Raw genomic sequence first — 144,179 nt, 5'->3', positions numbered from 1 at the left:
GAAATACCTTCCTTGTTACTAAGGGGTATAAACTATAGAGTATGACACAGACTGGAATACACCCGGCAAATAACTGAGAAGGTAGATTGCAAGTTCTACCCCCCATGAACCATGGACCATGCCGTTGGTGGGGAGGCTTGCGTGCCTCAGCGATACAGATGGCTGTACCGTAGGTGCAACAACAACGGAGGGGTATCTATTGAGAGGCCAGACAAACGTCTGGTTGCTGAAGAGTGGCAGCAACCTTTTCAGTAATGGCAGGGGCAAAAGTCTGGATGATTGACTGATCTGGCCTTGTAACATTGACCGAAACGGCCTTGCTGTGCTGGTACTGCGAACGGCGGAAATCAAGGGGAAACTACAGCCCTAATTTTTCCCGAGGGCATGCAGCTTTACTGTATGGTTCAATGATAATGGCGTCCTCTTGGGTGAAATATTCCGGAGGTAAAATAGTCTCCCATTCGGATCTCCGGACGGGGACTACTCAAGAGGACGTCGTTATCAGGAGAAACAAAACTGGCGTTCTACGGATCTGAGCATGGAATGTCAGATCCCTTAATCGGGCAGGTGGGTTAGAAAATTTAAAAAGGGAAATGGATAGATTAAAGTTAGATATAGTGGGAATTAGTGAAGTTCGGTGGCAGTAGGAACAAGACTTTTGGTCAGGTGAATACAGGGTTATAAATACAAAATCAAATAGGGGTAATGCAGGTGTAGGTTTAATAATGAATAAAAAAATCGGCGTTCGGATAATCTACTATGAACAGCATAGTGAACGGATTATTGTGGCCAAGACAGACACGAAACCCATGCCTACCACAGTAGTACAAGTTTATATGCCAACTAAGTCTGCAGATGATGAAGAAATTGATGATATGTATGACGAGATAAAAGAAATTATTCAGGTAGTGAAGGGAGACGAAAGTTTAATAATCATGGGTGACTGGAATTCGAGAGTAGGAGAAAACAGACAGAAGGAAACATAGTACGTGAATATGGATTGGGGGCAAGAAATGAAAGAGGAAGCCGCCTGGTGGAATTTTGCACAGAGCATAACTTAATCATAGCTAACACTGGGTTCAAGAATCATAAAAGAAGGTTGTACACATGCAAGAATCCTGGAGACACTAGAAGTGATCAGACAGATTATATAATGGTAAGACAGAGATTTTTAGGAACCTGGTTTTAAATTGTAAGACATTTCCAGGGACAGATGCGGACTCCGACCACAATCTATTGGTGATGAACTGTAGATTAAAACTGAAGAATTTGCAGAAAGGTGGGAATCAAAGTAGATGGGACCGTGATAAACTGACTAAATCAGGGGTTGTACAGGGTTACAGGGAGAGCATAAGGGATCAATTGACAGTTATGGGGGAAAGAAATACAGTAGAAGAAGAATCGGTAGCTCTGAGGGATGATGTAGTGAAGGCAACAGAGGATCGAGTAGGTAAGAAGAAGAGGGCTAGTGGAAAACCTTGGGTAACAGAAGAAATATTGATTTTAATTGATGAAAGGTGAAAATATACAAACGCAGTAAATGAAGCAGCCAAAAAGAGGACAAATGTAAGGATGTAGAAGCTTATCTCCCTAGGGGTAAGATAGATACTGCCTACAGGAAAATTAAAGAGACCTTTGGAGAAAAGAGAGCCACTTGTATCAATATCAAGAGCTCAGATGGAAACCCAGTTCTAAGGAAAGAAGGGAAAGCAGGAACATGGAAGCAGTATATAGAGGGTCTATTCAAGGGCGATGTACTTGAGAACGATATTATGGAAATGGAACAGGATGTAGATGAAGATGAAATGGGAGATACGATACTGCATGCAGAATTTGACAGAGCACTGAAAGACCAGAGTCGAAACAAGGCTCTGTCAAAACGAAAGAAAAATTCGGAGTAGCTATCAAAATCCATGGAAAAGAGATAAAAACTTTGAGGTTAACCGATGACATTGTAATTCTGTCAGAGACAGCAAAGGACATGGAAGAACAGTTGAACGAAATGGACAGTGTCTTGAAAGGTGGATATAAGGTGCATATCAGCAAAAGGATAATGGAATGTAGTCGAATTGAGTCGGGTGATGGTGAGGGAAATAGATTAGGAAATGAGGCACTTAAAGTAGTAAAGGAGTTTTGCTATTTGGGAAGCAAAATAACTGATGATGGTCGAAGTAGAGAGGATATCAAATGTAGACTGGCAATGGCAAGGAAAGCATTTCTGAAGAAGAGAAATTTGTTACCATCGAGTTTAGATTTAAGTGTGGGGAAGTCGTTTCTGAAAGTATTTGTATGGAGTGTAGCCATGTGTGGAAGTGAAACATGGACGATACATAATTTGGACAAGAAGAGAATAGAAGCTTTAGAAATGTGGTGCTACAGAAGAATGCTGAAGATTAGATGGGTAGATCACATACTTAATGAGGGGGTATTGAACAGAATTGGGGAAGAGTTTGTGGTACAACTTGAGAAGAGGAAGGGATCGGTTGGTAGGACATGTTCTAAGGCATGAAGGGATCACAAATTTGGCTTTGGGGGGCAGCGTGGGGGGGAAAATCGTAGAGGGAGACCAGGAGATGAATACACTAAACAGATTCAGGCGGATGTAGGTTGCAGAAGCACTCGGTGATCAAGAAGCTTGCACAGGATAGAGTAGCATGGAGAGCTGTATCAAACCACTCTCAGGACGGAAGACCACAACAACAACAACAACAACTTGAGAAGAAAGGGTTGACACAGGGGTGGTATTTGTGGTGTCACCGTCAGGCACCACACTTGCTAGGTGGTACCCTTTAAATCGGCCGCGGTCCGGTAGTATACGTCGGACCCGCGTGTCGCCACTATCAGTGATTGCAGACCGAGCGCCGCCACACGGCAGGTCTAGAGAGACTTCCTAGCACTCGCCCAGTTGTACAACCGAATTTGCTAGCGATGGTTCACTGACAAAATACGCTCTCATTTGCCGAGACGTTAGTTTAACATAGCCTTCAGCTACGTCATTTGTTACGACCTAGCAAGGCGCCATTATCACTCACCATTGATATTGTGAATCATGTACCGGCCAGACCGACGTTCTTCATTAACGGATTAAAGTTAAGTATTCCACCATCTACGTCCGTTTTTTTAAATTCTAATGTCCTTGTCCTGTTCCAGACCTCACGCCAGCCTGCGTGAGCTAAAACGCGTGCCTTTCGGCTTCCTCTAGTAACCCGGTGTTGGCTCTCCTGCCAACCACAACAGTATTCGTGACGGGCCGCATCAGACCAGATGAATGAAACAAAAAGACACAGCCTGCAACCTGTCACACGGTGCCCACGCAGGTATCTCAGGTGTAAGACATAGAGTTGGGGAGATGTGATTCGATACCAGTGATACCTAATTTTTGGCATTTATTGCGTTGTGATTGCCTGAGAGCATAATGACGTCGTCGTGATGTGAAGAACCGTGGTCTGGGTCTTGCTTCATTGGACAAAATAAAAACTGTGGGAAATCCGATAAAAATACATGAAATTTGGGAGAAAACGTAAAAATGAGAGGTTTTACATATATTCCTGAGTGTGGTCTGTGGTAGTGCCACGTAATGCAAAACTGTTATGAAGAAATAGACCAAGGTGATGTAATTTCTTATTAACAAATAAACATAGCTTACAAATTCTCCCCAAGCTCCAGAGTGCCTTCGGTTATAAAAGAGGAATATTGCGGAAAGTATATGAAAATGGTTGAAAAATATGTAAGATACGGAATAATGACAGTATCTACGTATCTGCATTGTTGTGGTCTCTGCTGATGACTCGAATGAAAATATATCAAATTGCTTTTAACAAATAGAACAAAATTGAGGTAATTTCTTATAATCAAACAGAGACACCATGTCACTATGCTTTCTAACTCGAGAGTAACTCCCTCCACTCAAGGGTCCCAGTTGTAAAAGGTGAAAGTGTGAAGTTGTTGCTTAGTACTCATCCTCGGTCCAGAGGGGCGGGGAAGTGAGAAAGAGAGGGGTTTGTCAGATGTCAGTTTGTCTTTTGCAAAGGTAAAGATTGGTTGGTTGGTTTGGGGAAGGAGACCAGACAGCGAGGTAATCGGTCTCATCGGATTATGGAAGGACGGGGAAGGAAGTCAGCCGTGCCCTTTGAAAGGAATCATCCCGGCATTTGCCTGGAGCGATTTAGGGAAATCACGGAAACCCTAAATCAGGATGGCCGGACGCGGGGTTGAACCGTCGTCCTCCCGAATGCGAGGCCAGTGTCTAACGAGAGGGGTTTCCGCGATTTTTATGGCACATGACCAGAGTCGAGGTACGTCCTGACCTTGGACATAAGTATTACAATTACCCGGGTGGTTCATCTGAATGACCTTAACCAATTTCCGGTGGTTCACTGAGGGAGAGCGAGTAGGCGAACCGAGGACCACAAGTGGGCTTGCAGGGGTAACCTAATACCGTATGTGTAACATGACACCGGCTGTGATAACATCGATCCAGACCGAATATTTGTAATGATATTCTTCTTCTGAAATGGGGTCGAAGTTCTTTTTTATACAGACGGATAACAGCGTTAATTGTAATTATGTATCAACCGAAACATTTCCTTGCATGTTTCTCTGGTAATTCGCTTAGTAATTGCCTACAGGTTCCGATTCCATTTTGTGGAAATTTGGCCATTCCCTGACAAATGACTCCGGCCGGTGTGGCCGAGCGGTTCTAGGCGCTTCAGTCTGGAACCGCGCGGCCGCTACTGTCGCAGGTTCGAATCCTGCCTCGGGCATGGGTGTGTGTGATGGCCTTAGGTTACTTAGGTTTAAGTAGTTCTACGTTCTAGGGGACTGATGACCTCAGATCTTAAGGCCCATAGTGCTCAGAGCAATTTGAACCATTTGACAAATGACAAACATCAGAACATTTGTCAGTCAGGCCTATTTCGCCTATTGTAAAGAGAAAATTGGTCATCAAGGGATTTCATAGCTACTCACAAAGTATGCAAGCAGCGTGTTGAGGCTGTGCGTAATGCGTTAGGATAACACCATGACAGTCATTAGACCGCTCGCTCACAAGCGACTGTGTTTCCCTCGATTGTGCGCACGCCGGTGACATGGGACGGGCGAGTCCATTTGCTCGGAGGTGAGGTAGGTATGTCAGCAACATGTGCTATCAGCGAAAATAGTAGATTCCTTTGCATAGTGTCTCCACAGCAATGTTGCCACCATTTAACCCACCTTACGTATAAGCATCTCGCGCTGAAGTCAGCGCTTTCGAGCTTCTGCAAAAGATCGCCAATCTTGGGGATTTTGCGTCTGTTTCAATTTGGCATGTTTGTTTCGTTGTTTCTGCAACAGTGTTCTGACCAGTTTTGTGTACCAAGGAGGATCAGCTCTGTCGTTTGTTAATTTATTTGGTATAAATCTCTTAACTGCTGCCGATACTATTTCTTTGAATTCAAGCCACATCTGGTCTACACTTATATTGTTAATTTGGAAGTCAAGTGAAGTTTTATCTGCTTTTTTCAACAGGAAAATTTTCCTTTATTTTTGGAAGATTTGAGGGTTACAATGTTCAGTCTCGCTAAGACCACCCTATGTTCACTAATCCCTGTATCGATTTTGATGCTCGTTATTAACTCAGGATTATTTGTTGCTAAGAGGTCAAGTGTGTTTACACAACTGTTTACTATTCGCGTGGGCTTTTGAACTAATGCTCGAAATAATTTAATGTTTTATGCATAGTTCCGGAATTAAATATGTATTTTCGCAAAACATATCGAGGGTAAATGAAAGACACCACCAACTATAACCCTGTGAGTCCAGTCCTACATTGAGTTTATCAGTGCTCTTGGTGTTTTTATGTATATTTAGCATGAGTGGGAAGGGATTTTCGATACTGACGTATACTTTCCTTATAGCATCGAAATTGTTGTGATCTCTGCTTGTTCTTACATTAGTGGTACACCATTTGTAACTATAGGTACTTGCGTGCCTATTACAATTTGTATTGTGTCTGTACGGTCACGATAACTCTTTCTTCTCCCTTCTTCACCTCTCCTTCCACCCACTACATGTTTTGTGCACGCTTCGGTGCTGTCATGTCAGTTTTAGTATTGCCTTGGTTCTTTCCTCTTACCCACTCTCATTGGTAGTTTGTTATTCCATGACACAACTGTTACTTGACTCAGTCTGGGTTATCTGTTCAGGCTTGGTTTCGTACGCCATAAGTACTTTGAACCGCACTTTAGACGATTTTCGCCTAATGACCTAAGCTGACGTGTACGTTGCTGTCATTGGCAATCCTTTTATATGTTTGGTGGTAGAACTTAAGTTTTATAACTAGATGTCTCTAATGGTCTTCTTTTCTTTTACATTGAGTTATTTTAATCGTATGTGAAACATTCATTGGTTATGGACCTGCTTTCAGGTTTACATAAGGATGCATTTACCACCATTCAGGTTGCTCTTGGCAGATACTGGCACTGCCAGTGTTGTTGTAGTAGCGGATGTATTGTCAACTCGTGGACTGCTGTGACATGTTCATAGTCTTACGTCTAACATTAGTTTAGGGTTTACTTACGATTTCATTATTCGCCTGTTGTGTAGGCTCCTCACTGCTTAACTGATAAATTGGTTTGTCTGTAAGACGATGTGCATGGCTAGTATGAATTTTTTGAAAGTTGATTGCATGAATATGATGCTTTTTAATATTGATGTAGTTCAAAGGCCAAGGTGTGTACTGATTTCAGTACACTGACTCATAAGTATATGCAATTGAAATTTCATTGTATTTTTTGCCAGCTCACTTACGTTTCATACATATCGTACGAGTACTTTTCGAGTGGGTTGCTGCTCAGGAAGCTAGCTTACGTGGACGTTGCTCCCATTGGCCTCTAGTTAGGTGCTTGGTGATAGAACTGGGTATGTTAGCCCTAGAGTTGTAACTAGATATCTTTGAATGCCTCCTTCTCTTTAACATTCAATTACGTTTGTCATATGTGACTTTAATTTTACGTGCATTTACATTACCCTAACTTGAGTTCCGGAAGAGACAAATCGTGGCATTTCCAGTGTTTTTATTGTAGTAGTGTACGTATTGCCAACTTACAGGTTGCTGTCACGTGTTCACAGTTTTGTATTTGACAGACATATTACAATTATTTATGACTTAATTACTGGCATGTTGTGTGGCCTATCTCTGGTCAATTAATAATGTGGCTATACTTTTGCACGATTTGTGTGACGTTTTTTCGTTTGAAAATTTTAATGGCATGGCTATAATGGCTTTTGGTTTTAATTTCTGCAAATGACCTCAGTGGCTACTGGTTACAGTACATTTATTCATAACTATATGTTATTTTAGATCCAATTTATTTCTTCGGATCACTTAGGGTTAACATATTGAGTACCTTTTGAGCGGTGTGCTAGTCAGAAAGCTTTTCTGATATTTCATGTACATATGTTGTTGAGTCATCCTTTATGAAGATCTTCATCGTCTCAGGCTATTTAGTGTCCCTGTGTGTGTTAGTGTAAATCGTAGTGTATTATACTCCGACAGGACACATAGGTCATCATTCTTCTCTTTACTTGTTCATGAGGTGTCATCTCCTTTATACATTTATCACCTTCTACACTTATTTTGTCTTTCAGTAGGTTATTTCAGGGCTGTGCAGATAATGTATGTCCGACTAGTCAATAAAAATCATGGATTAGTTATTTGAAGAAGTTATTAATAAATAACGTAACTGTGCAACTTACAGAGTGGAAATTCGTTATGGTATACTTTAGATACATGACAGTGGATGTATCGGTTCGTTCTATGAACTGTTTGCTGTAAATTCCTTGTTTCACATTCTGTTTCTAATCTGTTATTATGTTGCTTGATTGATATATTGATAATGCTATCGACACTTTTTTATGCACACAAGCCTGAAGATGTCGTATTGAAGCGCCGAAACTGGTGGCAACAAAATAAATAAAATCATAAGGACTTCTGTAGGCGTTATACAGGGTGATTCAAAAAGAATACCACAACGTTAAAAATGTGTATTTAATGAAAGAAACATAATATAACCTTCTGTTATACATCATTACTAAGAGTATTTAAAAAGGTTTTCTTTCACTCAAAAACAAGTTCAGAGATTTTCAATATGGCCCCCTCCAGACACTCGAGCAATATCAACCCGATACTCCAACTCGTTCCAAACCCTCTGTAGCATATCAGGCGTAACAGTTTGGATAGCTGCTGTTATTTCTCGTTTCAAATCATCAATGGTGGCTGGGAGAGGTGGCCGAAACACCATATCCTTAACATACCTCCATAAGAAAAAATCGCAGGGGGTAAGATCAGGGCTTCTTGGAGGCCAGTGATGAAGTGCTCTGTCACAGGCTGCCTGGCGGCCGATCCATCGCCTCGGGTAGTTGACGTTGAGGTAGTTACGGACAGATAAGTGCCAATGTGGTGGCGCTCCATCCTGCTGAAATATGAATTTTTGTGCTTCTTGTTCCAGCTGAGGGAACAGCCAATTCTCTAACATCTCCAGATACTGTAGTCCAAAAAAATGGCTCTGAGCACTATGGGACTCAACTGCTGTGGTTATCAGTCCCCTAGAACTTAGAACTACTTAAACCTAACTAACCTAAGGACATCACACACATCCATGCCCGAGGCAGGATTCGAACCTGCGACTGTAGCAGTCCCACGGTTCCGGACTGCGCGCCTAGAACCGCGAGTACTGTAGTCCAGTTACAGTAGCACCTTCGAAGAAAAAGGGACCAAAAACTTTATTAGCTGAAATGGCACAGAAAACGTTCACCTTAGGCGAGTCACGTTCATACTGAGTTGTTTCCAGCGGATTCTCAGTGCCCCATGTACAGACATTGTGACGGTTGACTTTCCCGTTAGTGTGGAAAGTTGCTTCATCACTAAACACAATCTTTGAAACGAAAGATTCATCTGTTTCCAATTGGGCAAGGATAAAATCACAGAAATCGATTCTTTTAATCTTATCAGCTGCAGACAGTGCTTGAACCAATTTCAGACGATAAGGTTTCATAACTAACCTTTTTCGTAGGACTCTCCATACAGTTGATTGTGGAATTTGCAGCTCTCTGCTAGCTCTGCGAGTCGATTTTCCTGGGCTGTGAACAAATGCTTGCTGGATGCGTGCTACATTTTCATCACTCGTTCTCGGCCGTCCAGAACTTTTCCCTTTGCACAAACACCCATTCTCTGTAAACTGTTTATACCAACGTTTAATACACCACCTATCAGGAGGTTTAACACCATATTTCGTTCGAAATGCACGCTGAACAACTGTCGTCGATTCACTTCTGCCGTACTCAATAACACAAAAAGCTTTCTGTTGAGCGGTCGCCATCTTAGCATCAACTGACGCTGACGCCTAGTCAACAGCGCCTCAAGTGAACAAATGTACAACTAAATGAAACTTTATAGCTCCCTTAATTCGCCGACAGATAGTGCTTAGCTCTGCCTTTTGTCGTTGCAGAGTTTTAAATTCCTAAAGTTGTGGTATTCTTTTTGAATCACCCTGTATTTTCTCACAATAAAAGATATTTAGTCTGACCCGATATTTTGAACGTCCTAACAGTCACTGATCCGCTACTACTTGCGAGTTAACACTTTCAGTTGTTCAGAAGGCTTCTTCTAATGAATTACTTGGCTTAGTGTCTCGCAGTTGCGCGAAACACGCCAAGCGGAGTTTATGTACGACATCAAATGCTCACACTCGAATATATACTAAAATAATAGAACCGTTTGAATCATTTAAATGTAGAAAGTGGTTCAAATGGCTCTAAGCACTATGACACTTAACATCTGAGATCATCAGTCCCCTAGAATTAGAAACACTTAAACCTAACTAACCTAAGGACATCACACACATCTATGCCCGAGATAGGATTCAAATCTGCGACCGTAGCAGCAACGCGGTTCTTGACTGAAGCTCCTAGAAAGGCTCGGCCACAGAGGCCGGCCCGCGCTTGGTTCACTTTCTGCATAGGGAAGTGAAATGGAACAAGCAAGTATGATCTTTATTAGGAGAGGCCAGTTGTCCCCATCGGTTTACTGGGGCGGTTTTGGGATTGTGTAGCTCACCTGTAAAGAAGATCGCGTACACAACACTAGTGCGTACCATTTTTTAATGCTGCAAGAATATTTGAGATTCCCATCAGATACGATTTAAGGAAGACATCAAAGAAATTCATAGCAGCCCTGCTAGATTTGTTACCGGTAGCTTCGATCAACAAGCGAGAATTACCGTGATGCTGCGCGAAGTAAAATGGGAATGAAATGGTTCAAATGGTTCAAATGGCTCTGAGCACTATGGGACTTAACATCTGAGGACATCAGTCCCCTAGAACTTAGAACTACTTAAACCTAACTAATCTAAGGACATCACACACATCCATGCCGGAGGCAGGATTCGTACCTGCGACCGTAGCGGTCGCGCGGTTCCAGACTGAAGCGCCTAGAGCCGCTCGGCCACTCGGCCGGCTAAAATGGGAATCCTTACAGGGAAAACGGCGTTAGTTTCCGGGAGACACTACTGAAAAAAATCAGAGAACCGGCACTTGGAGGTTAATGCAGGGCGATTCAGCTGCCGCCATCGTACATTCACGGACCACAAATTGGCTGGCGAATTTCGCAGCCAGATTTGAAAGGAAGTGTCCGGCACAGCAATGATGTAAATGAAATGCTTCATGCTATATTTTTTCTTTACCTTGGGAACAAACAAACTTCTAAATTACGGGTATCTGATATTTTCAACATCCCAGGTGTGTTCCAAGAAGACGCGAACTATTTTCTGCGAATAGGTTATGCTGGTATTATCTGTAGCTATAGTGCTTGTTAACTGAACTGAAATAGGATAATAAATGATCTCTATACGTGATTAAACAATGTGCAGGGTGTATGTGAAGGAGGTGTCTCATATTTGAATCCATAATAAGTTTGTTTTTTCCAAAAAAGACACGTTTCTCTTGCTCAACAGTTTTCTGTCTATGTAATCTCCCACTGCGTTCTATGAAATATTTTTTGATGCTGTGTAACTAATATCCCACAAAATTCGCAATGGAAATTAGGCCATAAATCAATGACAATCACATAAGATGCCCTTGAAGTTTGGATATAAATCAATCACAGCCACTTCTATGGAATGATCTTTCTGGAGTAAAACCAAAATTTCATACATCTATTTCACACAATACGTGAGAATTACACACAGTTCTACTGATATGACACTGTAAATGACTGACAGTCTGTTGTGGCGACTTAGCTCTGTAGCGCACCGTTTGTTCTAAACAGGCAATTACAGTGAGCAAGGTCAAATACCCGCAACACACCGCTTGTATTCGTGGCACATTATTCAAGCGCAGTGCCTCACCGTCAATGGGCTATTCGTGCGCGCATCATTGCTCCTGCGGAAAAAGCGAATTTGTCGGCTTCGGAGGCCGCAACACGGTACAGCGTTCCCAGTGCACTGCGGGACGATGGATAACAGGTTACCGAGAAACTGGCAAATGTAGTGTAGTTGGCGCCTGGTACTTGGACTTGGCCGTGTAACACCCGTCCAGGGTAATTAACTTGTCAACACGCCACGCACACTCCTTTTTTAAACGCGATGCTGTGGAAACATACTACACCTTTCACGTAGCGGTGGATACGGTTCGACACAGGCTACGAGAGGCCGGACAACAAGACAAACGTACGGCCATCAAGGTGATGCTCCATGATGATCAAAGACTCTGCCGATTGGCGATTGACAAGAACAGTGAAAATTATCACCAACGGTAAGTGATATTTCGACGAATCACAATTGTCTCACAGAATGACGGTCCATTATGGATATACAGGACTAAAAGATGCCCTATCGATTCCCAAATACAGTTGTATGTCATCATACAGTGGCCGTAGCCTTGTGGCAGTTTAGGGTTGGATACGTTCCCGTGGATCTGAAATGCTTCGCAGTCGACTTGAGGCTGGCCAGAATCCTCATACTATAATATCATGCTGGCGTCAGTGCGACAACTATACAGGGTGAGTCACCTAACGTTACCGCTGGATATATTTCGTAAACCACATGAAATACTGACGAACCGATTCCACAGACCGAACGTGAGGAGAGGGGCTAGTGTAATTGTTTAATAGAAACCATACAAAAATGCACGGAAGTATGTTTTTAAACACAAACCTACGTTTTTTTAAATTGAACCACGTTAGTTTTGTTAGCACATCTGAACATATAAACAAATACGTAATCAGTGCCGTTTCTTGCATTGAAAAATGTTAATTACATCCGGAGATATTGTAACCTAAAGTTGACGCTTGAAACATCCGACGTTTCAGTTGCGTGTTGTAACAAACACGGGCCACGGTCGGCGAGCAGCATCTGCAGGGACATGTTTACGATGACGACCGTGTTTACGAGTGTGGCTGTAGTGCACTGTTGTGGTTTGGTCTAGCTGTCACAGTGTTCGCATGTAGCGCTTGCTGCTATTGTTATTCTGCATTCGTCCCCGCACGCAGACCAACTGTAGTACACCGTGTTACCAGACGTCTGTGATAGTGTAGTGTAGTAGGAACTGTGACCATGGTGTATTCCAACTCTGAATAGGCGGACATGATACTCATCTATGGCGAGTGTCGACGAAATGCAGCTGAAGCCTGCAGGGTGTATGCAAAACGGTACCCGGACAGAGAGCATCCAACGTGCCGCACATTGCAAAACATCTACCGCCAACTGTATGCAACAGGTATGGTCGTAGCACGCAAACGGGTCCGTAACAGGCCCTTCACAGGAGAAGCGGGTGCAGTTGGTGTGTTAGCTGCTGTTGCCATGAACCCACACATGAGTACACGGGACATTGCGAGAGCCGGTGGATTGAGTCAAAGTAGTTTCATGCGCATAATGCATCGTCACCGCTTTCAGCCGTTTCATTTGTCGCTACATCAGCAATTACATGGTGATAACTTTAATCATCGAGTGCAATTCTGTCAATGGGCATTAACAGAGAATGCGTTGCAGTTCTACCTGTTTACCAATGAAGCGGGTTTCACAGACCACGGGGCAGTGAATCTACGGAACATGCATTACTGGTCCGTGGACAATCCTCGCTAGCTCAGACAGGTAGAGCGACAGCGACCATGGACTGTAAATGTATGGTGCGGAATCATTGGCGACCACCTCATCGGTCCTCACTTCATTGCAGGGGCCCAAACAGCTGCAACATATACCGCGCTTCTACAGAATGATCTGCCAACGTTGTTCGAAAATGTCCCACTGGAAACGCGTCGACGTATGTGGTATCAGCATGATGGTGCACCTGCTCATTCCGCAATTAACACTAGGCTGACCCTTGACAGGATGTTCGACGGGCGTTTCATAGGACGTGGAGGACGCATAAATTGGCCAGCCCGTTCTCCTGATCTTACACCTCTGGACTTCTTTCTGTGGGGTACGTTAAAGGATAATGTGTACCGTGATGTGCCTACAACCCCAGAGGATATGAAACAACGTATTGTGGCAGCCTGCGGCGACGTTACACCAGATGTACTGCGGCGTGTACGACATTCATTACGTCAGAGATTGCAATTGCGTGCAGCAAATGATGGCCACCACATGGAACATATATTGGCCTGAGATGTCGGGACACACACTATTCCACTCCGTAATTGAAAACGGAAACCACGTGTGTACGTGTACCTCACCCCTCGTGGTAATGTACATGTGCGTCAGTGAAAAAGACCAATAAAAAGGTGTTAGCATGTGGACGTAATGTGCTGTTCCAGTCTCTTCTGTACCTAAGGTCCATCACCTTTCCCTTTGGATCCCTACGTAATTCGGTGCTCTCCGATACACACCATTAAACAGCGGAGGAGTGGTACTCAAGCGTCAACTTTAGGTTACAATATCTCCGGATGTAATTAACATTTTACAATGCAACAAACGGCACTGATTACGTATTTGTTTATATGTTCAGATGTGCTAACAAAACTAACGGGGTTCCATTTAAAAAAACCTAGGTTTGTGTTAAAATACATACTTCCGTGTATTTTTTATGGCTTGTATTAACGAATTACACTAGCCCCTCTCCTCACGTTCGGTCTGTGGAATCGATTCGTCAGTATTTGATGTGGTTTACGAAATATATCCAGCGGTAATGTTAGGTGACTCACGCTGTATAATGAGGAGGTAATCTGTTTCCACGAGGACAAGTCTGCTATGCACAGGTCAACGATGATGCAGGAACGGTTTCAGGAAATGATGTGATTTCTCGTAGTGACTGATCTTTTCCAGCATAAAATCTAAACACTACTGAAAACGAATAAGCAGGGGCGAAACGGACGATAAAGCTGGCCTGACCCCGCGCCAGGAGTCCGTGATACGTTCTGGAACGTCACTCCGGCTACATGGAGGAGATGGCAGGAAATGAGAGATTTATTGCCCACCTCGTAGTCCTGCTTCCTTACAGACTACAGACTAAGTTGAAGCCTTTGGAACCGGACATTAAGTGATAAGGAAACGACATTCTATGCCCTTTTGACGGCCGACAATAACGTAATAAGAACCATGACCTGAGCCTATTAAATTCGTGATTTCTATCGATTACTACCAGAGTAATACAAAAAAAAATAATAAAATTGTATTAAACGCGATACGAACCAAACCTAAGTGCCAGGCAACTGCCTATTACACCGACTACTATACCACTGAAATACGGATGCATTGTTCTAGAGCTTGCGAGCTTTAGGTACTACTAAGCGCTGTTGATTTCATTTGAGTAGAGCAAATCATTGCGCACGCGCGATTTCCGCCGCTTCGCATTCTTCTCGCACGTGTTGTAGAAACGGGACGTCGACGAGCGGATACCGTCAGTCGTACCTAGCCAACAGCAAGGCTGAACCACCGTAAGTGGTCGGACAGTTTCTCCGAGGAACTATTGTGGAATTTGCACAGTGTGATCCGGCGGCAAACCCATGACGACGTACAAACTGTTATGTTGGTTACAAACAGCAGCGTGAAAACATGATGACTGAGCCGGTACTGTGCCCTAGTTTACACCATATTCTTCAATATGTGTGTCGACGATAAGCTGTTATTGAGTAGCCTACTTTTTGAGGATGCCACTACAGCTTCACTATATTTGGACACGTTATAAAGCAGATTTGAAGATGGTCATTGCTGGACGCAATCGTAAGTATAAAGACGAAAGCCGGCCGCGGTGGTCGTGCGGTTCTGGCGCTGCAGTCCGGAACCACGGGACTGCTACGGTCGCAGGTTCGAATCCTGCCTCGGGCATGGGTGTGTGTGATGTCCTTCGCTTAGTTAGGTTTAAGTAGTTCTAAGTTCTAGGGGACTTATGACCTAAGATGTTGAGTCCCATAGTGCTCAGAGCCATAAAGACGAAAAAATTTGTAGTCATAGACGGAAATAAAAAAAATTGTAAATTGACTTTCACTTAGGTTACCACCGTCGTCTCACATAATTAAAGTAACTGACCGTTTAAAAATTACATCTGGGCTGGCCGGCACACAGCCCCTCGACGTAAATCCTCTGGGCAGACTTAATTTAGGGATGGGAAAAACGATATCGATGTCTTAGTTCTGAATAATCGGCATTTTTCGGTCTTTCTTTTGTATCGATTATGACAATTTCTGTATTTTTTCTTACTAGTCACCAGGTAAAAAACCACATATCAATTTTCGGTAGCAGTAGTTTTACAATTTTTTGTTTTTTAATTTTTAATTATTTTAAAAAACGTAATGTTTATCTGTAAAATTCCCATTGCTTTGAAATTATATGCTATAATATAGACAACGGGAAAAGCAATCGATGCTATTTTAATAACAACGCCGACTGTTAGAAAGGAGAAAGAATTATGTCACATAAGAATAGGTGTAGCACTGCTGAGACGAAAACGTACCTCTTACTACGTGGCGTGGCCTGTTAGACGGTACAACTGGCCAATACGGTGGTTTTTCACTGTCGCTCTCGGACTTAGGCTTTATTGCAGAATGGCATCATCCCAAATTTGGAAGTAGTACGAAATGTGTTAGTAATGTAGTCTAATGCTCCATTTGCTTTAAATCATTAATAACTGAAGGAGGTCCAAGAAAGTTTAGGCATGATAGTAGGCGGAAACATCCACAATTCACCTCGGAAGAGAAAGTAAGCCGCGCGGGGTAGTGGCGTGGTCTCAGGCGCCATGTCACGGTTCGCTGGGGTCCTCCTGTCGGAGGTTCGGGTCCTCTCTCTGGCGTAATTTAGTTTAAGTTAGATTAAGTGGTGTGTATGTCTAGGGACCGATGACCTCAGCAGTTTGGTCCAATAGGAACTTACCACCTCCCTACCAGAGAAAGTAAGTTTATTTGGTATACTAATGATTTTGTTGAAGTGCTATCAACTTGGGTAAATCATAGGAATCAGATAGTGGAGTAGGGAACTTCGTGAAAGCTCACATTTCGTCAAAGAAATATGATCAAATCAAAGGCCTTGCTATAGATTTGATCATAAAAGTCGTTCGTCTTCTGTTGACTGCAATGTGAAATATAACCGCTTGCAACCCTGGAATCGCCACAGCTGTGGTTATTTTAGGGTTAAAATCACATACCTTATAAAAGTGACTATGCAGGGCAGTCATGAACTGGTGACCTTTCACTCTCGCCGTCGCTGCGCCCATCTGCTTCATCCTGACCGTCTTCGGTGGAGACACTGAGACCGGTTTTCACCCCAACATCAACTCCATATTGAGCTGGATCTCCAACTCCTTCACAGTCATTCTTCAATCCTGTTTTGAAGTCTACGTTTACTACTGGAAATCACAGCCACAAAAAAATCGGTTATTTTCAAAACTGGTTACTCTGAACGGTTCTAACAGTCGGGTTTAACTAGAGACCAAAGAAGTCGGTATAGCTAAAAAACAGGTGGTTTAAGTGATAATCACAATCCCTAATTCAACCCGGAGCCGGTGTTTCTCTCCGAATTCCAAGAACAGCGTGCTAACGTGCAAAGGTGTGCGGGCGGACAGGCCGTTTCGTTCTACATATTCAGTTTTCAAATGGGTGAAGGAGGTAGATGGCTCACATGTCTAACATCACGATTATTTCCAAAACAGTATTTTATTATTTTAACCAGCAAAAGACTACTCTCGGGTAATCGGTTTCTTAAATTTCCTGTCTTAAACGATTTCAAGAATTTTTTCGACTTTTCAGTGTTTCCTCTCCTTTGTCTTTTTTCTCTTTCCAGAGGCATCTTATTCCAGGGTACTTTCCCCTATCGTCCCAGCCTAGTTGCATACCTCCTATCATCGCTGCATAGTTTCCTTGATTGTGCGGTGATTGTTTGCCATACATTCTCTTAGACCGTTATTACACTATCCTGTTTCTTTGTCGTCTAATATTTATGTCAAAGGAATCAGATAGTGTAGAAGGGAACTTCATCATAGCTCACGTTTCGTCAAAGAAATATGACCAAATCATAGGTCTTGCTATAGATTTAATGATAAAAGTCGTCTTCTGTACACTGCAATGTGAAATATAACCTCTTGCACCACTGGAATCGCTACAGCTATTTGACGTCTGTAGTGTGTTTGTATAAGTGGCTGCAAAGTTTAGTTGAATGTTCCTTTTTCGATGTTTTATAACAATCTTGCTTCGACTGGGGCGGGGGACAGGGGTGGGTGGGGCAAGGGTCACAACGTATGCTATTAATGTTGTGCTGATGGGCAGGTGGGATAAGCTGCAGACGATTGCAAACCCACAATCACAGCAACAGCCATCCACCTCTACAACTATAAACATCAGACAACTTTTCAGCAAGCCGGAATAGAGGACGATACACTCTAAAATAAAATAAAAAATCGTAGCTCTCCATTCTACTTTGTCTATTTTCGAACTGCGGAAGCCACGTTATAAAATCCTTTACCTATTTTGCACTATTTATTAATTTTTGTAATTGTTGGAACACTAATTCTGTTGTGGCGTAACAAGACAGCCACGACACTCGGAAGTAGCCGAAAGGCACGCGTTAACTCACGCAGGCTAGTAGATAGGTCTGAAACAGGATACGTAATGAATGCTATAAAGAAAAGTACGCTCGTAGCTCCTGGAATACTTAACTTTAATCCATCCTTGTGGTACATCGCTCTTGACGATACAAGTGAGACTCTTTAGATACAAGCTATGTAATGCTAATGGCGCCTTGCTAGGTCGTAGCCATTGACTTAGCTGAAGGCTATTCTAACTATCTTCTCTGCAAATGAGCGAGGCTTCGTCAGTGTGCATCGCTAGCTAAGTCGTCCGTACAACTGGGGCGAGTGCTAGTCCGTCTCTCGAGACCTGCCGTGTGGTGGCGCTCGGTCTGCGATCACTGACAGTGGCGACACGCGGCTCCGACATGTACTAATGGACCGCGGCCGATTTAAAGCTACCACCTAGCAAGTGTGGTGTCTGGCGGTGACACCACAAATTCTATTAATTAAATCACTTAAAAATAAAAATAGTGTTTAATGCCCATATAGGGTACAAAATATTTATTTATCTTCGGACATGCCTCCTTCAGTGCTTTATAAATCTCTTCACAGGTATCTGGACTTGTTTTAGTTAATGTTCACTGTAGTATTCGAGTGCTGTGTTGTAAGCCAGAGTGGCTCTCTCTTTTAATTAGAAATTACAGAGAGATGGTGAGACTGTCTTCAGCAAGTATAGCGTTCCTCAAGTGAGTATTCTGCTTTGTAATATGGGGAGCCACTTTACTGAGCAAGTACTGAAACGCACTCTCATCCATTTGTAAGTAATTTATGCAAGGCTCGACGTCCTCCAATTTCAACTTTCGTAACAAACTACGCTGAGTGCTTTTATTATCTCGACGTAAAACCCACGGCTTCACGCAAGTATGTTTCCTTTCTTTTCCGCCACTTTTCTTCCAAACGCACACACAATGAAATTGAGGTAGTAGCACATGCAGCGCTTAATAACGGGTTGTTGTTGTCCGCCATCTTGAACTTTGACGGAATGTATGATACACCTTTTGAGCGCACGTCAAAGATCTTTGTCAAAGAAATTTTACCAATATTTGATAAAATTTCTTTGTCGATGGTGTATGATAGTGTAACACCGTCCTCAGTGCAAACGACGTATCTCTACGTGACACTAGATCCCAACAATACAGCGGTCTCGGCAGCGGGCCACGCCGTTGCTAAGCAACAGTCTGAGCCGAAGCGACTAACGAGCAACATCAGTATGTGCGCCCACAGACAGCAGAATCTTAAGAACATCTTGAAATGCAGTTACAGCACGGAGCAACTGCTGCAGTCAGAAGGTAAGGAATTTCAGTTCCGCTAATCAGTGGCGACCTAAACACAGAGTGATATCGATTGCACCTTTCTGCAGATACATGACTTAACTCTAAAAAGCATGTACACTTAATGAACATGAACATGTTCGACATTGTAATTGTTCCAGGGAACTTGATTTTCCTAAACAGCCCTCCACATTATTTATCAGATTTTGTGTGATGCAACTTGTGTTGGAGGAGTACAATTTTTTAAAATCTTGTAATTACAGGGTAATAAGAATACTAAAAAATTTTCAACTAAGGTGCAAAGCGATCTCTGTATTCGTTCGCATAGATATTGTTCGACAAGTCGAGTTGATCGCCGTGGTTTCTTAAAACACAAGTTGCACATATATATGCTGGCAGAAATAACACATCGAAATTTTGGTGTTAAATTTCTAAACTCGTGTTTGTGCCTCGTTGGTATCTGAATCACAGGTATAGCTTATACTTGAATCTCAGTGCAGGACAACAGAAGTATGGTGCAATTAAATTTTGAACGGAAGTATGTGAAGTTCACGCTACACGATGTGAAATCCAGACTAGCTAGTACACTTGACAATTCGCCTGCGAGAAAGAAAACCTTTCTCATGAAATTTACACATGCTGTTTGACTAGAAAACACGATTAAGATTAAAATATTGGCCCGGCATATTGTTCATCTTTATCTTACTATTGTAAACAAACCCTGTATCAGGAATGTTAGCGTAATTGCAGAGAAATCGAACTTATAAATTTAACGCATCTAACTTTCTTATAAACTGTTTGAAAACTTACAAGACAGCGCATTTCTGAAATCCTTTACTGATTTGAAACCCCTGAAATGATATATTTTGAAAGTATATTACGACAATAACTGTACCTTGCGGTCGACATTAATTTTAATGATATCTGAATTTGTTAGCCTACCTGTGAGCATGGAACGCTCGTTTGTTCTGCATCCTGTTACTATTAGGAGTGTCCAAAACCAAATTTCATTTGCCGTACTTGAGATATGCAGTGAAAGACCGTAAACTTACCAGTTCTCGCAAAATTGCATCTGCAGCTTACAACTCGCTATATGAAATGCGAGCATACAAACGCATTCACAAAGATAAAGAATGAAAAATGAGAAACTAATTTTAACAACTGGTAAATAAGAACAAAGCCTCCAACCAAAACTATGCTTCATTAGTCCATGACAACAATACGCCCTTTCATAAAGTTCTTACAACTAGACAAGTTAGCAAAATATTTCTTGATAATTTTCCTGTGCTCAATTACTTTCCTTGACACTTGTTTCAATTATAACCCAAAACCATATCTTGTATTGCAACATGTCTACAGCAAACTTCTATCATACATAATGTTATAACAATAAGAAACTACACAACAACAAATATAAAAAACTGGGTTACATTACACGTTGGCTTACATAATTCCTCCATTAATGCAACTCCAAATACTCAATATTTTCATCAAAATATACAATTACATAATCCTTTTTAAAGTTATGCTGCCTCCATTACATGGCAGCTCAGCTTCCATCCATTTAAAACCATGGAAGCCTACATAGCCACATTGTATATCAGTCACTAACTGCTACTGTGACACAGTAAAACTAACATCTCTGACAAAGATCTGTCGTCTCAAGAAGGGATTTACAAGGAATGTGGTTATATCGATGCTATGGAGGTTGAGTACAGTTATCGAATTCATTATTTCATTCACATTTACGGTGAAAACTACTTGAAAATTTCCATGCCAAATAAAGCAGCTACCACTCACAATTTTTGACGATTGTAGGTGATTTTCAAACATTAACCTGCATTTTTGTCAGAAAATTTATTTGCCCTTTAAATCATAGGCGTTTTTTAAACGAAATATTGCGTTGTTAGAAATTCCCGTTTCTGTTTACGTATAAATGTTGAGGGTGAATCGTCCTTAGTCTTTGTGTCAGTGCAGTTCGTATCGTCAGTGCCAGCCCAGTGCCCTCACATTTCTATTAATTAAATTATTTAAAAATAAAAATAGTATTTAATGACCATATAGTGTACAAGATATTTATTTATCTTCAGACACTCCCCCTTCGGTGCTTTATAAATCTCTTCACACGTCTGGTCTCACGTGGACTGAATCGGCAGATGTCACTGGAAATAGAACTCCTAGTGTGTTGATTTCTCTTGATGCCAGCTTTGGCGATCAAATGATACTATGCGCAATAGCATGACACTATAGTCATCATCGATAAAATCTATGTTACGTTTCATTGATCAGTAATCTGCAGCGTTGTGTAACATGTGTATGTGTCCTCTTACACTTTTGAGAACCCCCTGATCTGACGCAACGAGTATGAATAACTCATTCTGAGAAGATTATTTCTCACCGGTGGCTGATTGGAGTAGCTTTTCCAACAAACATGGAAAGACTGTGTACGAGGGTACACCCGAGAAAAACCGGAATAATATTACCGTGGCAGAGGTTGTGTAGTACGCATTTCTGCTGTTCGGCATGTGAAGCACAACTCATTACCAGTACAGTGCCACCTGTGTTGTCGATCTGATTTGTTCTCTTCATCTGCAGTGATTGTTTTCACTAGCGCTGTTTTGTTCTTGTTTCGTTTTTTATGATGGTAAGTTTACCCGGTAAAAATGCGTGCTGAAACATTTCGATTGATGACAAATCTCGTACTGGACGTCCAGAAAATGCTCGAATCGACGAAAATATTGAAAAAAATACGAAAACTTGTACTGAAAGACCGTCGACAGACAATTGACCAATTGTCAGAGATTAGTTGGTTATTTTCGAGCTCGGTTCATGGAATTTTGAAACTGATCGAGATTTTCTGTCAAAGATCATTGTTTATGATTAGTTAGGGTGCAACATTTCTTATTTCCACACATGAAAAGGGGCACGAAAGAACACCGATTTGACAACATTGAAGTCAAGGAAAAAACGGAGGAGGAGCTGTGAGCCATTTCTAAAGAGGACTGCAGAAGATGTTCCGAACAGTAGAACCGCCGGTGGAACGAAGGTACTAGTTCTAAAGAGAATGTTTTGAAGGTGTAAGGTCGTTTTGTAAAGAATAGGAAAGTATGTAGCTTTTACAAAAAAAATTAGATTTTTTTGTGTATCCCCTCGTATGTGTTCGGACTGTTATTCACATGTTTCGGGTCGCCACCATTCTTAGCTTTTTTATGTTGTGTACAGTTAGTATCTCCACAAAACGTATCAAAAAATGTAAGCAATTTCAAATTCCCTCACATACAACATTGCTGTGATCTTTAACTCTTCAAGTACATAGACGCACTGAACACACAATCATTTGCTGGATGAAGTTTACGCAGTGTTTTACGTATAATAAGGCCACAATATTTTCCAAAACTTCTTTTAATGATTGTTATATGGAGATTACTTAGCTGACGGATTTCACTAATAATTAAATTATTTTTTTTTTTGCTTTTTTGTTTATTTCTTTCGGGTACCAGGGGAATCTTACTCATACTCGTAGCTAAAAGAATTTCTTTCTGTAATACTGTTTGCTCGTTCCCAAGATATCCTAGATAACTGGTTCCTGTAACAACCGATCTGAGTAAAGCGTTGTTGACATCGTCACGCCTGGAAGACGTCTCGTCATTGACCAGCACTAATGGAGTTACTCAGCGAATTGCAATTATCTGTCCACAAAATTCCAATAGTCCATTATCAACTTCGATTAGAAGACGCTGAAACCCCTGTAAACGATAAGGATGGAGGCTGTAAATACGCAATATCTGCCGTTTCCTTCTATGGGCAATGTAGCAGTGTACGTTTCCAATAATAAATGGGGACACGATAAGCGATATATTTTTTGTCAGTAGGTCTGCATTTGCATCTCCCAAAAATTAACTATTCCTCCATCAGACGCTATGTACTACGCAATAGTACCGATCAAGTACGGAGCAGAACCTTTCAACATTGCGGCATCTGCAGACGTTCACCAGGAAGACAGTGCCAAATCAGCTACGAAGTAGTATGAATATCGATTCTAAGTAAGCACGTACCAGTAGTAGGGCAGAACCGGTTCTGTACTAGTGGAGGCCTTGCTCGCCTGTTCATTCTTAGACCAAAGGAAAAGACGCCACACGATAGAATTATTCCAATCTGACGGAAATCGGTAGATGTGATGTACATGTACCGAAAAACAAATGATTACAATTTCTGAAATAAATGGGTGATTTTTTTTTTCAAGAGAACGGGCATCAATATTTGAGCAAGTCAGTGGCCTAACGGATTGGTCCACCCCTGGCCCTTATGCAAGCAGTTATTCGATTTTACACTGATTAAGTGTTGCCACCTGTTCTCCTCAAAGCTTTCATTCTGTTTTTTAGTTTGCCTGCTTTTGAGTTTCGCTCCCATTGTTGCTGATTTCCACTTTGATTTTCGTTTACCCTTCCCTAAGCCACAGAATGGGCGCTAATGACCATAGCAGTTTTGGGCCCTAAAACCACAAAAAAAAAATCTCCTGGCGAAAGTAATTCCGAATTCTGCTCGACTGGGGTGCTATGTTGTCAAAATACCGAGCTGGTTGGAGTGCTGCGCCAGTAACTCTCCATAGCTTCCCAATTGCGGAGAGACCCGGCTACCTTACTGGCCAAGATGGGGTCTGGGAAGCACGTAGACATGCAGAAAAGATCTCGCTGTGTGCGGGCGAGCATTATCTTGCTGAAATGTGAGCCCACTTTGGTTTGGCGGGAAGGACAACAAAACGAGGCATATAATATCGTCGACGTATCTTTGTGCTGTAAGGGTGCTGCAGATGACAACTAATAAGCAAAGGCATCCTGGTGTGGAAAGAAATGGCAACCAAGGCCGTCACTCCAGGTTGTCGGGTCGTATGGCAAGCGACAGTTAGCTTGGTATCCCACCGCTGTCCGTGGCGTCGACCCGCCTTCATTTGTCATTGGGGTTCGCGGAACTCTTCACTGAAGACAGTTATACTCTGGTCAATGAGTTTAGAGGTCGAAGATGCGTCTGGAGGAGGCGCCCGGGACGCTGTGGGATTCCAGAGTGACTGTTGTCCGCCATACGGGCCCCAGGACTGACAGTCTGGGGCACTACTTCATTTCATCGCAGGACCCCTTCGGTTGCAACCCGTAGCACACTTACAGCGGTACGTCAATGATATTCGACACCTCGTTTTGTTGGCTTTAATAGCAATCCGTCCTGGGCTTTCATTTCAGCAAGATAATGCCCGTTCTTAAACGACGAGACTTTCTACAGCCTGTCTTCGTGCTTGCCAACCCTACCTTGGCCAGCAAAGCTCGCCGGATCTCTCCCCCATTGAGAACACATGGAGCTTTACGGGCAGGACACTCCTACCAGTTTGAGATCCTGACGATCTAATGTGCCAGTTGGACAGCATTTGGCGCGACGTCCCTCAGGAGAACAGCAAACAACTCTCTCAGTCAACACCAGATTGACTGCTTGCATAAGAGGTAGAGGTGGACCAGTGCGTTGTTGACTTAATCAACACGTGAACTCTTGAATAAATCGTCCAGTTCTTCTGAAATAGTAACCATTTTTTTGTACATTTACATCACATCTACCATTTTCCATTGCGTTGGAATAATTCGTTCCTTTGTGGTACGTCGCTTTAAAAAAAAAACAAATAAAAGCATAGGGTATATTTCAGTCCACGATGTTACGGAGATTGAGTATTTTTCAGAAATCTTTACATGCTATACAAGACATTCTCTTCTGGTCGGTAAATTTCTGGTGTCGTCCATGAATAGCTGCATAGGATATAACGTCCTTATAATTTGTTCTCCGATGGCAGCTGTTGCAGAGATTGGGAGTTGAAAGACAGAGAGTACACAAAAAACATGGTAACATAATTTTTATCTGCAATATGTCACTACGTAGTTATACAGGGTGGTCCATTGATAGTGACCGGGCCAAATATCTCACGAAATAAGCATCAAACGAAAAAAACTACAAACAACAGAACTCGTCTAGCCTGAAGGGGGAAACCAGATGGCAGTATGGTTGGCCCGCTAGATAGCGCTGCCAAAGGTCAAACGGATATCAACTGTGTCTTTTAAATAGGACCCCCATTTTTTATAACATATCCGTGCAGTACGTAAAGAAATATGAATGTTTTAGTTGGACCACTTTTTTCGCTTTGTGATAGATGGCGCTGTAATAGTCACAAACGTATAAGTACGTGGTATCACGTACCATTCCGCCAGTGCGGACGGTGTTTGCTACGTGATACATTATCCGTGCTAAAATGGACCGTTTACCAATTACGGAAGAGGTCGATATGGTGTTGATGTGTGGCTATTGTGATCAAAATGCCTAACAAGCGTGTGCTATGTATGCTGCTTGGTATCTTCTACGACATCATCCAGGTGTCCTGACAGTTCGCCGGATAGTTACGTTATTCAAGGAAACAGGAATTCTTCCGCCACATGTGAAACGTCAACCACGACCTGCAACAAATGCAGATGCCCAAGTAGGTGTTTTAGCTGCTGTCGGAGCTAACCCGCCATCATAGCAGACAAATTGCACAAGAGTCGGGAATCTCAAAAACGTCGGTGTTGAGAATGCTTCAACTTCGATTGCACCCGTACCATATTTCTATGCACCAGGAATTGCATGGGGAAGACTCTGAACGTCGCGTACAGTTCTGCCACTGGGCACAAGAGAAATTACGGGAAGATGACAGATTTTTTGCATGCGTTATATTTAGTGACGAAGCCTCATTCACCAACTGCGGTAACGGCGTAATATGCACTATTGGGCAACGGAAAATCCACGATGGCTGCGACAAGTGGAACATCTGCGACCATGATGGGTTAATGTATGGTGCGACATTATTGGAGGAAGGATAATTGGACCCCTTTTTATCGATGGCAATCTAAATGGTGCAATGTATGCTGATTTCCTACGTAATGTTCTACCGATGTTACTACAAGGTGTTTCACTGCATGAGAGAATGGTGATGTACTTCCAACATGATGGAGACCGGCACATAGCTCGCGTGCGTTGGATGCGGTTTTGAATAGCATATTTGATGACAGGTGGATTGGTCGTCGAAGCACCATACCACGGCCCGCTCTATCACCCGATCTGACGTCCCCGGATTTCTTTCTGTGGGGGAAGTTGAATGATATTTGCTATCGTGATGTACCGACAACGTCTGACAACATGCGTCAGCGCATTGTCAGTGCATGTGCGAACATTACGGAAGGCGAACTACTCGCTGTTGAGAGGATTGTTGTTACACGTATTACCAAATGCATTGATGTTGACGGACATCATTTTGAGCATTTATAGCATTAATGTGGTCTTTACAGGTAATCACGCTGTAACAGCATGCGTTCTCAGAAATGATATGTTCACGAAAGTAAATGTATCACATTGGAACAACCGAAATAAAATGTTCAAACGTACCTACGTTCTGTGTTTTAAAAACCCTACCTGTTACCAACTGTTCGTCTAAAATTGTGAGCCATATGTTTGTGACTATTACAGCGCCATCTGTCACGAAGCGAAAAAAGTGGTCTAACTAAAACATTCATATTTATTTACGTACTACACCAATATGTAATAAAAATGGAGCTTCCTATTTAAAAAAAAACGCAGTTGCTATCCGTTTGACCCATGGCAGCGCCATCTAGCGGGTCAACCATAGCGCCATCTGGTTGCCCCCTTCAAGCTAGACAAGTTTCGTTCTTTGTAGTTTTTTTCGTTTGATGCTTATTTCGTGAGATATTTGGCCCGGTCACGATCAATGGACCACCCTGTATCTCTAATCAAAAACAAAGATATTTCAGGGCAAGGTTCATCGGCACTCTAATGCTGTATTAGCTAAATAAGCAAGTTGTATGAAAATAGCTATATCTCAGTAAAACTGGCCGGATTGATAGACTGCAAATTTTAACATAAGTAATGACCTACGTTGTGAGACTGACGTATGTACAATGCACACATGTACATGAATGTTAGTGTGTATTTGGCTGAACCTGCGGGGCGTGAGACAGAATCACACAGAGATTTTATTGCACAAATTGTTACCAAGTGATAGTGTTGGTTCATCTCAGGTCTATGATCGATAAGATGGCCTGCTGATGCGGATTACTTATGCAGATGTTATCTGCTTTCAACGAGAGGTATTACGTGGTATCGGTGAGAAACTAACCATGATCAAAATCATACGAACCTTTTCGGGTTTTTTAAGTTTTCTGCCGCAAAGTTACTTTGTCATCGACATTAAAACTGGTGAAGTATAGTATGCAGGTCTTAAATCGAAGTAAATTTTAAACACGACAGTATATGATGCAAGAAAGAATGAAACGCAGTGATTCAACTGCTTCAAAAATATGAAACAGGAATTCCTCCTCCTGACCTTCAATGTAATCACTTGATTTGTATTCGTCAATAATTACAGCTCCACATGGCGACCATATTTCCGCAAAAGGGTGCTTTCTTGCATGCATGTTAGTTGCTATAGTTTGCCTCGTATTCATTATCTTTCTCCGACAAGAAAGTGACTTATTATGACACCAAGATAAATAAAATAACATAGAAGAGAGAGAGAGAGAGAGAGAGAGAGAGAGAGAGAGAGTGAGAGTGAGAGAGAGGGAGAGAGAGAGAGACTGTCTATGCGTGTTATCTCTATAGTTAACTTGTGAGTGAAAACATTGTGGTATTCGTTGTCCAGGCTGCAGTCATGAGAATAGTTCAGTTAGGTATAAAGCAAATAAGAACAATGTAATCAGTATGCAAGACAACGTATATAACAATTCTTAAGATGTGACCTCAGAAGAAATAAACTGGTTTTTTTCTTAAATATGTGCTATATTTTATTATAAGCAAGTGGAAAATTCCTTTTGAAGAGACATGCTTTATCAGGACTCCCAAGAGTCTCTTGTTGTGTAATACAGTTCCACTGCATGACAACATGTGTTTTGTAAATCTCATTTAATGTGGTCAACTAATTGTGGACTGAAATACACGCGAACGTAGCTAAATTAGTGTTTGTACAACATAGTATTATATGGAAACAACTCCGAATTCTGATTATTGTCATAATTTTTTCTCTGTAGCGAAAGCTTACCTGATAAGTATTTACTGTTGGTACTATTCCCGTTGCTGGAGGAAGAGCTATAGTTCGTGCCCCCGAACAAAGGAAAAACTTCCGTTGGAGGCCGAGGAAGTCGTCTCCTGTAGATCCCTGGAGGGGTTGTATACCGCCTGAGAGAAAAACGGTCAAACCGTAGGACGAAATTTCTTCAGTCGCGCGAGTGGGCGACGAGAAACCTTCCGAGAAGCCTGTTCTTTATCGGTCTGGTGGGAGCTGTAGCACACGCACTTGTCTCAGCGCGTCCTCCAGGCGTTATGGAGGAGAACGAAAACTCTTTGACACTGCCTCTGTCCGCTGCTACAGTCGTTGAGGAGCAAGTAACTCAGAGTAGCTTTGTTCATCGATGTCAGGTGATACACCTACTTTGATACATTTTGATAGCCTCATTTTTACTCACATTTTCAATGTCGTTCGCTTAGTTGAAAATGAGCGTAAATTCGAATTATTCTATAACAGTGGAAAATATTCTTTCATTGATACTAAATGAGAGACACAGGACAGATTATGAAAACAAGTTTTAAGAGAAAACACTTCACGGATGTTCTGTAAAATATTATTTATTTCGTCTCGGGCCTTCTTTCGGTTTCTTAGGCCATCATCAGGTGCTCCTGGGTGTCAGAAACAGTGATAAAAAGATGTACGGCTTTCACAGACATTAGTCACAAGGACACAAAAGACAAATAACAAGGTTACAACCAAAGTATTGGTTTTTCGTGTAATGCGGAAGTCGTTACATTTGGTTAAAAGTTAAAACAAAATTTTATATGGATATCATTCAATGAAGAAAACACGAAATATAAACTTCAATTTACTATTGTGGTCTAATATTTTTCGTAACTGAAATACAGGGAAAAACGACATTAAATAGGATTATTTAAAGTAAGCTGGAATTCTGTGTACTATATACATAGAATTCAGGTATATCTAGTATGGTCGTTTGTCTTAAGACAAGGAGATATAAACCTGTAACAACTGCTTTTGTACACACTTTATATATCTTCTGTATCCGAGTGAGTAATATGTGTGGTTGGTAATTTAAGTTTCCACCTGACAGTCGCCTATGAAACCGACAGCTAGTTCATTAATAAGTAAACAATATTTATAGAGAAGGTTAGGGAAGTGTTTCAGTTTTTATACTGTTGTCATGTTATGACAATCACCGAGAGACAACACAGTTAATGGTACTTTCATTGGTTGTACACTATAGAAAACGTCGAAGTTGTTCCGTTTTTAGCTATCTCTCACATTAAGTCTAACACAAAAAGCAATCATTCACAAAACAGCATTGGCTTTGTAGACATAAATGTACGTCGCTATGACACAAAAGCAACTGGTTTCAATCTTACAGATAAAAGTATTTGTGTAGGCTGCGACCATGACAGAGTGTATCAAACTATTTAAAGAATGAACTACCCGTTATCATTCAGCGAAATTTATATTTCTTGGACTCAGTGTGCCTTGAAGACTTGTCTAAATATCGGAAGATAACCGGGTTGTTTAATTCGTCAGCATTGCATGTAACATTAAATCTGAGACTTACATATGGGGTGACATGTAATTAATCACGTAAACCGATCTGTGAAAACTCATTAAAAGTCCTTATTAAAAATTCTGTAAGTTTTAACATGTAATTTCGCTGTATTCCCTCGTGCGAAGAAGGGCTGCTGGATGAGGTAAGTAATAGACTGGGCCGTTGGTCCTTGTTATTTATTGGATGAGAGAAAATGTGGTGTCACCGCCAGACACCACACTTGCTAGGTGGTAGCTTTAAATCGGCCGCGGTCCATTAGTACATGTCGGAACCGCGTGTCGCCACTGTCAGGATCGCAGACCGAGCGCCACCACACGGCAGGTCTCGAGAGACTTACTAGCACTCGCCCCAGTTGTACGACGACTTTGCTAGCGACTACACTGACGAAGCCTTTCTCTCATTTGCCGAGAGACAGTTGGAATAGCCTTCAGCTAAGTCCATGGCTACGACCTAGCAAGGCGCCATTAACCATTTCAAGATAGAGTCTCACTTGTATCATCAAGAACGCTGTATACAAATGATGGAATAAAGTTAAGTATTCTAGCAGCTACGTACTTTTCTTTATAGCATTCATTACGAATCCTGTTTCAGACCTAAACAAGCCTGCGTGAGTTGACGCGTGCCCTTTCGGCTTTCCTCGCCTTGTGTCTCGACTGTCTTGTCTAGACACAACATAAAATACGTTTTATGATTCCATTATTATTTAACCCTTTCAGACCTGAGTTATTTCTGGTGAAAGGAAATTTTTTCTTTATGCTGTAATGCTCTTAGGTGATTTTTAATGATTTTTTATGCAAGATGTATGCAATAATATGTAAGCGTTTTCAAAATATACTTCATACACTTGGCTTCTTCTTCTGGATTAAAATAACTAATTTTGAAATATTCGCTGTTGTAATAAGTAAACTGATGATTCAATGATCGTTCAATAATCATCATTCAAAATATCATTAATAATAATGTTCATTCATACAGTGCAATATAAATAACCAGCCACTTCGTGTATTCTGGTGGTCACAAGCTGGTGGTCACTGCTACACTGATTTGTTGATATTTTTAAAGTGATGCCCAACAGTTTGCAGTACTTGTTCAAGAAAAGAAGATGGGGCAACCACGAATGTGTAAATAAGATTTCCACCGTGGCAGAATATTTCTGTTGCAACTAACAGGTAGTAAAATTTAAAGTACACAATTGTGACCAAAGGATCTGAAAGGGTTAAAATAGAACATCAGATATTTAGTAAAAGGTTTTGGTAGTACATTCCATTTGGGCGCCTGAATACACTTCTTCCATGGACTCCTGGGAGCTAGATACAACAAGCGGTAAAAATATCACAGTTAACACTTTACGTCACTTACTTTGACGTTCGTGCGGCTACTAAACAGCGTTTTAACAAAGTGTACCAAGGGCTGATTTCTGTAGAGAAATAAGAGTGGAACAGAACTGATTTGCCAGGGAGGTAGAGGTAGGATGCTGGAAACTGAGTAGATCCATAAGATACGAGATAAGGAGCTTCTCTTCAGAAAATGAGGAAAACGTTAACTGAACTTCACTTGCTGGAAAAGGTGCTCTGTCCCGTGCCAGCAGTAAGCAAACGCTGAAGGGTATCGGGCAGTTATTCGCTGGCAGATCAAGCATATGATGGATAATGGTACTGCTTAGGGAAATGGCAGCAAGGAACGGGAAGGAACACCATGTGCACTCAGTGTGTATGCATGGCGGTCTCATTCAGTGTGCTGAAGGGGCGTTACCAGCAGTTATTGAGGGAACAGGCTGCAATCAAGTACAGAGTGTGGAGCACGTTGGAAGAAACTATAGCTGCGTTTGGGCTCCAAGATCATTCTTGGAACATTCTAGCGATTGGCTGAGAACGTTGAGAAAACCACCCATGCTCATGGACTTTCGACGAAGCTCTCAATCTTCGACGTTGTTTTCATAACAAGTCGTGAACCCCTGGTTCTAAGTCGAGTGGAAAGTTGGAATCACAGACTTCGAGGCTTCTACGGCCCCGAAAGCCCATATCAATGATGTTTCGTTGAACAGTACGCACGCTGACCCTTGTTGACGGCCCATCAGTGAAATCTGTAGCAATCTAAGGAAGGATTGCACTTCTGTCAGGTTGGACGATTCTCTTCAGTCGTCGTTGGTCCCGCTCTTGCAGGATCTTCCCGGCCGAAGCGATGTCTGAGATCTGATGTTTTTCCTGATTCCTGATATTCACGGTACACTCGTGAAATGGTCGTACGGGAAAATCCCCACTTCGTCGCTATCTCGGAGATCCTGTGTCCCATTGCTCTTGCGTCGACTATAACACCACGTTCAAACTCATTTAAATCTTGATAAGCTGCCATTGTAGAAGCAGTAAGCGATCTAACAACAGCGTCAGACACAGTTGTCTTTTATAGTCACTACCGAGCGTATTAGCATACGCATTCGTATGCCAGTTTCTTCGGAAGTTCAGTGTGTATGTTCTGTAAAACAGACAAAGACACAGTAGTGTCATACGTCATTTATAAACTTGAAACTCTTATTTCAGGTGAAAAGCATGTAGAGGAGTCAGGTTCAATCTCTAAACAATAGTTTACCATGCACCCGATAGACATCCACCAAGTGGAACAGTTCGTTTGGGAGAAACCCTCCATAATGTAAGGTCACTCTCAGAAAATCCTCTAAAGTTGCAGAGATTACTGCATAATAGGTATAAAAGAAGGCATAGTAGTATAGATGCGGAGTAAAACGCAGTTTGCTGTTAGGAGACCAATGCACGACGCCTTCAGTGGTTACTGTAGCAGAACTTAGGCACAAAGGAATGACGTATTGGCGGCAAATATGCATTGGTTTAAATCAATGGGGAAATTTGAAAATTTGAGCCTACCAGGACTCGAACCCAGTCGCCTGCTTACTAGGCTGATGCTCTGACCACTACGCCATCCGGACACTGTAGTCATAGCAAATAAAAGGAATACTGTAGCACGCTTCCCGTCAGACCCAAATTCATCAAATTGTTAACTTATCCATACACTACTAATATAGTTCCTCTTGCCCATTATGCTCATTACTCGTGGCATTTCACCGATTTCCGTAAGAGTTTGTCCCCGTTGTGCATCTTTACTGAAGAGACCATTAGCCCTCCTCAACGGTGGTGTCTGTTATTTCAGATGTCAGAAAGAATAGACACCAGTTTGATGCAGCAGTCAATATGAAATAAGAAACAAAGGAATTACAGACAGTGGGTGCGATTGGTCACTGATTTAAGTCAATGGGGAAACTTGAAAGTTTATGCTGCACAGGATTCGAAGCCGGGTCTCGTGCTTACAAGACAGATGTGCTGACCTCTGGCACAGCTACACACAGTAGCCGTCGTAACTGTAAGAACTACCCTAGCATGCCTACCGTCAGGCTCAAATTCTCGACTTATCCACACACTACTTCTGTAGTAACCCTTGACCATTATCCTCATTGGTAGCGGCATTTTGCTGATTTCTGTAGGAGTTGGAGCTTATTGTGCATCTGCACTGAAGAGATCATTTTCCGTCGTCACATTAATTATGTATAGACGGTGTCTGTTCTTCCGGTCTTGCCCGAGTCTTTGTAATCCTACCCATTCACAGACTAAAATTATGCGAAATACTACCGTTTAAACTACTGTACTCTCAGATCCAACAGCTGGAGAGGTCAATCTCACACACCATATACCAATGATTCCAGTCAAATGACCCATTCATTTTAAGTGCTTTCAGTTCACAACCCAGGTATCGTCTGCAATACCAAAAAACAAGTCTTATGGTATGCGAGAGAGAGGGGGGGAATATATGGACAAAGGGGTTCGGGAAAATGGACTTTGATCTGGAAATAGGAGATGAACAGAGAGAGTGGCCGAAGGAGATGCAAAGAGGTGTAGAGAGAGAGAGAGAGAGAGAGAGAGAGAGAGAGAGAGAGAGAGAGGGAGAGAGAGAGAAGGAGAGAGAGAGGGGGGGAGGGAGAAGGAGACGAGGGGATAGACAAGGAGATAGGGTGATGGACAGAGAGAGGGGGTGAAGAGGTCGACATCGACAAAGACCGGTGCGAGATGCAGATGGACAGAGAGAGGAGCAAAAGGAGTTTAGGACGTACATCTGATACCCATACATATCTAGTAATTGGGAAGCATTGCCGGGTTCGCCAGTCTTAATTTTAAGTGTGAGAGAGCTGTTGTCTGGTAGGTAACGTTGTACAAAAGACCAGAAGAAAATGGAATGTCGTACAAAAGAACAGTGACGATTTAAAAGGTAGACCGAATACGCAATAAACAGGTACTGATTCGAACTGGGGAGACCAAAGCCTACTTATACAAACTGAGTAGAAGAATATGTTGAATGCTTAAGGAACACAACGCTCTCTTGTAAATCAATACATTCACGACCGATTTCAGTCATAAGACCATCTTCACTGTGGAAAAGTAGCTTTTACAACGGCAACATCACAGGGCATTAATGCTTTTAAACATGACATGAGGAACATTGAATGACTTTAAAATGTAACAAACATCAGTACTCATCATTACATCACTCACACATGTAGACTTGCCACCTGGACTGTCAGTAGTCTACTTGTGTGAGCCAGTGATGTAATACTGCGTACTGATGTTTCTTACGTTTTTCAAGCTGTTCAGTTGTCCATGCCATGTTTAAAAGCATGAATGCCATGTGATGTTGTTTTCGTAAAAGATATTTCGCTACCATAAGGTTGTCTTACGACCGAAACCAGTCGTGAATAAATTTAGTTACAAAACATTATTGTGTTCAGCATGCACTTCAACAAATATATTTATGGAATTAACTGCTGCCTGAAGAAAACGTTTGACTATAAGAGGGGAGTCGATGGTAGGAACAGCCTGAGGTTTCAACGAGAAGTCTACTTGATTATAGAAGGCAGTAGGTGGAAAGAGAGGAGGGAATGTGGAGTGGACCGTTGCTTGACTACGCTAAGAGGATTCAAATGGAAGTGGGTCCCAATATTGGTACAGAATTGATGAGCCCTGCACAGCAAATACTGAGACCGGGAGATGCATTTAACCAGTCCTCGAAATGAAATACTTGGTAAATGTGTAACTTTCGAAAGGTATGTGACGACTAAAATAATTACCTGTTACCGGTAACTGATTTCTCACAACTTGCTACCACCACAAATTGGCTCAGATCTAACGCGCTGCTAGGATGCCGGTCTCGATGGTCTCTCCGACTTTTTAAACTGCCGAAAAAATCCACTGAACAGATGTAATTAACTTCTTTCTGTAAGTAAATTTCCCTTTCAATAACAAAAGTTCACTGGTTTTCCCTTTGTGTTATAAGAAAACCCTGTTTTTTTTTTTTTCTTCCACTCTGGGCGTGAGAAGGCCCTTTATTTCCATGAATTCGTTTCCGTTGCTCGTAAGAGCGGAACCTCCTTCATCTTAAATTTAAGCGGAGCCTCTTACCAACTTCCGTAAACAAATTACCAAGTGCCAGCTAAAGTCTATCGGTTTTCTCGGAACGCTAGCACGCCGAAACTGTTTTCGAAGCACTGCAAATGTTTTGAATTTTTACAAACTTCCATTAAAAGTTTCCGCAGAGTGGAGAATATGTTTCTTGGCTTCATAATACTGCTCCGCTACGTTATGCTGCATGTTTAACATATCTACGCTGGTAAATTTCACCAAAGCTAGAAACAAAGAACGGTAAAAGATATTTACTAGGTAGTTATCGCAAATTAATATTCCCATTTCTTCATAAATATTACAATACTTTTAAAGCATCTTGTGATCAACGGCTGTTGATCAACACTGTATACACCGTAAATTGCTGCACGAAACAATAGTAACACTTTTCAAAATGGTACTGTATAATGGGTTTGTATTTATAATATAAACAGTAAGTTATATAATCTGCCTCGAGATGTGTTATCTCTTTTTTGTTTTCTTCTTTCGTTTTTTTTTTAATTTTACTGTGTTTAGTTTAGATATTATGACCTTTTGAATTACTGAAATGTGACCCTCCTGCTATACATCAGTAACCGAAGCAGATGCGATACCATCTATCGTAATTTACTCAACATTATAACAACCAGAATATTTTCCCTTCACAAGACATGTCATGCACAAAAACCTTAATTATTTTTCTGAGTCGAATAATCTGTCATCTCTCTGAAGAATTGCAGATGAGTTCATTGATAATTACAAATCCCATTGACTGCTTCGCTACTGTCTTAAACTCTGTGGAATTTGAGGCACCCAAACTGCGTAGGAATGGTAACATCTTAAATTCTTTTACTCGATTTCAAGGTTAGTTTTGTTTTATAATGTTTCAGAGGGCGCATAATGGGATTCATATATTTAATGTGAAGTTGATGTGAAACATATCAGCTCAATATAAGCTACCATAACTTCCGTTATGTGGTGTCACAACCACTTTCTCCATGTTATCGTTTACGCGTTCAGTCCGATAACGGATTTGATGCAGCTCTCAAAGCTTATCTATGTTGTGGAAACATTTCCATCTCCGAATAACTACCGCAACTTACATTACTCTGAATTTGCTTACTGTAGCCATCTCTTGGTCTCACTCATTGATTTTTATCCCCAATATTTTTCTACAATACTAAATGAGTGATACCTTGAGACTAAATGAGTGAAACGCTGATGTCTTAGAATGTGTCCTATCAACAAGTCCCTTCTTTGGTCACGTTTTGCCACAAATATCTTGTCACCCTACTTATATTCACTACCTCCTCACAAATTACATGATCTACCCATCTCATATTCAGCAGTCTTCTGTAGCACCATACTTCAAAAGGTTCTATTCCCTTCTTGTCTAACATGTTTCACTTCCATGCATGGCTACACTCCATACAAACACATTTAGAAAAGACTATCCAGCACTTAAGTCTATAGTTGGCATTCATCTTCCCTCCATTCTTATGACTGACGTCTGGTCCCTATACATGTTGTAAATAGCCTTTAGCTCCCTGTCTTTTACCACTGCTACCTTCAGAATTTGAGAGTGTACCAGTTACTATTGTCAAAACTTTCTCTGAGTCTAAAACTGCTACAAACGTAGGTTTGCGTTTTCCTAACCTACCTTATAAGAGAGGTCATAGGGTCAGTATTGCCCCGCTTGTTCCTACATTTGTCTGAAATCCAAACTGATCTCCCTCGAGGTCGGCTTCTACTCTCCTGTGAAGAATTCGAGTTAGTATTTTGCAACCATGGCGTATTAAACTAACAGTTCGGTAAGTTTCACACCTATCAGCAACTACTTTGTTTAAAACAGGAATGATTACATTCGTCTTGAAGTCCAAGCGTATTTATCCTGTTTCACACATCCTGCACACAAGAGGGAAGAGTTTTGCCATGGCTGGTTCTCTCAAGGCCATCAGTAGTTTCGCCGGAATGTTGTCTAATTCAGGAGCCTTGCCTCGACTAAGGTCCTCACTGCTCTATCTAATTCTGCTCGCAGTATCATATCTCCCTTCTCATCTCCATCTATATCCTCTTCTATTTCTATGATAGTCTATTCAGATTGATCTCCCTCCCATAGACGCTCTATATACTCCCCTCACCTCTCAGTTTTTCCTTTTTGCTTCGTTCTGGTTTTCCTTCTGAGCTCTTGATGTTCATACGGCGACTTTTCTCTTATGAAAAGTCTTTACTTTTCCCGTCCCTGCTTAGCGGTTTTACATTTCCTGCCTGCATTATTTTTCGACGTTTGTGTTCTCCTCAGCCTGCTATATTAGCTGTATTTTTATATTTTCTCCTTTCATCAATTAAATTCAGGATCTCCTGTGTTATCAAAGTATTTCTAGTAGGTCATGTCTTTCTATCTGTTTTCTCCTCTGCTACCTTCAGCTTTTCATTCCTTAAAGCTACCCATTCGTCCTTCACGGTATTCCTTTCCGCTATTATAGTCAGCCGTTGCCAAATGCCCCCTCTGAAACTGTCAGCAATTTGTGGTTCTTTCAACTTATCCAAGCCTCATCTTCCTAATTTCCTACGTTTTTGCAGTTTCTTCAGTTTTTACCTACAGTTCATAATCAATAAATTCTGGTCTGAGTCCACATCTGTTCCTGGCTTGAAATCTGGTCCCGAAATCTCTATCGTTTCATTATATAATCAATCTGAAACGTTCCAATGTCTCGAGGTCTGTTGCATGTATATAACCTTCTTGAACGATTCTTAAGCCTTAGTGTTAGCTATCATTAAATTCAGCTCTCTGCAAAATAGTAACAAGTGGCTTCCTCTTTCATTTCAAACCCCCATTACGTAGTAACCTATTGTTTTTTCCTTCTCTTCGTTTCCGGACTGTCGAATTCCAGTCCCTCATCACAATTAAATGTTCGTCTCCCTTATTTGTCTCGTTAATTTCGTTTATCAATCACCACATGTTTCTTCAATCTCTTCATCGTCTGTGGAGCTAATTGACAAATGTATTTCTACTATTGTGGTAGGTGTAGGTTTCTGGTCAACCTTGAGTACGAAAATGATTTCACTATGCTGTTCATAGATGCTACTCCGAATTCATATTTCCTTATACGTTGTTAAGCCAACACCTGATCCACCGACCACCGAACTTCACTAGTTCCCACTGTATCTAACTACAATCACCCGTTTTCCTCTCTAAATTTCTAACCGATCTGCCCGATTAAGGGACCTAACATTCCACGCTCCGGTCTTTGGAACGCCAGTTTTGTTTCTCTTGATGACGACATCCTGCTGAGTAGTTATCACCCGGAGATTAGAATAGGAGCCTATTTTACCCGGAAGGACACCATCATTATTTAACCATACAGTAGAGCTGCATGCCCTCGGGAAAAATTGCGGCAATGGGTTACCCTAGCTTTCAGGCGTTGGCTGTTACAGCATAGCAAGGCCGTTTTGGTTGATATTACGAGGCCACATCAGTGGATCATCCTAACTGTTGCCCATGGAACTACCGAAAAGGTTGCTGCTCCTCTTCGGGAACCACACGAATGCCCTCCAGTTTGGTTGCACCTACGACCCTCTGTATCGATTGGGCACGCAAAACACACCACCGACATCAAAATCCACGGTTTGTGAGGTAAAGGAGAAAACACTGAGGTCTTGGGTTAATCTACTACTGCAGAATGAAAGCCTCGCCTAACTGCAACAAAGAGAAAACTAGCCAATGACGTCCGCAATCTTAAGATAAAATCTCGAAGATGGTGCCGTTGAAGTCTTGAATATTTCAAGAAATTTTAAGTAACAATAAACTGAAATATACTTTTGGTACTGGTTGAAGTTGCTATTTGAAAATAGAGCAATGTATGAATGGGTAAGAACAATTACTTAAATAATATGAGAATAAGAGAAACAGCTACTCTTCTGAATCACTTACTTACATTTGTTTATGTAAACGAAAATGAGCTACTTTGTACAGTCATAACAAATCTTACCGTTTGAAGTGTTAGTGGTAATGACGAAGGTTTCTCCGATGCTGGCGACAAACATGTCTGGGCCAAATGATGGTAACAGATGATGATTATTTGTTAACCAATCTCACTGAGAAACTATACTTGCAAAACTGTTTCTTGTTTTACAGTCGGATCATATTGTGAAGCAGATACTGTACTCAGGTAGCTATGGTACTCCAAGATGGAGGTGTTGATTTAACAGAAATGTTGTGACTCAAGATGGTTTATAATCAGCCAAAAAAATTTCTGATATAGCGGCTGCAGGCACAGCGAGTCCGTGATGAAACATCAGTTAATAGCGTATGCTGACTCTAGGAATTGCATAATAATGTTCGGGTTAAGTGTTCTATGGACATTTATGCTGGAAACGTGCTATGGGATCATGAGACACAACTGTTTGAATTTTCTTCACTTGTCACTTTTGGTTCATAATGTGAGTTCCAGGTTGGAAGCTGCCTTGTTACTGGAATGTGGTGTACATCACTATAATCGGATATTCATATGTTCTCGGTTTCTCATGACATAATATGAAAACATAGTAATATTAGAGCTGTGAAAATCTAAAATAAACTAATACTATTAACATAACTGTGCGCTGTAACTTGTTTTTCCATTTTATGTTGTTTCGAGTGAACAGCTTATGAATATCCTCATCTTGTGCTTACATAATGAAGTTTCTGCCTAATCTGATGCACATGCAGAAGAACAACTAATAAATGGAAATCATTTTACAGATATCATGACTAAAAATCGTTGTAGTTGTTGTTGTGGTCTTCAGTCCAGATACTGGTTTGATGCAGCTCTCCATGGTACTCTATCGTGCGCAAGCTTCTACATCTCCCATTACCTACTGCAACCTACATCCTTCTGAATCAGTTTAGTGTATTCATCTCTTGGTCTCCCTCTACGACTTTTACCCTCCTCGCTGCCCTCGAATGCTAAATTGGTGATCCCTTGAATGCTCAGAATATGTCCTACCAAGCGATCCCTTCTAGTAGTCAAGTTGTGCCACAAATTTCCCTTCTCCTCAATTCTATTCAATACTTCCTCATTAGTTATGTGAGCTACGCAACTCATCTTCAGCATTCTTCTGTAGCACCACATTTCGAAAGCATCTTTTCTCGTCGTGTCCAAACTATGTTTCACTTCCATACATGGCTACACTCCATACAAATACTTCCAGAAATGACTTCCGGACACCTAAATCTATACTCGATGTTAACAAATTTCTCTTCTTCAGAAACGCTTTCCTGACCATTGCCAGTCTATATTTTATATCCTCCCTACTTCGACGATCATCAGTTATGTTGCTCCCCAAATAGGAAAACTGATTTACTACTTTAAGCATCTCATCTCCTAATCTAATTCCCTCAGCATCACCAGATTTAATTCGGCTACATTCCATTACCCTCGTTTTGCTTTTGTTGATGTTCATCTTATATCCTCCTTTCTAGACAATGTCCATTCCGTTCAGCTGCACTTCCAGCCCCTTTGCTGTCTCTGACAGAATTACAATGTCATCGGTGAACCTCACAGTTTTTATTTAATCTCCATGGATTTTAATTCCTGCTCTGGATTTTTCATTTGTTTCCTTTACGGCTTGCTCAGTATAGAGATTGAATAACATCGGGGATAGGCTACAGCCCTGTCTCACTCCCTTCCCAACCACTGCTTGCCTTTCATGCCGCCGGCTGGAGTGGCCGAGTGGTTCTAGGCGGTATAGTCTGGAACCGCGCGACCGCTACGGTCGCAGGTTCGAAACCTGCCTCGGGCATGGATGTGTGTGATGTCCTTGGTTAGTTAGGTTTAACTAGTTCTAAGTTCTAGGGGACTGATGATCTCAGAGGTTAAGTCCCATAGTGCTCAGACCCATTTGAACCATTTGAACCCTTTATGCCCCTCGACTCTTATTACTGCCATCTCGTTTCTGTACAAATTGTAAATAGCCTTTCGCTCCCTATATTTTACCTCTGCCACCTTCAGAATCTGAAAGAGAGTATTCGTGTAAACAATGTCAAAATCGTTTTCTAAGTTTACAAATGGTAGAAACGTAGGTATGCCTTTCCTTAATCTATTTTATAAGATAAGTCGTAGTGTCATTATAGCGTCAGGTGTTCCAGCATTTCTACGGAATCCAAACTGATCTTCCCTGAGATCGGCTTCTACCAGTTTTTCCATTCGTCTGTATAGAATTCGTGCTAGTATTTTGCAGGTGTGGCTAATGAAACTGATAATTTGGTTATTATCACATCTATCAGCACCTGCTTTCATTGGGATTGAAATTATTATATTCTTCTTGAAGTCTGAGGATATTTCGCCTGTCCCATACATCTTGCTCATCAGATGGTAGAGTTTTGTCAGGGCTGGCTCCCATGGCTATCAGTAGAAATTAAAGACTAGAAAATAAACAAATAAATAAAACAGCAGCAAAAAGAGCACAGAGCCTGAAAAATATGAAATAAAATAACAACAAGAAGGGGAATGTATATGCAATCAAACCATATTTGCCTCACATACTGGACCATCATAAATTCATAACAAATAAATTTTTATAACTTTTCTAGTTAAATAAGTTTTTAAGATGCACGAAAACCGTCAACTACAACTCCACACATACCCCGAAAAACCTGAATGAATGCTACAGTGCTAGAAGGCTAGCAGATTTGACAACATAAGTTACGATAAAAATTTTTGCATGTAGCTATAAATGTAATATTTCAGTAAACTATTACATCTTGATGTGTTCCAATTATGTATTGGGAGAGAACTACGTTATTCTTTTCCTTCTTCTTTGCTTCAAATACTAGGCAAATTGCCTGTTACGGTCCTAGATTTCTTGCGTGCCCTTCTTTAGCTTGTTCTTCCAGTGCTTCTATATTGGTAGCGTTTAGCGGGAACCGTGCTCCACCCATATTGTCTACACGTTCATTCCCTTTTCCTTTCAGATTATACATTCATAAATTTTTTTCTTATACCCTCGTTTACTTTGCGATTTTTCCTAGCACTTCTTCCCACTCTACATAAAAATCTTATTTCTTGATCATGTATTCTACTTTCTTGATATTTAGTTGTCAGATATACTTCACGTTCTAAAGTAGATGTTTTGTAAGACCTCCTATAGATTCTTTCACTTATTTTATTCTGCAAATATTTCTCAGTTCCTCCACAAATGGAAGTACATTTATTTACTTTTTGTTCCGTTACATGCTTGCATTCGAATGTAATGCACACCCATCATATTTTAAAAATTTAAATTACCCTAGGGTTTTATTATTGAAGACTATTATTATTGATCTTACTGGTTCTATGATCTGTGTGAGACTGCCCCTTACCCTTGTGATGCTGGCGAGATCAGGGCGGGTAACATCAAAAATACAGATAAAATACCTTCAACGTCATCAAAAAACTTTCACTGTTTAATATCCGTTGATAACGTGTAATTTACTGCGAAATCTGAATCTGTAAGTTTTATTACATATCCAATATTTAACTGGTGTAATAGCGTATAATTGATTGTAATTACAATAAAAATGCTGTAAATTTCTGGGAAATCGCCAAGTGAACTGTATTTATACGTATCGTTAGCAACAAAGAAATGACAGTAGCTATGACGTTGTTAAGCGTTGCGTATAGAGAGTGTCTGTCACACTACGAGCAGAGAAGACACAGAGCAGCTTGAGTCTTGAAAGAGTGTACAAGTGTTTGCGGGGCGCTCCTGCAGACGCCGTGTGCAGTTGTGATCGTGCCAATGTAGGCGCACCACCTTTATTAAACAGCTATTATTGAGACTAAGGTCGGATTGGACAGGTAAAAGAAGCTGCAGTTCTAACTATTGATTTTCCCATAGTTATCCGTGGCTCTGCAGACAACTCGTGGTTCTCAACCAGCAGTAGATCAGCTATGCCATAAGCTACTTTCTTTGTTTTCTGCACAGCTACAGCACTGTAAGACTGTTAACTGAGACTATAAATAATATTATGCAGGCATTACCCAGTGGCAGTTCTTTAACAAATATTAATCACTACCTTTCTTGAATAATAACCCGCAATAGTTAAAACTTGCAGGGCTCCTATGTTGTTATTGTTCTGAGATATTATTACCAAGCAGGGTCCCTTTCCTTGCCATGCTATCTCCGAGTGACGTATAAACATGAAAACTGAGTAACTATTTAATTATTTACTGCTACTCATTTTTTTTACTCGCTAATGTCCAGTTTGTCTTAATTTTGCTGCTCAGTAACTCTTCATTCTTGTATACAATAACAGAGGCTTCACTAATTATCAGTTATGAGTATTAACTTACCTCATCTAAAGTAACGTAAAATTTGACAGCCGGACCTAATAACTAAAGATACAGCAAATATTAAGAGTGCGCAAGTTGGTTTATTCAGTATTTAGCTTAGCGAGGGACTTCTGCTACGTATTGTACTGTTATTATACTAAAAGTAAATCAGTTGCTCATTTTCTTAAAGAAAATTCAAATCAAACCTTCTATAATTAAAAATAAATCGGTTGCCTCTTCTCCAAATTTTGCATGAAATTACGCTGAAGTTGCTGAAAAACATTTTTTTACATAACAGAATTTCGGCTACAATCAGTCATTTATTTAACCAGCATCTTCATTATTCAGTTTTGCTTTCAAAATTAAGTACTTCAGATTAACTACAATCTCGGTGCTTTAGTATTTATTTATTTCCTCGTGAACTATTTTGCGTGAAAATTGATGATTCTTTCAGTTATTTGTGTACTTTCATGGCTCGCTTGTAATTTAAATTGATTTGCTCTTCTAACCTGAAGAGTGAATTTTTAATCACATTACGGAATAGCTTCGGGAAAACTGCCCCATAAAACCACAAATCTCATTGTTTTCGTTTTATTTACAGACAGTTTGGGTTCATACGGTGAGACTATGTGCTGCAACATACAGAATCCCATGAAAACGTCCTTTACATTTTCTGAAATCACTGTTAGGTAATCTGGTTCAAATGGTTCTGAGCACTATGGGATTTAACATCTATGGTCATCAGTCCCCTAGAACTTAGAACTACTTAAACCTAACTAACCTAAGGACATCACACAACACCCAGTCATCACGAGGCAGAGAAAATCCCTGACCCCACCGGGAATCGAACCCGGGAACCCGGCCGTGGGAAGCGAGACCGCTACCGCATGACCACGAGCTGCGGACTAGGTAATCTGAATGCAAGACTGAATGTATTGTCACGACATAAAAATATTTTTTCTTTTATTCACATTTTGCATGTATTGATCACTATTGAAGTGTGTTGCGGAAATGCAGTATATTTGTCTTACCCCTTCGTGTGTGTTCATTGGCTTTGTGATTATTTTTCCCACATCTAAATAATTTTGAAGTTCATGTACTGGTTATTAATAGTATTTATGAAATCAAACGCATAATATCGTTCAGCCATTACATTCCATAGCACATCTATGCTGACGTTATCGAAATCGCTTTTCAAATTCATAAAATCAAGATCGATCTGCTTGTTCAATACTCAGTTTCATCTATTACTTGTTACAGTGTACACAAATTGTTAACAGATGACTGTCCTTTTGTAAAGCCAGATTGATAAACATATATTACTTTTTCAGTGATATTTTTATTCAAAATGTTGGTGTTCTATTTGTAGATTGAATACAGGAGGCTTACATCCCTGTGGTTATTACATTTTCGAGGAAATGTAGTTTATGTAGAATAAATTTCTTTATTTCACGTCTATTATCACAAACTTGTAGGTCCTCAGACTACCGGTTTGCGTCATGAAATACCATCTTCAGATCTGTTTCAAAAAATATCCTAACGGGATGGAACCAAAGTGGTATCATCAAATGATAAACACAAAGACAATGCCAGCAGCGTCAAGCATTTATAAAGTATGATATATACTAGAGTCATATCGTCTACAGAGCTAATATTTGGGCAGTTTGGAGAGGGGGGGGGGGAGTGGTCTGTCTTGAACAATAGCGCTGTTAACAAGGAGATAATTGTATACCATATGTGCGGCGATGCTGGCGCTGATTTTGTTTTCATCATGTGACGATGCCACAATGGCTCCATTATATTAAGATACGTTTTCAAAACATATTTCAAGAAGGTCATTGCTAACCGAAACTGGTTGTCTGAGAACCTTCACGTTTGTGATCATAGAAATGAAATAAAATGAAGTAAAGAAATTTATTCTGCACTTACTGGATCACTGTTAAGTTAAATCATCTTTGTTAATCTCAAATTCAGCGCAAAAATGTTATGCTATACTCCACACATGCAGTATCACAATTTACTGCGCCACGTTAAATAAATAACCAATGTAATAATATGTCCACCTTTAACAAGTCCGCTATGCAGTATGGAGCAAACGAAAGATAACGTGTGCTTCTCCATTGGCACAGATGCTTGACGCCATAACTAAATTCGGATTTCGCTTGCCTTCTATCTGGAGGAAACGTGCACACAGCATTTGCATTGACTTTTAAGCAGCCCATTGTTATTCGTTCCAAGGTAATAGCCTGGATCTTGCCGGAATCCTAATTTTCGTAGTCTCTCTACCTTTCGAATGTCGAATGTGGATGGCAGCAGCCCACAGCTTACTGAATGGTGGTTCGAATGAAACTTATCCTACGTTATATTCCCACATACAGAAATTGGTGATGATACACTGTATGCTGTGCACTGTTAAAGGTGCTTGTGTGGTTTCTCCGACATCTGCAGGGAGTTATCTCATCAACACATGGCGTCGTCCGTGGTGAGATGTAGTCCCTAAAATTCGGTATTCTCGGTACATTCTTGCCAATGTCGATCTCGGAATATTCAATTCCCTAACGATTTACGAAGTGGAATGAGCCAAGCGTCTAGCTCAAACTACCATTCCGCGTCCATAATGTGTTAGTTCCCGTCATCCGGCCATTATCGCGTCGCACACCTCTCCAAATGAATCACGTGAGTGCAAATGAATGCTGCGCCAATAAACTGCCGTTTTACTCACCTTGTGCAGTCCACACAACCTATGTCATCTCAGTGTACTTTTATAGTGACATGCCAAAACATCATGATCACTGGGTTCATACCATTTTGGTCCACCTTTGGAGCGCAGTATGGAAAATATTTTTCGTTGCTTGAATGAGACTAGCCCAATGCATATTTCCAGAGGTATGTAGCACCAGATTTCGATGCAAAGTTCACACAATTCCGTAATTTAAAATCCGATTGATTCGGGAAGAGGAGGTCGCGCTCAACAGCGGTCACATACGTCCTTTGAAATCAGGCCCGGAGAATTAGGTTGCCAAGACAGTTGTGATACGAACAGTTATCCTGCTGGAATCTGCCATCAGGGAATACGTCATGTATGGAAAAATTCAGGTGATCCACAATAATGTTCCCATAGACCACAGCTGTAATTGTGCATTCGACTACTGCTACAGAAGGGCAAGTGAATCTCCCATTGAGCATAAAAGTGCCTTCACCTGCCTGAATCACCACACGGAGTAGCCGCTTGTTCTAGGACGTCTTGTCACGGTTCGCGCGGCTACCCCCGTCGGAGATTCGAGTCCTCCTTCGGGCATGGGTGTGTGTGTTGTCCTTAGCGTAAGTTAGTCTAAGTTACATTAAGTAATGTGTAAGCTTAGGGACCGGTGACATCAGCAGTTTCGTTCCATAGGACCTTAGCACAAATTTCCAAACAAGCCTGAATGCGTGTCGTGGTTCATGGATGACGGCATTTTCTGACACGAATACCAACTTAGCGTTGTAACAAATGTGTTTTACTCTACCCGGCTTCACGTTTCCATTGATTCTCGGCATAATCTCCTAGATCCCTAGCACACTTCACTCCTAGTTAACGGCGTCGTTGACTCAACATTTGAACATGCAGGACTCAAGTGTTGAGACGTCCCATGTTCAATAATATGTTCTAAAACACTTGTGTCTGTACCGGCACTGTCCTATATCGCAGACCTGCCTTAGACAGCCACGTACAATGCTTTACAGAGTGAGAACGTCTCCAATATTCATTTTCTGTTAAAATCTTTCGCCGTCGAACACTTCGTTTCCTATTAGCAGTTTCACCATCCTTCGACAACTTTCTACTCACGACTGCATCACTCTAACACCGGTCCAGATTCACCGATTCCGAGACGCTCTTACCCAAGCACCGAACCACTGCAATCTACCTCTTGCCAGACGCCTACGTCAGTTGATTTCCCCATATGCGACGCGTATCATCACTAGAATGGTCCCCCTTTCGTCTTTTCTCCATTCGCACACTTTCCTTACCGCTTCAACTGTCCAAAAGGCCACCGGTCAGTGTTCACTTTTGGGCGGGACATAATTATTTTATTTTGGTTCTTCTATGCATACACTGATAACCTAAGAGCGCCTCTCCTGTTTTCCCAACCACAGATGATAATGCCATATCGGTTCTCTAGCATAGTAATGCTAAGACAGTACAGATTTCAAAGTACACTATGTCATTCAAGAAACTGGCCTTGAAGAACTGAAACGTGATGGACAGCTTACTTCGTATCAGCGTAGGGCAGGGAAGAAAACTGAATTAGATTTGACCCTGTCCAATCCTCCAATGCGCACAGGAGATCACATTACGGGTTTGTACTTGACAGCATAAGGACAAGGGTCCACAATACGAATACTTTTCAAGTTCGCGGAAAAAACCTGCGGCTTATTACGAAGAGAATGGACGTGTAACATAAAAACTGCAACAAGCTTCGCTCTCAGACTGTTGTCAGTACCTCACGAAAGCAGATCACATTACAGAAGTCTTAGTTAACAGGAATAAAATGTGCAAAAAGCGACTAATCCTATGAAACTTGTCTGCTGAATGCCTAAAACCACATGGTATCTTTATCTGAGTGAACTGAAAACAACTGTCAGACGATTGCGAATGCATTATAAATTGTCAGTGGGCCCACTGGAACAGCTGAGGTGAATGCAATAATATCTTTCTGAATAACATTGTAAGTTCCCAGTTCCCCACTAAAAAACTGAACACTGTGTACTGTAAGTACAAAATAAGTTGCAGTTAAACACATGGACAGATCTTTACAAAATTGGAAGTGGAAAGGTAACAAATCACCTTCGAGTTTATCAACCATTACGTCTCAGCGACAAATAATAATTGGAAGGTTTCTGCTCATTATTTCTTTCAGACAGTTTTTCCCAAAGACGTACACGACGAGAAATATGAACTATACGTAGATTAAGGGACGGTGACGGACACACCGTGTGCTGGACAGGGACTATTTATACCATTTAACAAAGATGTAATGTGTTTTGGTTGGCAGGAGAGCCAACACCGTGTTACTAGAAGGAGGCCGATAGGCACGCGTTTTAGCTCACGCAGGCTGGCGTGAGGTCTGGAACAGGACAAGGAAATTAGAATTTAGAAAAACGGACGTAGCTGGTGGAATACTTAACTTTAATCCGTTAATGTAGAACGTCGGTCTTGACGGTACATGAATCAATATCAATAGTAACTGATAATGGCGCCTTGCTAGGTCGTAGCAAATGACGTAGATGAAGGCTATGCTAACCTATCGTCTAGGCAAGTGAGAGCGTATTTTGTCAGTGAACCATCGCTAGCAAAGTCGGTTGTACAACTGGGGCGACTGCTAGGAAGTCTCTATAGACCTTCCGTGTGGCGGCGCTCGGTCTGCAATCACTGATAGTGGCGACACGCGGGTCCGACGTATACTAACGGACCGCGGCCGACTTAAAGACTACCATCTAGCAAGTGTGGTGTCTGGCGGTGACACCACATAATGTCTCCACAGAATTTCTCAGACGGCAGTTAGAATATTTATGCAGATGATTTGCACCACATAACTGTCGAGGTCCTGCCTGATTTCCTGATTTTATGAAATGAATGTTTCTTGTAGTGTCGGATACCTATATCAGGCAATATTCTCGTGCTGTAGTAACAAAAACTTATCAAATTGTGATCCTACAACTGCAAAGTAATATCGACCAATCTTTTTGCTGAGATATTTCGGAATAAGAATCTCCATGCAATTGGTTAAATAAACCGTAAAGAACTGAAAGGACTTAGCGATTGTCAGTTCGGATTTAGAAAAGGGAATACCACAGATTAAGGGATTAATTGTACAAATAATTCTTACTGGCAACATAAAGGAAAAATACATTTTTTGGACAGTGAAAGATGTACCTATAGCTAGAATATTCTATGATTTATGGTGGTATGTTTTGTTAGTGGGCTGTAGGCAAATAAATGTTCCTGGATACTTCTAGTGTCATTTTATTGAAGACCGCGTAGCGCAGTTGGATATAATCACTGACATAATCGCAAGGAGTATCAAGGAAGAAAGTCCGGAGGTACCCACCTTTTCGAAAATCACAATCGCGTCGCTGTTAAAGATGTTTGAAGAGATATGAGGTCTTGACTTATGCTAATGACGTCATAGTGATAGTGTGCCACACCAAAACCAAATCACACATATTTGTTTCAGATGAAGCCCTTGAAAAATACCAGTCTAAAACTAGGAACGGTTCCTCCATTCGAAGAAGAGAAGGACGGAAATATTTGTATGCCGTTCTTGAGGAAAAACGGAATTTCTTGTCGTACTTTGTGATTTCAAGTTGTAAAGCAGTATTTTATTTACAAACTTTAGGTCATGTAAATAAAGAGGCAAAAAATTTTTATACGTTACCTAAATTTTTACAAATGCCATGTCTTTTTCATTGTTATGATACTAATTGTGTATCACTAGTGCCGTTGCTGTCAGTGTTCCTATGTTCCATTTCTACCTGTCATCTGTTGCAGAAAAGCAAAGATCATTGCTGTAATTAAGAAAGATAATAAATAGTGCTAATTACTATGAGGCCGAATTTTTCAATTTCAGGTTTCGTAGTGTTTATATGTGGTTCAAAATAATTTTCTATTGGAGTAATAACACGCTCCTACTTAACCGTGTAACGGAAGTAAAAACTAGAGAATTGTAGCATTTATCTATTGTTATTCAAGAAAGGATTGATAAGGGCACCTAAATGTCCCAATAGAACTGACAACATTCGCATAGTTCGTTGTAAATTTCTTGTGAGTAAAGGTACATTGAACTTGCGCTCTTCTGTGGTTTATGACCTTGTACCTTTGGAATAACTGTTCAAATTCAGTGAATGTGACGGTTTACTGTTACCTGCTTGCTTCATTAATATAATCAACAGCTGATCTTTTTTATCCGAATATATAAACGACACACACGGAACAAAACACTTTTCATTTTCAAAAAAAACATAAATACAGCCGTAATTATTTTACAGCATGATCAATTTGTAATTCATTTTCTAGGAACTATATGATAATATATAACCTCGAAATTACGAAGCGAAAACCTGCGTAACATCCATAGAGGAATACTGTTCAGGCTGGCTGGTACTTTTTGTAGAATGCCTGTTGACGCACTCCTGGTCTTGTTAGCAATTTTTCCCGTGAACACAAAAGCCCGTATCAAAGATATTACGAATGGGTCGGCAGAGAAAATGAAATAAAATTACAAAGGCACTACTATCAAGAACACCTCAGAAAAGAAACAAACGAATACATGCTAAATAAACATCAATTAAGGGGACCACACCCTGCCTATCTAACCCATGTTAATTTTGGCAAGTATTTGACCAGTTTCTGAAAAAACTGTTTGATGCAGGACTTTAATATTTACACTGTATGTTACTTGGTGCTAATAGAATCAATTGTACTAAAGTCTACCTTTTCCATTTTTTGTGAACTTCCTAATGGGGCAATATTAAGGAATGTAGTACGAGAGGTGGCTTTTTATGTTATGCAGAGTCTCTGAATATTTCGTTCATTTATCTATGATAGTTTCTAATATAATGGGGCATATGTAATGATAATTTTAGTTCCATTGAAAATCACTTTAATCAAAAATATTTTGAAATTTGTTACTTACAGTTAATTAAAACTGTCGTGCTGCATATGATGGCCCTTCATTGGCCTCTAGCAGGTCTTCCAGCTTCTTTTTCACCTTCCTGGATGTTTGTCTTGCTTTCTCGGCGATATTAGGTGCAGACCTGTCTGCATCGGCTATCCTCATTTTATCGCAGAGTTGCAGCCCAGTGATCATATTTTCACCAGGATTGATACCCAGCTTTTTCAGTACCAAACAATTTCCAGTATTACCACAATTGAATGTAATAACAGCGTCATGAACTCGTAGTTTCATTGTATGCATGCCTTCAAAAACAGTTTTAGGAAGGCGATTCCAAATTATGTTGTTGAAACATTCATTTGTGTTCTGTGTCTGCCCATGCAGACATTTCCTTAGGAGGACAGGATGAGCCAAGTCTCTGAAAACAGGTTTAATTGGTGTAATAACAGCAGCAGGAGGAGAATGTAGGTGAGAATAATATTCTCCAGTTGCCTGAGCACTATTGTATTTGCACCACGAATTTTCTCCTGATGTACACAGTCCATGTCATGGCTTATCATCAGTAGAGGACTTATGGCTGAATATGGCCAGAACGCCGCTCTTCATTTCCTCCAGATTTTCTTAATTTCTCCTAATTGCCGCCCCATAGTATACCTGCCAGTTTTCTATTTCAGTTTTAGTTAACCGACCCTGTCCGGTCAACTACTTTCCATCTTCTAATTTTTTCCCTCTCATTTCAACAGTTAGTTTTCTCAGAATTGTTCCCAAACGTTTGTGAACATGGCCTACACATTCTATTTTGCTAATAATGGCGTCTCCACATGGCTTAGAATTCACCACATTGTTGTATGTCTTATTGTCACCATCGCCCAAATATTTGGTCTACCATACGCCTCTTGTTTCCTCTAAATTGTCGTTTCTTGAAAACGCCTTTACGTCTCGTCATCTTCAATAAACACAACAAAACACGAGTAAACAAGCACTGCAAACAACTACTCGCAATCACACTTGAACAAAACTAGCCGCATGTTTGAAAGTGTGTTGTTTACAAACAGCAGAAACAAAAGAATACCGACCGTTGCATTCCAAGAATGGCAAGCACACTCGGGAGAAAAAAAAGCCCAAACGTGCAGTGTAGAGGATGTAAAGATAAAAAATATTTAAGGAAAAGTGGGTGGCAGAAATGTGGGCGTGGCACATAAACACACGTGGTAGGAAAATGCTCTTTAAATGCTGGAAAAAAAAATTTCAGCAAAATCCTTTTCAGAGTACTTAAATAAGACCTTAATATATCGAAATATGATGAAAACTGAAAATCGATTTCTTCGACCTGAACCACGGTGTACTCCCCTTAAATTACATAAATCCTTCCGACGGATGTTACATGTTTTGACATTATATTGTCTACACCGTGCATATATATGCTCATGTTCAGAAAAATACTAAACAGCTTGAACGACTATAGATAGCACGTTCATACTCACAAGACATGTCCATTAGTATGTTCTGCAGAAGTGAATAGCATTTCAGTCACATCAGTTCAGCATGTGTTGTGAGACGTAGTGGACACAGGGGTCCTGATAACTTGTTCCATGCACGATAGCATCGAAGCGTATAAAGCCGAAATGGCGTTCTGTGGTATAGTCATTCATGCTGCGTTCACCTGGTTCCAAAGCTTGCCTATGGTGGTTGGCATTTGGTCACAGCGCTGAACACGTCGTTCCACCATATCCCACATATTTTCAATTGGCGACAAGGCTGGTGATCCGACAGGCCCGGGGAAAAGGCCGACATCCTGTGACACCAAGTTGGCACGTTTTCATGCAGCAACATGTGGTCGTGCGGTGTCTAGCTGAAAAATGGCGTGTGGTGTGTTGTGCAGAAAGGATGTGGCTACAGGTCGCAACAGGTCATTCATGTTGGTCACACTGATCGCAGAGCCCTGGACACGCACCAACAGCACCCCACACAATAATGCCTTAAGTTCGCGCTGCCTGTTTTGTCCGATTGCGCCACTGTGACACCACTCCCACAGTCGGCGGCGAATAAAACTTCAGCCATCATTTTCGAACAGGCAGAATCTGCATTCGTCCGAAAACACTCTCCGATGCCATTCCTGTCCGTAGTGACATCCTTCCGTATGCCATTGCACATTCCTCACAGGTAGGTGGAGAAGTGGACAACGTGCACCTAACCTATGCAGTAATAAACGGCGATGGACTGTCACCCTTGATGGAGCTACACTGCTCCATTGTTTCGCCAGAGCCGAGGAGGACCCAGATCTGTATTGCAATGCAATGCAGATTGTCGTATCCTACCCACTTATCTAAAATAGAGTGCCTAGGAAGCTGTTTTCTCGGATAGCTAGACAAGAGTTCAAGCAAATCTTGTTAATGGAGTTAATTACAGTAAGTTAAATATACAATACTTAACATTGCTTTTCCACAAAGAAGTGTCGCAGGCAAAGGGCGACATGCAAATAATCAGTTTCCTTTGGTATACACAACGCTTCTTAAGTCATGGCTAAAGCGTTTGGATGGTGGCTCGTCTTCTATGGCGGCCGCAGCTAGGCGAAGCTGCGCTTATATTCTCTTCGTGCAGCGGCCGCTCCTGTCGTGGTGCCGTCGTAGTCGGCGTACAACTGGCTGACGTCGTCTCAGAGCCTTTCCTGCTGTATCGTTCCAGGCCGACGTACTGGCGCTTGATATAACGACGGAACATTCCTGTAACCCCCCCCCCTCCCGCCACCCTAAGCGACGGACCGTCGTTGTGTAGAGAGCGCGAGAACGGCGGTGAATACTGGAGAGTAGACACTGCGCTGGACTGGAAGCTATGGCTGCAGGGTCGTACCTGGCCATCCGGACTCTGGTGGAAACGTCCCTGGAAAACGACCAGAAGAGTACACGTCCAACTCCGTAGTCCAATAACTAGAGCGCGACCGTTACCGTCGCAGGTTCGAATCCTGCCTCGGGCATGGACGTGTGTGATGTCCTTCGGTTGGTTAGGTTTAAGTAGTTCTAGGTTCTAGGGGACTGATGACCTCAGCAGTTAAGTCCCATAGTGCTCAGAGCCATTTCACCCAATAACCAGATGCGGTAGGCGTCGGCTGCTGCCGTGTGGGCGGCTCCAGCTCTATCTATGGGAAGAAAGGTCTCGGTGGAGACGAAGGCTTCGTCTCCATGGGGTCGTCCCGTGGTGTCGTGATAGCGGCTGCAGTGGCCGCGCTGTCCTCAGGATCCGTGAATCTGTGGGAATAGACACATGATCACTGTGCCCATGACAGTGATTAGGTTGAACGTGATGTCGGCGCTGCAAGCCGTCTGGACCTGAAAGGAGATACATGCAAGCGCCAAGTCGACGGACGATCCCTCCTCGGGCTCACCGTCTGCTGCCGCTAAAAACCCTCTAAAAGACAATACCAGCCGACGCGAAGCGATACTTGCAGAATTGCCGGCCGGGGTGGCCGAGCGGTTCTAGGAGCTACAGTCTGTAACCGCGCGACCGCTACAATCGCAGGTTCGAGTCCAGCGTCGGGCATGGATGTGTGTGATGTCCTTAGGTTAGTTAGGTTTTAGTAGTTCTAAGTTATAGTCCCATAGTGCTCAGAGCCATTGGAACCATTTGAACTTGCAGAACTCCTTAGGCGCCGGATGCTGACGAGATTGGAACAGGTGGACCAGTGTCCGATGGCGGCGGCTGTGAAGCAGTTCCGCTGGCGATGGTTCATCTCGTGGGTCCCTGCGATAGGCGAGAAACAGTTGCAGTGCCTGATCCCTGGTGTGTGCCGATCAAAGTTTGGCTATCTGCTGCTTGAAAGTTCTGACAAAACATTCGGCTTCGCCGTTTGACTATGGATGGTACTGTATACTAGTTTGATGCTGTAGGCCAGGGCTTAACAACTCGCCGGTTTTGAGCGCGAGTACTCGCGTCTGCTCAGGCACGTGCTCGCGAGCAGGTGCAAGGTCGCGGAGAAGAGAGGGAGGGGAGGGAAGCGAAATGCGCGCGCATGTTTGAATGTGATCTCGCGTTCTTAGCAGATTTAACTAGCCATCTGAATGCTTTGAACATTTTACTACAAGGCAAAGATCTGCTAATTACTCATTTCATAGATCGAATACGAGCTCTTAAAATGAAATTGACACTTTGGGTGAGTCAGCTGGAAACAGGAAACCTAGCTCATTTTCCTAAATTATCATCCATGCAAGATGTCCACAAAGACTGCGAACATTACTCACATAGGTTACTTGTATCAGCGCTTTCAAGATATGACAGCACTTGACAGTGATTTTGATCTGTTCTCTCCATATTCAGCGAATAGATTCGTCCCGAGCTGCAACAAGAAATTATTGACCTGCAGTGTGACAGAGAATACAGAGACAAATTTCAGAACAAGAAAAACATTTTGGAATTCTACAGACACTTCCCTCAGGATAGATTTCCTCGTTTGCACAAACTGGCGGCTACAATAATATCAATGTTCGGTTCCACGTATGTTTGTGAAAAACTATTCTCTGCAACGAAATGTAGCAAGACGCGCCTGAGAAACGCATTGTCAGATCGAAATTTAAACTGCACGCTGCGCCTAAAATCCACAAGAACAATTACTCCGAACATAGACGCAATTGTAAAGGGCAAAAAGTACAAGTTAACCGAGAATCCCACACTTCAGTGACACATTTTATTGTGTAACAGTTCACAAATTAATGCGAATGTAGAGGCATACACTAAGCCAATAAAATTATGTGGCGTGTGTTCATTCTCCTTTATTTGTTTCATTTGTCGCAGTAATAATTCGTGAGTGATATCCCTGCAGGTGGCCGCGGATTCACATTGACTGGCGGCAGCTGTTGTGTGCCCCACGTGACTCTCCCCACTCTCCGCTCTGGTCCGGTAGTGTGGGTAGCGTGCTCGCGCTGCTCCGTGCTCGCGCCTTGCTGCTCACAGCTTGTTCCGCGAGCATATATGTTGTGAAGCCCTGCTGTAGGCCATTGCGTTCACAGAATGTTACAGTTTCATTTGACGGGAACTGAGGGCCATTGTCCGCCACTATGACTTCAGGTAAACCTTCGAGGCAAAAAATAGAGGACAATACCTAAATTGGCAAGGCAAACGGAAACTCGCTATGCGAGTCTACCACAACCAATAAACGAATGTTCTAAAAATGTCCCGGAAAGTCTATGTGCACACGTTGTTGTGGTGATGGCGACTTACGCTAAACAGAGAACTTTTATCGCGAAACGGATTGACTTTCCGCACATGTGTGACGCTGTGAAGCCATATGTTCTATTTGGGTTTTCAAATCCAGCCAAGTACAGTGTCGAAGCGTTAACTGTAGCGTACGAACAACCCCACAGTGTCTTTGGTGAAGTAACAGCAACACTTCTTTTTCCGAAGCTTTAAGGACAACACACGTGACTGTCCACTGTCCTTTAGAACAAGAATCACTCCTTCCTGTATAGAGGGTCTATGCCGACGTGCAAAATGTCGGCGCACTACAGAGTTCTGCATGCTGTGCAATGAGCGAGACCAAGATGAGCGATTGTATACCAGCAAAATTTTCAAATTTAAATCAGCTTCCGTGGCCTGTGAAATTTTCCTATAGTTCAGTGGAAAAAATTGAAGCAATTCAGAATCCTGACCATCGATGTGACAACAGGAAGCCGCAGAAGCGTCAAAGTCTGTATCAGGGCCAATCGGAAGACGTGAAATTGCGTCCGCATTACCATATTGAGCTGTCGGACGATACACAATCTCGTACTCGTATTGAGACAACAACGAAGCTCATATTTGAAATTTTTGGACAGTTCGTACAGAAATCGGTTTCCTCGGATGAAACAAGGACTGCAAAGGCTAGTGATCCGTTATAAAGTATAATTTTCTGCCATACAAATAGTGGTGGAATTTGGTGACTCCATACACAACAGACAAAGTCTCTTTCTCAATTTGTGAATAGTTACACTGAGCTTTGGACAAAAGTTTGATGCAAAATCAATAGATCTGTCTTTATAACCAATTATGTGCGAAAGCACTGCATCGATCCCGTAAGAGGGATCGTCAACGCAATACAACTGGTTTGTTAGGATGAAGTGAACTAAGCTTCGATCACTGAGCAATGCGTCTTTAAACTTTTGAAAAGCTGCTTGGCTCTCATCCGTCCAAACAGAGGGGACATTTTTGCGACGCAAGCGATGCTGTGGAACTGCGATTTGTGCAGCATTCGGAATAAATCGAAAATAATAGTTCATTTTCCCTAAGACAGACTGCAATTCTGTGACATTTGGAGGAACTGGCAAATCTCGTATGGCTAACAAATACGACTGAAGAGAATGTACACCTTGACTGCTTCTTGCATGACCAAGATATTGCAACTCAATTTTAAAGAATCACACTTGTCCAGTCTACACTTTAGTCCTGTGTCAGGTAACACACGAAACAAAGCAGCCAAATTTGCAATATGATCTTCAGGTGTTCGACCTGCTACGGCTATATTGGTCAAATAATTTGAACAGTTTGGCACTTGAGCAGTAAGCTGTTCCAAATACCGTTGGAAAATGGCAGATGCGGAAGCACTGCCAAAAAGCAAACGCAAATATTTAAACAAGCACACTTTATGACAGCGCTATTTGAAGATAACCGTCGGGCAAATCAATTTTTGATAAGATGCGCCCAGCGCCTAATCCGTCCATGATATCCTCGGGGAATGGCAATGTATAAATATCAATCACAGTTTCTAGGTTGACTGTAGACTTAAAGTCAACGCACAAGCGAATTCGACCTGAAGGTTTGGGGAGCAAAACCATTCGACTTGCCGATTGATTAGCTTGTATGGGCGCAATAACTCCGCTATCTTGCAGTTCTTTAAGTTCAGCAGTGACTTTGTCCCTTAATGCAATGGGAAAAGTTAAGGCCTGGCAAAATTTCCAATGAGCATTGTCTTTGAGAATAACATGTGCAAGAAAATTGTTAGCCTTGTCTGATCCTTAAGAAAAGAGTTCTGGGAATACTTCCTGCAAGCTAGCTATACTGTCTTTTACATGGAATGTAGACACTGACAAAACATTGTCCAGAATGTTAAAGCCACACAAATCAAATGAATCAAGACCAAATATGTTCTCACAGTCGCGTGATTGTAGTAACATAGGAGGCACTGTTCAATAATGCAAGCAATAAGCTGCAGGGAAAGTACATTTTCTGAGAATGGGAACGTCTTGTCCATTAGAAGCCGTCATTTTCGTCCTAAATTTAGACGGGCATGAGGAGCCTAACAGTTTATATGAGTGACCATTCAGCACAGTGACAGAGGCATCCACGTCAAACTGCAATTTCACATGTTTCCTACAAAGAGGCATATGAACAAAAAGTTTGCTGGACTGGCATATCACTGAAGAAATTATTCTTCATGTGCCAGTTTTGAGAATGCCTGTTGCAGGCTTTGAATAAACTGCATTAATAACATGGGCCTTGTGACTCGATTTCTGTGAGTCGGCCGAATTCTTATGTTTGTTCCGTTGGAAACATCCAGATTTTACATGCCCTTTCTTGCCTCAAGTATAACACTGTACTTGTTGGGAGGGACAGTCTTGGCGTTTGTTGAGTAACACCTAGGGCATGACGAAATATTGTTCGCCATTTTATCTGCCTGTGTAGCGAGCTGCTTATCCAGCATGGATATTTATGCCGTGTGGCGAGCACAAGCTGCTGCTGGGGAATGGGCCAGTTGCAAACACAGGACTCAACCCAAAAACTTGCTGGCTGCTCAACATTATCAGCCGACAGGGCACCGTAATCGTACTGATGTAGTAGTTACACTGCTTGCTGAAATGATGGATGGGACTGTTTTCTGAGTTTGACATCAGTTACGTTGTACATGATCGCATCATGTAATTTCATATCTGAATATAAAGCAGCGCAAGCACATTTGAATTTGCATTTCCTTGCCATATCCTGCAAATCTGTTATGCGCTCACAATAAGTTTGTTCTGACCGTTTCCTACAATTAGAGATTGAAACCTAGCAGCTACCATATTCACTTGTTGGTCATAATAATTAGTTAGCGAATCTACAACCTGATCATACGAAAGTTCACTTGGTGTGGCGTTAGGATATAACCTCTGGATAAGTTTAAACACTCCCCTTCCTACTGTGGACAAGAGATAGGGTAATTTCACAATACCTGACATGTTGTGAGCAATGTCGTGGGCTCTGAACTGTTACAAGCCCTCGAGCGATTCCTTTTCTTGCTCATGAAACAGGTGAAAAGATTGTAGAGCTGATTTAGGTTTAGCTTCGGGCGCGCAAGGTTGGCCAATAGCTCTTGCACCGTGTTGAGAAATGTAGGTATTTGCTGAGTCTGCAACTAGAACATCTGCACTGGCTGTGTTGCATCTAATGCTGGCAGATGTGACACCTGAGCAGGGGGTATGATAGGTCGAGTGGGTAAGCCGGAAGAGACAAATGCAAGAAACAGACAAGGCAAGCAAGAAAAGTAAGTACAAAAGCAAATAAATTTTCTGCAATGCCCACCTGAAACCACTGCTTAGCAAAAACATGGTAAGAGACTGTTAAAGCAAAATAAACACAAGAGAAAATTAAGGTGCCTGCAAAACACAAAATAAAATTCTGTTGCCATGAGGCGTGAGATTTTTCTTGGAACCCATGTAGTATACCATCCACTTGTCTAATGTAACGTGCCTAGGAAGCTGTTTTCTCAGATAGCTAGAAAACAATTCAAGCAAATCTTATCAATAGAGTTTATTATAGTAAGTTAAAGTGAAAAAACTTAACATTTGTGTTTTTACAAAGGCGTGTCCCAAGCAACTGGCGACATGCAAGTTAGCAATGACGTTTGGTATACACAACAGTTTATAAGTCATGGCTAAAGTGCTTCGATGATGGCTCGTCTTCCAGTGTGGCCATGGCTAGGTGAAGCGGCGCTTATATTCTCTTCATATAGGGGCCACTCCTGTTGTGCTGTCGCCCTAGTCAGGGTACTATTGGCTGACCTTGGCTCACAACTCCCTCTGCTGTAATGTTCTAGGCCAACGTGCTGGTGCTTAATGGATGAAGTGTCTATCTTCTCTCTGGGTAGTCTGGGTGTTGCGACTTAGCCATTTTGTCCTGTTCTATGGCCCTCCGTGAGCCATTGTGCATGCACTGTTGCACTGCTGGAAAACTTTGTCCACAAGAGCAGCAGTTTTCCCGGTATATGCATCACATTCTCTTACGCCAATAATACGCCCTCTTTCATACTCACTGATTCGACAGTACAGTTTGGGCATACATCTGCAAGGCATCCTTTATGTCTACTCAAGCAACACTGATCCATTCTCTTTGGTTTATAGTAGCTCCAAAAGCCGAGACACATTTTACTGGTAGATCGTGTTGAGCCACAATGTCGATGTTGACCTTGAACCCGATGGCCGACATGTAACAAATGGTACTCATTTCTGCAGAACATACTAATGTACATGTCCTTTGAATATGAACATCCTATCTGTAGTCAATCAAGGTGATCTGTTTCTTCGTAGCGTGGGTGTATGTAGAAGTAGTGACCTTAAGGCGTCCAGATGCAGACTGGTAGATACACCAGAAACTATCCTTTAAGGGGACTTGTCCGTGAATACCAATGGAAACGTTGAAAAAATTTACAGTTTTCTAAACTGTGTTACTCAAAGAATAAGATTTGTAAGCTGATATAATGCTTGCTCTTTTAAGACATAACATGTGAACATTTTTTGTATGAACCACAGCTTCAACTCTGCCACCCTTTTTGAAATCTATTTTTGGTTGTAAGTGCAATAACCCACACTAATTATTTATATACATAATAGATCATAATACTCAAAATACAAATTTGAAGGTTTTTTTCCTGTAAGTTCTTTACAGTATTATGTGTTAAAGCAGACTATTGAAAAGGTCATCCTGTCATAAATTGTGGTACAAAAACATTTCCACTATGGTAATGAAAAGATTTTGAAATGAATTCTGAGTTTTTCCTCAAAAAAGCATTTTATTTTTGTGGTGTCACTGCCAGACAGCACACTTGCTAGGTGGTAGCTTAAATCGGCCGCGGTCCATTAGTACATGTCGGACCCGCGTGTCGCCACTGTGTGATCGCAGACCGAGCGCCACCACACGGCAGGTCTCGAGAGACGTACGAGAACTCGACCTAGTTGTACGACGACGTTGCTAGCGACTACACGGACGAAGCCTTTGCTCTCATTTGCCGAGAGACAGTTAGAATAGCCTTCAGCTAAGTTCATGTCTACGACCTAGCAAGGCGCCATTAGCCTTAGATAGCTTGTATCTAAAGAGTCTCACTTGTATCGCCACAATCTCCAGATGTCTCATCAAGAACGATGTATACAAAGGATGGATTAAAAGATAAGTACCAAAGGAGCTACGTACTTTTCTTTATCACATTCATTAAGTCTCCTGTTTCAGACCTCACTCCATCCTTCGTGAGTTAGCGCGTGCATCTTGGCCACCTCTTTCAATTAGTGTACGTAGTGTTGGCAAGTCTGCCGACACTACAATTTTCAAAGTTTAATCATAAGAATACTCTATTTTTTAGTTAAGCATGTTTTAAGGCAGTATACAAAATTTCATGAAATAATTTATGTTCCAGGAAATTCAAGTTAAAGTTAAAACTTGCTTCTTCTCTTAAGTGGAGTCTGACAATGTTAAATTTTGTGACTTGGCTTCCCTGTATTTCAGGAACTACTGTAGCTATTGACATGAAACACGTACACGAATTTAAACTGTATGTTCTGGGTTTACTGAACTACAATAATTGCATTTGTCACTGCTCACGCAAATACAAGTTTTTAATTACGCAGTTAAAATTTTGTGTGTGATCCTTCAGTTTCTCCAGGCGTATTTCTTTCTCCAACAGTCCACGGGTGTACTGCCGGTGCATAGTGTCCAACGGGCACAATATTTCGGCGATCAGACATGTCGCCATCGTCAGGTGCGCTGACGAACTGAGTTTCTGAGGGTGGGCGGCCGTCTTAAATTCCCCTTAAATCCCCTCCCCTTACGAGGCGTTCTCATCACGGTCCGCGCCCGCGTATCAGTCAGTGTTCGGTGAGATGCTGGCGTCGGTGTCTGTGGTGGCGTCAGTGTAGCTGCCTCGTCCGCTCTAGTCGCCCGTTCGTTTCCTTTGCTGAGCGTCTTTTTAATTAGACTCAATGCTGGTTCTCATGCCCTGCTGAGGTTGTAGCCGCAATTTCGGTTGATGAGTCCGTCCCTGGTACGAATTTCGATAGCCTCTCTAACGACGCTGTCCCAGTATTTAGATGTCTGTGCCAGGATCCTAGTATGCTGGTAGTCCATTTCGTGATTTTCGGACAAGCAGTGCTGCGCGACCGCCGACTTGTTGGGGTACAAGTCGAGTGTGCCTCTGATGTTCTCGGCAACGATCTTCGATGGTGTGCACTGTCTGTCGAATATAAGTCTTCCCACATTGACACGGAATCTGGTATATGCCGGCCTTCCGCAAACCGAGATCGTCTTTGACACTTCCCAATAACGCTCGCGTTTTATTTGGTGGTCAAAATACAGTTCCTACTCGAAGTACTCACTTAAAATATGCATAATTTTTTATTTTTAGTCACTCAGAAGCACCTAGCACCATACTGTATATCACCCTCGTGATCTTTTTCCCAAGTTTTTTCTTCTTTTCTTCTTTCTGAACTGCATAGTGGCCAACTGTGCTGCATACTCGGCTTTATCAATGCCAACCGTGTCCATCCGTTCAAGTTCTCCGATGCTGTTTGCTTCACAATTAATTCCCATATACTGTAGCATTTGCACCCTACCAGTGTTGCCATTATTAAAAGCAACAACAGCTTCACTGACCCCCCTCCCCCCCCCAACTTTAGTGTCTTTATTCCAACAAAAACATGTTTTGGTAAGCAAGTGCATGTATGATTCTTGAATGACTCATTGGGATTTTGAGTTTGACCATGCAGACAATTCTTCAATAATTCAGGATTTGGCAGGCTTCTATAAATAGGTTTTATGATATCCATGACTGCTGCTGGGATGGAATGTTTATTGTTGTATGGACTGTTTGAGTACTGCACATTGACGTAATTGGGACATGGATCAGGTCCAGGAGACCAAAGGCGGTGTACTGGTTTTTCATCAGTTGACAGTCTGGGGAAGAAGATAGCCCATGCTTCTTGCTTCAGTTTCAACAAATCGTCAGTATAATTTCTAATGGCCACCCCATAATACTGCTGTACTTCATCAGTCATTTTGTCTGTCAGCCAGCCTCTTTGTGTTTTACCATCAGAAGGTTTCTTACTTTCAAACATTGTTTCAACTTCCTCAACCTTGTGCCCATCCTCTTCTGGACATGGCAAACACATTCCCGTTTTGTGACAATCTTCTCACCATAAGGCAGAGCGGCTACTAAACTGTTGTATGCTTTTGAGTTTCCATCACCTAAGAACCTAGTGTATAACACTCCCCTTTTGTGCACGGATCGACTAAAAATTTCAACAGCTGCACAGGCGTCCATACCTCCACTTGTCCCTTCATAATTTCTGTCACAGATATGATTTTCTTCATCCCTGATTTAAACTTATAACAATGTTTGGTTAAAATCTGGAAATCTGTTACCTGTCCAGTATCCATACTGGTCACTGCGCTTCTGCCAAGTACCATCAAGAGCTACTAGTATGTCAGTCATACCATGATTGATTTCAACAGCTTCGATTGCAGCACCCTTCATTGACTCACATGCAACAAATTCCACAGCAGCCCCAATAAATCCATCACACTTGCCGATTTTACAGGTGGGCACGGCATATTCATCACGGCATCTGCTGCAGTGTGTCCTTTGCCAATAGCTCTCAATGCATAAAACCGCCTACACTTATCAGAATTCCAAAATGTATGAGTATATTTACAACTGCCACTATTAATGATAAGTTTCATGGTTAGTCCATTTGATACCTCACTGTCTTCATGTAAACTAACTGCCACTCCACATGTTTTACAACACACACATTCAGCTAACACCCTTGTTAGGATGAGTAAATCTATCAGAATATAACCTAACCTACCATTTACATCACTTTCGTTTTGACAAAACTATGTATCACAACGTTTTATTTTAATCCTCGAAGCACTAGTGGTGTTTCTCTAGATACTGACGAGTTTGCCTGTATTTCATTGTCTGTAACTTCACATGCCACATGTCGAACACAGTGTTTCCCTTTATTGGAAAATCTATCACCATGAAACTCACGTTTCTCAGAAACATTCCGTTTTTGCGTCTTACTTTACTTTTTGAGAGATTCACCAATCTATTCGTCACTTTTCTTCGGAAAAACATTAGCACCTCGACATACAACGCGTGTTTATTAATTCTCATAGAATGGAGAGTTGAACAATAACACAAACTGAATCAATAGTTGGCGTCTCTATACTATCAATATTATTACTATCAAGCACATTGTCCAAATATTTCAGTTTTAGCTTCGAAGCATTTGGAGTAGTTGAAGCTGTGCTGTGTCACGTTGTATTTCGGTATTAGCAGAGTTAATCCGTTTGGTGAACCGATTCCCATAAAATTTGCGTTGTTTAAGACCGACGTTCTTCCTTTTGAGTCGAATAACAAACTCACGCACACTATAAGAAATTCACGCAAACTATAAGAAATTCAAGCACACAATTGCTCAAATGCTTTGCTGTAAACAAAATATTCGTTCCAAAACAACAGCAAACAATGAGTAAGCTCTCTGTATAACCAAAGGTTTGCTGCTGTAAAGCTTTCGCAGGTTAACCAACTTAAGGTACTAAAAAGTCATAAAATGAAACAAATGAGAGTAAAACTTTATTTTTAACAGAGCAGACTGTGTGCTATAGGGACACAGTGGTGCTTGCAGCCTCTTTCAGATCCCTCAGTTTTGGTGGTTTCTGTGGTCCTTTTTCCTCGAAGTAAACTTCTTCTCGTTCTGAAAACTACAGAGAATTTTTTAAGATAAAAATTAAAAAATTGATTTTTCTTGACAGATATTCACGTACAAGTCTCCTTAAAGCGATCAGTATATTGAATTTAGGCAGGGAGTGAACACATGATCTGATGCTTATATAGCGTAGTCTCCAAGTACGAAATGTTGTAGCCGCTTAATACTCTAGTGAATAATATACCAAAAGTAATACTAGATGAATATCAAAATACAATAAAGCTCACCGAAAAACGTGAAGTCAATAGCAGTTAAAACAAGTAGTTGAGCATTATAGAACAACAACTGTTAACTACCGCTACATAGATACAAATATCAATAGAAATTATGGAAAGATCAAAATGAAGTTGTGGCCTTTCAACGACGCGAGTAGTGAATATTCTACTGCAGATCAATGACAAAAGAAGAATCAACACAAGGCAATGTTGTAATATGATTGACGAAAAAATAAAAACTTCAGTTTTACATTTATTACAGCAAATTATGTTGCTGCTGCTGTATATGAACGGCTTACTATAGAGACTACATATTGTTTTGTTCCAGCAGGATATATCTTGGGGTATTGAACTACTAGCTACAGCACATTTTTACATTAGTATGGACTCCACGAATATTACGAGTCTGAAACAATTTTGTAATATCTGAAAACCCTCACATCTAGGTGGATAGTCACAGTACCGGAATTCCCTTGACATTAGTTTTTTTTTACCGTATACCAAGGTAGCTAACAGTATTTCATCAGTTTATGTGTTAGCTGAACACTTTTAGGTCCAATGGTACTCAACACTCCAATTCTTTTTAAGATTGCAGTCTACCGATGTCAACCTAATCTCCTCCGAAATATAGGGTGTTTCAGAAGTAATATTCAGCTTTTGAAGCTTTATAGCAGGTATTACATTTAACCCACTGTTATAAATATTAAATCAAATGAAAGGGCTACATCAATAATTTTGTTTGTATATGTGTGCTCAAAAGAAAGCGTATGGAACGACCAAGAGTGACTGATGAACGTACTGAACGAATGTGAGTCCTCTACGCGTATCCACAAAATATTTTGGCAAGCTAGTCGTGAATTACCAGTTTCACTGAATTTTATGTGAAGATTTTTAAGGAAACGCTAACAACAACGTCCTCATCGTTCATAGTTTCTACAAGCTCTAAAGCCTTCAGACTGCAATTTACGTGCCAAATTTGCAAACGAAATGTTGGTGCATGACGATGAAGATTTTTTGGATCACGTCGTCTTTATTGTTGAATCGACTTTTTACCTAAGTCAAAATGTGAGCGCACATAGTGTGCGCATCTTTGCGTCAGTAAATTTCAGTGAGATAATATAGCTGCGGCGTAGACTGTCGATTGTGCATTATACGTATTATGCTTAATTTTCTAGTTACTTAGTTAAATGTTATTTTAGCAAAAGTTTCGGTTGTGGAAGGTTTCCGGAATTAAGTCGGCGTCTGCTTTCTCTCTTTCCTCTCTTGGCGTGTAGATACTGTACTTGTTCCTATTATAGACGAACTTCCCGTGTGTTAGTATCTCTTGTTTCTCACGCGTTATAATTTGACATATCGTCTTGACGAATACGCAAGCTTTCCTCGTACGACAGAAGTTCCCGCGCACCAGTATGAGTTCCATCGTTACACTGAACACACTTTTCCTGTAAAGCAGATTCGTTCGATTTATGTCCCTCTCTAAACACAGTTAATGTGTCAGTTTGTTTGCATCTAAAAATTTAGCTAATTATCATATACATCCCACAGTCAGACGGCAGCACGAAATAGCTTTGTATTTAAACATGTTAAATGAGGAGTTTGTAACATTTCATACGCTTCGGTCTACCGTCAAACTGGCAGTAGATGTTTACAGATACAGCCACTTACATTTTCGAATGGGGATAAATGTAAACGTCGTTATGAACGCGTGTTAGCTTATGATTACCACTTTGTAACGGCCACCGTAGGCTGGCACAATTGTGAAGCAAATATTTGCAAATCATTAATGGTTGGTTCAAATGGCTCTGAGTACTATGGGACTCAACTGCTGAGGTCATTAGTCCCCTAGAACTTAGAACTAGTTAAACCTAACTAACCTAAAGACATCACAAACATCCATGCCCGAGGCAGGATTCGAACCTGCGGCCGTAGCGGTCTTGCGGTTCCAGACTGCAGCGCCTTTAACCGCACGGCCACTTCGGCCGGCTGCAAATCATTAATAATGCTCCGCGTCATCAGATCGTAAAGAGCAAAACGTGCTAATATCGCTTGCATGACGAAGGCGCAAAAAGGGCTAGGTTCGCATTTACCTTTGACGATCTTGATATTGGGATCGCGAACTATCTGAACTATGCAACACCTCTAACAGAAAAGAGTAGAACAGCTGTGTCACAATCAATAGGATGAGGAAGCGATACACATTACGTTATGAAAGAATTAGATGATGCCTCAATTACGCCGAAAACTAGGAAACCGCATAGAACGGGTAACAGTAATGACGAAGAACGGTAAATGTGAACGTTCACCGCAGAAGTTTCGTTTTCTTCAATACGTTGGTATCTTTTGAAGGAAGGATCCGGTTCCAACAGATTGTACAACAGCAGAGGATCTATAACGTCTTGAAATCGATGAAAAGGGGAAGACATCAATAACTATATGAACATAAATTTACTGATTTTACACCGCAAAATACGCAGAACAATAATAACTATAGAGTTGCTATTAATCTCTAAATACAAGCTTGGAGAGGAACAGAGGGTTTTCACAGTAATACGTTGTATATTCATGAGCTCAGATGGAAACCCAGTTCTAAGCAAAGAAGGGAAAGCAGAAAGGTGGAAGGAGTATATAGAGGGTCTATACAAGGGCGATGTACTTGAAGACAATATTATGGAAATGGAAGAGGATGTAGATGAAGATGAAATGGGAGATACGATACTGAGTGGTGACAGAGCACTGAAAGACCTGAGTCGAAACAAGGCCCCCGGAGTAGACAACATTCCATTGGAACTACTGACGGCCTTGGGAGAGCCAGTCCTGACAAAACTCTACCATCTGGTGAGCAAGATGTATGAAACAGGCGAAATACCCTCAGACTTCAAGAAGAATATAATAATTCCAAACCCAAAGAAAGCAGGTGTTGACAGATGTGAGAATTACCGAACAATCAGTTTAATAAGCCACAGCTGCAAAATACTAACACGAATTCTTTACAGACGAATGGAAAAACTAGTAGAAGCCGACCTCGGGGAAGATCAGTTTGGATTCCGTAGAAATGTTGGAACACGTGAGGCAATACTGACCTTACGACTTATCTTAGAAGAAAGATTAAGGAAAGGCAAACCTACGTTTCTAGCATTTGACAAGCTTTTGACAATGTTGACTGGAATACTCTCTTTCAAATTCTAAAGGTGGCAGGGGTAAAATACAGGGAGCGAAGGCTATTTACAATATGTACAGAAACCAGATGGCAGTTATAAGAGTCGAAGGACATGAAAGGCAAGCAGTGGTTGGGAAGGGAGTAAGACAGGGTTGTAGCCTCTCCGCGATGTTATTCAATCTGTATATTGAGCAAGCAGTAAAGGAAACAAAAGAAAAATTCGGAGTAGGTATTAAAATCCATGGAGAAGAAATAAAAACTTTGAGGTTCGCCGATGACATTGTAATTCTGTCAGAAACAGCAAAGGACTTGGAAGAGCAGTTGAACGGAATGGATGGTGTCTTGAAGGGAGGATATAAGATGAACATCAACAAAAGCAAAACGAGGATAGTGGAATGTAGTCGAATTAAATCGGGTGCTATTGAGGGTATTAGATTAGGAAATGAGACACTTAAAGTAGTAAAGGAGTTTTGCTATTTGGGGAGCAAAATAACTGATGATGGTCGAAGTAGAGAGGATATAAAATGTAGACTGGCAATGGCAAGGAAAGGTTTCTGAAGAAGAGAAATTTGTTAATATCGAGTATAGATTTAAGTGTCAGGAAGTCTTTTCTGAATGTATTTGTATGGAGTGTAGCCATGTATGGAAGTGAAACATGGACGATAAATAGTTTGGACAAGAAGAGAATAGAAGCTTTCGAAATGTGGTGCTACAGAAGAATGCTGAAGATTAGATGGGTACATCACATAACTAATGAGGGGGTACTGAATAGGATTGGGGAGAAGAGGAGTTTGTGGCACAACTTGACCAGAAGAAGGGATCGGTTGGTAGGACATGTTCTGAGGCATCAAGGGATCACCAATTTAGTATTGGAGGGCAGCGTGGAGGGTAAAAATCGTAGGGGGAGACCTAGAGATGCATACACTAAGCAGATTCAGAAGGATGTAGGTTGCTGTAGGTACTGGGAGATGAAGAAGCTTGCACAGGATAGATTAGCATGGAGAGCTGCATCAAACCAGTCTCAGGACTGAAGACCACAACAACAACAACGTTGTATATCGATGGAGTCCTTATAATAAATCAAACAGAAACTATGCGAATATAATAGGGAATACGTATGGTATTCCAACATTTTTTTCATATTGCAATCAGTCCGATATTGTGAGCCATACAGAAGACAGTATGATGAGAAAAACTCTGACACATGTCATAAAAAATGTATACATTGATCAGCTATATATTAAACAGGATGTTAGAACTATGTTAGCTGTAAAACAACCTGTTAATTTCTTTCTGTTTAGTATTTTGACTTACACTGGAAAGTCATGTTCATGAACGTACAGAACTCCAAAAACGTATACCTGCCGACTTTCTTCCTCTTGCGAATGAGTAGACCACGCTATCCTTCCTGTATAATGGTCTACTGAGATATGTTTATGTACTCAGTGTCTCGGCGGTAGGGCTGTGAAATGTGGGACACAGGAAACATGAGTTTAGTGTAAGTTCATGTTATGTCACACTAGGAGAAGCACATCATTTAAATGTATGGGATATGAAGCTACACACACATGCAGCAGGTCTGCTGAAGAAGATCAGCACTATCCTCGAGCATGAGTTCACTCCCTCCAAACTGTGACGAAGCCAAGGGCCAAGAAATAAAACGGACTATTGATAATGACTGAAAACTTGACACCTGAAAGAACAATAAACCAAAATGATGTGAGTATTCACTGAAATAAACTTCAAAGGTTTCATTCTTTCTCAAGAATGATTGCACCGAACTCCATAAACATCTTTGGTACCGATATACAATGACGAGCCAAAACATTATGACCACCCACTTAAAAGCGTGTTGGTCGACCTCTGGAACGCAATTCAGCAGTGATTCTGTAAGCCATGAATTCTGTAAGTAATTGATAGGCTTCCAGAGATTTGATTCACTGGATGCGTACACACAGGTTTCACACTTCCCGTAATTTAGGGGCCGTTTGTTTGTGAGCATGCAGCTGGCGCGCAACAGCGTCCCATTGAGTTCCAGCGGATTCTGATAATCCGAATTTGATGGCCAAGACATGAACTTGAGTTCACTATCATGCAACTCAAACTACTGCAGCACGATCCTAGCTTTGTGACATGGTTATCCTGCTAGAATATGCCAGGGCTTTTGGGAAGAAGTAAACAATAAGGGGTTACAAGCGGTCTCTGACAACATTCAAATAGTCCATAACTGTCATGGGGCCTTCCATTACTATCGCAAGTCCGATGGAAGACAGGTGAATGGTCCCCATGGCAGAATACTGCTCCCACCAGCTAGCGTCTGTGGCGCGCTGCGTGTTTGTAGCAGCCATTAGCCTGGATGACGGCTTATATAGACACGACCATCGACCTGCTTTAACAATAAGGAGGGTCCATCCGACGAGGCGGCACGATTGCACTGATATCCCGTGCCCACTGTAATCGTAAGTGACGATGTTTCTGAGTTAATATTGGAACCAGTAGGGGTCCTGTACTGTGGAACACTGTGTTCTACACTGTACGCTGAACGGCATGCTCAGAAACACTTGCGTCTGCACCAGCACTGTACTCGTCGTCAGATCTGCTACAGATCGCTCCTCTATCCTGCTTTAGAGAGCGGACAAGCCTCCGATCACTATGCTCTGTAATGAGGTAATGACGTTCAACTTCTTGTCGCCTACTCGTGGTTTCAACATTCTTCAACCACTTCCCCTAGATGCTCAAGACAGTAACAAGTGAACAGCTCAGAAACACTTGCGTCTGCACCAGCACTGTACTCGTCGTCGGATCTGCTACAGATCGCTCCTCTATCCTGCTTTAGAGAGCGGACAAGCCTCCGATCACTATGCTCTGTAATGAGGTAATGACGTTCAACTTCTTGTCGCCTACTCGTGGTTTCAGCATTCTTCAACCACTTCCCCTAGATGCTCAAGACAGTAACAGGTGAATAGCCTATCAGCTTCACTGTTTCCGAGATGCTTGCTCCGAGGCACTGAGCCGCAACAAACTAGCATTTGTCAAAGTCACTTAAGTCGTCACATTTCGCGTTTGCTTCACTTATCGTCACTAGAATTATTCCCTATTCGTCTCTGGTCGCTCGTATACTTCTCTTACGGCGTCACGTGCCTTCAACCCCACCATGCAGCATAAAACCTCGCTGTGGGCAGTGGTCGTAATGTTTTGTCTCAAGAGCGTAATTAACTATTTAAAACATACAGTCTGCTGAAGAGTAAGCTGTCACCTATCAGCTGAGAGATGAAGCGTAGAGCAACCAGGAGCGCTGAAACATAGATAGTACTCGCGCATGATTTCTCGTGGAAATGACAGGGATGCTGATGGTGGTGCTGATATGATTATGGGGCTGCCCTGTGTGGACGAGCGGTTCTAGGCGCTTCAGTCTGGACCCGAGCGACCGCTAAGGTCGCAGGTTCGAATCCTGCCTCTGGCATGGATGTGTGTGATGTGATTAGGTTAGTTAGGTTTAAGTAGTTCTACGTTCTAGATGACTGATGACCGGCCGGCCGCGGTGGTCTCGCGGTTAAGGCGCTCAGTCAGGAACCGCGCGACTGCTACGGTCGCAGGTTCGAATCCTGCCTCGGGCATGGATGTGTGTGATGTCCTTAGGTTAGTTAGGTTTAAGTAGTTCTAAGTTCTAGGGGACTGATGACCACAGATGTTAAGTCCCATAGTGCTCCGAGCCATTTGAACCATTTGACTGATGACGTCAGATGTTAAGTCCCACAGTGCTCAGAGCCACTTGAACCATATGATGATGGTCATCAACATGAATATGATAACAAGAAATACACTACTCCGACTAATCTGAAAAAAAAAACTGCAGGACAGGAGTCTACAAGCGTTAAGGGAAATACGAAGTTGACTCCTCATTTAACCACGAGTAAGAACGTCTACTGAGCACTTCAGCGATTTTGCAGGGGTTACGACGGTATCATTAGACGGCATTCATCGGTAGAGAACCATGCGTATTGGTTCGTCAAGGCTGTGGAAAAGATGAAATTGTGGAACGAGACAAAAATAGGCAAAAGTAAACGTCCTTCTTTCTAATAGACTGACTTTTGTGTAAGAGAGATAAGAAGGTCTTCCGTTTCCCTGAGCAGTGTTTAGAATATATTCCGCAATATTCAAGAAATTTCTAGTGTGGTCTTTAATGTATTAAGTAGTAAAGCATATGAAAATAATTATCAGTTCAGACGTTTTTAATTTATACAAATAATGTTTGCTACGTGAGTCTGTATTGTATTTGCTTAAAGTTGCCTTTTATGTTATGTTCGTTGTCTTAAGTAACACTAACTTTCAACAGTATACATACATCATCTGTTTCTCTAAGAGAGGTTCGGAAACTTTTCTCCGCTAGTTCAGAAAATATTTTAATTTATGTCCTGCAAAATAAAGGCTGGACAAGCAAATACAGAAATAAGAAACGTAACGGTGAAGAAACCTTGGGTAGCAGAATAAATACATCATCTGATTGATGGAAGAAAGAAATACAGAAATATTTAGGGAAAGACGGGAAAACAAGAATGTAAGTCACTTGGGAATGGTGGTGGTGGTGGTGGTTAGTGTTTAACGTCCCGTCGACAACGAGGTCATTAGAGACGGAGCGCAAGCTCGGGTTACGGAAGGACTGGGAAGGAAATCGGCCGTGCCCTTTCAAAGGAACCATCCCGGCATTTGCCTGAAACGATTTAGGGAAATCACGGAAAACCTAAATCAGGATGGCCGGAGACGGGATTGAACCGTCGTCCTCCCGAATGCGAGTCCAGTGTGCTAACTTGGGAATGGTCTAAAAAGGATGTACAGGAATGCGAAAGCCAAAAGATACACAAAAAGATGAAGACATCGAAAAGGGAATGGTCCTCGGGAGGAGTGATGCAGCGTGTAGGGAAGTAAAAAATTTTTATGGAGAAATTAATAGCAAGGACATCAACATTAAGATTGCAATGGGTATTCCAGTGTTAGCCGCAGAGGAGAGAGCAGGTGGTGTAAAGAGTACACTGAAGCACTGTAGTAGGTGAACGAACAGTCTGATGACGTAACAGAAAAAGAAATTTTAATCGAAAAGCAGACCTTGCGATCGAATAAGGCGGAAGGGATGGGTAACGTTTCTTCGGGTCTCCTAAATTCATTGGAGGAAGAGGCAGACAAGCCAGTTTTGATGTCGGTGTGTAGAATCTATGAGTTTGGATTCGGGACATACCATCAGGCTTTTGAAGGAAAATATTGTCCATAGAATCGCGTAAGTAGCATGGACAGATAAGTGCGAGAACTATCACGCAATTAGCTTAACGGATCGTGTATTCGCGTTCGAGACGAGAATAATATACACAAGAACGGAAAGAGCAACTGAAAATTCTTTAGGTAACGATCACTTTCCCCTTAGAAAATATGAAGGCAATAGAGAGGCAGTTGTGATAATGGAAACAAGACCGAAGAAACTTCCAGACACGCTCACGGGATTTGTGGATCTAGTAAAAGCGTTCGATAGTGTAAATTAGAGAACCAGTATTAAGCTACGGGGAGATGAGCAATATAGAAAATATGGAGGGCGACAATTGTTGAACTATATGAAAAATAAAACGTAAATTAGTTACAATCTGCGGCGTGCACACACTTTGTTCAACATGTAAACGTCACTACAGATATTCGGATGTAGGTTACGACATGTTCGATATGCCTGTCATCGTTAGCGATGATGTAGCGCAGACGAATAGCGAAATTCTGCATGGCCCGCTCAAGTGTCGGATAATCGATGCTGTCGATGACATCCAGAATGGCTGTTTTCAGCTCAGCAATGGCTTTAGCGTTATTGCTGTACACCTTGTCTTTAATATACTGCAACAAAAGTGAGTAGCATGTGTTCAAATCTGGAGAATACGGTGGCCAATAGAGGCCCATGCCAGTGGTCTCTAGGAACCCCAGAGCCAGAATGCGGTCCCCAAAGTGCTCCTCCAGGATATCTAGCACTCTCCTGCTTCGGTAGGATCGAGCTCTGTCTTGCATGAACCACATCTTGTCCAAGTTATAACACTGCAACAGCATTTACGTAGCTTATACTATGAAATACCAAGTTTGGTTTATTACGTAGTATGCCCCAACAGAACAAATAGTCCTGTCACGGAAAAGCCACGTATAACACTCCCTGTCTGCTACTGCTATATCATAACCTTAAAGTAGGAAGCAGTTTGCAAAACTGAATTATTTTGTTATAGCAATTATGGTATAAAGCAACAGAGCAGTGTTACCCTCTGAGAGGAATTTTGTTGTATTGACCGTGTTGTACCTAACGGAGGTGGCTTATCGGAAATGAAAGTCAGAATTACGTAAATGTTTGAACAGTAACAAACAAAATTTTGCCTATCTGCACTGTTTAACTGATAATGGAAAACGGTCGGCAGCCTAACTAGGCAAGAGAATGATTAACATTCTCGTTCAAGAAAATAGTTATTAGTAACTCTAATGGGTAAACACAACCTATTCTTGGCCACACGCGAGTGCAATGAACTCTGACACACTCATATGTTTGCGGTAAGAGTGAAACTAACAGTTGGATCAGCACAAACTATTTGCAAAAGTATAACAGGTACAGAAAAACACTATCACTTTCAGGGCTTACACAAACTGAGTGGTCTTTATACTGTTAATATGCACACAAGAGAGACAAACAGTTAATAATCATGAACATATAATTTCCTACTATGCAGTTTTCCACTTTTACTACCGTGAGACATAAAATTAACATTTAAGTAAGATACTGACTCACTATCTGCGATTAATAACAGGCAGTAATGTGATCATTTACTAAGTAAAACTTTATAAGCCTCAGTCTTAAGAACTTTTAATTTGAAGTTGGCAACAACACATAAATAAGCAGTTTTACTAGGAAAATTATTTCAGCAAGCATCATTAACTTTGACTCACTCTGTTGCCACATTAACTTCAACTTTTTCTTCACTATGTTCAAGAGGCATTAATTAGCAAAACTCTAGGCTTTAATTTCTTTTAGTAAGGACACTCGGATATCACTTTAGTTCAAACGGAGAGGACCCTGAGAGGTGTTATGTTGAGGAGAAAAATCAAGGTAGATACATAAATTCAGATAAAATTTACCTTATATTTGAGCACACTAACACATCCATTAAGCTGATCCTTCACTGTACATCATTATAGTATTACGTTACAGTGATTGCGCAATGTGGTGGCAACTGCATGTTGGTAGGTGAAATTGCAGGCAGAATTGCTGGACTCTGTCATTTCTTGGTGGCGATGATAGACACAAATTCCAGAATAGTCCAGCTATTTATCCATCCATCCGAGGCCTTGGAAAGCAGCAGGAAAAGCCTCTCTCGGAACCAGCACCATATGCGTCTTTTACATGACAGTGCACGGACTCGTAGCTCATCTCCGACTGCTGGCTCGTCCCCGACTGACTATCAGTTCCACCTTTTCCACCTAGGCCAACCACAATTTGCGCGCGCTACACAGTTCCGTTCCCGAGGGGAACCACAACAAGTTTTACATATAAACTAACTAAGAACCCTAAGTGAGGATCAGCAGTATACATAACAGTAACCAAATACATTGAATAAAACAGAACATTTGCACATATTGACATTTCTACCAAAAATTATTCACACAAAACTACAATCATATACAGTAGGTTTTGTTCCCTCCAAATGGGTCAAAGCATTTTAACGAGAGATATGCTACACAGCATAAAATCAAATCATGATATCAAAGCTTGTACAAAGAAAGGAGTATACAATTTTATGTTATCGATTCAATCACACACATTTACAGAAGCTCAATGATGTAACATTAAATCAAACAAAGGGAAATTAAATCAGTAGGGCATTAGAGCCATGGTGTTACAAAGTCAGGGTCACTTTGGATAATGGGAATGGAATCATCATCCAAAACCTTCGCGTAGCGTTCGGTAGTCACTGTCCCATCAAGGAATATCGCTCCGATAATTGCGTGACTGGAAATTGTACACCACACAGTCACCCGTTGAGGGTGAAGAGACTGCTAGATCGACAAATGTCGGTTCTCAATTCCCCAAACGCGCTAGTTTTGGTTATTGACTAACCCATCCAAATGAAAGTGGGCTTCGTCGCTAAACCCAACCATATTCACATCAAAGCCCTGTTCGTCAGTTCTGTGGACAATAGTGTTGGTTAAACACAACCGCTGTACGGTGGCCCTGGGGCTTAATGGCTGATGAGTTTGAATGGGAAGAGATGCATGTCTTCAACAACAATTAGTCGCCTTGTCACCCAGTTGATCCCCACCTCTTGTCCAGTTCATCTGCTCGATTTTCTGGGGCTGGTTTCAAATACAGGGTGTGACTTCTCGATGTTGTCCGGCGTTTTCATCCTTCTTTGACGACCTACTTTGCCAACACTGTCGTCACAAAGACTACCCGTTCTCTCAAACTTGCGGATCAAATTCTTGATGGTTAGCACACTTGGACCGGTTGTCTTCAGCTTGAAGAACTCGGTCGCAAACTTCCCTTGATCCGTAGCTGGGCTGTTGTTACTAGCACAGTAGTCGGTTCTCAAGTGCTGCATGCTCGGGCACGCTGTACCGCGACATTTTCACCTGAAAATGGCCGACAGCAACAAGGCGCGCACTCGCATACTAACTCTTATCATTCTTCGCGGCCAACAGTGCAGCATGAAAGTCCTAACGCATACCGTTCAGAAATAATGACAGATAATTGAGTGTAGTTCAGTAATTGTCACCGTGTATCAACAAGTATCCACGAAAGAATTGATCATTTTTTAAAGGAAGCACTGTTTATGCATACCGGATAAACCAGAACTGTATGAACAAACTTTCGGAAATGGTTCAGTGATGCTATCCGAGTATTTTGGTAACAGAGACCCACAATCCTCTGCGGCGCCATAGGATAATAATAAAATTATGATTTATTCGGTTTTTACGCAGATCACATTTGTTTCTGTCAAACTGCCTTCATATCATTGAAAAGGCCTGTAGCATGACATCGTCCTAATCAAGAAAGGTTCCGGTTTCTTGCAGGTGCCTATGTAAAGACGCAAAAGTACTATGATGATGCGACCGTTCCTGCAGTAAGGGCTAAACGAAGCGTCGTTGTGTCGCTCTGCCAGCGAATTCAGTGAACCCACGCACGTCACAATATCTGTCCTTACTGCTGTGTATCACTGTTAATGTAGAACTAAGGCTAAGAAAATCAAACCCGGGACATAACGGAGGAATGCTAAATGCAAGTTTGAGGTCGTGCACAAAAGTGGTCCTTACCGTTGTCAACAGAACGTACCGCGAGTGAATGCAACAGCTTTGTTAACCAATATACCGTCGACGTTTCTGCCGTTCTACACTGTTTTCAGAAGAACACAGATAAAAAGCTGATTGGGAAAAGAAGAAAACACGAAATGCTATAGTCGGCCGGTGTGGCCGAGCGGTTCTAGGCGCTTCAGTTTGGAACCGCGTGACTGCTACAGTCGCAGGCTCGAATCCTGCCTAGGGCATGGATGTGTGTGACGTCCTTAGGTTAGTTAGGGTTAAATACGCGTAGTTCCAAGTTCTAGGGGACTGATGACCTCAGATGTTAAGTCCCATAGTGCCCAGAGCCATTTGAACCATTTTGAACGAAATGCTATAACTTTCTAACGAGTCACCGCAAACTGTCGGCCCCTCATACCATACTGTTCATAAGTATCCCTGAATAACCTCTGACAGTTTGAAACTTCCTGGCAGATTAAAACTGTGTGTCCGACCGATACTCGAACTCGGGACCTTTGCCTTTCGCAGGCAAGTGCTCTACCATCTGAGCTACCGAAGCACGACTCATGCCCGGTACTCACAGCTTTACGTCTGCCAGTATCTCGTATCCGACCTTTCAAACTTTGCAGAAGCTCTCCTGCAAGGTTCGCAGGAGAGCTTCTGTAAAAGAAAACATAGTAAGGGACTACGTATAAAAGTGTAATACCGCTGTATGCACGAGTTCTCATTGAATATACATGTTCGTTTGGTGCACTTCATGTAATAAAAGTATAGTGGGTGGTATACTGAAAGGGAAGATATGCTTTGCCCGCGAAAGGCAAAGGTCCCGAGTTCGAGTCTCGGTCGGACACACAGTTTTAATCTGCCAGGAAGTTTCATATCAGCGCACACTCCGCTAACGAGTGAAATTCTCATTCTCTGACAGTTTGTTCCTAGTGACGATCTGCAACATAAAAATCTGTTTTGGAAATAATATGTAAGACCTAAAAATATTTTATGTTCATATTTTTGTCGGTGACTTAACGGACGAAAAATAGTGAAATATGGATCGCAGTTTCAAGTTGTGGGCAAATCTCTTAATGGGTTTGCTAGAGTTGTTTTATCTTCACGTATTAAATATCCAAAAGGAAGCCAATTGGACCAGCGGAGGAAATCAGTAACCTCTGCAACGGATTAAACTACAGAAATCAATGAATTCGTAAGGTATTAGCTTTAAGACTTATTTTCCTAACACAGTCATCATCAGATGCCACGAGTGCAGCTGCGACACATAGGCGGGTAGTTATTAATGATATTCGAGTAAGAAGAAGTAGTCTTTTCATTGGATCGTATTGGCAACAGTTCACTCTAGCCTTCCACGCAGAAAAGAAGACGCAAGAAAACCAACCTACAGACCTTACGTGGCTGAATCACTTGCAGACAACACACACACGCAAATTTAAAGTCCAGTCCCAAATAATTTCAGCTTGTAGGCACTTTCGCAAATTTCCAGCTTACTGGAGTATTTGGATGAAGATACGTAAGTGGAAAAGAAAACGTTATTTAGTAAGATGGACAGAATTCTCGAACATAGTTTCATCTGCTGTTATTCAGTTGCTGTAAATGTTTGAAGTTCCAGAGTGTGAATCTTTTATAAGTTACTGTCATTCTGTTGCTGTAATTATTTAAAGGTTCGAAGTATGAATCTTTTATAAGTTGCGAGATGTTCAGGTGTATGTAATATAAGAGAAAACATAGTAAGGGACTACGTATAAAAGTGTAATACCGCTGTATGCACGAGTTCTCATTGAATATACATGTTCGTTTGGTGCACTTCATGTAATAAAAGTATAGTGGGTGGTATACTGAAAGGGAAGATATGCTTATCTAATGGAAGATCAAACGCAAATGTCAATGTAGATTAAGTATTAACAATGACGTAGTTTCATTGATCTACAAATACATCCTGGAATCGTTTATAGAGGCTGTCATATGGGTGGTGGACAGTGTGTGGCATGTTATACGCACACTGAGGGCTTTGACGGTTGGTGTTTACATTCTTTGTGAAAACTAAGACCCGTGGCTCAAGGCACATCTTTATGTCAGATGTCTCATCTCTCGCTTCGGTGACGTCCTTAGATAGTAAGGTGGTTGGTTCTCGTTCAAATGCTTTAAGAACGAAAAAGTGAAAATTAATCTACGTTTTTGTCGCTGATATCCCGTGTTAGCTGAGTAATTAACCGCAACCGCGAAACGGTCGCGCCATTTGACGTCGTCAGGCCACCAGAAAGTCATTCCGATGTATGTCTCGCTCGGCGGACTTGTTGGTGTTGTTGGTTTTATTATCTCTGCGATCTCTGGGGTCCACATTCTCCTTTTCTGTAAAAATCTTTCTAGAGGTTTCTCATTTCAGTGTTACCCCAGTTCTTGCTGGAGCAGTAAGGAGTGAACCTAAGAAGACTTTTCGTGTGACTGAAACGTTAAAAATGGCTCTAAGCGCTATGGGGCATAACATCTGGGGTCATCGGTCCCCTAGACCTAGGACTAACCTAACTAACCTAAGAACATCACACACATCCATGCCCGAGGCAGGATTCGAACCTGCGACCGTAGCAGCAGCGCGGTTCCGGACTGAGGCGCCTAGAAGCGGTCGGCCACAGCGCATGCGCATTGGCATCGGTGAGACGTTGCTAATGTAGGAAGAACGAATAGTGTAAGTGCAATTTTTTTAATTTTGTAGTACAAAAATGAAGGTTCGAGCCGGAGTCAAAGGGTTGACTCGCACGCGCGCGTCCTACAAAGCTCGAACGCTAACCACTTAACCACCATGAACTCTAGAGCCTATGTACGGACACATCAGTTACACTACAGGCGTGTAGATATTCTCTTGTGATTTTCTCAGAAGTACCAGTGTAGTTCACCTTCCTACTTGTACATTATGTTGTTTTAATGGCGTAGTACAGGCGTACAAAGTTTGAAGTCAATCCGTGATCTCAACGTTGCCACATTCCCTTGTCAGACACACCGACACTCAGAAAAAGGCTTCAGGTCCCTCTAGGAGCCACCCCCTCCAACCCCTGCCCTCCTCCCCGCAACCCTTCCCCTTCCCCCCCCCCCTCCCAGACTTCAGCGAAAACATCCTCTGTGCCGCCCATGCAACTCCGCTGAGAACGTTACAAATGTACGCGTCATAAACTTCCACGCCAGTTCAGCTTACCCGCTGCTCTGGCGCCTGAAGGGTTTATCGATTGGCTGTCTACACCCCAGGCGCTGCAATTGTGGTTTCAATGTAGACCTCTTCGTGTCGTGTCGATTTTAAGCGAGGGTGTGTCACAGATACTTTCCTCGGCCATCCGTTAGAACACGGCTTGAACAGACGCTAGGTGTCATGGTTCTGACCTTCATCGGAGCGATGTGAAGAGAAGTGATGAAATGTAGCTATGAGGGGTTGTGACGACCTTCCCATTGCGTGGCATGTCCATGCTGGCGACGAGTAGAATTGTGGTGAAATTTGGAGCCAACTTGACGTCAGTAATCCACGTGAACATCTGAGCTCTGGAAGCATTTCTCGCCACGTATCGACAACCTGCCGTTTGTAGCATCACTGAAACCGGGGATGACGTCACAGGGCGCCAGGCTATTGCACCATTACACAGAAAGTATCCAGGCACCTTTGAACCAAATTTAGAATGTATGCACCGCAATGGGAGAGGATTACGAGGTTTCGAAATAGTGGTCCTCTAATTCTCTTGCTCAGCGTAAATAAGTTCTCGAAGCTAATTATACAATGATTCTAAAAATAAACGTTACAGTGAATATGTGCAAATACTTTCGATTTATGGCAATTTGCGTAGAGCACTCAATGCGAAAAACATTGAACTATATTAGGCTTTATTAGCCACACGCTTGTAGTTAATGGATGACTGTTGACAGCTGTTAGAGGAGACACAAAAACAAACAGAAGACTTAGTAAAAACGCTACGTGACCAAAAGTATCTGTGGTAATTTCCAGCTGCCCCCTTTGACACATGTTACGCCAGCACTGCAGCAAGTTACGTATTTAGCTTTTCTGTGTTTTTTCGTAGTTTAATCTTAAATTCCTTGGATGTCTTGTGTTTTAGTCGTGCAATCCAGCGTTATAGTAACTGTAAAACGTATATGCGCGCAATCTGTAGTCCAGTTGACAATTGTTTATTTTGAAACACCAGCGACCGTTAGTTTCAGACTGGTTATTTTCCAGCTACCGCCTGCGACACGCCAGCAGTGCAGAACGTTACCTATTTAGCTCGTTCTGTATTTTTTCGTAGTTTAATTACTAAATTCCGGGCGTGTTTTTGTATTTGAGGGCTGTAATCTCTCTCGTTGTAGCAACTGCAAAGAGTACATTCACGCAATCTGTAGCATTGGTATCATTTCTTTTGAACGGCTACCTGCAGAGCTCACAAAGGCGTCAGGTACCATTGGAGACTCGTCAGGAAGGTAGCAAGTTACTGTTCAGCTTTCTGTGCGTCATTTTATAGTCAAGTCTTAAGCTAGTAGTACTACAGTACATACGCAGTGTGCATCAGCAGGCGCTGACAGCAGTTATCGAACAGCTGCAGACGCTTTTTGCCACAGTCAACTGTTTTCAGGCTGCTGGCTCGGGATATAGCGGTGGCGGAGAATCCGGGGTGTCGCATAGGACTCCACAGGTGTCTATTGTTTCAGCAACGTGCTCTGCTGTCGAGACACCTTTGAGTGTAACCGACTAGGTGACTCTGCCCTCACCGCAAGGTGAGTGGCGGGTGGCAACTCGTTCGTATCGCTCCTGGCGGGGGCCATTGCGACGACTGGTCATCTGGCTTCGCCCATTCATCCTGTGAGAAGACATGTGGTCGTTGCTTCAGCAGGGTCCGAGCAGACACACGAAGAGAGGAGTTTGCTAGTTATCAAGTGCTCTAGTGTCAGGATCGTTATGGTGTACGTTAGGTAAATATTTTCCACTATCGGAACGAAACCTCACGTTCATTCAGAGTGTCTGCCAGAAGACTTCATACGAGATATGCAGCAGGCCCTGCCTGTAGCTATCGAGCGTGCAAATAGCAGTCGTCTGTAAGTTGCGCCTCACACAGGCGCCATCACATCTGCCGTTTGGGTTTTGAGGCTGAGGCCATACTCAGTTCATACAGGCAGATACAAGATGTGACGAAGACTGCTGGCCTGGCACGCGAGGTGCTAGCAGTGCACACAATTTGCAGCATGGTTTGCAGAACTGACTGGGGCCATTTTATGTGCAGTCGAGTAGATGGTCTCAATGCTTCGTCGACTCTGGAACAGTCTTGACTGCGGGTAGAGAATTGTAGGACTATCCTAGACAGATCAGGAGTGCATTACACAAGGAGATCGGCTACTCGGATAACAGACGACAAATCCTCGTCTGACATGCGGGACTTGTTATTGCCACGGAAGTTACGGAATCCAGTTAATATCGGCTCGCTGTTCATTGCACATAAAAACTGTCGCGGATGGCAGGTTATGCTTGGACCCCAAAGAGGACACTATTTGGAGTCGAAACTGGTACCATGCGTTACAAAGAATAAACGACTCTGGACTTAAATACGGCCGCTGGTTTTGTTATCATAATTCAATAAGGATTTTAAGTTTGCTGCATCATTATCTCGGGCAAAGAATTTCAAATCGGAATAGAAACCTCGTCAACGTCATGTCACTAAGTACAAGGAAGTAGAAAATGTAGAAAATACACAGAAAGTGGCGGCTCTTTTCAGCACTCAAACGGCGTCACTTATGACCGGTTTTAATCGTAATTACATGATCAACACCGATCAAACAGGATGATCGGAATAGAAACCTCGTCAACGTCATGTCACTAAGTACAAGGAAGTAGAAAATGTAGAAAATACACAGAAAGTGGCGGCTCTTTTCAGCACTCAAACGGCGTCACTTATGACCGGTTTTAATCGTAATTACATGATCAACACCGATCAAACAGGATGAGAGTATCGGGTGAACATTCGACGCACGTTATCGCATGAAGGGAGATAAACGAACCCTTGTAGCAGTTGGTAGTAGAAAAAAAAGCTAACACATTCGTACACGGTGGAGTATGCCATCACAGCCTCTGGAAAAGTGTTGCCTAAGGTTTTCCCGTGTTTACAAGAAACGAATATTACATTTGGTACTCGGGTTATGGAAGAGGTCAATCGCCTAACCGTCTCGTTGAAAAATGTTTACATTACTTCCTCCAAATCAGGGAAATTGACAAAAGTGATTTACAGAACATTTCTTGAGAATGTTTTAAAACCATACTTTGCTAATAACAAGCTTTGTCTAATATTGGATTGCTGGGGTGGGCAAACTGATACTCTAATATATGACACCGTGTTTATTGATGACGAGGTTAACCGACGTACACGGTAAAAGTAATACCGCCAAGTTGCGCACCTGTTGCCAGACGTGCGATGTTTACTTCTACCACCAGGTTAAAAACTATATTTTGACGCTTCAGAATTGCAGTGTGCTTCTGGAAACCCAGCGGAAATGGCACAACCGCACGGATGCAATAATTATTCACAACATAATTCCTAACCAACTTTCAGCCCCGATTTTTCAGGCAACGATGTCGTATGCGTTGTACGTATCAAAATTAGTTCCCGAAACACATATGTATTTAAGTGTAAACCAGGGTTGTTTTCCGTCGATTACTCGAAAGGAGCAATGTAGCTGTCGAAAGATTGCATTCATTAGATGTTCTTGGTGCCGCGAGTATATTCGTTTCGAATATTTATATGACAAGTACCGTACATCCAGTTGCTCGAAGAAAGGACACGCAACAGTGAGTGGAAGAGCCATTATAAAGTGACCAGGAGTAACATTTTTTTTTTATTTTTTCATCCAAAGAGATTCCAGAAATTTATTTGCCTGTCTCTTTATCAGTCCTTATTACTTTACTCACCTTATCAACACTCCTATCCCTATCAATTGAGATATGGAATAATACAAACGAGAAGAATAATATCCGCTGGGTTTCTTCGATATTCGAACCCAAATTCTCCTCTTCCAAGCCAGTTACGTAGGCAGTTGCACTATCGGCAAATGCGTTTACCATGCGCGTACAGAACCGGCTGTTGTAAAAGTTTCTTTCCTCGATTTCTGGAAAAGTATGCATTTGTGGACACCATACCTCATGATGAAAAATGCTCTATCTACAATTATTTATCGATCCCTTCAGTTTTGAATCGATTTTTCGTCATAATCTTTAGGGCTAATTTTCTCAGAAACGGGAGGGCGTTGGGCCAAAATATCTTCGAGTACTTCGTTTTATGTTGTACACAAGCGATCTTCCAAATTTCAGCCGAATCGGTTGGCCGTGTGAGACCATACGAACGGTATACCACATTCTATAATAATGGTTTGTTTACTAGCAGAGCTGGCGCAAATCTCAGCGTGGCGTTGACAAGTAGAAGTAGTGCAGTAATTTGTCGCACATAATTCACGCGGCCAGATTCATTCAAAAAATATCCAGTCAGCATTGCAGATAGAAGAGGGGAATTATTATTAAGACAATAGTAAACCAGTGGAAAGAAACAGCAATGCTTGTACTAAAAAAGAGAGACGAGTTATTCCGAAACACCTATCGGAACAAAAGGCTACAATGAAATAAATAGAAGACTATAGTCTGAAGGATATGAACTGTAGACTAAAATTGTACTAAAATAGAAAATTGAGGTGAGCAGTAGCCAACAGTTGACTACAGCAGCAGAAAGGAGTACTGTACAAGACAAATTGGTAGCTTCAGAGACTAAGCAGTGAAGAAAGTTGAGGATGAAGTAGGTAAAAACACAAGGCTTAATAGAAGTTCTTGGTTAAAACAGCAGATACTGAATTTACTTGATGAACGCAGAAAATATAAAACTGCAGAAAATGAAGCCGAAAAAAAGAAATACGAACGTCTGTTATAGAAGTGTAAGAGGACGTACATGAACATGACATGGGAGATATGATACTGCGAGAAGAATCTGACAGAGTATAGAAAGTCCAACGTCGAAACAAGGTGACATTATGTCAGAGCTACTGATAGACTTGGGAGATCTACACAAGACAAAAATGTGTCATGTAGTAAGCGAGACGAATGAAACAGGCGAAATACCCTCAGAGTTCAAGAAGAATGGAATAATGTCAATTCCAGAGAAAGTAGGTGCTGACAGGTGTGATTGTTATCGTACCACCAGTTTAGTTTATCAGTCATGGTTACAAAATTCTACATAGAAATTTGCCCAGAAGAATGGAAAACTAGTATAGGCTGACCTTAGGAAAGATCACTTTGGAGTTCAGAGACACGTAGGAACACGCTTGGCAATACTGACCCCACGACTTATCTTCGAAGGTAGGTTAGGAAAAGGTAAACCAATGTGTACAGCCACTGATGCTTAAAGCTTTTGATAGTGTTGACTGGAATACTCTCTTCGAATCTATGAAGGCACTAGGTGCACAATACAGAGAAAGAAAGGCTATTCACAACTTGTATACAAAGCAGACTGCAGTTGTAAGAGGGTATGAAAGAGAAGCAATCGTTCAGAATGCAGTGAGCCAGGGTTGTAGCATCTCTCCGGTGTTATTCGGTCCGAACATTGAGCAAGCAGTAAAGGAAACCAAAGAAAAAATTTGTAGTAGGAATTGAAGTTTACGGGGAAGAAATAAGGGAATTTCCGATGACTCTGTAATTCTGTCAGATATAGTTAAGGAATTGGAAGAGTAGTTGAACAGAATGGATAGTGTCTTGAAAGGAGGATATAAAATGAGCATCAACAAAAGCGAACAAAGGATAATGGAATGTAGTCTAGTCTCAGGTGACGCTGAGGGAATTACATATGAGTTCTTCTATTCGGTCAGCAAAATAACTGATGATAAGCCGAAGTAGCGAAGATATTAATTATAGACTGTCAATGGCAAGAAAAGCGTTTCTGAAGCAGAGAAATTTCTTACCAACGAATATTGATTTAAGTGTTAAGAAGAGTTATCTGAAACTATTTGTCTGGAGATGTATGTTGCTATGTATGGAATTCAAATATGGACGATAAACAGTTTATACAAGAAGAGAATAGAAGATTTTGAATGTGGTGCTATAATATAATGCTGAAGATTATATGGGTAGATTACGAAACTAATGGGGAGCAACTCAATATAACTGGGGAGGAAAGAAATCGGTGGCGAAATCTCACCAGAAGAAGGGAACAGTTGATAGGACACATCAAGGGGTGACCAGTTTTGTATTGGAGGGAAGTGTGTGTATGGTGGGAGGAGTGGGAGCGGAGGGCGGGGTGAGGGGGGGGGGGTGGGCAAAGGGTTAAAATCGTAGAGGGAAGCCTCGAGATGAACACCGAAATTAGATTCAAAAACATACACGTTTCAATAGTTATTCGGAGATGAAGAGGCTGGCACAGGACAGATTAGCTTGGAGAGATGCATCAAACCAGTCTTCGAAGTGGAAACCACAACAACAACAACATCCTAATCTATCTTGACTATATGGTAGAAATCAAACAACTGTTGCTCCATTGAACGGAGCCTGGTAGTCGTAATGCCCCGAGGAGTATACACGCCAACTACCTGTTTAGTTCTGCAGCTAGGTACCGCATCATAGCATTTTATCTTCAGTTATGGGCTAGACTGATACATGCTGTAGCACATTGTGTCGTTTGCGCAGCTTACTAAGTGCCTGGAGGCCAGTTCGTGTCGTAACATAATTGGCATAGTGAGTATAAGTACTCTCTAGTCAGTTGAGAGCAGCACTTCCTTCGGTACATTCCTTTCTAACTGGTAACATCTCCACGCCAGTTACCGATAGAATGTGTGGCGTAGCAGCAACAGAACAATCGAGAAACGTCGTCAACTGGGCGAAGCCTCTGGTCTACCAGCCATGAAGCTGCCCCTGACGATTCTGGGCTTCAAAGTAGATCTGCCAGGGCGAGACTTCCTGTTGGGTCCCATAGCTTGAGACTCCAGCCGAGAGACGTGGGTTCAGCTCAAACAGACTGCATGCCCCTACGCTGAAGGCGTCGGGCAGTTTTCTCAGGCCAAGTGGTCTATCAAGGGGACCATCAGCTCCCTTAATCATGGATTTGGATGAGTTTTAGGTATGTAATATGTGGACCTGTTCTGAGTACCGGAGTAGCGACTTTTTAAGCAACGGCTCATAATTTCCCAGAAAACCGATGTCAAATTTTTATAAGTACCTCCTATACCTCCAACGTTCTACATCTACACCTATATGGATACTCTACAAATCACACTTAACGCTATGCGTTTCTTCATTTACTCGTCAATAGTTAATTGCAATAATTAAATTTAATTAAAAATAGTCAATAGTCAAATAACATGAATCTCACTAAAAGTGCAAGGAAATATGCGTGTTTTTTAATTATACACTCCTGGAAATTGAAATAAGAACACCGTGAATTCATTGTCCCAGGAAGGAGAAACTTTATTGACACATTCCTGGGGTCAGATACATCACATGATCACACTGACAGAACCACAGGCACATAGACACAGGCAACAGAGCATGCACAATGTCGGCACTAGTACAGTGTATATCCACCTTTCGCAGCAATGCAGGCTGCTATTCTCCCATGGAGACGATCGTAGAGATGCTGGATGTAGTCCTGTGGAACGGCTTCCCATGCCATTTCCACCTGGCGCCTCATTTGGACCAGCGTTCGTGCTGGACGTGCAGACCGCGTGAGACGACGCTTCATCCAGTCCCAAACATGCTCAATGGGGGACAGATCCGGACATCATGCTGGCCAGGGTAGTTGACTTACACCTTCTAGAGCACGTTGGGTGGCACGGGATACATGCGGACGTGCATTGTCCTGTTGGAACAGCAAGTTCCCTTGCCGGTCTAGGAATGGTAGAACGATGGGTTCGATGACGGTTTGGATGTACCGTGCACTATTCAGTGTCCCCTCGACGATCACCAGTGGTGTACGGCCAGTGTAGGAGATCGCTCCCCACACCATGATGCCGGGTGTTGGCCCTGTGTGCCTCGGTCGTATGCAGTCCTGATTGTGGCGCTCACCTGCACGGCGCCAAACACGCATACGACCATCATTGGCACCAAGGCAGAAGCGACTCTCATCGCTGAAGACGACACGTCTCCATTCGTCCCTCCATTCACGCCTGTCGCGACACCTCTGGAGGCAGGCTGCACGATGTTGGGGCGTAAGCGGAAGACGGCCTAACGGTGTGCGGGACCGTAGCCCAGCTTCATGGAGACGGTTGCGAATGGTCGTCGCCGATACCCCAGGAGCAACAGTGTCCCTAATTTGCTGGGAAGTGGCGGTGCGGTCCCCTACGGCACTGCGTAGGATCCTACGGTCTTGGCGTGCATCCGTGCGTCGCTGCGGTCCGGTCCCAGGTCGACGGGCACGTGCACCTTCCGCCGACCACTGACGACAACATCGATGTACCGTGGAGACCTCACGCCCCACGTGTTGAGCAATTCGGCGGTACGTCCACCCGGCCTCCCGCATGCCTACTATACGCCCTCGCTCAAAGTCCGTCAACTGCACATACGGTTCACGTCCACGCTGTCGCGGCATGCTACCAGTGTTAAAGACTGCGATGGAGCTCCGTATGCCACGGCAAACTGGCTGACACTGACGGCGGCGGTGCACAAATGCTGCGCAGCTAGCGTCATTCGACGGCCAACACCGCGGTTCCTGGTGTGTCCGCTGTGCCGTGCGTGTGATCATTGCTTGTACAGCCCTCTCGCAGTGTCCGGAGCAAGTATGGTGGGTCTGACACACCGGAGTCAATGTGTTCTTTTTTCTATTTCCAGGAGTGTATTATCTCTCAAATGTCACATAAATTAAATTATATGACTAGTGATGAAGAAATATGGGTTACAATTTAAGTTTGAGCTGGGGTCGATCGTTGCCTCGTTCATGTTCGTGTTTCGAAGTTCGAACGCTATCATTTTGTGCACCAAGAACTGTTGTGCTGCGCACCTATTCGCAGATACATTAGGTACACATTAGACGTGTAAAACATTTCCTTCGATTTTCTCTGAATTGCTGGAGTGGTACATTGTACTATTTGCAGATTCTGTTGTTTTAACTGCCTGCCAAAGGTGTACAAAGTTCGAAGTAAAACTGTGATCCCAACAGCATGGCCACCCCTTGTGAGATGCTTTCCTTGTCCATCCACAAGAAAACCGCTAGAGTCAACGCTGTGTGTCTGATCTCCATCGCAGGGACGCCAAAAGAAGGGGTGAGATACAGGTAAGACTACCAGTGACGACTTCCTCATAGTGTGACATGTCCACGATGACGATGGACAGAATTGTGGTGAAATATGGTTCCAATGTGACGTCATTAAACCACCTTAAAGATTACAGCAACTTCATAGCGACGACCTTCCCGTCGCATACGTCGAAACCTTGCTCTCTTATGTAAATTTCAAATCTATGCGTCGCAATGGAAGGCATTTACGGGATTACGAAAAAAGTAATCCGTTAATTGCGCAGTGTAATTTTACCAAATTACAGTTCCGAATTTACACTTGACGTGGGAAGTGGGCTAAAACGGCACAGAAGTGGATGGTTAGTGTGGTGCCACCGCCAGACACCACACTTGCTGGGTGGTAGCCTTTATATCGGCCGCGGTCCGATAGTATACGTCGGACCCGCGTGTCGCCACTATCAGTGATGGCAGATCGAGCGCCGCCACACGGCAGGTCTAGTCTAGAGAGACTTCCTTGCACTCGCCCATGTTGTACAGCCGACTATGCTGGCGATGGTTTGCTGTCTACATACGCTCTCATTTGCGGAGACGACAGTTTAGCACAGCCTTCAGCTACGTCATTTGTTACTACCTAGCAAGGCGCCAAATTCAGTTACTATGTCTTCTGAACACATAATATTGTGACTCATGTACTGTCAAGAGCGACGTTCATCATTAATGGATTAAAGTTAAGTATGAAACAAATTCCGTCCGCTTTCTGAATTCTAATTCCATGTCATGTTCCAGACCTCACATCAGTATAGTTCTTCCGTCCTCACGCCAGCCTGCGTGAGCTAAAACGCGTGCATTTCGGCCTCCTCTAGTAACACGGTGTTGGCTCTTCTGCCAACACAACAGTTACTACTTCTTATCAGTGACTGTTTTCAGCTGTTCACGCTGTCCAACGTACCTGAACATCCCTGGGAGTTAGTATATGGTCACAATTCATATTGAGAGAGACTGTGAACTCACGTGGGGCCAGGGGATTTATTGGAAGGAGCCACTGCGTGATATATGGCTATCGGCAGATTCATCCAGGCAGGAATTCTGGCCACGCCGACGTTCCCAATATCCTCAATAACCGCCTCACGTACTGCCAGCTGGTCAGGATACCGCGCCTCGCCCGCGCCTTTGCGCCCTTGCGCCCTTCGCGGTCCGACGCCGCCATCCGAAGCCTCCTGCCACTCCTCCGCAGTCACTGCCCTGCGCCTCATGGGCCCGCAAGTGAATTTTGCAAATGCTGTTACCTTCTACAAGAACTCGGATAAACGTACCGTTAAACGCTGAATGAAGGATGTAGTGTATCTCTATCAAAAAAGAATGGGTCAATTAAAATGCTTGTACTTAATTCTACTGAAGGCTAATTGGTCGGACGTACGATGCATGACAATGACCACAGCAGGAATACTATAAAATAATGTAGTCAATAGATTGTCAAAGATCATTAATTCTGAGACATCCTCCTAGTCAAAAACGTCTCTGCTACCTGCTGGTTTCACTTCTTTCCTTTACTGTCACGTGCAGAGTCGTTATTTCATAACAGAAGAGCTTGGTTACGGTGGACAGTGATAATACGACGAATAATACTATAGAAAACCTGCATTACACAAGGAAAAACAGCATGATAAACTTACGCATAGCAAGAAAATGGTACGCTTACGTTCTGTAAGACGTAAGATAAGAGAGTGACTAGAAGGTGGCTACACTCCTTTGTTCGTTTTTGAAACAGAGGATAATCAAAAATTAATTACAGGTAGTTTCAGTAGACCGAGATGCGTGAGTTACAGTCTCAAAATGATGAGGTCTACTGACCTTAATAGATACAATAATTTATTACATTAACTTATCTTGCCTGTATCCAGAATTGAGTCCCGACCTCATTGCTAACCGGATTGCAGAACTCACAAAGGCAAAGAGAGACAAGAATCACACCAAGGCAGTACAACGTAAACTCTCTCTAACCTCAAGCGTAGTGCCCCAAGAAACGAGCCACTTTCCAGGCCCTTCTCCATAGCGGAAGTAGAAAGTGCTGTCAAGCAACTGAAAGTCGGGAAGGCTGCTGGCCCCGACAGCATCTATAATGAATTTATTAAGAACATGGTCCCACACTGCATACGCTGGCTCACTGCGCTCTTCACTTACATACTCAAAGAGAACAAACTTCCCAGACAATTCCAACTCTCGAAAGTTATAGCCACTCTCAAACCTGGCAAACCTGAAGGCAGCCCTGAGAGCTACCGCCCTATCGCGCTGCTCAGTTGTACATCCAAACTTTTGGAACGAGTCCTCCTAACCAGAATAGCACCGTTCATTGAGGCTGCTACCCGTTCTGAACAAGCTGGCTTCAGAAAAGGACGCAGCTGCTACGATCAAGTTCTTGCCATAAATACACATACTGCAGCAGGTTTCGAAGGCCATCTGAAATCAACCGCTGTCTTCATCGACCTGACAGTCGCGTACACACTGTCTCGCGGCAGGGACTGATCTACAAGCTACTGCGAGTTGTACCAAGTCGAGAAATCGTGGATCTAATATCCAGCATGCTTAGTGAATGGCAATTTGAAGCGTTTCTAGGCAGCTCTAAAATCCATAAGCGGAAACTAAATATGGACTACCACAGGGATCTGTTTTAGCCCCATCAATACTCAATTTATACATTAGAGATTTACCAACCACAATATCATCTAAGTTTAGCTATGCTGATGGCATCGCACTGGTAGCACAGAGCAGTAATTTCAAAGATGGTGAACGAATTCTTACGGAGGATCTGGAGAAGATGTCAACTTTCTTCAAGACCTGGAGATTGATCCCAAGCATATCAAAAACTGAAGTCTCTTGTTTCCATCTAGCGAATCGTGCTGCGAACTACAAACCAAGTGTTCTGCTCAATGGACATACGATGAGGTACAATCCTTTCCCAAAATATCTCGGAATAACTCTAGATAGAACCCTGACCTACAAAGAGCACATCACCAAGTTTTCTCGTAAAGTTTCTGGAAGGAACAACATACTACATAAGTTCAGTGGTAGCACCTGGGGAACCCCTGCTGACTGTCTGCGTTTAACTGGCATCAGTCTTGTGTACTCTGCTGCTGAGTACTGTGCACCTGTCTGGATGGAAAGTGTACATGTGAAGGAGGTATACACAAAACTTAACGACACAATGCGCTGCATTACTGGTTCCATCAAATCAACCCCATGCCACTGGTTACCTGTGATGAGTCACATCTGTCCACCTCACTTAAGGCGGAAACAAGCTCTACTGAGGGAGGCCAAGAAAATCACTGCATCGCTCTCTCTACCACTGCACCAGGAATTCTGTCATCCGACACAGCAACGATTGCTATCAAGAAGACCAGCAAGTGTTACTGCAGGACACCTCATCGCGGATGGTTTTGATCAAAATGAAAGCTGGAAGCATGAATGGTAAAAAAGAAAAAAAAGGACATTGGGAACAAGAGCCCAAAAAGCTTTTGACTTACCGAGAAACCTTTGGTGCCGCCTCAACAGGTTAAGAACTGGACATGGTTGCTGTAGGTACTTCAGGTACAAATGGGGCTGCATCAGTTCACCAATGTGTGAATGTAATCAGGAAGAGCAGACAATTGAACATTTAGTTCAACGCTGTCCACTTCATTCATATCCTGGAATTCCCGATGACTTGTTCACTCTCACACCCAGCTTAATTAACTGGTTGAAAAACACAGACTTTAAGGTTTAATCTTGTCTAATATCATATGTATATTGTATAAAATCATTTGCCTTGTATCAACTGTATATTGTATAAAATCACCATACGATTAAATAAATAAATAAATCTTGCCGGTGAAGATTGAGCGAGCAATTAATTCAGAACTAAGAAAATTTAGGTCAGTAGTTACGACCATTTACAAACTAGAGCGTATCACATCCTTAAGATACAGTTCCTAAAGAGTACCACCAAAACGACACAAAAATCCATCCAATAATGCCCCTCTACTGTAGCCCAAGTTTTCTGCTAATTACCAGCAGCTTGCTCCATCTTATGTAAAATCTTTCCTCTCTGTTAAAAAATGCCACGACAGTATACAGACAGTTCCTCTATATGCATGTCATTACTAAACACTATGTCACAGTTGCTTCCTGGTTCACGCAATTGGGGGACACTTTATCTCTGGAAAATTTTGCAAACAAAGTAGTAATTATAATGTTATTTGATAATACACCATTCCCTGTGAAACAGTTAGCTTGAAGGCAGTGGGCTGCATAACCTTCTGCATACTGATGCCACTGATAATTTCTGATTCTTTCCCTTGTAGTGGCAGATTCTTGTCCCAAGGGAAAGAAAAGTAACGAATGTTAGTGTTAAAAGTTCCACCCAAAACAAGTTCATTAGGGACGGACCAAAAGCTCATACCATGGAAGAACGGGGAACGAAATCGACTGATCCCCTTCAAAGGAACCATCCTGGAATATGTAATAAGTGATTAAGGAATATCACGTAAAACCTAAGTCAGGATGTCCAGACGGAAATTTTAAATGTTTTCTTCTCGAGTGTGAGTCCACTGTGCGAATCACTCGGCTGCGTCACTCGGTCCAAGCGTAAGAGGATGACATGACCCTCTTCAGACAGCGTCGCTGGCAGGATAAAGGTGACTCCAATTACCAGAAGCATTCGATGACATCGGCTAATGATTTTTATTCAAAATCTGAATGGTGTCTGTTTTGCAAACCGCGACTCCGGAGATTTCGATGAGCAGACAGACGCTGACATCTAGAACATTGTGCCACGGCGGAAAGCCTAAGTATCGAACACAAAACGAAATATTGACAAGGGGAAGGCTTCAGACACGGCCAACCGATTCGGCTCAAATTTGGCAGGGCACTATTGTTCAACCAAAAACGGACAACTGTAAGATATTTTGGTTCAACACCTCCCCACTCCCCCCTACCCGTTTTTGTGAAAATCACCCCTATAGTTTATGATGAGCAATCGACCAAACTTGGAAGGATCGATATATAATTGTAAATAGAGAATTTTTCATTATCTAGTATGGGGTCCGGAAACGCATACTTTTCCAGAGATCGAGGAAAGATACTTTTACAACTGCCGCTTAAATACTCACTTGGTAAACGCTTTTAGCTGAGAGAGCTGATAGCGCAACGGTCAAAGTAACAGCCTCTGAAATGGAGAACTCGGGTTGTAATCTCGAGGATACTGGAAGGTTTTCATTTTCTTAAACTGTACTTTTTCGCGTGAGATTTCGTAGGGGTAAGAACGTTAATAAGGTACGCAACTCAACACGAAATAATGATAGTAGTAAGGTAGACAAATTAATTCCCCAGACGATGTGAATTAGTAAAGAATTGAACTTTTAAGCTTTGTCACATGAAAACAACTCTGAGTAAGAGTTCTGCGAATTCCTCACGAGAGACCACAACAGACAGCCAACCGCGCGACGCTTCTCTACAACGATGCACGGGAAAGAATGCACGCGGGGAGAGTTATTTTGTCCCCGTTTCGTCTTCGTCACATCATGGTTGTGAACCTCGAAGATTGAGGATACCCAGCCCGAACTTTATAGAAGTCAATCGGATAGAGACGTTTTTCGTCATTAGGCTGCCACTAACCTGGAGTGATCTTCCGTAAGTAACACTGCTTGCATCTCACTCGTAAACTTTGTAAACTATCTGAAAATAACATTGTAACAATTACAGTACCTACTAACTACATAAGATGTTTGTTTGTAAGTATAATAAAAGAGCAGGAATAAAGAATTTCCGCCGGCAGCTGTGGTCAAGCGGTTCTAGGCGCTTCAGTCCAGATCCACGTGGCTGCTACGGTCGCAGGTTCGAATCCTGCTCGGTCATGGATGAGTGTAATGTCCTTTGGTTAGTTAAGTTTAAGTAGTTCTATGTCTAGGGGACTTATGACCTCAGATGTTAAGTCGCATAGAGCTTGGAGCCATTTGAACCATTTTAGTGAATTTCTTTTTTCTTTTTTTTTAAGTGACATATGACTTGTACTGTATGTAGTTCGTAGTAAACAGCTTTTCTGTTTATGCTGCAGTAACTAGTTATTGTTTGTTGTGTCACATCTCCCAGTTGCATAATGAGAATAATGGAGGATGTACACCCTTCGACCAGTGCTGAAATACAGTTGGCAGCCTGTCACAGACGACGACAAGCGGGAGGTTACCGACGCTGTATTTTGGTTTGTAAAAGTGTTGCTAGACAGATGTGTCATCAATGCCCTACCGGAGGCAGACAGTTCTGTTTTTCGGCGTTCCAGATTGATAGGAGCGGCTATCGTCGAGCGAGTTTTGGCGCTGACTTAAGGAATGACTTTTGTTGATACTGGAGAACTATACTATGAAGGCGAAGCAGAAGGTGGTTCAGTGGTTGATATCACGACTAGTGAATCGCTAAATGATCATAACACTTTGGAAATGTCCACGTCGCAAGCAATCTGTGCTTCAGCTGTTCCAGATGAGTATTACGAACCGGTTGCTAAACGATTGAACTACGGTTCTATACACCGTGAAATAAAAGTAAAGGCGGTAGCGCCAGCCAGGAATCATCCAAATTGGAACGTACAAACACGCAAAAGAAGTAACTCTTGTTCGGCTGCAGTCGCACTTTTCTTGATTGGTTACCAGAGAGAATAAACCGCCAGGTCCGATTGGACTTCTAATTCGGCATCTAAGAGGGTACTCCACAGATTTTATTCTTAGTTAGCTTGCTTTTATCGCGAATCTCTCGTCCAGAGCAAAGTGGGAGCCGGCTGTAGAAAAGCGCAGCTGACTCCTGCAGTAAAAGAGTGGACAAACAAAATTACAGTCTAATATCCTTAACATCAGTTTGCTACAGAATACTTGAACATATTCTGATTTCGAATATAATAAATTTCCTTCAGGCCGGAGAGCTTGTAGCCATACATCAGGACGTATTTGGAAAGCAGCTCTCGTGGAAACTCAGCTTGCTCTTTCCTCACTTGATATCCTGCGCATGTAGGACGAAGGGCAACAGGCATATTCCTTAAACCTACATTTCTGATAAACATTTGTCACTGTGTCCCACTGTAGACTGTCAACGAAGATACGAACATACGGAAACATGTGTTGTGCCTATAGAGAAGTACAGAGGATATTGTGTCACCGTATTGGGATGTTTTCGAGATTACGGTGTGGTCCTCTAATCGCACGTAAGAAAACACTAAACGCAGAAGGATATGAATATATTGTCAATATTGTCTACTGCTTACGGTAGGAGAACAGTTCGGTGATGATGACTTTTTGTGTCAGTATGACAAGGCTCCCAGTCATGAAACAACATCTGTGAGTGAATAGTTTATTGACATACAACATTGGTGAAATGGATTGAACTGTCCAGAACCCAATCTGAAGCTAATGGAGAACGTTTGGGATAAATTAAGCCATTGACGTCTCTACGACATCACTACCTTCTTAGGATTCAGCTCTTGAGGAAGAATGGCCTGCCATTCATCCACAAACACTCAGATACCGTACTGGAAGTGTCCTCGGTAGATTTCATGCCATCATAAAGACGAAGGTTGGACACATCCAGTATTAACGACCTCTAACAAGTTTCCATATACTTGTGATCAGATAGTGTAGAAAGGAGGGGAAAACAGAGTGACATTTTCGCTCTGCAGTGGAGTGGGCGCTGAAATGAAACTTCCTGACAGATTGAAACTGTCGGCCGGACCGAGACTCGAAGTCGGGCAAGTGCTCTACCAACTGAGCTACTCAAGCAGGACTCACGACCCGTCCTCACAGCTTCACTTCCGCCAGTACCTCGTCTCCGACCTTCCAAACACAGTTTAAACTGCCAGGAAGTTTCATATGAGCAGAGGACCAATTTCTGACTGTGATCAAAATGAAGTGGAACTGCACGGTACACTTAAGACATAGTAAATGATAGTAGATGGGAGAAGAAAGTTATTTGGTCGATTCTCAGAGATAGTTAATGATCGTAAAGATTAGAAGTAGTGTAGGTGACATTGAAAAACATGCTTAGATGCTTCTAGCGAAGGACTGTAGTGCATGGGAGAGATTTGAAAAAGCCTTTATCCAGTAGTCGATAACAATTTTGATGATGATGATAATGAAGATGTTTATGATTTTGATGACGATACTTATGATCATGGCGATTATAATAATGATGATAGAAAATTACTGAGAGGGGCAATAAAGATAATAAACAAGTAGTTCCTTTTCTCACATATGCTCTGTTATACTATGCATACTCAAAAATATACAAGATTTACGTACCAGTAATCATTTGCCTGTAGTTTCTGATTTTTTTCCGTTTATTTTGATTATTTCATCGTGTATTCCTCATAAAACATAAATTATCCTCACCACTCTTCTGAAAAATTGCAGCATTGTCGTGGTACAAGAAAATGCTTTAATTTGGCATTTACACCGACAGTCGGGTTTCATTACTGTGTCCAATATACTATCTTATGTATATCTGAATGTACATGATATGTATGTTCTTGTTGGATACACATCCTATCTCAGTTACGACTTTTAACAAAAGAAGATTTTTCTAAACTCTTATCCCGCTAAATCTTTTCTAGGTATTTTTAACCTCCTCTGTTGGACCAGCTCTTGTACATAAAAATCTTGTGTACTTTTGATGCTTCTGAAACAGAGATTGACATGTCTGTTCTGCCTTCTGCCTCTCTCCCCAAATTTATTTCTATTTCTATATGTATTAGATTTTATGTATAAACTAGTTGAGTATGTGGAGTTGGCTGTGTATGTATTAGATTAGTCAAACTACTCGCTCCTTCTTTCTCTGACCATATCTTCTGCCCTCCTCTCAGTCTATTTCCTTCGCCTCCCCCCCCCCCCCACCCAATCTCTCTGGCCACATCCACCACCGTCCATTCCCTGCCTACCTCCTCTTATCCCTCTGTTTTCGTGTTTCTTTTTACATGGTGAATTGAATACTTTTATGTATATTGTTTATGTCTGTAAGTAGTTTATCAATTTTCTCTGTTGTTTCGTCTACCATACTGAGTATGTCATGCAGATATCTGTACCAGTAAAGAATTTTGTATCTTTTTTGTGATTACTGTATCAAATATTGTACTGTCAATTCGTTGATGAATATGTTTGCCAATGTTCCTCATACTGGGGATACCACAGGAAGCCCATCTTCTTGTAAGTAAAATTTCTTTTTAAATTAGATTGCTTTGAGGGTTTTAGTTATTTCATTAATATTAACTCCAGGTGGTTTGTTGTATTTCAGTAAGTTTTCTTCAACTAGTTTTCTTGTGTCTGCAGTGGGTATTGAGATGTACATATTCTCTATTTCGAAAGAGATGAGTGATGTTGTTTGTGGAATGTATTAGTCTTTTATTTGTGTTCAATTGCTTTTTTCATTGTTCTGCTGTTCTTCGTTTCATAATGTTGCATTATGGCTTTGTTCAGAAAATATGTCGACATTAAAATAATTTATAACTTTAAGTATTTGGGACAATGGATACAACAAAACGGATTAGATAACACTGCAAGTAAAGAAAAATCGAAGAAATGGGCATTAGCATACAAACTCATCCAAAACCGATGTAAAAAATATCGGTATCATTCCAGTCAAAAATTAAATACGACACGATAGTCATTAAACCAGAAGGACTTTATGGATAGAAGTGTCAAATACTGAATAAGAGAGGTGAACAAAAAGAACTGGAAAATAAACATAGGAAAGCACTCTGAGAAATTTTAATAACACAGAAGAACGAAGATAACAGGTGGGCAAAAGAAGAAATGAAGGTCTACCCAGAAACATAGAAACACTCACAGAGAAAATAAAGAACACGGGATTGAAGTTTTATGATCACTTTTACCGAATTAATAACAACAGCCTAATGATAAAAATAACTTCATTTCAAAATAAAAAATTAAAGAAACACAGGATGGCTAGAAGAGACAAGATGGGATTTGTGAAAACTTAACGTCACACAACACACCATACAGGGAAAGAAATATTTCAGGCTATTGATAAATACTGCAAGATTTCCTGCCCAACAACGAAAACCACAAGCTGGGAGGATGTCAAATGAACAGGGGCAAGCCATTAACCAGTGTATGAGGATGTTCTAGGAAGACAAAAAGAAAAAAAAAAAAACTATATGTTAGAGTTAGGTTCTTAGCAGTCTATAACGGGCCAGATTTTACGAAAAATAAATGTAATATAGAGAATTTCGCTATTCTATATTTGTAATATTTGTGTATTGGCATGTGAAAATATTACCCAACACTACCAAGTTCGGTGAGGGTGGACGTGATTTCTAATCATTTTAATTTGGAAATTCTTGATTTATAGAGTCTCCGTGTTTTGCTTCTAAAAGTATCGTCCAGCTAAGACACAGTTGTTGACTGAGGACCTTCATAGCCAAATCTTCGCCATTAACAGTCGCTGACAATATTTGTGCATTAGGCTAGTGTCAAATTTCAATATATACCGTTGTCGCTTTACTTGAAGATCGTGGATATACTGCAACCCAAGTCGCTATAGCTTACGAAGGATACACGCGGCCCATGCTGAAGAGCACGGCTTAGAAGCAAGGGCTGGCTCCGCCCGACTGGTATCAAAACTTGGGAGATTAACCGGGAACCAGGTCGCTCACGCCTCCGCGAATTAATTACTGTCGTGCAGAGGAACAGCTCCTTAGAGGGGCGCAGCTGGAGTCTAATTAGGAAGATTAAGAGCTGTGTTGTGCTTCGGGGTGGTTCGCGGCAGCTAGTCGGAGTAAGCGGATCTGGACCTCTCTGTGCAAACAACTTGCTCTTGCCTAGTGCTACGATCCGTTCATTTGCGTCCTCTCCACATTGGCCGAAGAAAACACTCCCCGGCAAGGGCAGAAAATCTTACTTAAACCCCCGATTATCGAGATTTGTAGCACTCGCTCGTACAACTGCAAAGTACTCGTGTAATTATTATCAGCGTCACCACTTCCGCAGCAAGTTGCCAGAAACAAAAACACTTAAAGATACATTAATTAATAACAGTCAACACACCGACTGACGGAATTAAGGTGAGACAGGAAACGATTTCATACACTGGAAGCCAATAATACTTCGATAGCCTCACTGGACCACTGAAGTCAATCATTTCCCAGCCGTTTTCTTCGATAATTGCAGATTCGGTTACTTCCAAATTACCCAAAGTATTTTCATTCGTTCCCAATTTTCCAACGTTCCTCATATGTACCCACAGTCTTAATTATGTGTTGTTGGTCTTTTTTTGATTTAGGTGTCATTTTCTTATTTTTCACATACTTGAGATGTTCTGTGTAGTTTTGCCAATCTTCCTGGCTTATTTCTAGTTCTTGCATATCTTTTCTGTTCTCTCAATTCCTTGAAGTGTGCAATTGTTGCTCCAGAGTCCTGAGATTCTGTACATGTACAGACAAACAAGTGGTTTCGGTTTCAGAAAAATTGGGTGGTCTTTTAAGGAAAAGAGCCCTAACAATTGAGCACGTGAATAGCTCGTTGATCTACCTCTGGTCCTTATTCAAGCAGTTATTCGGTTTGGCACTGATTAATAGAGTTTTTGGATGTCGTCGTGGGGGACAACGTGCCAAATTCTGTTCAACCAGCGCGCTATATCGTCAAAATCTCGAGATGGTTGGAGGGAGATATCCAGCGACATTAATGACCATGGAAGTTTATGGCAAGCACGAAGTGAACACATCTTCACTAGTCATCGGTGTTGCGTTCGAAGCGGAACTCATTACGCAAAACAATTCTACTCCAGCCAGTGAGATTCCAGGCCGAGACGCACTTACAGTACAGTGATACATCGACAATGTCCTGCGCCCCTATTTGTTACCCTTTATGGCAAACTAACCTGTGCTTTCAACAAGTAAAGGCCTGCCTTCACACGGAGAGGGCTTAAATGCCTGCTTCACACGAAGAGGGTTTCTATTACTCGTATTCTTGTGTGCCAAAACCTACCTTAGCCAACGTTTGGGACATTATGCGCAGGGCCCTCCACCCATCTCGGGAATTTTGACGGTCCAACGTCTTACTGACTTTCTCGATTTGTGTAGCTCTTTCTGCTACATAAATATTCAAGATTTTTTGAAACTTCAACCTGAAAGTTCCTTCGAAGTCCGTCGTTTCTTATTTATTTAATTCTTTTTAGAGTGTATCTACTAGCTGAGTACCTGGTGTCGCTCAGGTACGGAGCTATTCCTACCTTCTATTACTCCATCTCCTCCTTACCCTTCTCTCTAACCGTACCCTCCACAACACATTCTCTGTCCATCCATTCTACACATCTCTCCCTTCCTCTGTACCTCTATGACCATCTGCTCGCACCCCCGTCTGTCCATTTCCTACTTCTCTCTCTGTCCATCTTCCTTCCTCCCATCTAGTTCCATCTCCTCCACATATCTCTGTGGCCTTCTCCTCCTACCCCTCCCCACTCTCTGCATCTTCTACTCTCTCTCTCTCTCTCTCTCTCTCTCTCTCTCTCCTCCTTTGTCTCCCAGTCTCCTTCTGTTTTCTCCCTCCCTACTCCATCTCCTATCTCCTCCGGCCCTCTCTTTACCCATCTGTTCATCCTTCATGTCTCCGTCCCATCATCTCCTCCTTCATTTCTCTATCAATCTTCTCAACTCCCTTCCTTCTATGCATCTCCCCTTTCCCCTCTTCCCCCGCCCCATCACTTTTTCCACGTTCTTCCTTAACCTTATCACCTGCACCCCTATAGGAGGATGATGGTTCTTATCCCTGCAGTGTTTCTTCCGTGATCGTCACTAATATGTTTACCAAATTTAAATGAAATCGTTCCAGGGTTTAGGATGAGCTTTCAACCTCTGGTTTTGCTCGTATACACGCATGCCAGATGTGTTTCACATGCATTTCACAAGTATTTGTGCACACATTTCATCTGTATCGCTAGCGAATTTCCCCTGCAGTTTTATTTTCACGCACATTATGGCGTCGTATCTCCCGATTTCGAGCTACATTCAGCGACATACCTAAATATCGTCTGCAAATGTGTTGCGAATAGAATTAGTTTAGAGAAATAATAATGTAAAATGTCATGTACGATGCAGCTGTTTTTCACGCATCTCAATTTATATCTACATCTACATCTACATACATACTCCGCAATCCATCATACGGTGCGTGGCGGACGGTACCTTGTACCACAACTAGCATTTTCCCTCCCTGTTCCACTCCCAATCAAAACGAGGGAAAAATTACTGCCTATATGCCTCTGTACGAGCCCTAATCTCTCTTATCTTATCTTTGTGGTCTTTCCGTGAAACGTAAGTTGGCAGCAGTAAAATTGTACTGCAGTCAGCCTCAAATGCTGGTTCTCTAAATTTCCTCAGTAGCGATTCACGAAAAGAACGCCTCCTTTCCTCTAGAGACTCCCACCCGAGTTCCTGAAACATTTCCGTAACACTCGCGTGTTGATCAAACCTACCAGTAACAAATCTAGCAGCCCGCCTCTGAATTGCTTCTATGTCCTCCCTCAATTCAACCTGATAGGGATCCCAAACACTCGAGCAGTACTCAACAATAGGTCGTATTAGTTTTTTATAAGCGGTCTTCTTTACAGATGAACCACATCTTCCCAAAATTCTACCAATGAACCCAAGACGACTATCCACCTTCCCCACAACTGCCATTACATGCTTGTCCCACTTGATATCGCTCTGCAATGTTACGACCAAATATTTAATCGACGTGACTGTGTCAAGCGCTACATTACTAATGGAGTGTTCAAACATTACAGGATTCTTTTTCCTATTAATCTGCATTAATTTACATTTATCTATATTTAGAGTTAGCTGCCATTCTTTATACAGATCACAAATCCTGTCCAAGGCATCTTGTGTCCTCCTACAGTCACCCAAAGACGACACCTTCCCGTACACCACAGCATCATCAGCAAACAGCCCCACATTGCTATCCACCCTATCCAAAAGATCTTTTATGTAGATAGAAAACAACAGCGGACCTACCACACTTCCGTGGGGCTCTCCAGATGATACTCTCACCATCGAGGACAACGTACTGGGTTCTATTACTTATGAAGTCTTCGAGCCACTCACATACTTGGGAACCAATTCCATATGCTCGTACCTTAGTTATGAGTTTGCAGTTGGCCACCGAGTCAAACGCTCTCCGCAAGTCAAGGAATATGGCATCCGTCTGATACCCTTCATCGATGGTTCGCCAGATATCATGTGAAAAAAGGGCGGGTAGCGTTTCGCAGGAGCGATGCTTTCTAAAGCCGTGCTGATGCATGGACAGCAACTTCTCTGTCTCAAGAAAATTCATTATATTCGAACTGAGAATATGTTTGAGAATTCTGAAACAAACCGATGTTAAGGATATTGGTCTGTAATTTTGAGGATCCGTCCTCCTACCCTTCTTATATACAGGCGTCACCTGCGCTTTTTTCCAGTCGCTCGGGACTTTACGTTGGACAAGAGATTCGCACGGTGTCTGTCATTCTACACCTCCGCTACTCTTCTTCCAAGTTACCATACTCATCCCAACAGGACTGTGGTGGTTTCCAAATCGTAACTAATACTGTGTACCAAATTTGATGGAAATAGTTACAGAGCTTTAGGATGAACATTTCATCAGTGGCTTTGCCAGTTTCTTCACATGACAATGTCTTTCACATATATTTAACGTATTTCACACATGACTGAACAAATATTTCAACATATCTCTATCCAATTTTGCCGCCGCTTAATATCTATGACTCCGTATATCCTGAATTTTGTGTCGTATAGTGATATATATATATATATATATATATATATATATATATATATATATATATATATATATATCCATTCAACGACATATGTGGGTACTGTCTGCAAGAAGTTTTGCGAATAGTGTCAGTAGCTACTAAGTAATATATTTATAAGTGTTGCATGGTACGACAATTATTCACACATATCATTGTTTGTTACGTCATATCTCCTGAGCTATGTACAATGATAAAATTTCACTGGCACACTCTCTAGTATGTGCAAATGTTGTCTGAAAAATGTGTCGCGAACACAGTAAGTAGAAGAGATGTAATAAATTAAAACGTCATGCTTCGTTTGGCAGTTTTACTGTATGAACAGCGAAAATGTAGTAAGCGAGACATTTTGTTCCCTTCCTTCGTTCTCTGCGGATTTTCAGCGAAAAGAAGTTTCGTATAGGCTTGAAATTATGTGAAAAGTTTGTTGCAGATCACTAAGTTCTCTCATTCTCAAATTACTAATGCCGAAAGTAGTGAAGTAGGGCTTTTAGCGCGTCGGTCATCCTCACACCTTTGGTAGTTAGGCTGTTTTTTCATCCACAGAGACTCTTCCCAAAAAATGGTTCAAATGGCTCTGAGCACTATGGGACTTAACATCTATGGTCATCAGTCCCCTAGAATTTAGAACTACTTTAACCTAACTACCCTAAGGACATCACACAACACCCAGTCATCAGACTCTTCCCAGACAGTAAGTGATACGTCTACCAAGTTTCACTGAAAATGCTTCTGTGGTTTATGACGAGAAGGAACGTACATACACAGAATCATAAATGCAATATATGGTAATTTTTAAACATCCGCGAAGTGACTTCGGTGATGCTGAGACAAGTCGTTTAATATAATCAACATGGGGCCAAAAATGTCGGGGATTACCCCAAAAGTGTATGACAAGTGTTTAACATGTGACGTCACAAGATGACGTACCTCGCCACACATGCATTTCCTCCCCCTAGATATATAATATTTAGCATTGTATAGCAACGTAGACATTTAAAATGGTTTGTATGCTTTATATTTTATCTCTGTTGTATATGTCATGATATTATTGAAATTAGTCTGTTAGATGATGGTATACTTGTGATGCAGAATTTATCTGTTAACTCCATTACGTCAACGGGTACCACGCATGTTTTTATAGGCGCTCTGAAGACGGCTGTATAATCAGCTGGAAGTATTTACGATTTTATTTTATTTACGTGCTATCTTTATTTTCAGCTTTTGTATGAGTGCATTGTGTCTGTCCTTTCGGATCGCGCAGTGGTTAACACACCTGCCTAGTGAGGAGTGTACCCCGTGTTCGAATCCCGGTCTGGTAGACATTTCCGCTCATCGCCCTGATTCCACGCAAGATCCGGACACAGGTGACATCACTAATACCTCCCCTTTCCTTTTCTTCCCAACGCCCCTCCACTTTCAATTTACATACAATTAAAAAGGATTTACTAAAAACATTTTTTAACTTCATGCAAAATAATTTTGGTACGGACATTCTAAGGGTTAATTTCAGACATGATGTCGGAAAGGGATTACTTCCCCACAGTGGCCTGTTTCCTTGTCGATATGTGACAGTTTTGTCTTATGTGTATTTACTGAGTGTATGTGAGTGTACTGGAATTGTGTGAAGTGCGGTGTTACGTTTGTGTTGTATGATGATGCTGAGAAAAGGGAGAGAGGTGAAATCCGGTTTCAGTACATAACGTTCTCCACTCGAATAGCACTTAGGGGGCCACCATCCGACGGACGCATCACCACCAGCAATGTCACATGACCCGACAACTTGAGACACTGTGGGGAGGTCTGGAATGTAATCCAGGCCTTTGACACGCGAAGCCTTGTGATAGGAAACTTCACGCTACGACCTCTCCTCTACTTATTTGCCAGGTTGTGGCAGTGAAAATTTCAGCCAGCACCAGGATTCGAACCCACTCACCACCTAGTCTAGCGCCTCAACACAGGCGATACTTTCCTCGGCTACTGATGTGAGAGTATATACTAGAAGATATAAGCTGCTAATGGCATTAAGTGCATATTTTTAATGGACGTAAGTCAACCAAAGTACACGTGTAAGAAATTTGGAAAACCTGTTTTAGTTAGGTAACTAAATTTGATGGAATAATTATTGACATTTCAGTGTTGTATTATGCATTTGTGATTGTAAGCCGAGGGACTGAGCGTCTGATATTATATTTTGGTAATGCATTTAATCATTAAAGGCCAAAAACTGATGTCTTTAAAAAACTGTAAGTGAATGGTACTGAAATCGCCCACTCAATTTTATTTACGTTACTATTACTTTGATTGCATGAGTGCCCGTACGATAATTGTAGGAGGGAAGTGGATGGGGCGGTGTTGACATAAGTGTGTTGTCACCGCCAGACACCAGACTTGCTAGGTGGTAGCCTTTAAATCGGCCGCGGTCCGGTAGTATACATCGGACCCGCGTGTCGCCACTATCAGTGATTGCAGACCGAGCGCCACCACACGGCAGGTCTAGAGAGACTTCCTAGCACTCGCCCCAGTTGTACAGCCGACTTTGCTAGCGATGGTTCACTGACAACATACGCTCTCATTTGATGAGACGATAGTTAGCATAGCCTTCAGCTACGTCATTTGCTACGACCTAGCAAGGCGCCATTATCAGTTGCTATTAATATTGTGAATCATGTAACGGCAAGACCGACGTTCACCATTAATGGATTAAAGTTAAGTATTCCACCAGCTTCGTCCGTTTTTCTAAAGTCTAAATTCCTTGTCCTGTTCCAGACCTCACGCCAGCCTGCGTGAGCTAAAACGCGTGCCTTTCGGCTTCCTCTTGTTTTCCTAGATTGGCTCTCCTGCCAATCCACAACAATAAGTGTGGAGAATTTTTAATGTTTTGCAAGCCAAATGGCAAGCACCCATAAAAAGCTCCAGTTATGAACCGGTTAAAACCTACGTAATATCGACTTTTAAATCATTCGCTTGAAAGAAAAACACGTGACTACAGTATAGGTTTTCCTCAGCCTGATAGCTAGGGTGACGAGGGGGCGGGGGGGGGGGGGGCACTTTATTGTCTGTGCACAATATTAGAAGTAGAGTTCTACATTCACAATACCAACGCAGCATTCTACAACAAAATAACTGCTTGTCAATCCATTGACTCGTCATCTTGGCTGTTGTTTCTTACAGGCCTTGCCAAAATTTGTTCATAAGACTTTTGATGTTTGTCACGAATATAATAAGGAATTCTGCCAAGTCCTTGCTTGTAGTAGATTGTATTGGAACCCGTCATGATAGATAAGCCAGTTTTTCTGGCACAGTCAAAGGATCACGTTGGAAGCCCAGACAAAACATGTGACTAACGTGTCGACTGATCGTTGTAAAAGCAGTAATTCTTGTATTATCAAAAAGAGAAAGTGAAAACGTGCTGATAGATGACGTTACTTTCCCCTTGTCTTCCAGTACTTTGAGAAATTCTGGTTTGTGTGTGGTACGGCTGCCACCATGACTTGAAGATTACTAGTTCAGTAGCAGCAACCTGTCAACGAGAAATTTACCTAGATTTGAATTTGTAATAGCCACCTCTCTGAAAACATGGACAGTAAACAATCTGTCCAGTTTCTTAGGTTTTCTAGTCATAGCGCCGAAATCCATAACGCAGGGTAAACAGCTATGTAATGTCAATGGAAATGTTAACGTTTGTTGAATTTCCAGATATCGGTGAGGTACACCAGATATCTCGTGGGGGTGAGATTCTTATTCTGAGCCGGAAGTCAGGCGTACTGTTGTGGTGCACTGTTGGAAACATTTATTCTGTTACAAATATTCGGTAAACCTTATTGCCAACCTATAATGAAATGTACGTATAGCTGCATGCGTAAGAAAGACAACAACATAAAAATCAAAATAGTAGAAGCAAATGGTTTTCATGTGAACACTACTGACAATGCTATGTAGGGGTACGAACAGAAAGTTCTAAATGCTATTCATCATCGCCAGTGCTGACAACTAAGCTTTATTTTCGGAGGGCATTAGTTACTACTGACCTCTATTTACCCATGACCTTTACTGTTAAAGGGATTGGGTCTTATTCATATAAGGTAGGGTGAAACAATGATACAAAAATGCCGGGAAAAGATCGTCTCAAACATTTATGGGTTAGTAATGCTTTATAGCATTTCTTTTCAGACTGGGGCTACACCTGATAATTGGGACTGGACGTACGAAACAATTGGTTACACATCATGCTAATAATAATTAAGTATTACTAATAGAAATCACTCGACATACAGCACGAACATGAAGGAAATAGATAATTTTGTACATATCAGTCCAATAAAAGAGTAGAAGATAGCTTCTGAAGGGCTATTCACAATGTCTTTAGCTTAACACCGACAGTCGGACGAGTAGCGATTTCGAGCATACAAGTTTCTCACCAATTATATTCATCTGTAAGTCTGTAAGTGTACCACAATTGCTGGATGATGTTCCTTAAGCTGTAACTGTTCCTACTTAGTTAATTAAAGCAGATGAGGCCGAACATGACAAATAATGTTATTGTTAATGAATAACAAATCGTTTATGTCAATTTTTCTCTCTGAAAACTGCCCTGTGTACATGTCAATGGATTTAAATTAAAGTTACGGTTATGGGCAGTCTACACGCCTTTCTTGTATTCTTTGACGGCATAGTGGAACGCAGACCAAGCGATATGTCACCGTATGACAGATTCATTCTATCTGGACGAATCATTGTCCCTGATTTGAACCACAACATGACTTTTCGTCACTGAATCTCAGTGATACAGCTACGTGGTCTATACTCTGCGAAAGGGCACGGCGTGACGAACGCATTTCCGTTGACCCACCATCATTGTCACCGGTTCGGGGCAATCAGATGCATCTATTGACCCTTTCACATCTACGACGAATTTCCGTCACAACTGCCGTTCGTTTGAGCTGTCATTACTAGCTCTGTGTAACGCTGACATCTTTTTATGGCATAAGGCAGAGCGATGTTTCGTGATCGCTAGAAGACACCATGTGGGTTCTCGGAAATTACACACATTCTCTTATTCTTCCTGGGTGCCGCAACCGCTATGAACGTTAGTGTAATGATTAATGCAAAAGAAATATCGAAAATTTTGAAGTTATTTGGGAACGGAAATAAGAGCGAACAATCGTACAAGCGTACTAAAACCACTTATGTAGCGGAGTACGATTTTATATCCCTGTTATTTACGCACTAAAATACTTAAGAGATATCATTGATAGGAAACTATCTGGAAAGTGGACCATCCTACACAAAGTCTCAAGCAAAACTACCACATTCAGTGACAGGCTGGCAGGCCGGTGTGGCCGAGCGGTTCTAGGCGCTTCAGTCTGGAAACGCGCGATCGCTTCGGTCGCAGGTTTGAATCCTGCCTCGGGCATGGATATGTGTGACGTCTTTAGGTTAGTTAGGCTTAAGTAGTTCTAAGTTCTAGGGGACTGATGATCTAATACGTTAAGCCCCATAGTGCTCAGAGCCATTTGGTCCATATTTGAATAACAGGCTGCACCCGCCGTCTACAACCTTCAGCCATTATCTGTAAGTACATGTCTCCAACCGGTATTATTGTAGCCCATGTCAGAATTACCTAGGTATACGAATCTCTATACATTAACGACTCTCTGCAGATTCTGAGACAAAATTCCTCCTTCCCGCCTTCTTCATCCGCCATTCTTTCTTAATTAGTCCTGTGTACCTATTCCTCCGTCTCTATGATCTTTTCATATTAGACAATCTTCAAATCCGAACAAGATATGTCCTATCGTCTTAATTTCAATACAGTCGCCCGCAGACTTCGGCATCAGTAACAACAGAAAACTTACACGGAGAGAAATATTTTGAAATGTGCTTCGTTTTAATGAACGTTAGTGAATTCGGCAGTGCTCTAACAATTAACCCCTGGAGTGCAAGCTCGCAAGTTCAATCTTTAGGAAGTCTCACTTGAATGTATTGTGTTAACAATTATGACAGGAAAAATATTAGCTGCCAATGGCTCCCCATTTGCGTCACACCAGCGACAGAAAATGAGTGTTCGGGAGATGCGGACATCAACCTCCGATGGAAGGTATGTATTACACATCGCAAAATGGATATCACCGACATTTAATAAATGTTCAAATCAAACCTTTAACTTCCACCATGAACACTGAATGAAATATGGCGTGCCACAGTGACGACGAAGGTTTGCACCATCAAGACCGAGAGCGAACTCCTTGGGAGGTACAAGCCGTGCAGTTCGTCCAACTAGATATCCACACTTCAAAATGCGTACAGAATCATATCACTGTACCAGGATGAGGAGCACTGATGAAATGTAATTGCATACAACCCAATGCGAAAAACCCTGTCGTGGAGCTTGTAACTGGCTACCGTTTAAAAGGCATAGCTGCAGGCTAAACAAACATCCAAAGGCTGAATTTGTCTATTTGTTGCAAATGATATGAATTGTGATGTGTTACAAATTTCAGGATGGACAGTTTGCTCTAAAGGAGTATGATTTTTATGCAGAAACTAAGAATCGAGGCCGGCCGGGTTGGACGAGCGGTTATAGGCGCTTCAGTCTGGAACCGCGCGACCGCTACGGTCGCAGGTTCGAATCCTGCCTCGGGCATGGATGGTGATGACCTCCGATGTTGTGTCCCACAGTGCTCAGAGCCAATAGGAATCGGGCAAAACAAGTTATTTTGACCAGCTATTGGACCAAAGCAGTTCTCATACCACAGCTGTAGTTCTCTTACTGCCTTTTTCCCACTCTTTCTTGCTGTGACGTAAATATTCCCAACTGTCCCTGCAAGATCATGCCGCACGGGATTAGCCAAGCGGTAGAGAGCGCTGCAGTCATGGACTGTGCGGCTGATCCCGGCGGAGGTTCGAGTCCTCCCTCGGGCATGGGTTGCGTGTTTATCCTTAGGATAATTTAGGTTACGTAGTGTGTAAGCTCAGGGACTGATGACCTTAGCAGTTATGTCCCATAAGATTTCACACAAATTTTAAGATTTTTTAGCAAGATAATGCACACGAGAAAGAATCGAGGGGGCAGACCACATCCAACTACTTTCAGTACAATAAATAACTCTCCAGGCAATACAGCATCTACATTAACATTCAGCGTAATTGTATATGAATGCATTAAGGCATTGATGTTAGTCGACCTTGATACAACTCTATTGGTACCTCTAATTACAGAGTTCATTTCATGTACATTTCCTCTTCAAAACTCTTGAAAACAAATTCCTTACTGAACGATGAGATAAGTTTGTTCATCTCATCTACACATTTCAGGGCCTATTCCGCAGTTTACTGTGCTTCGTCAGGTTTATGCTTTCTTTAAACTTTCGTTATATTACGTCTCCCAATTCTGTAGAATGGTTTGAAGTTATGGAACCATCAAGTTCATCACTTGAGGTCATTATAATCTATGTCGTGCGTAATTCGATGAGCATATCACAGTAGGTCAGTGTGAAGTATACCCTGTAAATTCTATGGACCATCCATGAAGCGTGCAAACACCAGTTTGAGTAATAAGTGTGGCTTGTCATTCCCTGAATATCCAGAATTTTTTTTATGCCCTACACGGTAATATTATTGTGGACTGTTCACGATCGTTTTTCTACTATACTGCGGATGATCTTCCTCGTAAGGTACGTAATTATGTTTAGTGCCCGCTTCTTGGCCAACGATAGTCTTGTATTATGTCTCACTAGAGACGGCATCTTTAGCTCGCTATCCGACAAAGTCGATAAGCCTCGTGTCTCGTCGCTTGCTTCAGAGTCACTATCTATACATCATCGGTAGAGAGTATGCTATACCCCACATTCCACTGATTTATCTCGCAGAAACGCTAGTATTTCATCTGCCAGTTTTCTCTCACACTGCGGAATTCCTTGGGTTCCTTTTTGACGAAGTGTAGACGGAATGCTATGTTGGCTTTGTTTATCACTGGCATTGCTCTGCTCTGTATTAACTTCGGTACAACTGTTACATAGTTTGTGAGATACTCGTTGACTAAGCAGTTCAACCACGCTCCGTAGCCCTACGCCGTGCTCATCATTGGAAATCTCCAGTCTCCCCCTCCTATTGCCGTTAGCAGCCAATATTGTGCTTGCGTGGTAGACAATATGTGGGGCGTCGAACGCCGTAAACTTTATTGGCCTTTGGCGACGTCGCACTCATGGGGGTCCTTGTAAGTAAAGTCTACCATTTGCGTCAGGAGCAGCGTGGTAAGTAGCACGGCAATTGTGGGGTTAATCGAAGTGAGGGGAGAATTATTTTATTGTCTTCCAATGCTCGTAACTCATGAGCGTGTGCGACTAGTACCCATCAGCTGCTATAATATAAATGACACACGGAGGTAAGTGAATTCGTGAATGCGCATCCATGGATTCGTGAATTCGCATCACAGCGACGATTACCTTTTAATTTCCTACATGTTTGTATCATAAATGTAAAGTCAGATTAAGGCTGTTCTAATGCAATGCAGTGAGTACAAGAATACTTACCAGATACAAGTAGAACTCGCAAACAGCGGTTCAAAAATGATTCAAATAGCTCTGAGCACTGTGGGACTTAACGTCCGAGGTCATCAGACGCCTAGAACGTAGAACAACTTAAACCTAACTAACCTATGGACATCACACACATCCATGCCCTAGGCAGGATTCGAACCTGCGACTGTAGCGGCCGCGTGGTTCCAGACTGAAGCGCCTAGAACCGCTCGGCCACTTCGGCCGGCTGATAAACTGCGGGTTACGTTCAAATATAGTTACGAACAGTATATAGGCAGTTTATTCGCTCCGGGAGTATAAGATATTGAAAATCTTTACCTCTTATAGAGATTTATGCTAGTAAGATGCGATTCTATAAGGGTTCCGTTTTTACAGGCTGAGGCACGCAACCCTAAAAATGACATTAAAACACCTAGTAAATGTTTGTGATCGTGTCTCATATTACAGTTATTTTTATTCATTAATGTAACTTACCAGTTTATGTAGATTATTATTAAATGGGTATGGGAAGGTGTGTTAATATGGCCAGGGCGGGGAAAGTGGCCATGACGTAGCTTTCGCCCGTAACAGCGCTACTAAATGGTTCAAATGGCTCTGAGCACTATGGGACTTAACACCTGAGGTCATCAGTCCCCTAGAACTTAGAATTACTTAAACCTAACTAACCTAAGGCAGGATTCGAACCTGCGGCCCTAGCGGTCTCGCGGTTCCAGACTGTAGCGTCTAGAAGCGCTCTGCCACCCCGGCCGGCCGAACAGCGCTACTGCCTGCCGTGAAGTCGTCATACAAGCTGCAAGATTCGTCGCCTTTGTTGTCAGTGAGACTGATGTAGGAAGCTTGTTCCGTTCTATTTTAGTGAGAAACTTTGGGTCGTCGTAAGTAACATGAGTCGTAGATGATATTCTTGTTACCTCACTTGTGAGAAGGGTAATAATTCATTATTATATCAATGTCTAAACAACGTCTTTTGACCTACAAGTGTTGTTATTACTTATTTCATTTTGACAGTTGTAATGCCGACATGTCTCCCGACCGGGAAAAGCTAACCACACTACTCGTCCGAGAAAGTAGCGAATGTGTTTAAACCAATAGAGAAGTTACTTCAAAAACATGAAAAATAAAAAAAAGATAGAGCTGACTTGTAAACCATTTTAAATACAAAGCTATCATCTGCCACTTGATCCCTTTCCGACAATTTGCAATTCATCAATGTGTATTGTTTACCGCCGTCTGCTCTGTTATATTTGGCCTAATACAAAAGTCCGATTGAAAACGGTCTGCTACAGAGGCATGGTATCCTTTTTAGATGCTAGGGCTTGAACATACAAAGAATATGTGTCCAGTAATCAGAAAAATAAGCACTGAATCCTATTGCGATGGCCTCAGTACCCGCTTAGATACGAAAAGTTATTTTCTTTTTCACTTAAAAATTAGGTTTGTCACCTTATTGTATGTTCATATGTAGATTAAAAATATGTAAGTGGTAAGTTTCTATCCGTAACCATGGTTTGATGAAAATGGAATTTCCTCTTTGAGTGGCCATTTACCCCCTCCCGCCACACCGTCCCGCACCCCGCGTCAGAAGTCCCGCTCTCCGTCTCTCTATGCGTTTCGGAGTTTGCCTGCATTGCCAATATTCGCTCTTTAGCAAAAAAGTTTGTTGACCTTTTGTCCAGAACAACTATCGCCAAGCAGCGGCGACGGGCCACATATGACCCGTGTCAAGGATCCGTGAGGCTCGCGGTTTTTTTCTGGATTTATAATAATACGCAGTTAGCAGCTAATAGCCGAATGAAGAAACGTGAACTAACTTTAAGAGCTTCTTAAGATTTTAATTATCTTTATTCTTCAGGTCGGCATGTTTATTTCTCAAAAAAGTCACCCGAGCGACGAACACGTTTCTCCCAATGAGAGTCCACTTTGCTGCCGTCTCTGTAGACTCTTTGACATTGTTGACGGAGCCACAACCTCACCTCTGCTTGCACCGGTCCTTCACTATGAAAGTCAGATACTGGGAGGTGTTCCTTAAGATTTGGTAACGAATGAAAATCGGACTGGGCCAAGTCGAGGCGGTCTGTAGCGTTCTCGATTACAAAGAAACCAAGGCGTTGGATTGTTGCGGACGCCACAGTACTCGCGTGTGGTCTGGTACTGTCAAGCCGAAGGAGAGAAGGTGCTCGATTTCTGGATAAACTCTCCGAATTCGAGCTTTCAGTTTCCTGAGGGTCTCACAGTCCAGCGACATAGTTATGTTTCACATCGCCATGTTGCAGGTGCAATTCCGAGCCCTCTAACGCAAGGGGGTCGCAAATTGGCTCAGCGAAGAGGGTGAATAATATACGAGGTGCGGCTAGAAAAAAACCGGACTGATGCTGGAAAAAACATTTATTTACAATTATTTACAATTTCATGTTATCTCCTTCAATGTACTCTCCTCCTCGGTCTCTACACCGCTCCATACGAATTTTCCACTGTTCATAGCAATGCTGCAGATCATTTTCGGTAAGTCCATACATTACATCCGTCGCTTTTTCTTTTACTGCTTCAACAGTCTCAAATCTAGTTCCTTTCAAAGCTGACTTGACTTTAGGGAAAAGAAAAAAGTCACAGGGGGCCAAATCAGGTGAGTAGGGTAGGATGATCTAAGATGGGAATGTTGTGTTTTGCCAAAAACGTCTTCACTGACAACGCACTGTGAGCTGGGGCATTGTCTTGGTGAAGGATCCATGACTTTTTTCTCCACAAATCGTTCCGTTTTCTCCGTACTCGCTCACGTAGGGTAGCCAGGACGCTAATGTAGTAATGCTGATTCACTGTTTGTCCCTCTGGTACCCAATCAATGTGCACAATCCCTTTGATGTCAAAAAAACAATCATCATTGCCTTGAATTTCCATTTTGACTTTCGTGCTTTTTTTTTTTTGTCGTGGAGCATCGATTGGCGTTTAGTTTCGGGATCGTAAGTAAAAAACCACGATTCATCGCAAGTAATAACATTTTGTAAGAAGGTGGGATCACTTTCAATGTTTTCCAGGATGTCAGAACAAATCATTCTTCGGCGTTCCTTCTGTTCAATTGTGAGACACTTTGGAACCATTTTTGAACACACTTTGTTCATGTTGAAACTTTCATGAAGAATCTGCCTAACACTTTCCTTGTCAACTCCTGTTAACTCAGACACTGCTCTGATTGTTAAACGGCGATCTTGTCGAACAAGTTTACCGATTTTTTCAATGTTTGCATCAGTTTTTGCTGACAATGGTCTGCCAGTGCGAGTGTCATCACTGGTGTCTTCGCGGCCATCTTTAAATCGTTTAAACCACTCAAACACTTGTGTTCGCGATAAACAATCATCGCCGTACACTTGTTGTAACATTACAAACGTTTCACTCGCGGATTTTCCTAGTTTGAAACAAAATTTGATGTTAACACGCTGTTCTTTCTGTACACTCAACATTTTCCGACGCACAGACAAAACGTCAACTACTTAAAACAGACGCCACGGGCAGACTGAGTGCAGGAGGCAGATGAAACTCGAGCAGTAGGCGGAGCAAGAGTCACGTGACAGGCCACGCGACTTTCAGCCTTATTGCATTCGTTTCATTGTTTCACCAGTACTAGTCCGGTTTTTTTCTAGCCACACCTCGTACATGAGATATAATACCTCAACCGATCTTGAGAGGAGACAAAAGTATGGAGATGTAACTCTTCAGCAAGCTTTCGTAATTTCAACTGACGGCGTATTCGACGGCGTATTCGACGGCGAGCTGAGTAAAAGTGACCGTTTACCTCAGGGGGTAATTGGCGAGGCCACTGCGATATTAGAAGATGACAGAAGGAGAGAGTTTTATTGCTCGTCTTCCAGCGACAACTCACGAGCGTGGCAAGTCCTACCGATCCACTGCTCTGGTGGGCATAAATTTTCACACTGAAGTCACTTGGGTTCTTGACTGCGCATTGTGTAGACAGTTATCTTCAAACGCAGTTCAAGTTAATTTTATAGCATGAAGTATGAAATTAAATTAAGTCTGTTTTAATATCATGCAATGTGTTGATGATAAATAGCATTCAGATCATTTAGTAAAAAATTGTGATCGTGTTCCACATTGGATAATTTGTTTAAATGTAAGTAGTATTACTGTTGTTGTTGTTCAGTTAATGAACCGCTCACGCAGACAATACAACAACAATGTAATTCTTTAGATATTTTCGGCTATAAGGCGTCAGCTCGTGGAATCGGGTGTACGGCCGGTGGTCTGCGTCTTCCCAACACAATACTTCGACGCCGTAACTCGGCTTCTTCATCAGGTGTTTCCTGCGACCGATAGACGGGCTAACCATGTCCCATATTTATGCCAGGGCGGTGTCTGGTGTTCCCTACGCCGTCCGCGCCCGCTGGCAAAACAACACCTCGTCAGGTAATTACAGTGTCCACAAGAGGGAAGTAAGGGGTAAAGCGCTCGGCAGATTGCGCTTGTTGTACCCCTTATTCAACCCAGCGACGACCCTGCCCCCACACCGTGGCATAACTCTGTACCTGACACGCATCAGGCCTGTGTTAGAGTACGCTGCTGTGGTGTGGAGCAACGCGGCCGACTCGTCCATCGCCAGGCTGAAGACGGTCCAGAACAAGGCGCTTAGGTTAGCGCTTCACCTGCCACGAGACTTCAGCACCGGAGAACTCCACACAGTAGCAGGAGTCCCGCTGCTTAAGCACCGATTCCGGCAGGCGGCACATCGTTTTTACGCGGCCGCCCGCATGTCGGAGAAGTACCTTATACAGAACTTGGGAAACCCAGTGCACTGGTGCCCGACCACAAGGTGGCCCGACCACAAGGTGGCCAGACCTGTTTCTCGATTGAAGGCACTCCTTATCATTAGCCAGATGAAGTAAAAGAACAAACGCAACCGTGAGGAAGATTCCGACGAGAGGACAACTTCCAACTCACCCAGGCAGAATTAGGAAAGGCGTGATCCGCTTACCCTACAACACACCGGAGTACGATGCTCCGTGAATTTGCGTAGCATAATTACAGTGTCACAAACGTTGAGTCACCGTGCGTGGCAGCAGTCTGAAACAGAGAACAGTCGGCACGTCGTGTTCCGATGGGTGCCGACTTTAACAGTTCAGTACTTGGTAGATTTGAAGATTTTCTTTTCTCTGGTTAAGAGGCGTTGTTTGCTGGGAGAGAGCACCCATGGCTCATGCCTGATAGCGAACCACGTTGCGCGGTCAGCACAGTTCTCACAATTAAGAACTGCTGGCGAAGGGACACATAAGTGAACGTTACCTGCAGCCCTCGATCGATGAGACTATGGGTTCCTGGTGTCAGTTTCAAGCGAAGTAAACTAGTAAGAAATAGTGCGCAATATTTGTGGTTCGATAAACAGCTCTTTTAATCGATTCAGTGGTCGAATCTTCGCTACCTCTATTGGAGTTACGCGCCCTGTGATGCGCCGCAGATGCTTCCCCTACCCCACCCCTCTCCGACCTGTGTGCATAGCTCGCGCACGTGGAGCCTAGCATAGCTCACGTGTTCGTACACCTCCCTCTACCCCTCCCCATCCCACAGGCTGATAGCCATTATGTAATGGCACGACGCCCCCTGTCCCTTCTCCGGGCCAGTTTTTGCCGTACTGATGGGCAGGTACGTTCCACCTGAGTGTAGTTTGACCTCACTCAGCCAGAGAGCTCTAAACAAAACTCTCGCGTCCTTCCTGCATTTGCCAACTGAAATGTATCACCATAAAGACCGGACGGTGCCAGCGGGTATCACTAATATGCGTCTGTCACGATCACTGCAGCACTTTATGGACCACAGAAATCGGCAGGTTAGGTTGGACTGCACCGTCACGAACGTATAGGGGTTGGATAAAACTTTAGAAACACCAGAAACATAACACACTGCGATTTCTATTACGAAACCGACGATGATGATGATGATGATGATGATGATGTTTTGTTTGTGGGGCCCTCAACTGTGTCGTCATCAGCGCCTGTACGAAGTCTCAATTTCTACACAATCCAATTTTTTTATACGATCAAATGTAGCCAAGGTCACGAATGATGAGAACAACTCAAACAACCAGTCCCTGGGCAGAGAAAATCCCCAACCAGGCTGGGAATCGATCCTGGGACCCGTGATCCAGAGGTATCAATGCTAGCCACTAGATACGAAACCGATGGCATTGCGGCACGGTACCTCAGCGTGTTGGGTCAAAGGGTTAGCTGCCCTCTGTAACAAAAAACTGACAATGAGTGAATCGTTGAAAGATGAACTTGAACGGGTGTCATGGGACGTCCGCCCCGAACATATGCAACGAACATTAAGGAAGAAAATAAGATTAAAGAAAAGAAAAAGGTGGCATGTGAAACAGCGTCCTGTCGTCTCACAATGGGAAAGTACAGGTCCCGTACGGTTTTCAAGGGAATGTTATACCATTCTTCCCTTAAAATAGTGCCACGTTCAGGTAAGGATGATGTAAGTGGGTAACGATCACGAACTCTTCTCTCCGAAGTACACCGCAGATACTATTAAGACTGAGTGATGGCAGGACAGACGCAACAGTTCATCCTCGTGCTCACAAAACCACTTTCGGACGGTGTGAGCTGTGTGAACAAGTGGTCTGTCATTTTGTAAAGTAGCGTCACACAGGGAAAGAAATATTGTACCACTCGATAGACTTGATCAGACAGAATGGTCGCATAATCCTTGACAGTATTGCGAGCTTGCCGTATGATCTTGGGACCCCTGAAATACCACTATATACCTGCCCAAACCGTCAGCGAATCCCGGCCGAGTTTCACTTTTGGGACGGAAACGCTGCCAGAAGTAGGTACAGTGTGAAACAAACATCACAGGATCATGACAGAAGTTCAAGAGAGGAGTTAAAATTTGTGCCATGGACAGGCATCTGGGTCTCCCTGTTTACTAGTCAGGTGTGGATGCCATTGCACCACCTCAGTGGTGTAGCTAGCAAAGCTGCAAGGACTACCCAAGTCCAACGCCATCAGTAACAGAAACTTTACTTCACGTCTTGACCGTATTTTCCCTTGCTTAGATCGCCACTATTGCCGAGGCTCTCTGGTATTGAAATAGCACCCCAGTGTTGGACGTAATGGGCAACTCCTACCTATACCTCAGGTATAGGTGATCTAGAGAACTGAAGTAATTAAATTTTCCTTGAGTAAACTGAGTCTCATCATTATCTATGATTGTCATAGAAGCTCAAGACATGAATTAAAATTTGTGCCACATTCGGGACTTGACCTACAGTCTCCTCTCCGCCCTTTTTTTTTTTTTTTGTTCGTTGCATCTACTCGGGTCGGACGTCGGAAGACATCCGTTTAAGTTCGTTGATGATCGATTAACTCAGTTTCTTTATTACAGACGGCACGCAACCTACTGACCGAACACGATGAGCTACCGTGCCAGCTTCCCTGCCACTAAATTCAGTTTATGTCTTGAGCTTATTTTGCCCTCCTTAGCTCCGTAAGTTCAGATGAATCGTATAAAAGACTTCTAAGGGACGTTGTTATAGTGTGCAGACGCTGCTACAATCGGTTTAATGTATACATACTCAGTTATGTTATTATGCAACCAAGTAATCCACTACTTTTGGAAATCAGATGTTTCCTTCCTACATGTACTATTACACGTTTGCTTGTTTTTCTACTGTGTAATTACCTTGCTGAGGGGTGCTTACCTTAATACATAATACCACAGCACCTTTTACATATATTCCTGGAAACTTGGTTGCGATTTATGATGATAACTGCTGTATGGATGTGTGTGTCCTCAAAGCCAAGGAGCTACTGCAATCCATTCTTATTACCTTGCTATTACTGCCCTCACTAACATTTATACAGGATATGTTGTGTTCTGCCGACTCGTCTAATATAGGGTGCCTAGGAAAGCTGCATTCTCGGATCGCTAGACAACAATTCTCGCAAGTCGTATTAATGGAACTTATTACAAAACGAAATGATTTTTCTACTTAACTTTGTCGGATACAAACGTGCGGCAAGCAAGGGGCGACAGACGGACATAGGCAAGCTCTTCAGTATACAGAATTTGTAATACAAGTGAACGAATACAGTTGCTAAGTTACTGCTGTAGCGTCTGTAGGTCGGCTCCACTTCAACTCGGGCCACTGCCATCCGGAGCGACGCTTATATTCTCTTGGCCCAGATGCCACTCCTGTCTCGGTGTCGCCCTAGAGAGGGGTCTGTCGGCGTACTACTGGCTGAAGTCGCCTCACAGCCCTCTTTGCTCTTCCATTCTTGATCGTAGTGCCGGCGCTTGAGGTTACGCCGGAAGATAACACAAAAGAAGTACTTGACGACTGCCTCTACACTGTATAAATGCTTATATTACAAAAATTTCTATTATTAGCGTTCTACGTCAAACAATACTTTTAGTCGTAGCTAACAGTGTTGTTAGTTGCATAAAGCACCATGTAGTATGGCATAGTGAATTGCTGTATGAGCTGTTGATGAGGTAACCATCTGAACCTAGAGTTTGAAGTGATAACAGAAGCCAATATTCGTTTCATGTGTTACATTTGGTTGTTAGGTCCATGTCGTCCCATTTGCCTACATATTTTCAGAGCACTGATCGCAAGAACGTCTTCTGTGTGTAACAAATAAAGCGATGTTAATGAGAGTGAAGGCATTTTACTGTTATGTCACTCTTTTCACTCCATATCTTGGAAACGAAATCAAATCAAATTTATAGGACCATTGGTGGCAAATGTGGTCAGTACACTGAACGAGTACACTTCATGTTATAGAAACTTAATACAGCCAGTAATATTATTTTAAGACTACGAGCACATACAAAACTTATATGAGGTTTACTCTATAGCCACAATTCCTAGTTCTGCCTTCTGGCTACAGCGTTTGGCACACTGGGACTTTTCTCAGGCCATCCTACAATCAAACAATTCCAGTGCCCGGTTATAGTACAAAAGGTAAGTGGAATTTACCAAGTGTTTCTGTACCCTACGACAGCAAACGTATGGTATAAAGTGCAAACTTAAAATGTGCAGATTGTCCATTACACATGTCATAAATATTAGGGACGCAAGTGTGATGACAGCGTGTCGGATGTAAAGGATCATCTAGGCAGATGAAGGTTGCATTTTATGCCATATGTTTACAGTAACAGAGAAAAAAAGCGTATTATTCTGTTGCATTATTATTCTAACGATGTACTGGAATTTTTTGACCTGGAAATGATCTCAGGATGGTACTGTGTATCGAAACTGATACTGAGTAAGGAAAATAAAATATTGCCGCTATTCACTAAAACACCTGTATTTTTCCGGGCGTATAGGTCTCTGTTCCAACCGACAATATGTTGCGAATATTTAACTACCAGCATTTAATAACTTCGTTATCAGAGAATTTGTTATAACATTCTACTATATTGTTAGTATAATATCAATATTTCGAAATATAATGACTCTTTTTGTTTGTAGTACATCAACCATACAAAAATGTCTGCACCCTCCGTTTCTTTGTAAAGCCCCTATCAGGTAGTAGCGCCTGTCCAAGGGAGAATTCAACAAATAGACAAATAGCCCTCGACCAATGGGAGCGTAGGAGAATGAACACAGCTTCCAAAATGGACACTCTCTCTGCCACCATCTCCCTGGCTGAGAAAGGACCATCTCTTGGTTTCCCGCTTCTTACTATGTAATTCAGCCATAAAGACCCATTCGGGCAGGTTTCTCTTGGAATTACTAATCGTGAAATATACCAGGCTATTTATCTAACAGATTTCTTTGCTGTTTCTAAATTTTACCCTTCACTAGATGTCCAATCCTCAGTACGACCCTCCCCATCCAATACAGAACCATCTCGCTATTTTAAAAGGAAATAGGCGCGTACAGTATAAGAAACTGTTAGGTAAAAACAATGGCGCATTTCATCTGGACACACGAGTGTTCAGTTTAGTGATACGACATCTTGATTCCTTACAGCTGACGTGAAAATTGATAGCGTCACCACAAGTCTACATCTACTCCTACATACGCACTTGAAAAACCATCGCACTGTGCCTGTCGGAGTGTATCTTGTAGCACCACTTGTCATTTCCTTTCCTATGGAAATGAGCGTTGGCGCCATTGGCCGGCCGCCTTGGTGCAGGTCTTATTACATTCGACGCCACATTGGGCGACCTGCGCGCCGGATGGGAATGAAGTGATGATGAAGACAACACACTACCCAGTCCCGGAGTGTGAAAAATCACCGACCCAGCCGGGAATCGATCCCGGGCCCATATGACGGCAAGCCGTCACGCTGACCACTCAGCTATCGTGGCGGACTCCTTTACTGTTCCATTTGCAAGGAATGCGAGGAGGAACAAGTGTCTGAAAGATTCCGTAAGAGTCTTAGGTTTTCCAGTGTTATCTTCGTGGTCCTTACTCGAAGTGTACATCGGTACCAGTAGAATCATTCTACAGTCGGTTTCAAATGCCCGTTCTGTAACTTTCTGCAATAGTGTCTTGCATAAAGAGCGTCGCCTTCCCTGCAGTTCACGAAAGATCTCCGTAATATTTGCTTGTCGATCAAACCCGCTAACAAGTCTAGCAGCACGCCTCTGGTTTGCTTCGATGTCTACCTGGTTGAGATCCCAAACACTCGAACAGTACTTAAGAACCAATAGCAGTAGGATTCTGTACACTAGTCTTCTATATGGATGAGATACACTTTCCCAGTATTTTCCCAATTAAATGAAGTCGGACATTCACCTACCCTACTACCAGCATGGCATGATCGTCCCATTCCATACAGCTATACAACGTTACACCTAGATTCTTAATCGAAGTGACTGTGTCAAGTTGCACCGCACTAATGCTGTACTGGAGCGTTACAGTATCGTTTTTTCCTACTTCTCCGCATCAACGTACCATTACCTAAACTTAGAGCAAGCGGCCTTTCATCACACCGACTACATATTATGCCTAAGTGATCTTTTACAGTCCTGTAGTCACTCATCGACGACATCTTCTCGTGCACCACAGAGTTATCAGCAGACAGCCGAAAATTGCTACAGGCCCTGTCTGCAAATCGTTATGCATATACTCGTAGAGAATGAATACGGCGCTGTCACACTTGGCTGTACATGGCTGAATTGCATGCCAACTCCTGGTGCCTGTACTGAGGACGTCGTTTCGGCCGATATGAAACTCTTATCATCCGATATTTCGAAAACTATTAGGTGAAAAAAATAGATTTTTACACTTGTTACAGTCTGATACCTTCACTCGATAAAGAACTGAATTCTTCTCCTCATCCGTCATCTTACTACTAAATAATACGCTGCACGGAATTTCAAAGAGTTCGTAGAGGTAAAAACGCAGTGTGTAAGTTTTGCGTATGGTTGAATTTAGCTCATACATTGTAGTAAGATGTGTAGCGTTGCTCTTGGGGGACTGGGGTGGGGGGGGGGGGCGAAAAGAAAAATAATTGTTATTTTATATTTTCTGAAAAAGTTGAAAAGATGACTATTTTTTGGCAACAGAATCAGGGATTGATTACACTATTATAATCACATAAGTTGAGCATTAAATACCTGGTTGGATTATTTTGAACAAGAGCAGCAAATTGATTTATTTGAGATCGTTAGAAGAAACATTATCATTTCTGTGCAATTTTATAGTCGCGATGTAGTCATACCCGGCACAACGCTAAGGGACCAGAAGATTTATAGACTTGAAAAGATATTCAACACTACACAATTACAAAAAAAGAGTTGGTTCAGAAATAACAGGAAAACGATAATGTTCCATCTGCCTCGTGCTGCGTTCGGCCCATTAGCGAGATCTTAATTTCTGGTGATGAACTAACACAAAATAATTAACATTCAAGTAAATGAGGAGATAGAAATCACCAAGATTAATTTACTAAAATAAGCACACTCGTCCTTAACACACGTTTTTTAATGCTACGTACCTTTTCATATTAAATTACAGTAGATGACCATTGTGGTTAAATATTTTATACGTAACAGTCAAAAATGTTCTCTTGATGCCGTCTGTTCGTAATCAATTACAAGAAACTACATGTTTTCTGATTGGAAAAATAACAATTAGCATATTTACTGACTATTTTCACATAGTATGTAAAATACCGATGCGGAACACAGCAAGTCCGCGTCCGCCTTTCATGGAATACAAACAATAAGAGGTTTGGCGCCAAATGTCTCTTTTGTCTTCAAACAACATAATTCTTTTTTACAAAATTAATCGATAAATGTACATAGAGATTTGCAGGTACCGCTCAGGAATGGCAAGATGAAAAATAATAGATTCTGTCGCTGCTATGCGATAGTTCATTTCTTTTACTTTACAATTGTTCGATAACTTTAGGCGATCAGGCGTTTACTATTGAGCGTATATTAATGTCTGTGAGGCGAAAATTACTAATACTACAAATGTCGCGTGACTAGGGCCTCCTGTTTGGTAGACCGTTCGCCAGGTGCAAGTCTTTCGCTTTGACGCCACTTCGGCGACTTGCGCGTCGATCGGGATGAAATGATGATAATTAGTACAACACAACACCCAGTCCCGGAACGGAGAAAATCTCCGACCCAGCCAGGAATCGAACCCTGGCCCGCAGGATTGACATTCTCTCTCGCTGACCACTCAGCTACCGGGTGTGGACATACATTGCAGTGAATGAAATGTTGATAGTATGCTGAAATTTTATTTAAAATTGAGACCAGGAGAATACCTCATCTCCTTCTCGAGTTATTGGGTTTTATATCCGAAGGACGGTCGGGCGCAACTCGCCCATAGAAGTCTTTGTGATTAGCGGATCACTTTTTGATAACAATCGTCATATCTCATAAATGACTGAAGATTTTCTACAAATGATAGCACGCCATGAGGCGCATACATTGATGCGACAAAAGTCATGGAACAGTGATATGCTTATATACAAATGGGAGGAGTATAGGGTGCGCAAGGTATAAAATGGCAGTGCACTGGCGCAGCTGTCATCTGTGCTAAGGTTGTAAGGTCGCAGATATGACACCTAACTTAATTCGCCGGTAATGAGCGAATTTGCCTAGCAGTATGTAACGGAAAAAGGGATGACACTCAATTGACAGTAATTACCACACTGTTCCTGTAATGCATGTTTGAGCGGAAAGTGAATCAAGCAGCGAGAGGCGTTTAAGTTTGGAGTTCAGGGGGACGAGGGCAGATTCAAGGCCGTGCTACAGGGGTACCACGAAAACCACTCCCAGGCCCAAAACCAATGACCTACCAGGTGGCCCGCATCTCGTGGTCGTGCGGTAGCGTTCTCGCTTCCCACGCCCGGGTTCCCGGGTTCGATTCCCGGCGGGGTCAGGGATTTGCTCTGCCTCGTGATGGCTGGGTGTTGTGTGATGTCCTTAGGTTAGTTAGGTTTAATTAGTTCTAAGTTCTAGGGGACTGATGACCATAGATGTTAAGTCCCATAGTGCTCAGAGCCATTTGAACCATTTTTTTGAACCATTTGAACCTACCAGGTGACTCAGGCGGGGAGAGCAAGTATAATGACCCATCTGAGGGAGCACAGAAAAGAGAAAGCTTTTAGAAAAGTGCATTTCGCTATTCCAACTGGATATGAAACAAGACCAGTGACGCATTTTCGATCACGTGTCCAGCGAATGGTACACATGTGAGGGAGTCAATGTACCCATTTAGGCGTCTGGAACGGGCTTAAAACGTCCGGTTGGCGGAAACACGCTAGGAAGGAGAAGTGAGCCACAGTTTTGACACAGTTTAATGGTTGGGACAGAGTTTCTACAAAATAAGAGGAATGCTCCTATTGGTCGAAAAAAGCCATGAAGTGAGGAACGAAAGAACCCTGGTGGGGAGACAGTTCAGCTATGAGTAAGAAAAGACGGAAATGTTCGAGGACACTTCTCTGAAATGGCGTCAACTGCAGAATGGAGCGCATAACGCTCTGTAGGACTTAGAGGAGTAATTTGTGTCAACACTGAGTTCACTTCGGCTGATATCCAGCTATAAATTAGCTATAGCATCGTTTAGCTCCAACTGTGGAGAAATGAACGATCCAATCAGTTAATTTTTCTTGCGAGAGGTGAGATGTTATTATAATATACATGCTGCTCCAACCAGGCACGTGTATATAGCTACATTCTAAGACACGGGATGAGTACATGTTCTCTCACATAACGAGAAACATAGAGAAAGTTTCTGCTGGAAAATTCTGCAAATGTGTAATTAGTTTTACAGGAATCTCAGCAGAAGAGAGTGGCCTAGCAGACGACAGCTCGTTGCAGCATAAGGTAAACACTGCGTGCAGAGGCGTAAACTTGTTGGTTCACCAGATTGCGTCCACTGTCAACTCGAGCGACCTTGGGTAATCTTTTGCTCAATTTGTCACATAAATAACCATCCACCATAGAATTGCGGGTCATCCTAAAAGTAGCACCGAACTTTGAACCGGACTCGGACGATTTTCATAGTACTGACCAACATCATAACATAAGGGTAGGAACTATTTTGTAAAGAAACTTCTAGTTCAAGGTTAATATTGTCATGTTTAGGATAATTAACCTTCTGAGAGTTAATATTTAGTATGGGAAACAAGGCCCCGGGAGTAGACAACATTCCATTAGAACTACTGATGGCCTCGGGAGAGCCAGTCATGACAAAACTCTACCATCTGGTGAGCACAATGTATGAGACAGGCGAAATACCCTCAGACTTCAAGAAGAATATAATAATTCCTATCCCAAAGAAAGCAGGTGTTGACAGATGTGAGAATTATCGAACTATCAGTTTAATAAGTCACAGCTGCAAAATACTAACGCGAATTCTTTACAGACGAATGGAAAAACTGGTAGAAGCCGACCTCGGGGAAGACCAGTTTGGATTCCGTACAAATGTTGGAACACGTAAGGCAATAATGACCCTACGACTTATCTTAGAAGCTAGATTAAGCAAAGGCAAACCTACGTTTCTAGCATTTGTAAACTTAGAGAAAGCTTTTGACAATGTTAACTGGAAGGTGGCAGGGGTAAAATACAGGGAGCGAAAGGCTATTTACAATTTGTACAGAAACCAGATGGCAGTTATAAGAGTCGAGGGACATGAAAGGGAAGCAGTGGTTGGGAAAGGAGTGAGACAGGGTTGTAGCCTCTCCCCGATGTTATTCAATCTGTATATTGAGCAAGCAGTAAAGGAAACAAAAGAAAAATTAGGAATAGGTATTAAAATTCATGGAGAAGAAGTGAAAACTTTGAGGTTCGCCGATGACATTGTAATTCTGTCAGAGACAGCAAAGGACTTGGAAGAGCAGTTGAACGGAATGGACAGTGTCTTAAAAGGAGGATATAAGATGACCATCAACAAAAGCAAAACGAGGATAATGGAATGTAGTCAAATTAAGTCGGGTGATGCTGAGGGAATTAGATTAGGAAATGAGACACTTAAAGTAGTAAAGGAGTTTTTCTATTTAGGGAGTAAAATAACTGATGATGGTCGAAGTAGAGAGGATATAAAATGTAGACTGGCAATGGCAAGGAAAGCGTTTCTCAAGAACAGAAATTTGTTAACATCGAGTATAGATTTAAGTGTCAGGAAGTATTTGTATGGAGTGTAGCCATGTATGGAAGTGAAACATGGACGATAACCAGTTTGGACAAGAAGAGAATAGAAGCTTTCGAAATGTGGTGCTACAGAAGAATACTGAAGATAAGGTGGGTAGATCACGTAACTAATGAGGAGGTATTGAATAGGACTGGGGAGAAGAGAAGTTTGTGGCACAACTTGACTAGAAGAAGGGATCGGTTGGTAGGACATGTTTTGAGGCATCAAGGGATCACAAATTTAGCATTGGAGGGCACCGTGGAGGGTAAAAATCGTTGAGGGAGACCAAGAGATGAATACACTAAGCAGATTCAGAAGGATGTAGGTTGCAGTAGGTACTGGGAGATGAAGAACCTTGCACAGTATAGAGTAGCATGGAGAGCTGCATCAAACCAGTCTCAGGACTGATTACCACAACAACAACAATGGTTGTGTTTAGGAATATTTCACTTTTAGATGTTGACAAGATGCATTATCCCGACAACTGTTTTCTGTTGTAACATCGAAAACTGTGTAAAAGCGTGTATTTTTGTGCTAATATTGCCACATTAAACGTGTCATTTCAAATTACACAGATGTCTTCAATCGTAGAATTAGTAAACCACAAATATTGCAGCTTACAAGGTGACTGATGTAGAGACCCGACGTAATTACGGCCACATAATGGGTATCAACAGACTTTGAATGCTGAGTTTCAGTTGGAGACAGAAGCGTGGGACACTCCATCGGAAATGGTTTGGAAATATGTCGAGATCGGCAGTGTCAAGGGTGTGTCGGGAATACCAATTTTCAAGAATTACCTCTCACCACGGACAGCGCAGTGGCCGACGACCTTCACTTAACGACCGAAAGCAGCGGCGTTTCTTTAGAGTTTTGGTTGCTAACAGACAGCAAAGCGTGAAACATCCACTGACATCAATGTGGGACGCACGACGCACGAGTCCGTTAGGACAGTGCGGTGGCGAAATTTGGCGTTAATGGATTGGGGCAGTAGACGATCAACACGAGTGAGTTATCTAACAGCACGAATCCTCTGCAGTGCCAGTCTGGTTTCGTGACCATATCAATTGGACCCTAGACGACTGGAAAACTTTGGCCTGGTCACGATTCGAAGGTGGCACAGACCCGAGGAATAGATGCACCGAAGATTTCAACAGGGCACCACGTGAACAGGTAGTTGCTCTGTAGGGGTGAGGGTTGGGTTTACATGGAGTGGACTATGTCCTCTGGTCAAACTGAACAGATAATTGACTGGAAATGGTAACGTTTGGCCACTTGGAGACCATTTCCAGCCGCTCATGCACTTCATGTTTCCAAACAACGATGATATTTTTAAGGAGGACAGTACGCCATGTCATTGGGCCGCAGTTGTTCGTGATAGGACTGAAGAACATTCTGGACAATCCGAGCAAATGATTTGGCCACCCACATCACCCGACATGAATCAAGACACACATTGCTAGGACATAATGCTAGATCAGTTCGTCCACAAAATCCTGCAGTGGCAAAACTTATGGACGCCTCAGTATTTCTTCAGACGTCTTCCAACAACTTGTTGAGATGCTGCACTATGCCGGGCAAAAGGAGGTCCGACACGATGTTGAAAGGTGTCGCATAACGTTTTTCATCTCCTTCTATGTTGTATGATTAATACTCGAAACATTTTTATTCATCGAGTTACGGAAGTAAATCTTCGGCAGTGGTGAGAGATCGGTGGCTCAGGACGCATTCAGACTGTCAGGAAAATCCAAGTGGTGCACCTATACAAGTCCACCGCACCTGGGCAGTGGCGTTGCAGGACATGTAGGCACGCCTCCACCTGCGAAATGGCTAAATGTATCCTGGTGTGTTCAAGAATTCTGCAGCGAACCGATGTTGAGGATATTGTTGTCGAGCATTGGGGGTCAGTTCCTATAACTTTCTTATTTGTAGGAGTCAATTTCGCCTGTTTTTCCAGTCGATTAGGCCGTTGTGTTGTGCGAGAGAGTCACGATAAATGCAAGCTGAGTAAGGGGAAACGGCGCAGAACATTCTCTGTAAAAGCGAACTCGGTTTCCGTGTGGACGTGGCGACTTATTTCTTTTCAAGACTTTCAGTTGCTTCCCTACACCGTGGATGCCTATTACTGCGCAATATGTGAGTGTGCGTGATGGTCAAGCAACGATCCTCCTTCGTGAATTATTTCTAAATGTGAAATTTTAAACTTCAGATCAGCTTTGCGTTCTAGTCGAACGCACTGAGGTCGTTCCGATACCAGACACATATAGAGGAGCACAATCGATAACGCAGAGGATTTCAACCAACGCCACTAAGCAGACCATCCATTATCCACACTGCAACGGTGAAATATATCGCGAAATTCAGTGAAACCTGGGTCTCTCACAGTTTCAGTAAAGCTTGATATACTCGTGATGTCTAAGTTAGTGGTTGGTTGGTTGATTTGGGGGAAGAGACCAAACAGCGAGGTCATCGGTCCCATGAAATTAGGGAAGGACGTGGAAGAATGTCGGTCATGCCATTTTAAAGAAAGCATCCCTGCATTTGTCTGGAGTGATTTTGGGAAATCACAGACAACGTAAATCAGGATGGACGGACGCGGCTTTGAACCGTCGTCCACACGAATGCGAGTCCAGTGTGGCAACCAATGTGCCACATCGATCGGTCTAACTTAGGAACAATTCTTTTCGTGCTGAAGTTCAAATGGTTCAAATGGCTCTGAGCACTATGCAACTTAACATCTATGGTCACCAGTCCCCTAGAACTTAGAACTACTTAAACCTAACTAACCGAAGGACATCACAAAAACACCCAGTCATCACGAGGCAGGGAAAATCCCTGACCCCGCCGGGAATCGAACCCGGGAACCCGGGCGCGGGAAGCGAGAACGCTACCGCACGACCACGAGCTGCGGACTGTGCTGAAGTGAATCCATACTCATCTACATTCTGTATGGAATTTCATTTTATTTAGTCCATACCAATTAGTATCTAAAAACATTTTCTGTAGGTGATTTGCAGATTCATGTAAGCAACTGCGTTCAGTGTGAGACCTGAGTTTCCGCTGCCGCATACAAAATTTCAAATAACTTCCGGGAATTCAGCCAGGTAACACTTTCAGCGACCGCCGATATTTCGGTGGGAAACAACCCACCATTTTCAAGAGAAACTGCAACGGACAGGCTACGTACATGCAAATTCAAAACCTCGGTTCTCGGACTGATGCAGGAAAGACCACACACTGAACGCTAGTGCCACCAATGATGACCAAAGTCAAAGCTATCGGTAGTGAGACGGTGATGTAGTATTGACTCTGTCCCTCTGTTTTTTGACAAGCAGAGAGCCGGATTCCAAACGGAGTTAAAACAAAAACCTCCATCCCTCTTAACGAGGTTGCTCGCTAATTTAATCTCAACTGCCTCCTTGGTAACACTGTCCCAATAGCTGGACGTGCATGACAAAGCTCAGTGTTTATATATAACATGTTGTGACCAGTATCCAAGCAATGTTCGGCAATACCAGATGTACTTGGCTGCTGTAATCGTGTGTGCCGTTTATGTTTAGTACAAAGGGCCTCAACGGTCCTGATAGTTTGACCAATATATGCCATACCGCAGCTACAAAGAATGCGATGTACACCCAGTGCATTTTATCTTCAAATCGCCTCCACCCTTTTAGCTTTACTCTACCCATTGGCCGGGGGGGGGGGGGGGGGGGAGTAGGTTTCTGTGATTTTGGAAGTGCATTTTATCTTCATGCATTTTTTCTTACCCGCCCAGCCTTACGCAGACCAAGACCATCCTTAACAGAAGTCAAGAGCGCTCTAATTTTGGATGGAGATCGGAAAACACATTTCACATCGTATTTCCGTAAAATACGACCGATAGTGTTGGAAGTGTTTCCTATGCAAGGCAAAAAGGCTTACGTGTCGACTCAGAATTACCATCAATCATCCGATGTACAGTTGGTCGATAGCGCAACGCACGTTCAATCTGTCTCTCACTGTAACCATTTTCAGTAAATGTAACTTCAAGATGGGACAACCCAGCTGGCAAAGTCTCAGCGTCAAAAACAACATGTTGTTTGTGTACCAAGGTACGAAGTATCCTTTCACGCTGTGCCTGATGGTGACAACTATTAGCCTGTAATTACAAGTCGGTGTGAGTACGTTTCCTGTAGACTGCATGTCCCAATGATCCATCATCCTTCCTCCTAATCAACGCGTCAAGAAAGGGAAGGCAACCATCCTCTTCCACCTCCTTCGTAAAACGAATTTTCGGGTGGATTGAGGTCAGATGTTCCAGAAAGGCATTCAAATTCTCCCTACCATGAGGCCAAACAACGAAGGTATCGTCAGCATATCTAAAGAAACAGGCGGGTTTAGAAGGAGCCGACTCCAATGCACCTTCCTCGAAGTCTTCCATAAACAAATTTGCGATCACAGGAGACAACGGACTACGCATCGAAACTCAATCTGCCTGCTCATAATACTGGTCAATGAATAAAAAATAAATGGATGTCAACACATTCCGAAAGAGATTAGTTAATTCAGCACCAAACCTAGCCCCAATTAACCGCAACGAATCAGACAGAGGAACAAGAGTGAAGAGAGAGACCACATCGAAACTCACTCAAATATCAGAGTCATTCAACCTCAGTCCCTCCAAACGAGGTAAAAAATCAGCTGAGTTCCTCATATGATGTTCACACCGACCTACTTGTGGACTGAACAGAGTAGCAAGATGCTTGACTACACGATATGTCGGAGCGCCGATGTTATTCACTATAGGACGGAAAGGAACCCGTTCCTTGTGAACCTTCGGAAGGCCATATAACCTAGGGGGAACAGCACTATACGTGTGAAGACTCTTGATAGTGTCCTGTGACAAACCACTTTTCATCATGAGGCTGTTGGTCTTCTCTCAACACGTTCAATTAAACTGCGTCTCCTTCAGGTCTTACCTACTTACGCAGATTGGAAGAAGCCTTTGCAATCTTGTCTACAAGGAAGTCGGAGAAACGTTTTTCGTTCTTGATTGTTTTGTGTCGTCATAGAACTTTAAATGTCCATCTAATGTCTTAATTGTCGCTCCTTACTCAAAGAGTAGCAGTAAACTCTACCTCTTGTGCTGTGGTCTTTTGAGTACGTCTGCGCTGCTACATTTCACGTTTGTCCATTTGCAAGCCTTTTGTGAAACTGCAGTTATGAGACCCGAAGCATGCTTACTTCGAGATAGAGCCAAGTCAGTCGCTTTTCTCTCTTAAAAATATTTTCTGTCGGTCATATCGAACAGTAATGAGACGAAGTACTATAAAAGCCATGCTATTGCAGAAAATAACACAAACAGAATGTAAAGTATGATTTTGTATCTAGAATCGACAGACAAGATAAAAGCGATATATATTGGGATTTACAGACACATTTCGTTTAAGCTGAATTTGTTGACGGTGAAATTAAAGAAAATAATACCATCTTTCCGTGGAAATGAGAGCGACAGATACAAAAGCCTTAAGCGAGTGTTTTACCTTTAGGCATTAATTCAGTCACATTCTTCACTCTATACACTAAAATTTAACCATTGACTGATTGAGAGATCTCATAACTTGTCGTTGGCACATTATTCCTACTGACAAATTTGGAAATGTCTGTCTAAGGAAGATATTATAAATATTGTGTATATAACGCTAAACACTTACAATTCGTGTTCTTTATGAACTGCAGCAGGGCTGTTAGGCCTTTGTTAGCACGTCTATTTCTTTATGTAGACAATTCGATCCTGTGTCTAGTACGGGAAACAATGATGATACATTTCTGACATACAGAGTTACAAGATTTTTCTCAAAATGTGGTCACACTCCTTTCTTCTCCGACCTTTTGGTGACTCATCTATTTCGGCTAATAATACCGGATTCACTACAAGCAGACTAATGTTAAGAACTAATTTTGAAGAAAATTAGTGAGGTAATGTATGGAGTAAGGATACACAATAGATTTTACGATACTACGGTCCAATTATTTTAGCAGTAAGTAGCAGCTTTCCATAAATGACCACGGCACATTATTCCTCTTCTCGTCTCCATCTCCACAGTTTCCTCAAACTTTTTTGCTCGAGTATCATGTCGTTTTTGGAAACCCAGAATCTACTATGTAGGAATCAACATGGATTCCGGAAACAGCGATCGTGTGAGACCCAACTCGCGTTATTTGTTCATGAGACCCAGAAAATATTAGATACAGGCTCCCAGGTAGATGCTATTGCTCTTGACTTCCGGAAGGCGTTCGATACAGTTCCGCACTGTCGCCTGATAAAAATAAAGTAAGAGCCTACGGAATATCAGACCAGCTGTGTGGCTGGATTGAAGATTTTTTAGCAAACAGAACACAGCATGTTGTTATCAATGGAGAGACGTCTACAGACGTTAAGGTAACCTCTGGCGTGCCACAGGGAAGTGTTATGGGACCATTGCTTTTCACAATATATATAAATGACCTAGTAGATAGTGTCGGAAGTTCCATGCGGCTTTTCGCGGATGATGCTGTAGTATACAGAGAAGTTGCAGCATTAGAAAATTGTAGCGAAATGCAGGAAGATCTGCAGCGGATAGGCATTTGGTGCAGGGAGTGGCAACTGTCCCTTAACATAGACAAATGTAATGTATTGCGAATACATAGAAAGATGGATCCTTTATTGTATGATTATATGATAGCGGAACAAACACTGGTAGCAGTTACTTCTGTAAAATATCTGGGAGTATGCGTGCGGAACGATTTGAAGTGGAATGATCATATAAAATTAATTGTTGGTAAGGCGGGTACCAGGTTGAGATTCATTGGGAGAGTGCTTAGAAAATGTAGTCCATCAACAAAGGAGGTGGCTTACAAAACACTCGTTCGACCTATACTTGAGTATTGCTCATCAGTGTGGGATCCGTACCAGATCGGGTTGACGGAGGAGATAGAGAAGATCCAAAGAAGAGCGGCGCGTTTCGTCAGATGGTTATTTGGTAACCGTGATAGCGTTACGGAGATGTTTAATAAACTCAAGTGGCAGACTCTGCAAGAGAGGCGCTCTGCATCGCGGTGTAGCTTGCTCGCCAGGTTTCGAGAGGGTGCGTATCTGGATGAGGTATCGAGTATATTGCTTCCCCCTACTTATACCTCCCGAGGAGATCACGAATGTAAAATTAGAGAGATTAGAGCGCGCACGGAGGCTTTCAGACAGTCGTTCTTCCCGCGAACCATACGCGACTGGAACAGGAAAGGGAGGTAATGACAGTGGCACGTAAAATGCCCTCCGCCACACACCGTTGGGTGGCTTGCGGAGTATGAATGTAGATGTAGATGTAAATGTTAACTTCTGGTCAGAGTTTTTATTTTGTGCCCCATAGTTAGCATTAGTGTATATAACTTTATAAGAACGTATTCAGAACCGATTACGTGTACAATGATGGTTGCAAGGCATTACTTTTGGTTACCGTTAACGATCTTGTGTTTTGCTTTGGGAAAGGCCAGATGCTGCAGCATACGTTAAGTTCTTTCACACAGATATGTAATATTAATGATTAATGATTAAGGTTAAACGTGGTGCAAGTGTGCTGTCTTATCTCTAGTTTCGCATTAGAAATAGATATGAAATTCAATAATGATGTGCCACAATATACACTTGATAGTCTGCAGTCCACAAGAGCATGCAAACAACAATTTTAAATTCTACAAAAGAAAGGTACCAACGCTTCTACTCTCTTCTATAACAGCTCTCTGAAGTTGCAAAAACAAGAAGAAAAATCCGTTATTTGATTGGCAAACTAGGTACACGGTGAGTGTGACCCAGTGAGTTCGGCCGACTTTATTAACAGCACAAATCGCGAAAAATGTTTTAACAATTTACATCGCAAAGAATTCAAAACTGAATTTATGAAACCTAATAAATCTATCTGAACTGTCTTGCAATAGATAGGCCTCGGTAGTGTCTGGCAATTTTTAAGTTGAAGATGATATGAGATGGCGATAAAATTAACTGGTCCCAGATAGAACCCTGAAGAAACATCACGACGGAATATATAAAAAAAGTTCAAAATCAATTATAGCGCCTCAGTGCGAATGACGACTAACGTTAGACACTCTATAGGTTGAAAATTATTTAAACCGAAAACTCTTGGAGGTTTACGGAACAGTTCAACTAATATTTTGCTCTGATGTTATATTTTCCGGTGAAGATGATTTGAACTGGAAGAGGGAGATTTCTCTGGGTGAACACCAGTTAAACCAACACATTCTGGGAGGGTTCATGGGATAATGTTACACTTTTTCTAATGCTTTCTCCTGTGAGGACATAAAGTAGCACAAGCAAGTTTTAACTATCTATTACGAACAGACAACGAAGTTAACATAACACAATTACTTCAGTTACAGTAGAGATTCAAAAATGCCTTAATTGACTTGTAAACAGAGGTTACACAAACGGGACATATTCCGTCTAACACGGTGAAAGGCTACAAGAGGGTCCTCAAATCCTACCGCTGCTGTTACTATCCGGGCAACCAGAGCCTCCTCTGTCTCATTTAACAGGCGATTTGTAAGCAATGTTGCACGTCGCTCATCGCACAAAAAGTGCGGAGGGCTCAAATCAGGGAACCGAGTACGCCATAGTACAGAACCACCACTGCCAATCCATTTTTTGGAAACAGTCGGTTCAAGATTTGACGCAGAGGATGACTAGAATGTGGGTGCGCCCCGTCATTCTGGAGTCACATTCACTGTCTTGTAGGGAATGGCACACAATCCAGTAAATTTGGAAACGCTGTGGCTACTAATTGAAATAATTTCTGTCATTTACTGGAATAGGGAGGAGATGTGGTCTGTCGAACAGTCACTAATAACATCTGCCTGCATATTAACGTCGGACCACAACTGACAGGCGGGAGGTAAGTGTGGTATGCCGATTAACCTCACTCAAAAGATTGCCAGCTGTGGATGTTGATGGTCCCATCACGTCGAACGTGGCTTCATGTGTAAACAGAGCACAGGACGGAAATGTATGAGGCATTTGACACTGTTCCAGATACCACTAGGGAAACTGTGTTGTGCATCCACTATACGTGAAACAGTTAACAATTGCTTATGAAGAACATTTCTTGAATTCGTCTGAGTCGTCCCCATTTCATACCTGAGCCGTGTGCAGCTCGCATTCTTGGCGTCTTGTAATTGCGGTAGTGCCGTCTCGTTTCCTTCTTGTGTTAATGTCGCCACTGAGTTTCCTGTTATCGTTGGTCCATGAGTGGCCTCAGCAGAGATTATCGATAGCCAATAGTGTGGTACAATCTTTGATGGCACCGCTAGTATTTCCGGGTCGTCATGTGAGTCAGGCAGTTCGGTTTCGGACGGAGCAGCGAGGAGGTCTTCAGCGTAAGGGCAGCTCAGGACCGCTGGTGGCGTGCAGGCACTGTTGGACCGAGGGGTTGTAGCCGACGACTGAACCCGGGACGTTTGCAGTTGAGGGAACCTTATACAGTAGTGAAACCTCCACTGTTTGAGATCTCCCTGTTATTTGCGTGTTGCTGCTCCCAGGGTCGGTGAGACCAACTGCCACATTTGGAGTCTGTCAGGTTGGCCGAAGCTATTAGCCGCCTTCTACTGCTTGATGTTAGTTCGGATTTAGTGTTATTATGGCTGAAGTGCAGCCAGTGGTACCTTACTGCCCAGAGGCCACTAACGGCCAAGTAACCTGCCCTGGAGGTTAGCGTATTTTGCGGCTGTGTACTTTTCCTCGTCTTAACAATGCTGTCTGGCATGGCAAGTCACTTGACACCTTCCTTGATTGGGGTATGGATAATTGTTTTCCTTGTCTACCTGGGTTATAGTGGTTCTCTCTGCCTTTCTGTGATTTAAACACTAGATTCTGGAGACACAGCGCTGTCTGTCACTTCGCTCTTGCCTGAATTATTCCATCGTTGTACTGGTTATCTAGCGCTAGGTGGATTTGCTAAGAAGGTTGATCAGCGTCTAAACGGTCCCTAGTTGGAGTTGTCCTACTTACAAGGGAAGCTCCCCATCGCAACCCCCTCAGATTTAGTTATAAGTTGGCACAGTGGATAGGCCTTTAAAAACTGAACACAGATCAATCGAAAAAACAGGAAGAAGTTGTGTGGAACTATGAAAAAAAATAAGCAAAATATACAAACTGAGTAGTCCATGGGCATGATAGGCGACATAAAGGAGAGTGTGAGCTCAGGAGCGCCGTGGTCCCGTGGTTAGCGTGAGCAGCTGCGGAACGAGAGGTCTTTGGTTCAAGTCTTTCCTCGAGTGAAAAGTTTACTTTCTTTATTTTCGCAAAGTTATGATCTGTCCGTTCGTTCATTGACGTCTCTGTTCACTGTAATAAGTTTAGTGTCTGTGTTTTGCGACCGCACCGGAAAACCGTGCGATTATTAGACGAAAGGAGGTGCCTCTCCTATGGGAACCGAAAACATTTGATCGCAAGGTCATAGGTCAACCGATTCCTCCACAGGAAAACACGTCTGATATATTCTATACGACACTGTTGACGGCATGTGCGTCACATGACAGGAGTATGTTGTCTACCCACCTAACTTGTACACTTGGCGAGTGGGTAAAAAGATTCTTGTACCTTGCCCGATTTAGGTTTTCTGTTTTCTTGTGGATGTGATAATCACTCCCAAAAAAGTGATGAAAACATAAGAGTTTGTGACATAAACTGAAAACAAAAAATTAAAATTTCCACGCGTGGGAAGACTTGAACCAAGGACCTCTGGATCGGCAGCTGCTCACGTTAACCACGGGACCACGGCGCTCCTAAGCGCACATTCTCCTTGATGTTGCTTATATTGCGCATGGACTACTCAGTTTGTATATTTTGCTTATTTTTTCATAGTTCCACACAACTTCTTCTTGTTTTCTCGACAGATCTGTGTTCAGTTTTTCAAGGCCTATCCACTGTGCCAACTTATAACTATATCTGAGGGGGGTGCGATGGGGAGGTTCCCTTGTTAGGTGAACATTACTCTTGGCTGCCTGTCTCACCGCCTACACAGCTGTAGTCACCTTCCTCAGGTCGATCCAAGGAGCACTGTCTGTGGATCACTCCGTCTTACTTGGTCAAGTTGTCGTAATTGTTTAAAATTGACCCTAACATTATAACGTGTAATTGCGTTGCTCACTTATAATTCAGGCCTTCAGCCATGAATTGTTTGTAATACTGCTTATGGCCAACCGAAAATAATTTTCAATTCTGTCTTAATAAGGTCTTCATCCATCAGTATAGTCTGTTACAGTTTTTTAAGATTGTTTAAAATGGTTTTAGTATTTTTAATATGTAATTGCATTCCTTACTTGCTATGCAGGCCTTCAGCCGTGGAGTATTATGAAATTGCTTGCGGCCTTCAAGCGACGAATAATTTAGAATTGTTTTCTTAATCAGGCCTTCAGCTGTTGATTGTGTGTAACATGTCTTGTGGCCTTCAGCCAACAAATAATTTGTCATTCTTTCTTCATAACGCCTTACAATAGCTTGTTACAGTTTTTGATTGTTTAAGAAGAAAATGTCTTAGTATTTGTTAACATGTAACTGGCTTACTCACTTGTAATTCAGGCCTTCAGCTGTTGAATATTCTGACGTGGCTTGTGACCATCATCCGCCAAAAAAGTTTTGAATTACTTCTTAATAAGGCCTTCAGCTGTCAGTGTAGTAAAATATTTTAAAATGATTGTAGAAAGTTGTTTCTTCAAATAAAGTGTATGTATTTACTGTAGCCAACGGTAGCTGATTACGGACCCCTCCACAATAGTTGCCTTATCCCGCCTCTCCCTGACTACAGATTACAATACGCAACACCACGATAGTTGAGAGTGGTTACGCCGTCTAAGGAATTAATAAATGTTCACATTACAGGATGGTAGTTTGTTTTGGAGCCCTTGCAACATCCCACAGTTTGTCGGTTTAAGTAATTTTCACCCTGTGTACTAACACTGGGCAGAAACCGTTCGCATGCACTGGACTCGCCCTGCCATGTGTAGCATATAGTGCGCTCCAGTCTTTCGCTACGTCGTTGCTGCTTACTCGTCCCAGACCTAGACCGCCGTTCACCGTAAAATCTGTGTTTCCCCGGCCAAGTAAACACTTCTCTATATGGCACGCCGCTGTCCACTCCTCAAGGAGCAGCCAGCGTCCTCTTGTCAGCTCAGGAGAGATGCCCAACTGCATTAGGATTATAGTGGGCGGTTTAAAATAGGCGTTCTGCGACTGAAAATGACCGGCTGCTAAAGCTTGGCACCTTAACGTCTACACACTATGATAACATATTCACAAAACATCTATTCATCACGAGAGCTTGCTAACAGCAAGTATATACTCAACGAGATCCCATCGTAAATGCTCTGTGAAGAGCTTGTCCTGCGTAACGACACTCGACGGGAGCTCTCCATGAATACGTCTACACTCTAGATGAAATGGTTGCAAATAAATGGGGGCTCTTCGAAAGCATGCTACCAACGTACGTAGAACCTCCAATAGCTCACAACCAAAATATCTCCACCGTGGAATATCCCATCAACATTGTGGCAGTGGAGGAGACTGGTATATTGGCGATCTCCCAAGGAAATTATTACGCTGCAATCCTAATATCGAAGCTATTTTTAAGCTACATTAAAGTCGATAAGAATATCATACACTTTATATTAATGTCGTTAAAATATTTCTGGCTTTTTCATTTATTATTAAAACGTTTTTTTAACAAAATAGTACGTTCGACGTCTCGTTGTCACTGCAGGTTTGTACCATGGGAAGCAAGGAGAGGAAGTTGTTTCATGTCCAGTATCCTGTTTCTAAAACACAACCACACCCATGTATTAACAGGGTTCTTTATTAACATTAACAGAGAGCTACTTAACTTAAGCTTCCTTCTGCTGTGGTACAAGCTGCTCCGTAATAGTCCACGTTAGCTTCACTGCTGGTTATGTACAAGTCCGCTATGTACACTACTCTGGTCGCTAGGTACTGACTGACTCTGAGCTAGGGGCTGAGCTAACTGCGACTGGGACTCCCACTGGTCTACGGCTGATGACTCGACTCGCTGACTCACTGGATGGCTGCCTGGTACTCACTAGGCCTTCTGGTTCACTGCGGCGATCTACATGGTGGCGGATGAGAGCGCGTTGGCAGCGTCTCGTTTGTAGGCCTGTCGTTAGCCTCTGTTCCAGTAGGCTCGCCTTCTCCAGTGCTTACTATCGGTCTTTTCGCAGCTTCTTTGCCTAGCGGAGTGCTGGCGACAGCTTAAGCCAGCACACATTACCCTAAGCTTGTCGTAATGAGAGTATTTAAAACCACTGAAAATCACAGTAAAATAAATTATCGAGGGTAAAATTAGTACTAAGGGCATAGTTTTCACCCATTTAACAGTATTTATTTCACAATATCCTAACATGAGGGATACTATAAATTAAGGATAATTGCAGAATGTGGCACCACACAACGTGGCACTACACTACAATGGCGCTAACAGCACAGGCACACAGGGAACACAAACGTCACAGATCTGTAAGACCACGGTATTGGTCATAAGTTGAGAAAACCGTTCCGAAACACATATGCCACAAAACTCCACTGTTTTCTTCGCATGTACCCCTACATGAAAATGGGATATGATCACCATGCACACCTACACAGGTCGCATAACGGGTTGGCATACTCTGAATTAGGTGGTCGAGCAGCTGCTGGGGTATAGCCTCCCATTCTTGCTCCAGTAAATGTCGGCACAGCTGAACTGTTGTAGGGGTTAGAAAGAAGACGTGCCGCGACACGTCGACCATCCCAGACGTGCTCGATGGGGTTTAGGTCTGGAGAAAAGGCAGGCCACTCCATTCGCCAGATATCTTCTGTTTCAATGTACACCTCCACGATGGCAGCTCAGTTGGACCGTGTGTTATCATCCGTCAGGAGGAAGGTGGGACCCACTGCACCCCTGAAAAAGCTCACATACTGGTGCAAAATGACGTTCCGATGCACCTGACCGGTTACAGTTCCTCTGTCAAAGACATGCACTGGTGCACGTTCACCAATCATAATCCCACTCCACACTATCAAACCACAACCTCCATACAGGTCACTTTCAAGGACACTAAGCGGTTGGTATCTGGTTTATGGTTCACGCCAGATGAAAACCGGGAGGGAACCACTGTTCGGACTCTAACTGGACTTGCCCGTGAACATAGCCTGGGGTGTTCTTGACACCAGGGTTTACGGGCTCTCCTGTGACCAGGGATAAGTAGAATGTAGAATGCACCTCGAAGGTCTTCGGGCGAATAAACCATGTCTGTTCAGTAGTCTGTAAACTGTGTATCTGGAGACAACTGTTGCAGTGTTTGCGGTAAGGTCCCGAGCAAGGCTACCTGCAGTACTCCGTTGCCATCTGCGGGCACTAATGGTGAGATATCGGTCTTCTTGAGGTGTTGTACACTGTGGACGTCCCATGCTGTAGCGGCTGGACACGTTTCGTGTCTGCTGGAATCGTTGCCATAATCTTGAGATCGCACTTTGTGGCACACGGAGGGCTCGTGCTACGAGCTGCTGTGTTTGACCAGCCTCCAGTCGCCCTAGTGTTCTACCCTCATAACGTCATCAATATGTGTTCTTTGAGCCCATTTTCAACACACAGTCACCATTAGCACGTCTGAAAACGTCTGCACACTTACTCGCTTCACCGAACTCTGACACGCACCAACACACCTGTGCGTATGTGGACTGCTGCCAGCGCCACCTTGCGACGACCACAGGTCAAATGCACCGCATGGTCATACCCCGAGGAGATTTAAACCCGCAAATCGCCCATCAGAGCGTTGTTTCTCCATGTATCAGTATTATCAAAAATGCTTCAAAAATGGTTCAAATGGATCTGAGCACTATGGGACTTAACTTCTGAGGTCATCAGTCCCCTAGAACTTACAACTACTTAA

The sequence above is a fragment of the Schistocerca nitens genome, chromosome 1 (assembly GCF_023898315.1).
Source record: "Schistocerca nitens isolate TAMUIC-IGC-003100 chromosome 1, iqSchNite1.1, whole genome shotgun sequence".
NCBI lineage: Eukaryota > Metazoa > Arthropoda > Insecta > Orthoptera > Acrididae > Schistocerca > Schistocerca nitens.
Note: the sequence above shows the minus strand (reverse complement) of the source record.